This window comes from Cottoperca gobio, chromosome 19, assembly GCF_900634415.1.
Source record: "Cottoperca gobio chromosome 19, fCotGob3.1, whole genome shotgun sequence".
Classification (NCBI taxonomy): Eukaryota; Metazoa; Chordata; class Actinopteri; order Perciformes; family Bovichtidae; genus Cottoperca; species Cottoperca gobio.
The window spans coordinates 15,106,130-15,250,308 of NC_041373.1; the positions used below are offsets into that span (position 1 = coordinate 15,106,130).

At 44.4% G+C, this 144,179-nt stretch overlaps 7 protein-coding genes across 8 annotated transcripts in view; 2 read left to right on the plus strand and 5 right to left on the minus strand.

Moving 5' to 3' along the window:
• Positions 1-1,966: 1,966 nt before the first annotated feature.
• LOC115024437 (ubiquitin carboxyl-terminal hydrolase 31-like) lies at positions 1,967-17,074 on the minus strand. Its single transcript, XM_029455972.1, is given in 17 exon segments — positions 1,967-5,258; positions 5,260-5,603; positions 5,714-5,866; positions 5,959-6,117; positions 6,871-7,096; positions 7,197-7,316; positions 9,704-9,833; positions 9,974-10,051; positions 10,476-10,570; positions 10,671-10,782; positions 10,880-11,060; positions 11,254-11,404; positions 11,663-11,798; positions 12,041-12,133; positions 12,536-12,624; positions 12,737-12,874; positions 15,503-17,074. Coding segments are annotated over 17 exon segments (3,894 nt in total). The 5' UTR covers positions 16,046-17,074; the 3' UTR covers positions 1,967-4,112.
• Positions 17,075-17,796: 722 nt separating this feature from the next.
• On the minus strand, positions 17,797-25,075 carry cog7 (component of oligomeric golgi complex 7). Its single transcript, XM_029455973.1, has 17 exons — positions 24,559-25,075; positions 23,348-23,496; positions 22,992-23,108; positions 22,275-22,443; positions 22,099-22,181; positions 21,830-21,952; positions 21,437-21,635; positions 21,218-21,345; positions 20,949-21,103; positions 20,709-20,825; positions 20,507-20,572; positions 20,186-20,372; positions 19,938-20,078; positions 19,704-19,787; positions 19,380-19,494; positions 18,768-18,911; positions 17,797-18,636 (listed from the first exon to the last, which is right to left on the minus strand). Exons 1-17 carry the CDS (start codon positions 24,722-24,724, stop codon positions 18,470-18,472), a joined length of 2,310 nt encoding a protein of 769 aa, XP_029311833.1. The 5' UTR covers positions 24,725-25,075; the 3' UTR covers positions 17,797-18,469.
• Positions 25,076-25,689: 614 nt separating this feature from the next.
• LOC115024874 (myeloid-associated differentiation marker-like protein 2) lies at positions 25,690-27,168 on the plus strand. Its single transcript, XM_029456736.1, has one exon. The coding sequence runs from the start codon at positions 26,040-26,042 to the stop codon at positions 26,934-26,936; it is 897 nt and encodes a 298-aa protein (XP_029312596.1). The 5' UTR covers positions 25,690-26,039; the 3' UTR covers positions 26,937-27,168.
• Positions 27,169-27,614: 446 nt separating this feature from the next.
• LOC115024676 (putative protein MSS51 homolog, mitochondrial) lies at positions 27,615-30,834 on the minus strand. Its single transcript, XM_029456457.1, is given in 7 exon segments — positions 27,615-28,692; positions 29,012-29,105; positions 29,226-29,685; positions 29,687-29,790; positions 29,889-30,013; positions 30,128-30,271; positions 30,696-30,834. Coding segments are annotated over 6 exon segments (1,131 nt in total). The 5' UTR covers position 30,271; positions 30,696-30,834; the 3' UTR covers positions 27,615-28,487.
• A 560-nt stretch (positions 30,835-31,394) lies between these two features.
• mss51 (MSS51 mitochondrial translational activator) lies at positions 31,395-40,557 on the minus strand. 2 transcript variants are annotated; one of them, XM_029456414.1, is made up of 7 exons: positions 40,421-40,557; positions 38,619-38,777; positions 38,356-38,505; positions 36,364-36,488; positions 35,492-36,055; positions 33,011-33,104; positions 31,395-32,562 (listed from the first exon to the last, which is right to left on the minus strand). In XM_029456414.1, the coding sequence occupies exons 2-7, from the start codon at positions 38,774-38,776 to the stop codon at positions 32,355-32,357; spliced, it is 1,299 nt and encodes a 432-aa protein (XP_029312274.1). In that variant the 5' UTR covers position 38,777; positions 40,421-40,557; the 3' UTR covers positions 31,395-32,354. The 2 variants fall into 2 exon arrangements, with proteins under 2 accessions (XP_029312274.1, XP_029312273.1); XM_029456413.1 differs by lacking the exon at positions 40,421-40,557 and adding an exon at positions 39,717-39,773.
• Positions 40,558-43,940: 3,383 nt separating this feature from the next.
• On the minus strand, positions 43,941-73,534 carry capn15 (calpain 15). The gene is given in 15 exon segments (XM_029456843.1): positions 43,941-44,375; positions 45,915-46,093; positions 47,019-47,069; positions 47,071-47,189; positions 47,309-47,544; positions 47,638-47,799; positions 49,403-49,555; positions 50,664-50,748; positions 50,751-50,788; positions 50,932-51,155; positions 52,043-52,226; positions 54,152-54,360; positions 59,913-61,256; positions 61,258-61,558; positions 72,315-73,534. Coding segments are annotated over 15 exon segments (3,642 nt in total). The 5' UTR covers positions 72,494-73,534; the 3' UTR covers positions 43,941-44,197.
• Positions 73,535-99,668: 26,134 nt separating this feature from the next.
• ankfn1b (ankyrin repeat and fibronectin type III domain containing 1b) overlaps positions 99,669-144,179 on the plus strand; it is a 105,467-nt gene continuing 60,956 nt past the window's right edge. Inside the window, 3 exon segments of the mRNA XM_029456790.1 lie at positions 99,669-99,789; positions 107,308-107,486; positions 111,241-111,479. Of these exon segments, the coding sequence (XP_029312650.1) occupies positions 99,671-99,789; positions 107,308-107,486; positions 111,241-111,479 (537 nt within the window). The 5' untranslated portion in view covers positions 99,669-99,670.

Below are 144,179 nucleotides of genomic sequence, written 5' to 3' on the forward strand. Positions count from 1 at the left end.
TTTTAAGTTGTGTAGTCTTGCTTTAAGATATTTTCATTAAAAAAAAAATGTTTTAATAAAGATTATTGAATGAAACTGGGTGATAGGCTACATTATTTTGCTCTCTGATCTATACACACCAACATTTCTGATTTGAGGGGTTTTCCACTTGCACCTTTTTTTCTCGTGTTTTTTGTCAGTGTCTAAATTACCCAGACTCCTTTGGGGTTTCAGTAAAAAATCACCATGTCAAAATATCAGATAGCTGACACAACATGATAAACACCTGTACATTTAATAGTGCTGCAACATATACTACAAATCAGTGTGTTGAAATTGTATCAAAGAGGTAGTAATTCAACTCCATGGTCATGGTGCATATCAAAATATGTAAGATATACTGCAAAACACATTTTATTACAGTATGTTATGTATTTTAATATAAAACATTGCCATACAACATCAGCACAATCACAGACCTGAACAAAATGTCTGTGGCATAATTGTGAGGTTCAGAGTGTTGCAGCTTTATTGAATTTGATTTTCTAGTGTATGTGGTATACTATAGTTTTTATGAGATTGTGGACAAACCTCTGCATGTTGCTGTCACCCCAGTAGTCATAGCATCAATCCATCCATCCAACAGCGAGCAGGGGGAAAAGTGAAAGCTAATCACAAAGGTCCTGCTCGTCGTCTCCTTCTATCCAGGGACAGAGTGTCTCAAAATGGAGACATTGCAGCAGCACTAAGGATCGAATTTGGCCACAGGAGATACCAAGATTAGATTGATCAATACGATTAGATTGCTTTTCTGCAATGCATTGAGAACATTAATGTCACAAAACCAAAAATATGTAAACTAATTCAGCACGTTAGATGCATTATGTTCAGGAGTCAGGGAGGGTAATGTCACGGTTAAATTCAGATATAAGTTGCTGAATTCTCCACTGAAGTCTTGCTAATGATGTTCTCTTGGAACTGATACAATTGGCAAATGATTATTGATTTCAGCACTAGAGGAGGCTGGCTCCTTTACAGAAAGATCTTGCGCCGGGTTGCAGTCTGTGAGTTTTCTAATTACATTCATACATGCATATTAATTGAGCAATATCACACTTTTCTGTAGAATACCAGACCGAAATGTTAATTTATGATGAGCTGTACAACACATAGCCATTTCTGCTGCGTGTGAAGAGAAGCATGTTGCAGTCCTGTCGCACCACAGGCCATTTAAAAAAATAATGTCATCGCTTCTCAGACTGCACAAGAGGAGAGAAGTGAGAGGGGTGGAAATGTAATTTCCCAAAACTGATGACTGTTATACAAAATTACAAGAATAGACAGACAAAGAGACAGCATTTACTCTTAATATACCCAGCCTTGGGCCAAACTAATAAAAACACAATTGAATCAGCTCTAAATAAATGATGGTGCTGTAGTTTTAATAGCATATCATCTGCCTCACTGACAAGCATTGGATTTGACGGCACTATATATTTTGAGCAATCTCACAAGTTGAAATCAAAGTGCATTTCTCGGTGACAATTCGTTAAGCGTTGCTTTATTTCGCTCCCTCATTATATTTGTGTCTGCTGTTGTTTTTAGACAAACACTGAGCTCCACCCGGTGGGGGAAATGAGAAGTGTACAAGAAGATACACTAACTATAAATGTGAAACACATAATCCAAATCTAAATATGTCAACAAGATGTAACTCAATGACATTATTTTTATTTTGTTGTCGTTGTTTGTCTTGTTAAATCAAGAACACACACACACACACTGCTACCCCACAAACATGTCAAACATTACATTATATCACAGAATAGGAATGGAAAAATAAAATAATTCTCATGCTTTTGTGGGGGGGGGGGGAAGCATTTCGGTAGCACTGCACAGTTTGACTTATTGTTCATGTGGCACACATATATCAATGTATATATGTGTTGTAATAGCACAGTAATAACACACTGTAGCCACCAGGCACTAAAGATAAAACTTCATTTTATTCTGCACCATGTGCCAGATAGTAAAGTAGTTTGTGGATTACTCATGAACACTCCTCCTTCACTGTGACGTTGAGTAAATCTATAATTCAGATGTATGTAATTACAACTGGTATTATTAAATGTGTATTTGTGTGGATTAATCCTGTTACATAACCACTTAATGATGCCTTCAAGTGCAATCTTTCACAGTGAAACATGTACAGCTTATCTGTCTTTTGCTGTAGTTTCTTTTAAGACAGGCTTGAGGTTTGATCACACAAGAATTGAATTAAAAACAATATAAAATATTGGAGAATATATTGCACATTTTTACTTCTCAGGTGTTCAGACAAAAGCAGAAGACAGCCGAGGTTAGTTCAGCATCTTGTCCTGATAGTCCCGGCATAACCTGTCAAAATGTTTAGATTTAGAAGACGACAAGCCCGTAGTTAGTTCTTCTATAAAACTGTCTGTCTTACATCTCAAATTATTACAGATGATAAATGAAAGTTACAACCACAACCTGTAAACTGCAGCCTCTATTAGAAAAGTCGCTAAAGGTTGGACATCGTGAGGAAGAACGTGAGACAAATGAACACAATACAGAAATCATTCATTTGCAAGTGAGTTGATTTACTTTGAGAGGGTGAATGAGCAATACTTATCATTCATACAAAATGTATATTACTTTGAAGAAATGTGCAAACAAAGCTTTAATAAAGGATGCCTTAACATGCTCTCGGATGCTGGCATTTGGAAAAATATACAGTTAGAAATATATACACATCCAAGAGTAGCACTTCTACATACTCAGTGTGGGCATTAGCAAGAATCTGCTTGCATAGTTAAGTGCATGCATAAGCAATTTATCATGCAACAAACTGTCATATACTTCATGAGTGGTGATCTCTTATTCTCAGTCTATGTCAGTGCGTTCAGTGTTACTCTGCGATGCAAGCTAAAGATGTGCACAAGCTGTGATGTCACATGTGACGACAGAAGACGGGCTGACTCAAACATCCCATAATGCTCTATGTACATGTATGGTGTTTTCAGCCAAGGCATCCCAGCTGTCTTTGAATATGTGCGCGTATAGTGGCTTTTTTGTTTTTGTTTTTACATTAACCCTGTGTTCATCTGAGAGGAATGTTTGGAGATGTCTGGCAGTCTGAAGAGGCTGATCCCCCATGAGGAACATGGGCGCTGCAGTTTAAGTGTTGGCATCAGCAGCTGGAGGGCAGAGGTGGTGACGGGCGGGAGGTTGTCTGAGGGGGTAACAGGTCATTTACTGGTAAATAAAACACAAACATTTAAGAACTTTTACGAACCAACGTCTCCAGACATTTAACAACACATGCTTCATTCCTGCACTTTTCCCCCCTCGGGCCTCTCAGCGACAGTTTTGATTCTGGCTGCGCAAAAACACTTCTTAAAAGGCTGCATCAAACTACATCAAGGAGCATATGTAAACAGCAGTTCAGGTTAAATAGGCTAAATTGTGTTTGACTTGAAATTACATTTTTAGTGCTTAATAAATATTAAAATTTAATTATAAATTTACCAACACCTGCAGTTATACAATTCAGATTACATACTTTGATTATCTGAGGCACTGATGTTTGTTGACATGTGGCTCTCGATACTGACGAAGAGAGCTGTACATAAAGATTTTTGGAAATGATTCACTGCATCAGCATGTTAAAAATTGCCAGTAAACTTCCTTTGGTGACTGAGTTGTCCGTGTTTGATGTATCTCAAAAGTTGCTTTCCATCATCATATGCGCTTTCCATATTGTGCAAAGTCACTTTTATTTTCACCTCCTACTGAGATGTACTTCTTCCGACTATGCTACAGACAGAACAAGGCAATAATTTCAATACATGTGCAGTCCATGCTTATTTACAATACAGTATATATTCCTCAAAATCAATGCAATCCATACAAAGTGCTTTGTTAAAATCCATTCCTAAATAACTATTTAACAATGTGGACGGTAAGAGTCCGGTATGGCAGCTGGTATTCAGTAACCACTGAAAAGCTACAGGTGCTTTAAAGATGTTTGTCAGACGCTGGGGTCGACTTTTGATGGTTAAAACACCTCAGAGCTGCACGAGAGAGATTGTTATCAGGCCTTTAAAATAATGTCACTTGGCCCTCTGGCTAGTTTGTGTAATGGGGATCTTCCTGGACGGCATTGTCTTTTTAGCAGGCTCTTTCTTCAAAGGGTCTTTTGCATTGGCGGAGGACTGGGTGGTTGTTTCTGCTCCCGAGAGCTTGGACTTTGTGGAGGGCAGCAGTGAATGCTTAGCTGCAGCGGACGCCTTAGAGGATTCCTTGTCTTTGGCTGTGGTCACATGACTCTGGGCCTCTGAAGCCACATTTTGGGCTTTCTTGCTCGCCCCGTGTGGGATTCCCTCTCGAGCTGCGTCCCCACCTCCATCCTCTGGACTCGCTTTAGCCTCTACCACCCCTGCTTTCCCACCATCAGCTGACTTACGGGTCTCTTTGGGCCTCAAGGCAGTTTTAAAGAAGGATAAACCTTTGTCCTCTGTCTTAATGTTCCTTGGAGGCCCCCTTGATGGCGGGGCTGCAGAGGTAACACCGACACTCGAGGATCTGAGACTAGTAATGGAGGAGCTACTGCTCGAGCTGCGACCCGGTGGCCTGTTCTCCACAGCACGGCCCGGCCTGCCCTCCGCTCTAATAGCAGCACTCGACCTAGAGGGAGGCCCTCCTTGGTTAACCTTATTTTCTGCGTTAGTCCGTGATGATTCACGACTCGTGCTCCTGTCTGCTGCTTTAGTCCGTCCTGAGGCTGAGCTTTTCTCGCCTCCCCCTCTGGGTGATGTCCTCCTCTGAGGGTGTGAGCTTTGTAATCCTGGAGAACCATTCTTCCTCTGTTGGGCAGAGTCCGGGTGTAATACCTCCGGGGTTTGGGATGACCCTTTCTTGGAGGGGGTCGCTGTTCTCGAGGAACCGGCCTTGCTAGTTTTAGGCGGTCCATCACTTTTGTCCTTGGGGGTTGCTGCTGATGCTGCACTCTTGGTCTGTGTTCGAGACGGCAACTTGTCAATGGCCGGGGATGCAGGAGACAGAGAGCTGGATGACGTTGAGGAGGTGGCAGGACGCTTCTTGGGACTTGCTGAGGTCCTTTTAACACCGGCGCTATCTGCAGCTCCATTTCTCGGTTTCAGGTCCTTTGCAGCGGCGCTGTGTCGAGGACTGACCTGCTCAGCAGACGTGACTACATTGTTGTTGTCCCCAGCCTGGGTGGAGCTCTTCTGCTCGGACCTGCGCCACAGCCTTGGAGTGAACCTGCTCTATCAGCCTCCTACTGTCTGAATTACCATCCAAAGCTGCGAGGGCCGACTTGCTTCCTGACGCTCTGTCTGGTTTAGGTGACCCAGAGAAGCAGGAGGCGGTATCAGCCACCTCTCCTATCCTCTCCAGCGTCGGGGAGGAGTGAGGCTCCAGGGAGAAGCGCGAGGGAGAGTTGGAACGGAGTTGGAGCTTAGCAGAGTGGGACCAGGATGGTTTAGTGCAATTTTCACTTAGCACCAGTGGGCTGGCAATGGAAGATCTGGAGGAGAATGTTTGTCTTTGCATACCTCTTACTGAGGGCCGGCTCGATAAGCCTGCATGGTAGAAAGAAACACATCAATATAAGATTCTTCAAGACAATATTCATATTTGTCACCTTGAAAACAAGTGGGAAACCGTGTGTAGTAGGAGGAGTCTATATCACCGTCATCTTCGCTCCGTTCACCAGCAAACTCGGCGGACTCCGAGAGGGAGGCCAGTGAGGTGCGTCTGGAGGACCCAGAGGAGGCTTGGCTCGGTGGACGGCTGCCCATCAGCCGACTGATCCAGTGCTCACACAAAGAGGAACTGGTGGATCCTGAAGTCCCAAACAGACAGCGGCTGAACATGTATAATATATTTAAACATGTATATAAGAGATTGTACGAGCTTATAATGAATAAATATTACCTCCCACAGAACTGTTGGCAGACCAGGATGGAATTGTTGCACGTCTTTGATAAAACAAGATGTAGCCCGTCTGCTTGCAGACCTCATCTTCAGCTATGGGCTGAACATCGCTGTCATCAAAGCAATACCACTGTCCATCTATGGAGTTCTTACAGTGAGCTGCAAGACACAGCGAAATATTAGAAAGATCTTGGAAACATTTTAGGAAACATTTTAAGACAGTTATGTATTTGTATTTTCATTTACGAAACACAAACCTGAACATTGGATAAAGCCAGGTTCAAAATGCTTGTTTCATTTGTTGACATATTAGAGGTAAAGGTTTTTACAGAGGGAATTTTACATATCTTCATAAATCAGAAAATGCTGTCAACAGCCATAACAAGTCAATGTTTAGGAATAAAATGTTGTATCAATCCGGCTATCAATGATATATTAACAAACCCCTCAGTAAACACCTTGAGAATATAGATGGGGATGAGAGGGAATGTTTAGTGTATATAAGTGCTGCTGAAGTGGAGATTTCTGGCTAAGACTATAATTCTGAGAGCCTTTAAATATATGTGTTGTAAGGTCAATACATTGTGTGAAACTTCACAGTTGATGACTTACGTTAAGACAATTATTTTTTGTATTTCAAGTTTTCTGAAACATTTAAATACGCTTATTCTTATACTAACCTTTAGTGAATTCAGAAGAAACTTACAGACAAAATTAGACAAAGTGTAGTAATATAAAAAACCTTAATTAGAATGTTGGATGTTTTCTTTCCATTAGTCTGAAAGAAGAAATGCTATGGAAGCAAAATAGCTCCAAACTCTCAACATTGACCGGTGCATGAAGGAACGAGTGTGTCTCGCCTTAATACAACAACAGGCCGAAGCTTATTGGTTGTTGGTGTTGCTCGGCTACCTGTGTAGTGTCCTCCCTGCATGGTCCCATGATGATTACACACGGCGTACAGGTCATAAAGATAGTCCTCCGGGTCACGGCCCATCCCATAAGGCCGTCTCCAGGGTGACCAGTGGGAGGGGAGACTCCAGCTGCTCTGGCTCCTCTTCACCATATGAGGAGCCATGTCCATGCCCGTGAGCGGGAACTTCACCATGTTCTGCATCTTCATTCTTCGATCCCCATCCTGAAGTTTTGACACATTCATGGCATTTAATATGAAAATATTTATTTTTTTCTTTTGGAAATCTTAACATTTTGGCACCTTTATTGGTCTGCGTGAGTACCTGTCTGAAGCGCTTCAGGTGAAGTATGAGGATGTCTGGCAGGGTCCACAGACTGAGCTTGATGCTTCCCTGCTGAAGCTGCTTGCAGTGCGGGCATCGCCATGCATCATCAGGAGCGAGCTGAAATTAATGTGAAGAATAACGTGTTATTAAAGAGTCAACTCTTCACGCTCTATTCTTTTTGTTTTACCTGTTAACACTTGTGTTTTTTCTGAATAATAAAAGGTGTGAATGATGCCATTTTTTTAAACATTTCATAAAGATTATTATATAGCAAGAATAGAATAGCATAGGAATGTAATACATTAACTGAATTAACTTTTGATGAAGTGCTCCTTTACAGGTTGAGAACATACAGTCTCAGCCTACATGATACAGAGTCTCAGCCTACATGATACAGAGTCTCAGCCTACATGATACAGACTCTCAGTCTACATGATACAGAGTCTCAGTCTACATGATACATAGTCTCAGCCTACATGATACAGAGTCTCAGCCTACATGATACAGACTCTCAGTCTACATGATACAGAGTCTCAGTCTACATGATACATAGTCTCAGCCTACATGATACAGTGTCTCAGCCTACATGATACAGAGTCTCAGCCTACATGATACAGAGTCTCAGTCTACATGATACAGAGTCTCAGTCTACATGATACAGACTCTCAGTCTACATGATACAGAGTCTCAGTCTACATGATACAGTGTCTCAGCCTACATGATACAGAGTCTCAGTCTACATGATACAGTGTCTCAGTCTACATGACACAGAGTCTCAGCCTACATGATACAGAGTCTCAGCCTACATGATACAGTGTCTCAGCCTACATGATACAGTGTCTCAGCCTACATGATACAGAGTCTCAGTCTACATGATACAGTCTCAGTCTACATGATACAGAGTCTCAGTCTACATGATACAGTGTCTCAGCCTACATGATACAGAGTCTCAGTCTACATGATACAGAGTCTCAGTCTACATGATACAGTCTCAGTCTACATGATACAGAGTCTCAGTCTACATGATACAGAGTCTCAGTCTACATGATTCAGTCTCAGTCTACATGATACAGTCTCAGTCTACATGATACAGAGTCTCAGCCTACATGATACAGAGTCTCAGTCTACATGATACAGTGTCTCAGTCTACATGACACAGAGTCTCAGCCTACATGATACAGAGTCTCAGCCTACATGATACAGAGTCTCAGTCTACATGATACAGTGTCTCAGTCTACATGATACAGAGTCTCAGCCTACATGATACAGAGTCTCAGTCTACAGGATACAGAGTCTCAGCCTACATGATACAGAGTCTCAGTCTACATGATACAGAGTCTCAGCCTACATGATACAGAGTCTCAGCCTACATGATACAGTGTCTCAGCCTACATGATACAGTGTCTCAGCCTACATACAGAGTCTCAGTCTACATGATACAGTCTCAGTCTACATGATACAGAGTCTCAGTCTACATGATACAGAGTCTCAGCCTACATGATACAGAGTATCAGCCTACATGATACAGAGTCTCAGTCTACATGATACAGAGTATCAGCCTACATGATACAGAGTATCAGCCTACATGATACAGAGTCTCAGTCTACATGATACAGAGTCTCAGTCTACATGATACAGTCTCAGTCTACATGATACAGTCTCAGTCTACATGATACAGAGTCTCAGTCTACATGATACAGTCTCAGTCTACATGATACAGTCTCAGTCTACATGATACAGTCTCAGCCTACATGATACAGAGTCTCAGTCTACATGATACAGAGTCTCAGTCTACATGATACAGTCTCAGCCTACATGATACAGAGTCTCATCCTACATGATACAGAGTCTCAGTCTACATGATACAGTCTCAGCCTACATGATACAGAGTCTCAGTCTACATGATACAGAGTCTCAGTCTACATGATACAGTCTCAGTCTACATGATACAGAGTCTCAGTCTACATGATACAGAGTATCAGTCTACATGATACAGAGTCTCAGCCTACATGATACAGAGTTTCAGTCTACATGATACAGTGTCTCAGTCTACATGATACAGAGTCTCAGTCTACATGATACAGAGTATCAGTCTACATGATACAGTGTCTCAGTCTACATGATACAGAGTATCAGTCTACATGATACAGAGTCTCAACCTACATGATACAGAGTCTCAGTCTACATGATACAGTCTCAGTCTACATGATACAGTCTCAGCCTACATGATACAGTGTCTCAGTCTACATGATACAGAGTCTCAGCCTACATGATACAGAGTCTCAGCCTACATGATACAGTGTCTCAGTCTACATGATACAGTCTCAGCCTACATGATACAGTGTCTCAGTCTATATGATACAGTCTCAGCCTACATGATACAGAGTCTCAGCCTACATGATACAGTGTCTCAGCCTACATGATACAGTCTCAGCCTACATGATACAGAGTCTCAGCCTACATGATACAGGTCTCAGCCTACATGATACAGAGTCTCAGCCTACCTGCTCCTCTTTGGTGTAGAGTTGAAAGCACTGGGCGAGTGAGCAGGTCTGAGGCTGCAGGTGTTGCTCCTTTACTTGACGCACGCTTTCAGCATCTGGGATGTATTCATCCTCGGTCCTTTTGAACAGACTGCGGGCATGAGACGGCACAGGTCACAGAGGGATGACACGGACACTTCAAAAGACATTTACATCATGTATTTGTGCCCGTCACACATCCGCCCCGAGCGAAACGAAGTGCGTGCGATTTCAGCTTCAGACGTCACTTACTAGTCTTTCGTCTCCTTGTCCCATTCCACAACAATCTTGACATGAGGTGGCCCTCCAGGACCGCAAGACTTGTATGCCCTATTGAAAATTAGATTAAGAGAACCTTATGTTTGTCATTTAGGTCTGGTGAGACTAATAAGCAGAGTTATAGGAGTACAGAATGATTCAAGGCTACACTGCATTACGTTTTTAATTAATTAATTAATTAATTTTAAAGTTGGCCAAACTTTAACCTCAATGAAGTTGAGGGTCTATACAGCAGAGAAGCAAATATCATCATTTTATATATCCATGCAACAGCCACAGAGGTCAAAACATTCTTAGAAGAAATCTATCAAATCGGACTGTTATACAACTCAGGAGATATTCTGACCGCTCAAGAGTCGGCCTACATACTGTGAAGCTCTTCAATCAACTGTAAGTGGATTGAACTCACTGCAGGGTTTATATAAAGACCATTCAAGTGCGTACACTACCCCCTGGTGGCGATAAGTGACATTACCTCTCCACAGAGGGATGGCAGAGCGGCTGCTCCTCCTGAGGCAAGAGATATGTGATTCCAACCACTCCGACCACACGCAAAGTGAAGGGCCCTACCTACAGACCATCAAGGATGAGACATTTAAAAAAAAAAAAAAAACATGACGCGTGGTTAAAAGATTATTCAAATCAAAGTGTGTGTATTGAGTGTTTGCACCTGCACAAAGACTCCAGGGCGCAAAAGATGCCGCATCTTCTCCAAGATCTCTTTCTGGAGTACATCCCATGTCACTGTGCGCTCCAAATACAGAATAAATGGATTACCAAACCTGCAGGAATTACAAAAGCAAAGAAACACACCGGCATCAGTTTGAAAGTTTACTTTGGGATAATGATTGAAACCTTCACGAGTTGTTTGTTCGATACCTGCGTCCTTGTTGTCCAGCGCAGGCTCTGTTACACACCAGCAGGACAATCTTCTCAGCCTGCCCACTGTTCTTATTGGGACTCTGAGGCGGGGTCGTCGGCTCTTGTATTTGTGTGGATATCCTATTATTATCTGTGCCATACTTTATGTTGTTCTGGTTGAGATTTGCATGTGGGCTCCCTGTAAAGAAAGATATAAATGTGAAATGGTTATTTATTTAAATACTCAAAAATCAACCCCACGTGTGTGTAGCAGCTGTCTGAATAAAGCATTTCCTCCCATGTTAGTCAATTTCTAATCTAATCTCGACTCCTACCGGCTTAATAAGACAAAAAGCTAAACTCATTTCTGGGGAACAAACAGGATGTTGTACCGCCTCGCTTGGAGCGGATCTGCTCCGGTCTGAATAGCTCAGGTGTCTCGAAGGCAAATATGGAGTCGCTCTCCTGAATGACCTCAAGGTCGTCGTCGTCGTCACAGAAGGAGCGGTGGAAGCCGTCAAAGTACATTTCGGTGAGGACGATCTGAGCAGAGACGGGGAAGAAAAGCAGCGTGGTGTGGATTAATTAACGTGATGCAAATGTGTGAACAAAAAGGAGGTGCTTCTGAAAACACAATACATAGAGATAGATATTCATAAAGCACTGATGATATGTTCTACAAACCTGACCGCCAAATTGTCTCATGGCTCACTGGAAACACTCAAAGCAGCACACCCTATCTTTAATCCTCTAATCATCCATCGGCCTGAAATAAAAGGGACGTTTGTAATAAGTCAGCACCTGTTGGGCAGGGATTTTGGTCTCTTGGGCCACAGCTTGTCTCAGCCTGGACACGGTGCCAGAAAGAGGCACCGCCACCCCGACTCTCATGCAGTGGGAGCACTTTCCTTGGTACACCACCGTCACGTACAGGGGCCTGCAACACACAAAATGAATTGTGGATTTCATAACCGCGGCTGGACTGATGTTTCAAAGATAGACAGCGTTTTCTAATTTTAACTTTCTCCTGTCACACTTTTATCATTATTCTTTTTAATTCTGGGTTCAGACTGGGTCTTGTCTCGTTTGTATTTTTTTTGGATGCGGGGACTTTTTTCTTTTCTTTTTTCGTCTGATAGATATTGTCTCACTCGTAAAGCAGATGCACAGTCGCCTTACCGTGTGTGAGGTACCGGGATTGGCAGTGAGATGCAGAGGAAAGGATCAAAGGTGTTGCTCTGTTTCTGGCAGTGAGGGCAAGTCAAGGAGGACCTACAAAGAGACATGATGAGAAAATTGTTATTGTAGTTCAATGTTTTGGGAGATACACTTGCACAGCCTTAACTTAATTCCTCTAGCAGCAACTTTAAAGCTCAACAATTAAAATTGTTTGTGTGTGATCACGATCGATTCTGCTCTTAGGACGCACGAGGAAAGTTGTGTTCTCTGAAGAAGGCCGTGGGATATGGTCAAAAGCCACGGAAAAACCTAGTAAGTCAACCTTAAGTTCACAAAGCTCTTACGTGTTTGGCTTATGTCAGACCTTTTCCAGACAGTTCTCTTGACATAGCTTTGTTTTATTACTTTTAGATAATTAACATTATTGTTAACGGTAGTAAATCAGTATTTACAGTCCGTATAACCTGATTACATATCAGCAGTTGAAAGTTTCACCTGTATTGTGCCTGAAACAACTCCTGTACAAAAGAACCAGGCGCTGGTAGTGGAGATCCTTCAGGGGGGTTTTCCTCTTCTACTGGAGGCTGAGGAAACAAACAAATACATTATAATGTATGTTACATGAGAAGAAAACTACAATACTTTGAGTTAAAGTACTCGGTTACATTCCATCACTGGTTCTACGTCGCTGTTTACCTTCCTGGGCGGTCCGATGTCCGGGTGGATGATATGGTTGAGGTCTTCGTGAACTCGATCCAGCAGCCAGAGGAGGAACTCCTGCGCGTCGTGTTGGGAGTTACCCTTGAACTGCAGGGCGCTCTTGGACACCACATTCTGCAGCAGGACAAAAAACAAACAAAGGATGGTTCGAGCTCCTAAAACAAAGATGATTTCTGTCGACATTCACGCCGCATCATAAAATATTCAACACTTTGTTCGACCAGGGTGATGATCAGCACAATGCGAAAGGTCAGCAAGAGGAGCGGGCGATGGTGAGACGCAGAGAAGCTTTTTAAAACCAGGACAGGGGCGGAAAATCGACAGCGTAACCTCACTGACAATTAGCTAAAGGAGATAAAAGAGTGTGTAGGCTACAGAGCCACACAGGCAGCTGTAACGTCACCTCCACAGGCTATCAAATGTCACGCAAGGTCAAAGATGTGAGGGGACTGTGCACTATGTGCCTTCCCCAGTCTGTCCCGTGGGACCTTCTCTCTCATCCTGAAGGCATTACCAATGCAGCCTCAGCGTTTTGTACAAGATGTGGAGCAAATAAAAAAAACTAGCCTTCCTTCTGTGGCTCGGCAACAGAGCGTGTCTGTTAGTGAAGCTACATGTACGGACATTTAGTCAAACATACAAGGAGTCATATCTAATATATATATATTAAACAGTGTGAGAAGAAACTGATTATTCCTTACAAATAATTCCTTTCTAATCAGGTACTCGTTTGATTTCCCTATAATACACTAAGGATTATTTGTATCATCTATAATACTCTGCAGATTATTTTCTAGATGAATCGATTTAATCGTTTGGTTTGTAAAATGTCAGGAAATAGAGTCAAACTTTCTTTAAATGTCTAAAATCCAACGATATTCAGTTTAATTTGATATGAAAAACACACTTGAGAGGCTGGAAAACAGCATTTTATACCATTTTCGCATAATAATAATAAATCTGATCGTTTTATCCACCATTGATTTCAGATACCTTGTGTTGTTTACACACTAGCACCTCGTGTTGGCTCTGTTTCACCATCACATCGTCTCTGAACGTCTCTTTGTGTAGCTCGTGTGCAGCTTTGGATGTTGTTGCAGAAACACCCTCGAAACAATGGCTTCTGGGAGAACACAGACTCTGACACGCAGCGGATAATTCCCCTGTGTTGTTATTACGGATGTCTTCCTAATGATCTTTAAGTGCTCTCAGTTTAAGCTCAGATTGTGGTCTGAGGAGAAACCGTCACATGTCATGCTGAGCTGAAATGTTGCACGAACCACAAAAACAGCATGCTTCGCCAAAGTTCAGTTTCTACAGCATGAGGAATGAAGCTCTACAAATGATGATGTTACTAAACAAAACAATGTTCATAAGCATTATAAAAGATTAGCTTTTGGATATAGAGACAGGATTCCTAGTTTATCCCTAATGAAACACTAAGTTTGACAAATATTGTGTATATACAAAGTGCCTGATAGTCTGGGTTTTCAATCTATTTCCCAACTGAGTTCAACAGATCCAAGGCCGGGGGAGAGGATAATCTATATCCAATCAGACAGTTTGTACTTTGGCTGGAAACCAAGGCAGAAAAAAAAAAGAGGACAGAAATAGTAACACTGTCAAGACTAAGCAATGTGTTGTATTGTCCCTTTTCAATTTGAGTTCCTCTCTGTTGTGTATTTTGAACTTTTGAAAGAAGAAAAAATAGGTTATCAGACGTAAAAATAAAAGCATCGCCGTTCGCCAAAGAACAAAGCTTTGTGACAGGCGGTGCTGAGAGAACGGGTTTATGTGGCGAAGCGATGAACAAGCAGACGAGGCTGCAACAAAAGCTGATAAGTGTGGGACAGACAATAAAGCCGTTCCCAAAACAGTTTTATTACAGCTGACTGAAACAGCCTTTTAAGGAAAGAAGTGTAACAGTAACAGCGACTTCACCTGTTTCATTAGGATTTATTACCCTGTAAAAAGGCTTATTGGAAGTGTAAATATTACATCAACTGAAATCGGGACCGTGAGCTGTGCTGGAACCGGATTCCTTGAGTGACATCATGTATAAAATGTGATTTAAGATAATCATGTGAGACAACAGACTAACCACTGATGCAATATGAGAAGATACAGCATCCAGAGGCTTGTTGACAAGCAAAGCAGTCAGTCAAGGCCGGAGCGTAATCACTGCATCTGATCCTGTCTGCAATTATTCTGACGGACGGAAAATTCATATTTTCTATACTAACCAGTGGGACTAAGATGTCAGTTTTGGCAGAGCACAGAAAATATGTTTTGTTTTTTAAAGTAGGATTTTTGCAGCATAGATGCTACTGTTCATATATTATCCTTAATGGTAGGATAAAGGCACACACTGGGGCTGAGCTGCTAGCCAATGAGGCCATTTCTAACTGTCACACTGGTGAATTAGACTAAAGATGCTCACTGAAACAATAACAAAGATTTGAGCTCTAGGCTCCTGATAACAGAAGAAAAACAATAACTTGAGAAGATCTTCATAACCTGACATCTCTAGTTTGTTTCAAGTTCCTCTGCGAGTATTAAAATAGATCAGGGGCACTGAACTTTATCCTAGTCAGGATCTAATTTGGGTTGATATGCACCACATAGCCAGCCCCTCTATATCCACATATGCACATTTTGTGTAAGTTGTTGTGAGATACATTTTTGAACCCAATAACATGATTAAGACTCACAGTGTGTGTCCCTGCATGATGCACAGCCTACCTTGAAGTCTCTGCTGTGCTGAGGTGTGTACTCGAAGGTCCACAGAGCCCGAACCAGACCGGACAGCTGCTCAGTCACCTCCCCTGCATCCTGCTGCTGCTGCTGGCTCCCCTTCTTCTGCACCAGCACCCCGTTGGACTTGGCCTTGTCGCTGCTGCTGCTGGTCGTCTCTCCGCCTTTAAACTGCTCCAGAGCCAGATACTCGGCGAACAGCTCCGTGTTGCTCAGGCACTGCAAGATAGCGTTCATGAAGCAGGTGTTGCCGTGGTTCTTGAGTCCGGCGACACCCGGCACCTTGTCTCCGAAGGGGAAACCCCCGCAGTCGCTGTCGTCGGACGGGAGAGACCCTCCGGTGGTGGTGGGGATCGAACTCGCGTCGTCCTTCTCGTCCTCGGCGGCCTGCTCGTCGGTGCTGAAATGAGACAGAGTCGACAGAGTCCGCAGAACTCTGTTCATAAAGCTCCCAACGGAGCGCACCGAGCTTCTCCGGAAGAGTTTTTTACTGAAGGATTTCTTCTCCTTGTTACTGACAACTTTCGACATGATCGGTCTTGATGGCTTTTCTTTCCCGCTTTTTACGCCTTAATTAATTCCAGAAAGGGCCCCCTGTTTTCAGAGCATCGCCTCATCCTTCGTGCACAAGTGACAGCTCCTTCACTTTATGTTTCACACAAGGCCCGAGCATATTTCACAGAAACGCAAAAGGCCTGGCAGTTGTGTGGGGGATCATAGGCTATCACATGGAGACGGTCGAGTAGCATCAAATCAGCCCACTTGCAACACTGCGTCGGATTGCGTAAACAGCCTCCATGGAGAGCCGCTGTCAGGGCGCTTTACATGAACGCACGGGGTCGTCCCGCAACAGCCAGCAGCCATCATCCTCTCGAGCGGTCGGTCCGGTGACATAACATCACCTGTGTCATTGTTCAGACACAAAAACAAGGCGCTGTGCTCGAGTATCAGTGTCTGTCGGGCATACACAATCAAATCAACCATTCACAATTGGGCTGAGAGTGAGAGGAATTCCTCATCATTTATTAAAGAAACCGCAGCTCCACCCTTTTAAAATACATTTCTTCACCTTCTCTGGTCATCGGATCCACGATGATGTTGAAAACGCACCGCTTGGTGATATTTACCCCCCCCCCCCCCCCCCATCAAGTGGATGTCTTCGCTAGATCGCGCCCACAGTGCTCGCAGGAGCTCTGCCAAAGTGATGAGGAACAGCCCGACCGGAGCGGCACAGCCCGCCGCTCCCTCGCGTTTTGCCGCCGCGGAGCATCTCTTCGTGTGCCAGAAGAGAAAGGTGCACGTTTCGGTAATCCCCCCCCCCAGGTGCGAAAGTTTTTTTTTTTTTTTTCTTCTTCTTCCCCCAGTGCTTGGTCTCACTCTCCGTCCGTGCGCCTTAAATCCACCTCCGGATGGGATTCATGGCGAGGCCGCTTCTCCCGTCTCCATCCTCATCTGTAGGCAGCGATGATACTGCAGGCAGGGCGGTAACGGCTGACGTCAGGGCCAAACACTGGTCCATGTTGGAGGAGAGCAGGTACAGCGGCATGTGATGCTGGATGATGCTCCGTCTCTGGACAGCATGGACACTGATGAGCGCCATTACACAAAATAAAAAGAGTTTATTATACATTATATAAGATAGTAATTATATTAGGACACGCTGCAACTATGAAACCGAACAGAGCTTACCATCAGTCAGTGTGACTGTCCCTTTAGGGCGATTAATTTAGTTTATTTATGTAACATTTCTTGTCCCAAATTATTATTTTTTAATCTGATGGTCATTTGCACATTTTTTTTAATCTAATATGTACAAATAACTGATTATTTTCATTATTAATTGATCTGCTTGCTCATTATTTAACACTCACTATTAACTAAACACAATTTCAACCAACAGTCTAAAAAACTAAAGATATTTAATCTTCACAAATACAAAAGAAAAGCAGCAATATTGGAAAAACTGGAAGTAGGAAATATCCAGTGTTTTTGCTTTAAATATTTTCAAATAATCAATTAATCATTAATTAAACTTAGCTTTTAAGCCCTGATTGTGTAGAAAAAAAGCCCATCAGTCAAGAATCTTACCTGTGTGGTACATTAAAGTCTATTATTGTAGAATTCCCGAGACAGCCGACTGTGACAGACGTGCCAATTTTCATGACTTGAAGGTGCAAATACATTCAACATCATTAAACAACAGGAAAAAAGGCTAAATGTGAGACACAGAGAACACGAGAGAGTTCGAGCAATGTGGGATTCTGAAAGAAGGATTTAGCAGAAAAGGCTGTACATTTATTAAACTACATTAATTACATTACACACTCAAAGTAACACAACAGGCTCCATTGTCAATGTTTTATGTACAGATCTTTATGATACTGCATGGAAAAGAGCTCACCTTCACCTTCACCTTTACTTTTCAATTTAATTGCTGAATGTGAAGCTCAGCTAACAGAAAACAACACAGAAATATTATCTTAATATAATTTAATAACATAGAAAGAATTATATTAGTATGACAAATGATCCAACAACAAATATATCAGTCACAAAGATTTCAAAAGCTCTCACACATCCCCGGATGTACATTTTGTGAGTTCCTTAAATGCAGAAATGAAAAGATGTATAGTCGAGATACTTTCCCCTCTGGCTCGACTTGAAGGCATTATCACCGTTGGTCATTCAAAGTCACACTTAGTTCATCAATAATCAATATAAAAAAGTCGGACCCACCCTGATTTAACTCTCTAAACATTCCCATAAATGCTAGACCTAAGTGGACAGGACTTTAATCCTAAAATGCTGCGGCCTCTAAATTTTAAATAAAAAAAAAAAGGACTGCGACGTATAAACCGACCACTCTTGGCATCACGTTCTTCTTCATTTTCAAACATGCCTGCGAGTCCCCGGTGCCGCTCTGAGAGCCACTGTGCATCGGGCCCTCTCTTGCCGTCAGTAGTCGATGTAGCGGACAGCGGCGATGGTGGAGGCCAGCCGGCGAGGCAGCAGTTTGGCGGTTTGCCTGTAGTCTTCTGGTTTGGCCCTCAGCAGGGTGACGATGTGCTGCAGGGCGCGGGAGGGCTGCAGGCCCAGGGCGTCCATCACGTTGCTCAGGTAGTCTGCGGAGCAGGTGACAGGAGTCATCGACACATTCAATTGTTCCCTGTGACCGTTAATAACAACGTTTTTCTGCTTAGCCATCATAAGGGCGTGCCGAACTACATGTTCGCCGGCGTTCTGGTTACTGTACCGATATCTGTGGCCAGCTGTTTAGTGGATTGGGTGCTCAGCTGGGGAATGAGCAGGATGGCGTCACAGTAGGTCTGCATGGTCGCCCGAGCAATGGAGCCCAGCCAGTAGTCTGCAGTGTTGTCCAGCTCGGGAAGGTCGTCGCCTGAGACAGGAAGAAGGGGATGTTTCAAAACAAAGTGTAAAGGGAACAAGAGTTAGTGGAGTGTAGTGATGCAGGTAGTCTTTTAGACAGATGGGGATTTAATAAATGGTGTGAGGGATAAAGAGGACGCTGGAGATGGAGGATAAAGAACAAAAGGTTGCCAGAAATCTACATTTACGCTGATAACAATTTGACCTCTCGGCTCTTTGGCTTCACTACAGACGAGTTGTCTTTACTGTGTCGTGCATCTCCTGGTGCGTCCGCTTCAATCATCGTCTGCCCTGAAGACTACACCTAAACTCTTTCTCCCTTTGCATGTTGAGGAGCAAACTAAAGTCAAAGGATTAAAAAGAGAAAGAAGAAAGTGAAGCGGTGTTGAGCTCGAGATATATAAGGAAAGAAAGGAAGTGTAACGGAGAATGTGGAGCGTTAGATTGAGAAGAGATTCAGGGTTTGTTTTCCAGAAACCTTGTTCTGGAGGGAAAGGCAGCTTCCCAGCATGCAAAGCCATCTCCAGTGCCGGGTCCTCCTGGGTCACAAATGGCTCCAAGTGGAGCGGCAGAGACATCAGGTACTGCCCAATCTGTTAGTGACAGACAGACATATAGTTTGACATATCTGTATCTATATACATGTCTGGGAGCTACAGTTTAATATGTGTTGTACTTCTTTTAGCTGTGATTATGTAACAACACCGCTAGTTTGTCAATTCCTGTTTTTTTAGTGTATTTTTAGTGTATTATTCAGCAATTATTTGCATCATGACGTATATTCAAGCCAAACCTGACTGACATTTGTAATGTATTCCTGCGGGGACAGGCTGAAGGTAGGCAGGTCCTCCGTGTAGCTCTCTCCAAAACCAGGAGCCTCATGTCTCTGCACACAAACACAGGGTGAAGGATGAAAACAGTGTGAGCTGTGTGTTAAAATAGACAACAGTCCCAAAAGCTCTCCGCGATGCACTCAACCCGCGCCGGTCAGGAATTTCAAATCGAATGATGTCGTAACTTGACACTTTAAAATCACCTCCATCTTGGAGACGAGGCAGAGCTGGTGTTTGATTTGCAGGAAGACGGAGTCGAAGGCCAGCTGGTTGGCCTGCTGGTTGAGTCTGATCAGAGCGGCTCTGGGCTCTGCTAACAGGCTGGAGTTACCTGTGCCCTTCTCCTGCGAGACCGGGGGAAACACATTAAAACACAGCTGCAGGTAAATCCCAAGAGAAGAGTTCTCATAGGACATCAACACCCTCGAGGACTCTATGCCCTGCTCCATACCTTTAGGGAGAACAGGACCTCCATCAGGCCGTTGTACTCAGCCATATTTCCCCTTTGAAGATAGTTGTATTCCTGCCAGGGGTTCTTGGTGGCGCTCTTCCTCTCGGTGGAGCTGGCCTCCTGGATGCCAGCCAGGCTGCGTGGGCTGTACGACTCCGACAAGTACTTACCCGCCGTGCCCAGGATCCTGCGGGAAGGATTGATTGTGTTCAGAGATCGAGCCTTGTTGACAGGGTGGCCCCCATGAGTTACGTCCAGAGATGAACGGTTTAAAAACAACTAGAGCGTTATGAAATATTAAATGATAAGTATTTCTCTGACCGGTTCGATAGCTGCTGCTCAAAGGCTCCACATTGTCGAAGCAGTTCTCCACAAGTGGCAATAATCCTGCGGAACACAACATAAAACCGTTTATCCATCAAATGTCGGCAGCAGACGGTTCCTCTCTTCACCCCCGTGAGTCTGGTACCAAGTAGGGCTGAATGATGAGGAAATATCTAAATAAATTAAATAAAACATTAACCTGACAGAGTTCTGAAAGGCTGTCCAGTCCTCCTGGAAAACGGATGAACTTGGCGTATCCTCCAGTTTACACTTCTTCCTGATTGACTGCAGTGTCGTGGAGAAGTCCGACATATACCTACAACAAGCCCGACGTTAAAGCTGGCTGCGTTAACCCACAGCTGCGTTAGCTCCACATGCACTTCAAATAAAGCAAATGGATTAATAAATAGTACATGTTGGGACAATAAAGGATATTTACTTGGTGAAGAGAGCTTTGAGGGCTTTGAGGAGGCCGCACACGGCCAGTCCGTCGCTCAGTTTGACGCAGCGGTCCACAGCAGCGCTGGCCAGGCCGAACAACTTGCCGACAGAGTGGCTCAACTCTTCCACACAATCGATCACCTCCCCGTGTTCCTGAAGAGAGGAGAACATGCAGAGTGTGAAACCAGAGGCAGCACAAACACAGAGGGGGGGGGGAATGTGTGTGTGTGTGTGTGTGTGTGTGTGTGTGTGTGCACGGTGTCCTACCAAAGGTACAGCACTGATCTGGATAAGGAGGTGAGCTTCCTCCAGCGCTCCATACTGGAGTTGATAAGGTTTGTAGGGATCGTACAGCGCACAGACCAGCTCGTTCACCTTCAGCAGATTATTCTCACCTGGGGGAGGAAACACGGACAGAACATAAGGACTCAACTCCACCCACATCTCAAGTAGCTACAGTCGTGTCTCGACGGCGCGCGCACGGACCCAGGTGCGGCAGCATGGCGGCCTCCAGGCTGTGCCCGAAGGTGGACGTGGTGTGGTGCAGTTCGAGCAGCGTGTCGAGACGCTGCTCCTGGGCCGTCCGCTCCAGGGCCGAGCTCAGGCACACGGGGATGGATGGGACCATGTTCCCAAGAGTTTGGATCAGCAACACTGTCACCACCTCATACGGGTTCTTGAACACCTGTCAGGCGTTACAGTACGAATAATGTGCAAACAATCAAGAGAGGATTCAGGATTGGGACTGACAGTGTTTATAGACTGCAACAACTGCTTTTATTATTGCTGTAGAAATATGCGTTTGGTGTTACACTTAAGCGTAAACCTTTAAACCTTAGGGGCAGTTTTATCCTTTGCCTTTAGTGCCGTGTGCCTCACCTGGCTGCTCCACTGTAGTTGAGAGTGCCACGAGGAGAGCAAGGTGTCGTAGAGTTCAGACAGCTGCTGATTCAGACTGAGCTCGCTCTGTGAGAGATCCTGCCACATGCTCACCAGCTGGCCCTGGAGATGCCAAAACAGACATTCATTCATAAATGGGCATTAGAGCATGCCAACACCAAACAGGTAAAGCATACGAGAAGATGATTTTGAGATGGCGTATTTATTAAATGAGTTCTTAAGGTCGAAGAGAGACCTGCAGCACCGACCTTGTGGCACTTGTAGTAGTAGGCAAGGAGCTGTGGCATCCGATCTATCTCTGTGAAGACTTTAACAAACAGCTTGGCTTGGTCTGCAGAGAAAACACGTGCAAACACACCTAAAAGTGTAAACCGAAAGTGAACTACGACATGGAAGTTTGAATAAATAAAAAACAGGTTCTTACCTAAAGACATGGAATTAAAGGTTGCTACTATTTGTGGGCTGGCCAGGGCTTCCAGTCGGTTTTTCAGGGCCTCCAGATGGACGCACTTTTCAGAGTAGTCCGGTGTGTCCACCAACATGGCCAGACTGTTCTGCATGCTGGTCAGCTTGGAGGAGATTACTGCAAAGTCCTGGAAATGTAAGACAACATATTGGAGATTAAAGTCCACAAAATAATATTGTAGCATCAGTTATTAGACGATAAAACACACAAATGACTCACTTATCGGAAATTTAATATTTTTTATAAATGTAATAAATAATATATTGCGCACTTTAATAACTATAAAACTGTGCACCTTTTTTTATTTTAATTCAGATATATTGTACATATATTTAGTACTTTTCCAAATTTTTATTGTAATTTGTTTTTCTATTCTATATTTATGTTTCTTGATTTCTTTTTGCTTTATTTGTCATTTAATTTCCTTTTACTTTGTTTATGTTATGCACCAAAGCAAAAAAACCCACTTGGCAATAAACCTGATTGGGATTCTAATTAAAATCAATGTGTTCATCAGACGGTCATATCACATTAAAAGGTTGAATTCTATTCCAATATTCTCATTTGGCTGAACATTAATATGAATGTGCCAGGGTGACATTATCACTAAGCAGCGAGCCAGACACAAACATAACAAAGTGAGCAATGTTTGTGGCAATGTTTTTCAATTTGCACCTGTGTTTTGAAGGTCTCCTCAATGTCTGCACTCAGTGTGCTCCATTTGTCTGCCTCCTGCAGAGCTTCAGCTGCCACCTGCATGCGGCTCTTCACCTGATCTATCTCCACCAGGACCTGATGTGTAGGAACCACACAGAACAGAAGTCATACCTAAGAAATATCCTCAAACACCCTGCGCATTTTATGCTGCCGTCACTTTGACTATTATAATGCTTATTATCAACATAACATTACACCGGTTACACATTAAGAGTCAATGTACATGTGTCTCTTTCTTTTACATGCGATACGTTACTTGTGAACCTGTGTGCACATGCTACATATGTAGTAATGACATAGTAACGTGTGCAAACCTGCATAGACTGCACAGTGTCTTGCTCAAACTTCTTGATGTCCTCTTTGACGAGAACCATTTGCTCCTTGAGGAAAGAAGCCTCCTGTTTCAAAGCCTCCACGTCTCGCAGCACTCTGGGCATATTTTGGAGGGCCTGATTACTGCTCTCTGCACACAGAAATACATCTTTCAGTTATTAAAGGACGCAAGAAGAAAAGTAGAACTTTCATAACGCTATGATCATCGTTGGTGCCGTTCTAAGACATTGCATGCAGATGTTTTTCAGTATGGTTCAGCAACAGCATCAGTTAATTAGTAGTTAAACATGTAGTTAAAACTAATGCAGTCCTGCAATATGTCCTACCTTCATGAATGTTATTGTTGAAACTGTTTGAGGTGTCGATTCAACTGACAGGTGTTGAATCAAAGTTGAATCATCACCTCACAATGTATCGCAGGACTGTCAAGACTGCATTCCTTTACGTTGGTGTAAATAATGAACTGGCTACTGGAGTGCAGTTAAAGGTCCTTGATTGATCTTTTTTCTTACGATTTGTCATGTTGTCCATTAGGCTTACACGTTTGCTGATGATAGATCTGGCATTGCCATTATAACGTCATCTGATCTGAATTACTGCAAAAGGTCACATATTTTCAAATTGGGTTTCTACAACAATAACACATTCATGTGAAGGAGGGAAAACAACTCTACAGCTCATTTGTCATTGTCTAGTCAGTGATACAGGCCTATTGTGTAGATTGCATGCATGCAGCATAGTTCAAATAAACAAACCTGAGCAAAAGTGACAACAATGAAATAGTTTATGAGCTAAAGCAGTCTACAACAGCATTAGCAAAGGGTCATAATGAAACAGTTTTCAAGGTGTTGATTCATCTTTATGGCCATTTTGGACGCCGTCGTTGTCTAATTGTATTGCACTTAATTAATGCATTAATTAATTACTTAATGGTGTTTCTAATATTCAAGTCTACCCTCGCTGACGTAAAATAGGGGCAGTTACCAGAGCAACTTTTACTTAATACAATGCAATTAATAGGTATGACGTAATGCAGAGCTGTTTTATTAGGGTGTGTAAGATTAAATCAGAAACCGGAAACTGAGTGTCAGCAGCAGGAAATAACGTTTGTGCAGCAGAAAGAAGACAATCCTACAAACTGTTAACGTGGCGTTAAAGCAAAGCGTCATTGTAGTTTACTTCAAATACTTACCCTCAATGGCATTGTTGACTTCCTGGATGAACAGCTGTAGTTTCATGACCAGTGTGGCTGCGTGTGTGTCTGCCTTCCCCGGCGCATCCTTCTGCACCACCTTGAAGGCGCCGTTCACCCAGTCCTTCACATCAAAGTCATCATCCAGGAATTTGGAGAAATCCATTTGTCCTCTTCACTCCTTCACCAGAGCAAGAAGCTGGGCGGTGTTCACTCAAACTCTCGTGGTGCAGTGCAGTCTGTGTCATCGACCCATTGCTAACGTTAGCTAGTTTTTCCCAAACAATGGCTTCGACACGAATATAAAATAAATAGCCCAGGAAAAAGAAATTATCATTACAACTAAATATAGTTCCAGCAAGGCGACGGCTTCCTCCAGAGTTGTTTTTAAATGTCTACGGTTTTAAAAGGAGAAAAGTAAAGTCATGTTTCTGAATGTTTGATGCTGGCAGCGTTACTGACACTTGACAACAACTTCCGCTTTGTGCTTTCTATTTACCTTCCCCAGAAACAAGCGCAAAGTGACCTGGTAAATAAAGATATTTTGTCAACCGAATGAAGAACATTTTGTCAACAATATGGGACAAGTTGTGTGTTTTTTAAATGATGATATGTCACATTTGGCCGAGAAAAAGAAAGGGGAACAAATATAACGGTTAGCTTAGGCAGTGTCACAAATAAGTATGTCCGTGCAGAAACTTTTAGGCTTTATGATGCCCCAAACATATTTTATATTACTACATGTGAGTATAAATGTGACTTATAAATATTATTATTTATATTATAATTATATAACTATATAAATATTGAATAATTATAAATAAAATAAACTGAATAGCATGAAAGTATTCACTTCACTGCATCCTTCTTAAGGCAAACGATTCTACAGACCAGTCTAGAGAACCAGTGGCGCTATAAATGAGTGATTTTACTGTATGTATAATGTCTATAATCTGTTTACCAAAGCAGCAACAATAAAAACAGTAATTCTCAATGTGCCTCTCACAAGTTTGAACCACAAAAAACTATAATACTAAACTAAATGTAGTATTATAGCCTAAAAATGTACATTGTAGACAATTCTAAGAGTGATCTGGGGAGGGGAAAACAGATGGATTATAGAGTTTTGTAGATTGTGTCTGGACTTCCTGGGAAAAGTAAGGCGCATATTGTATATTTATGTATTTGTAGAAAGCGAAGGGCACTCGTTTGGTCAGGGAGCCATAAGAGATATGCTTTTGCTGTAACTGCTCCTCCACCTCTTAGGGCACAACCAGGGATGTCATTTTGGTTATTTCATATCTTCTGCACACAGTCGGTTTCATGAACAATATGCAAACCAGAAAGGGAGTAAAGGATTGGAAAGTGGAGCTGGAAGGCAGTAAAGCAACGAATAACACACCTCAACCAGTTTCCAGCAGCTACCTGTGAGGACACACATACCAAAGGCATTTCAACTGCTCTTCTGCTCGTTTAAAGAGATGGGACTATGTGATGGTATTAAGGACGTAATGTCTAAGGCGGTGTTTACTTCTTCTACTCTGTTATCGTGCCGAGGAGGGCTGCACATGGCCCAGATCATTCTCTCTGTGGTCACCTTTCTCCTGGCTGCCTTCAGAGGCGGGGGCAGCCATTCCTACTGGGTCTACGCTATGTTCACCTGGTCCTTCTGCCCCATCATGACCCTCATCATCACCATCATTGAGATGTTCACGCTCAATAACATACTCGATGGACTTTGCATGGACTGGTTTGACTTCACCACAGGGATGGCCATGTCCTCAACGCTCATGACCGTCTCCGTCGCCATCACCTATGCCAACTTCTATACCTGCATGAAATGCTTTTATGGCTGGATAGTGAGTATATTTGCGTTCTTGTGTGGCTTGGTCTACATACTTGAAGTGGTGAAGGACAAAATCCTGGACAGGAAGGGAGGGAGCTACCTGGCTGCTCTGCCTGGATTCTGGAAGGTTATGGAGGCCTTTGTGAGCTGCATGATTTTTGTATCACTGACTGGTTACAGAGACAGCCCGCCTCTGATCTTGTGTGTTTTGGCATATGCCATTCCTTTCCCCATCCTCCCTCTAATCATAGCCAGCAACATCCTCAAGAAAGTGAGGAATTGTTTGCCCTTTAACCTAGCAAGATGCGAGTTTATATTTCTGGCGATCTCTGTTGGGCTTTATATATTTGCTGCTATTGTGTGGCCCATCTTTATGTTCAAAAACAACCCTCGGCCCAGCAACTGCCCTCCCAGCTACTGTATCTGGGCAATAGAGTTCATGGTTGCATTATTTACCTATGTGAATCTCGTTCTTTTCACACTGGACCTCATTTTTAGCCTGCTTGGTTTCTGCGGCTTCAAGCGTGCATAGTGGTGACGCTCCTGTCATCTTTTTGAAAAACTCCAAACTTTCCGGAAACATTAAAACAAAAGTGTGTATGAGTTAATATGTCTAGCTATTAGATGTTTAGTTTAAATAATGCATTTAAAGTGGAGTCTCAAGTTGGTCCCATTTCTGCTCTGAAGTCACATGTAGCATCTCTATTAGAGCAGAAACAGCAGACCTAAAAGGTAGTCTACAGTTTTAAAACATTATTTTAACATTAATCTGATGTGTATTGTATCGATTTAATGTAAAGTTTATTGCATGATGTATAATTAAACCTTAAATTACAATTCAGCACCATTTCATAATTTTTTTCACTGTCGCTTTTCATATTTCCTTATGTGCTGCTGTGAAATGTGAACTGTATACGATCCTGCCAATTCATGTTTAAAGATGTAAAATGTGTTGCATGAAGGAACATACGGGTTTCCTGGGATCTCTCAGCCACCGACAGATGAGGGCCAGAACATCAACGTTGGAATAAAGTGACGCTTTGATGCACTTGTGACCTCAGTTTTTAAACATACAATTATAGAAGTAATTGTAATTGCAATTAATATCATGTAAAATGTAAACAAACATGTATTTGACATGGTTAAGGTAAATGGATGCATGTATTTAATTTCAAGCATATGATCCTTAGAAGACAAAGTTAACCTGACAGATAAGAAGTTTATTTTTACACATAAGGAAGTAAATGTGAACGCTTTGTGTTTGATGTGGCTGCTGGATAAATTACATAATAAGCAAAAATTAAATATAGACATGAATTTCCAAAATACTCTACATATACAGCATCTTTTGGGGGGTTCTAACACAACATATATGTATATTAGAAAGAGCTGAGAATACAAAACAAGTCTCCTTACAATGAAGACATTCATGGAACACACACTGAGCAATTCATTAATCTGGACATTTGAATAAAAGGTAGTAATGCCTGCTTTTCATAAAAGATACAGCTCGTATCACAGCAGTGAAACAAGAGATGACGTGTTCACACTTAGTGATTAAGTAGATAGCGTGTAAAGTTCTTGCAGTACTGGTGTAACTGAAGAGACTTTAGATCCAAGGTTTCTAATTTGAGCCTCATGTGTTCAAGGCCCGTCAGGGATATTTGCGCCTCTCCTGGAAATAATCTTCAGTGCTTTATCTTTCATCACCTCCACCTCCGTCTGGTTTTGCATTTGCATTGAAGCAACGCTGTGTTTAACCAGAGAGGACATCGCTGTCTCCCCCCTGTATTTAATCCTTTTAACATTTTGATTGTAGACTTAATATAAGTAGACGTTTGACAGTTTCGACAATGCTTTATGGCTTCTCTGCTAACACAATAGTTCAGGGTCAGTATATTCAAATCTCACAACTGTGATGCCATGACACTGAGATAGTAAATGCAAATGTCATAGCAAACAGTCTCAGCTACCAAAGAACAAATGGGACTAACCTTTTAATAATAATGTATTGAAACACTACTTTTAAAACATTATCATATGATTTAATTATAAGAAAAAAGAGGCATATATTAACAATGCTTCAGGCCTCCTCCGGTTCCTCAAACTCCGCAGTCTCCTGCATTCCCTGAAAACAGAAGTAGTGGGAGTTGCAGTAGACGGGAGGCTCGTTGGGACTCGAGCCCACCACTTCTGCTTTCAGGGACGCGAATGGGTTGGCTCCACTTCCCTTCAAGTCCATCTCCAACTCCAACAGGATCTGCAGGGAGTAGGTCATCTCTGTCTCACTGCGGGTGGAGGACAAGAAGCATCAGCTGTTACCTTACACACGTCACGGATTCATTCACAGGGACGATGAGAGAGCAGGGAGAGGTTGGTATATATGCATACTTTCATGCACTTTTGTTACATTCAACACCGTAACGACAACAATATGCATCAACGCTCTTTTCAATACAGGCAACAGCCACAATATCCTCGTGTTAAGCAGCAGTGTATTTATCTACAGTAGGTGTCTGATACACATTGCACTTGTACTGAAGAACAGTAAGTGTACTGAGTTACTTCCACTATGTGTGTGTGGTGTCGCTGCTTTGTAACACTCACTTGAGAGCAGTGAACAGGGAAGGAATCTCATAATCCCTGAGGAGCAGAAGTGTTGGAAGCCAACCCTGGTCCAGACCCTGACTGGCATCAAATCCTTGACACAAAAAGATGTAGAGGAAAACAAATGGAAATCAGTGTAGCTCGATGTTTACAGTACACAACAGTGTGAAAGTGGGTTTTATATATCTTTGTGTAATGGGAAAGTTGTTCTCACCAGGATGAAATCCAACCACCAGGTCTGGCTTGGCGGCTTCCTCTGTCTCCACCAGCTCCTCCCAGAACTGGTGGTAGAGGCCCTTGTAGGCGCTGATGAAGACCCTCTGCCTGGGGCCAAACGCCCTGAGAGGAGGCCTCACGATGGGCCCGTCCACCACCTCCGGTCCCACCATGACTATCTCTACGCCCTGGTGTCCGGGGAACATGTTGTTCAGCTCATCGTAGTCCGTCAGTCTGGCTGCCAGAGTCTCACTGTGTCCTGCTCCCACCAGGTGAACGGTGAGAGGTTTGGAATGAGGGTTAATGCCGAACAGCCTCATCCCCCAGGCGATGGTCAGCGGCCTGGAGAAGAACTCACTGCAAACCCTCCACAGGGACCGCTTCAGGTTCTCATCGTTAGGCGGAGACCTGCCAACGTTGGTCCACAAGTCTTTCATGTTGGCTCCTTTTAAAATAGGGGTCGAGGCGAGCTGTGAGATCTCCCTGCATCGCAAGCCAGTCATCCCAACCTTTAACCTCTGACTGGGGCTTTGACCATTTTTCTGTAGGGAATGGAAGGTCTCCTGATGATAGGAAGAAAGAATACAAGTAGTTTAGTAAGTTACAGTCCTTCATTCATCTATTGGAAGGAGATAACCTGTCTTTTCTAATCGGATTTTACCTTTGAATAAAAGCCATTCCACAACTCTGTCCATGGCAGCCAGACACAGTTGTGAGCAGAACTTCTTGTGTTTGGGCCAGTCCTCCTTCTGACAATCTTTGCAGCAGTAGTAAACATTTAGACATCTGTGCAAAGATAGGAGAAGAGTATTAGATCAGAGATTGTAAAATAACCCACTGTGATGAAGGGATATCTTGGCTGCACAGGCCTGCTGGGGGAGATATTTATTTGTATTCCACCTGGCACAACGCTTCATGCTCTCTGGATTTGGGAGTTGATTTGGCTGTTTATGGCAACAGGCACAGATTTTAAAAGATTCCTCCATCTTCTCAAACATCTCCTTTTGAGACTGGAAGGTCATGGCTTTACCCTTGGTGTCCATACTATGGAGAGACAAATGAAAGAAGATACTGAGCAGTAAGTCATTAGTAATAACAGTTCAGTTATACCACTTTTAGACAACATAGCTTTCTATTCTTAGACTGAGGCATGGACTGACTGTATGGACGGATTCATAACGAGTTAAAACGTTTCAGAAAAGTTGCTTAATGGTGACAACTTGGGCAGAAAACAAATGTAACAGCAGGTGCAAAAGTTTGAAACAGGCTGTGGCGGCATGCTAGCGTCATCCAAATGTCTAGTAGCTATTATTAACAAGCACCACGCGCTCCTGTTCATGCGCGCGCGGCTTCAGACACCGACGCTCGCGACGTTTATGGTGTCGTAAAGTGGACATGTACATTTTCGGCATGTTCTCGAAAATAAAAATAAAATAAATGCCAATAATTTAGTCAAAAACCTACATACCTCTTAGTTTCTCTCTCACGTGCTGTTCGGTTTCTTCTTCTGCTGCTCTGGTTTGTTAGGTTATGTGAGCTGGGGGCTGCTGGTGCCACATATAACAGTAACACCTGTGCGTATCCTTCTAGACAGACCTGACAACTCCAGACACTTCCTGACCTTCACGAGAGCAACCACAAACTACATTCATGTGTGTGCATAGTCTTCATGGCAAGACAACACCATACATTGACCCATTACGGGGTACCAGAGGAGTAAGTAAGTTCACTCAATACATTGTAATGCAAACCAACCAGGATGTTTCCAATATGGTCACTAAAAAAAATACATGAGCCCCACTATTACAAGGCTATTTAAATATCTTTTTTGTCTTCTCATTTGTAGTATAATGGTATCTTTATTGTTTACCGATTGTTTTTGCATAATTCCCACCATTGTTGATTGAACTATATTCTTCATTCCAATTCCATGTCTTGTTTTGTATATGTTTCTTGTGCTAATACAATAAATATGTTTATTTGAGAACAACCTTTCCTCTTAGTAGATAAATATATACTTTCTGTGTTTCCACTTGTATTCACTAGAGGGCGTTGTCGCATTGCAAGACATGTCCCTCCTTATGAAGCACAATGAACACACATTGGTATCATGATTGAGCATTAATAGTTATTTTCACTTGTTGTTACATATAGCCATTGACAAAGATTGATCTAATGTGCTTTATTACATGACTACTAAAAAATATATAGGAACATCAATGTACCAACAAGGAAAGAGGGTACACAAACCATTATTTGAAACCTTTACAGAAAAGAGGTCAAAAGTAGTTTTTGTAGTCATGAAGTGGCATTTTTAAAGCTGCTCCAGAGGCACAATCCTGTGATTTGTCCATATCCTTGCAATATAATGCAACCCCTTATAACAGGCCTGAGATATGTGAAGTGTACAATGTTGAGACGGTGTCAGACTATAAAGTAATGTCTTATCTTGTGCTGATTTCTAAGCCTGTGGCTCCTGCTGTTTGTTGGATTGCATTGTATTGTATGGTGTTACGGTTATATTAAATAAATACTGCTTGGCTTTTTTTTTTGTGCCCTTTTTTGTTGTTGTAAGGAAAAAAGGGAAAAGGCATGATTGCTTCTGGAGAGTCTTCAGTCAGCACTTTGTCTCCGGTGATCACACACACACACTCCAGAAGGCAGACTCGCCACTCATAAACCACATTCAGGCACTGCGGCACGGTATCATTTATTTAGGTGTCATTTTAGATCATATGTTACATTATTATGCATGTGATTTTGTGCAGCTATTGTGAGATTTGGGAATACGTCTAGCCGCCGAACAAATTACAAGGAACCGTCCAATGACATATGTACACACATGACCCTTTAATATCCAACTAGAATGTTACCTCTGGGCACGAACACGAGTGCAAACCTTTGCACCCCGCTGGGGCCTTCAGGTGCCATACATATGATGTCTGTAATCCGTCTCATTAATGAAATATTTCAGTGTGTATAATGCGCTATTGCAGCAGTGAAGGTGCGTTTGTTTTTCTCACTTTCATGCTCTCCGCCCCATATTCAGCATCCATATCAGAGACAGCACAAAAAAAACGCATTTGTAGCACCCCAAACAGGCGTTGATTTTTCTCATGATGGCGTCTTAATTGTCAAACCCGGGCCCCTCTAGGTCTTCTTGAGGCAGCAGTCCCTGGAAACGAATGTAGTGAGAGTTGCAGTGAACTGGGGTTTTGTTCGGGGAAGACTGCACCTGCTCTGGTTTCTGTGAGGTGAATGGATTGGGCCCACTGTCCCTGATGTGCACCTCCAACTCCAACAGGATCTGCAGTGAGCGCTCGAGCTCCATCTCACTGTGGAGACGAAGAGATGGCGAAGAAAGAAATTAATCACATGCTGTAAGTGGTGTTGTCTTCATGGAGGGACTTATTTTAAGAAAACAGTTTGAGAGACTACAGAGGAAGAGCATCAACAGAAGAGGAGAACAACATCAATATCTTTGCTTTATCATTAAGTTGGAGTCTACAGGGGGAGTTTGCTGCGAGCGCCTGCAGCAACAGAAATAAATCTTTTCTTTAACTCGCCCTTTATACTAACAGGAAGTGCTATCTGCCAGCAGAGGGAAGGAGTCTGAAGTGTGGAAGGAGCGCACTGAGACTGCGGTGATGAAGTCAGGTAGGTGGGGAGTAGGGACACCACAAATTATAGTTCTGTCGTGCTGGATAGTGAACTTAACATATTTTACTATTCCTCAAAGGGCACTATAATATGTGAAATGTTTGTGTTATGTTTCAGACCAACCTGTACAAAGTGAAGCAGGAGGGGATGTTAAAATCTCTGAGCAGCAGAAGGGTGGGCAGCCAACCTTCGATCAGACCCTGACTAGCGTGGAACCCTGTGTTAGAAACAGAGACACACGATGAAGCCCTCAAATAGTCCAGGACCAGAGCAAATGTTTCATATGGAAGCAAAACTAAATCCATCCTGTGATGTGAAAACAAAAACAAAAAGTGGGGTGTTGTACAACCAGTGTGTTAATATGATAATAAAATAACCAATATCCCGTTTTTAATGTGATTTAAATATTGCTAAATCCTGAAAGTATGTGACATTACTTTGTTCTTCCAACTAAGCCCCGCCCACTTCAACCAGTAACTAAGTATTTCAGTAAAATTATGAGGTACTTTAGTCCCTCCTGCAACATAAGTCAGTTGAATGACCTCATAAAAACACTGCGTCCCACCAGGACAGTCTTTGCAGAGTGACGGGGGACAAAGTCTCTCTCTTCTTACCTGGAATATATTTCTTTCTGGACGTGTCACTGACAGTCAGCCTAATTTTCCCGTCAAGACTGACAAACTGACCTCGTTTTAAAAAAAAAACTTCAGCTGGACACTGAAAGCGTGTTCTAACTTCACTTTGCGCCAACACCAGCTGAAAATGTAGGACATTGTCGCACGGACACAATCCAGAGCAGCAGTCTGGCAACATTTATGCTGGGTTGGGTTTCATAATCCTTCAGCATATTAACTGACAGATGTCACTTTCCACTGGCTCTGGTTTGTATCAGTAGTATGTGTTTTTTTGTGTGTGTGTGTGTGTATGTGTGTGTGTCGCCCTTCAAAACAGATGAATGGGGTTCAAGCCACCATGGCAGCAAATACCGTAAATCCATCCGGCTTTAGGGTGTCCTTGAGTGAGACAAGACCAGCAAACAGAGAATTTCCTTCAATTAAGTCTCACAATATTAGTTTGAATGATGTAATCACGGACGCAATTTTCAAAATCAGGAAAATATGCAAGGCATGAATTTAATAAAGCGTCAGCTGTTCAGTACATCACTGCCGTGTGTATACTGGTTGTCGGAGCGTTGTGAGGCCCGTGATACTGGAGCACAGATGGTATCACGTCGTTCCCGGGGAACTCAAACTGCAGAGAGGGTTTTGATTTAAATAATGCATGAGATGATACGAACATCCCCGAGGTTACACTTCTCATCATGATAAAACATTTAATAGGGAGTTAGCGTTTAGGCATTTAGACCTTCGGGAGATAAGGTGACAAAGAGACGGAACAGTCTGACTGGTAATGACTGCAATAACTGCCGGGCCATATGGTGGATACAGTTGCAATTAATTGTAATAGACTTTGCTTCCTGCAAGAAAATAAGTTTTAAAAGTATGAAAAAAAAATGCTCCAAACATGCTTTGGAGCATTTTGGTGGATAACAAACAGGCCTTGTTTGTTATCCACCAAATAATCTTTGTATGGATGACATTAGATGGAGCGTCCATCTCCTTTGTGAGAGCTGACACTCTCCCTCTATCATCCTCTTACAAGGTCTGTCTCTCATTCTCTTTGTGACTTTCACACACACACACACACACACACACACACCTTCCTTTGTTATTCCTTTAGTCATGCCTGCCTGCTCCCCCATCACGTAAACAGTGTCATAATGCAGTGCTCTGCCAGCTTTGCGGTATGAATCGCAGTCAGGCACTCAGGCAGTTTACTCGCAGGATGACCGATTTCTGTATATTTAGCTCCAGTGATGACCGAGCCGGTGGTTCTGGGTGCAGTTGGGTCGGGGATTTACTGCTGCTTTGCAGGTTATAGGGTCAGAGAACAGATTCAGTGCGAGAGCTTAGGAGGTGCTGCGTTATAATGACACTTTAACGAGGTGGTTGTCTGTGAGAGGGGTCGGTGCTGTTTGTGTTACGAAGTTGAGAACAAGTAACAGATGAAAAGTATTTCCAAGATCCATAATTCAGACCGAAAATGGTGGGATTGTTTAAAATCAATGATTTTGGACACGACTGGGGCTTACGATGTTCGTCAGAGTGAATCAGAAGGGGTGGGTGGATCTTTCAAAAGGGCAGCTTACAGACGTTGTGCTAGAGTCCAGCTATCAGAAGCCAAACTCTTTCCCAGCTGCTCCCATTAATCACCCAAATCCCCAATAAAAGCCTGGTGCTAATGAATAGGCCAGATCGAGTGAGTTACACGTCCCCTGCTTGCTCTGTTCTCTGGAAGAGATAATTGTCAAATGAGCATAAAGGGAAACAAGTCACTGGTTCTCCAAGACAGCTGACCACTTAAGCTGAGCAGTTTCTGTTTACGGCCGCAGAGATCATTGTGTTCTTTCCACGTTGATTTAAAAGCATTTTGAGGTGAAAAGTCTCCTTTCAATCAGACCTGTCTCAAGACGTTAGTGGTTGTACAAATCGCATCACTGACTTTTTATTTGTTCATGTTTGGCAGGATGTTGGATGTACATACCAGGATGAAATCCAACCACCAGGTCTGGCTTGGCGGCTTCCTCTTTCTCCACCAGCTCCTCCCAGAACTGGTGGTAGAGGCCCCTGTAGGCGCTGATGAAGACCCTCTGCCTGGGGCCAAACGCCCTGAGAGGAGGCCTCACGATGGGCCCGTCCACCACCTCCGGTCCCACCATGACTATCTCTACGCCCTGGTGTCCGGGGAACATTTTGTTCAGCTCGTCGTAGTCCGTCAGTCTGGCTCCCATGGTCTCATTGTGAGAGGCTCCTGCTATGTGGACAGTGAACGCTTTAGCGTACGGGTCAAGGCCAAAGTGCTGTATGGCCATCCCGACTGTGAGAACTCGAGAGAGGAACTCGCTCTGAATCCGCCACAAAGACCGTTGCAGGTCCGAGTCATCTGGCCTCGGCCTGCTGGCGTTCTTCCAAAGGGTCGCCATGTTGGCACCAGACAAGATGCCGTCCAGACGTGGCGTGAGGTCCCGCTGCATGGGAAGCCAGTCGTCCCAGTTCTTCACCTCAGCAGCTAACTTGGACCACTTCTCCGTGGGGAATGGGAGGTCTCCTGTGTGGGTGGCAGAACATTTATGATGGATTTATGAGACACAAAAAGAAGCCAGATTAGCGTCGATCCCGTCTGGCAAGTTTACATGGTGTTTGAAAAGCAATCAGAGATTCAAAGGCTGAGGAACTTTAATTAAGATTTGTAAAAAGGCACCAGTATTGCTCAGTTTGTGTCTCTCAGGCGTTTAATTTCTGCAGCTCAACTTTGAAATATGCCATCTCATTAATGATGATGAATGATTTTTGTGTTTCATGAACTCAAACAGCTATTAAAGGCGTTTCAACAGCGCCGCTTTTTTCATTTCTCACCAGTGAACATCAGCCACTCCACAAGTCTGTCAATGGCCACCAGGCGCAGCTTCTTGCAGACCTTTTTATGCTGAGGCCAGTCATTTCGCTGACACTCTTTTGTGCAGTAGTACACATTCAAGCACCTGTGACAGAAAGATGGGGGGGGGGGGGGGGGGCAACGCAGAGAAATTAAACGGAAATAAACTGATGCTCTTTAATTGACAACGTTGTACACCATCCTCTCAACTGTTCCGCTGAACATCAAACTGCTATCCTTGTCGTTATGAGCATGTTAGCAAGTTAATGTTATCATCAAGTACAGCCTGGCAGAGCTGCGAGCCAGCTGTAGACTGTTTTGTTCTGTGATAAAGTAAAAAGGGAAAATGTCTACAGATCTTTAAAGATCCAGTGTGTCAGACCTGCACTCTGTGTTGATCATGGATGTATTATAAGAACTGTATACCGGACCCCAAGATGGTGCCTATTTAGTCCAATGATAATTGCTCGCCTCGCAAACACGGCAAAAAAGTTTCTATTTTCATGTGATTATACACTCATGCAAATATAGTCATGAATATTATATTCCATTCTCCACACTGTGCCTTTAAAATATAACCTGAACATTAGTGAATTAATATTAAATATGCAACAGTGAAGGATCGTGTCTCTGTGTAACAATTACCTAATCAGTTGTGGACTCCTTTACGGGTGCATCAGCTGTAACGTACATCAAAGAGATCCTCTTTATTGCTAGAATTTCTTGTTTGTACCGAGACATAAATAGCATTTTGCATTCACATAACCCGTGTTTGTGTTAGACCTTCTCGTTTGGTTGCAAACTCATGACACTGAAGATGAATTCTGTCCCGTTTAAGACGACAGCTGGCCACCGTGAGGTAGAGGCTGGGATTTATTGCCGATTATACGACCTCTTTGCGCAGGATGTGGGCTTTTGTGTTGTCACACAATTTAAGTGGCGAGGTAATGTGTTGGATTAGAGGTCTGACAAGCCAGCGCCAGTTGGTGCTTTGGGGAGACTGTATTACTTTACCTTGCAATCATTTGAAGCATCCGAGGCACACACATTTACATGAAATCATTTACGTCAGGGCACACTTTGGGTTTACTAATCCTTAAAAGGAGGCTTACAAAAAGGTGAGAACACACAGGTGCCCTTGAAAGGTAAAGTCTAACACATTCCTGCGGAGATACTTTAAAAGTAATAAATAGATAAATGTGAAGCAGAATGAGAATGAAATTGGAAAGTCACGGGCAGGCTTGTTGGACTATTGGTTGTAATTCTCAGATGTCCAAGAACTCGAGGGTTTTACTTGTCAGCAGTTCTTTTTTTTTTTTATCTGTTGCTACTGGTAACTTTTCAGAGAGGCAGCGGCAGCTGAGAATGTCAAAGGAACACACATGCAAGACGGTCTGTGTGTTAATGTGTGTGTGAATCACAGGGAGAGCGATAGAAAGGGAGCGATGGAGCTCGAAGAAAAATGAGGCAGCATAGTTACTCCTTATTCTCAACACACACACCTTTAAACACACTCTGCGACAGCGGCAGAAATAAGGGGAAACGGGTATAATTACCTCCAAATTCAGGGTATTTGCCGTATAAAACATAATCATGAGGGGGGAAAGTGTGTGGTTGTGCATGTAAATGCCTCAAACATGGGTCCAAATCACCCCTAACCCTAACCCCAACCCTTTTTCTACCCTGCTCACTGCTGCTGAGACATTATGAACTGCTTTTAATAAACTGCGGATGAAACACAATCAGGGGGCTTAGCTATATTTGCTATGGGCCACCGTCCATCTCTGCAGAGTTGGGTGACCTCTCGTTCTGTTGCTGATACAACGGCAACTAAATCCCTGACGCATAACAGCGTCCTGACGGGGTGATGATGGAGCCGAGCTGTGAGCCGGGTGGGTTTCAGTGCCTCAAAATATCTGACTGTCAGCGATGATTAATGTTAATCAGAGTTAATGCGAGTAAATGGGACTCACTTCGCGCAGCGTTTCAGTGTCTGACCCTCGGTGAGGTGCACGGGCAGTTTGTTGCAGCCGGTGCAGAACTCAAAGGTCTCCTCCATCTTCTTGAACATCTCTTTGTAGTTGCGGAACGGGATTCCTTTCACCTTTCCCTCGACGGCGGCCCTTATAAGAAATCAGACACACGCTCAACAATGTGGTGGTGTTTGGGTTTGAGATGTAGGTCAAGAGGAAGTGCAACCCTGGGCTGTTTGCGAGACGGTATTCACAGTGTTTACCTGTATTCTCCGTAGTCCTTCATGTTGAGCTTGTCGAGTATGACCTTGGAGAGCCCGGGGACTCCAGATTCCAGAGAGTGGAAGCCAGACAGGACAGAGAAGACGCTGTCAGTCCTGGGAACGTCGGGGAGAGAGAGCGCCGGGATGTGGGACGCCATGCTGCGACACAAACACTTTGATGTCAAACATCTACTGCTGAACGTTTGGTGCATTTCACACATTTTAGGGAAAACTAAAACACCCCCTGCACATCTTATTGTGCTGACTGTTCATGCTTTAACTTCTCATCTCGCTGCAGTGAGATGTGGTCAGAGCTTTACAAACTGCTCCACTTCTGCAGGCCCGTACCTCGACGTCGTCCTGACACCTGGTAAGATAAAATAATTACAGTCGTGTGAACGGTCCAGTTGTAAAATCCTGTCCCAGAGTATTTTAAAAATGCTCTGCAGTGTTTTGGTGTCTGATAAGCCTTTAAACTCAAACTTAAAAAGGATTTGTCACTCAAACTGGACCTGAATCGTATTACTCACAGTCAGCTACCTGGAACAACTTCAACGTATCGTAGCCCGCTTTGACATTCTCAAACATGAAATCAATGGGTTTACATGTTTCTGTATGCAGGGAGCTCACTGACAGACACAAAGCCCTCCTTAGCAGGTCACACTGACAAACGAGAAGCAGCAGGCCTGCAAAGGTTGAGCTCACAGAGGTGTGTGTGTGTTCTGTGTGAGTAACACACTGCACTGAGAGACATTTCACTGCTATTACAAGACTCCAGACAGGGTTTGAAATGCTCCTGTTGATAATGCATCATCGCTGCCAGGAGCCACAGAAGCTATTTCAGAACCGATAACATTTAGAAAATAAATAAATAAATAAAATACACAAAGTAAGCTGCTGCAGATTTTCAAGGAAGACTTTTTCAGGGATAGCAGCAGTGAAATACATGAAGCAGGACAGTGTATATAGTTCTATTGTCATGGCTCAACAAGGTGTGACGTACACACACACACACACACACACACACACACACACACACACACACACACACACACACACACTCTGGCTCGATGGCCCTGATGACAGAAGCTCTCATACATTCTCAGAGAGGCGCAGGCTGCATCAGGCATGTTCTTCGAGCTGCGCCATCACACCTCCGTCCTTGACAAAAAAAAACAAAACCAATCCCTCCGACCCAACGTCCCCTGCCTGTGACCGGCATGTCACATGGTTTATTATCTTGGCTCGACATATGGGGAAATAAGAGGGGAGAGAAATGTGATCATCGCTTGGCTGCACGCTCACGTAGCTCCTGCAGCAGTCTCTCTTTAGGTTTCACTGGACGCTTACATAAGAGACCTTAAAAACATATGTGTGTGCAAGTGTGATCTCATTTCTGATTGGTTAAGATCAAGTGGATGCATGTAACACAATAAAAGCTTAGAAGAAAACAACTTTCCCTCTACTTTTAGGGAACTCTGTATCGTTTCAATGTCATACCAAGTGTTTCTGGGAAATGCTTTTAGCCTTATTACGCCTGCAGACAAAATGGAAAGGCCCATATCTAATTAGCTCCTTCGTATCTACAGAGCGGGGATAGAAAGGAACAGATTTCCCTCGAGAGGGAAGATTCTTTTTAGTTTTTTGCTCGTCTCTCCTCACATATCTGACCGTGACAGTGTTAAGATTTTAGCATGCAAAGTCTTCTTGCTGACTATCTGCCTACAGCATTATCACATTTTCACCCTCCCTTAGAGGTCACTCTCAGGTAAGTGACGATAACTGAAGACAGACAGTCGTACCTTTGGTTTGCAGGTGAGCAGGTGATCGTCAGCTCCTTATCCTGGATGTCACCACCTCGTAGAGTCTTTACTGCGTCGCTGCTGGGGTCAGTAATACATTCAGCACCACAGAGCTAAAGTAGGGAGGTAGCCAGGGGAGGGGGGGGGGGGACGACTATCAAGGGCATCTGAGGTTAGGTGGGGAACTAGTGAGTGGGTTGGGGAGTTGGATGGGTCTGGGAGGGGGTTTGCCTCAGAGGAAGATGGTAGCCACAGAAGAGAGGATTAGAAAGCAGGAGACAATTTTACTCTTATTATTCTTTAACTAATCCGAAGCGTTTGTTACCGTGCAGTAAATAGAAATGACAAATGTTTCATTAATTTAAAAAAATTTATTTGGTCCATTGGAACCTGAGATTAAAAATTAAACATTGTTTGTACACATATACTCATATTCCCCCTCCCAGAAAAGATCAATAAAATATATATCACATTCATCAAAGTTCCATCAGGTTTAATTATGTAATTGTTTCTATCATACTTTATTTCTTCTTCTTTTTTTTTTTACAAGTTTAAAAGGGTCAGTTAATCCCCCTCCTCCCCCCCCCCATTCTCTATTTTATGTGTGGCTTAAATTTTGCATTCTGTACAATTTACAAGGAAGGAACCAGACGAACGAAGAGGAGAGAAAAGGCGTTGTGTTTCCCTCTTTCGGCAGCAGGGGGCGCCACCACCACAACTTCACAGAAGAGGAGTAGGTTCATAGGACACACCAGCAAGAGCCAAAAAAAAAAAAAAATGACGATTATGACACAAAAAGAAAAACAAAAAATCAATCTCATGTAAATGTAAAGTGATCCAGCGGTGTTCACTGAACTCTGAGGTGCCGTGTCATTGCAAGGTGTTTCAGTGCAGGTTTCATTTCTGGTCAAGCAAATCCCTCTCTGGGCTCAAAATAAAAGCCGTAACATTATCACATTCCTTTATCTGTCACACGTCAGTCCAGTATTCAGCAATAATCTTCTTCTTCTTTTTTTTTTTGACAACAGGCCTGCAAATCACTTATACAAATAAATTAAAAAAGGTCACAGCTGCTTGGCTGCGAGCACGCACACGCTCACACAAGGTAGACGAGACATCTGAAGAGTGGTCGTTATTACACGTTATGTTTCTTTGGAAAACATATTTACAGTTGCTTCAGCTCGGTGGTTTCATCAAGAGAAACATTACACCGCTGTAGCAGTTTTCTTTTTACGAAGATGTCGTGACGGACAGCCTACAAGTCGTGGTTGTGCAGAGTAAGTAAGACTGCACCACCAGAAGAAGAACAAAAAGGACAAGGCTCATAAGATGCTTGTTTCAGCACTTTCTCAACGGTCCAGAACTGAATCATCTCATGATTGGACTCAAAATGAAAAAGAAGCATTTTTCCTTCTACTGAACAATCATTCATTGTACGAGCGCTCCGGCATTTCTGCTTTTTGAGCTTTCAAGTTTTTCCCCCCCGTTTCACTACACAATAGTAAGACGTCAACTTTCTCTGAGGAAAAAAAAAAATACACACATCTATGTTGCCATGGTGAGGACTGAAAGATCCTTAGTGAAGCAGGAGTAATGGCTTTGACACTTGGAGAAAAGGAAAGAGGAAGTACGTAAAACAGCTGTAGGCAACTCATGCTTTGAAACGACGCAGCCGAAGCTACTAAACTATTTTCTGTGTCACAGAATGTCTCAGGGGTCCCTCCCTCTCTCCCTCTCTCCCTCTCCCCCTCTCTCCCTCCCTCCCCCTCTCTCTCTCCCTCTCTCTCTCTCTCCCTCTCTCTCCCTCTCTCTCTCCCTCTCCCTCTCCCTCTCTCCCTCTCTCTCTCTCTCTCTCCCTCCCCCTCTCTCCCTCTCTCTCTCTCTCCCTCTCTCTCTCCCTCCCCCTCTCTCCCTCTCTCTCTCTCTCTCCTCTCTCTCTCCCTCCCCCTCTCTCTCTCCTCTCTCTCTCTCTCTCCCTCTCCCTCCTCTCCCTCCCCCTCTCCCTCTCTCTCCCTCTCTCCCCCTCTCTCTCCCTCTCTCCCTCTCTTGTTATGTGTGCACACAGTCTGACAAAAATGTTAATTTGTTGTTACGCGAGGACTCTGTGCTGTCGCTAATGTGCGGTCGCCGTATTCTTGTGGGAGGACGGCGCAGATGCTCGCGCTGCACCCAAGCAAACAAAAATGGTCCCTGACCTCCCAAAGTAAACTCGGCAAGCTCGTCGTCGGAGCTCCTCTGTGGCAAACTGACTGTTCAAACAGCAAACTAGCTCCTCTGGTACTCCTTAAGTACACTGAAGTGTGAATCAAAAAGAAATACTGGCAAAGTGCGAGAAATGGACAAAAGTCTCACCGACCTTCGGTGTCGAGAAAGATCAGACACGCATTGTGGGGTGTCGCGATCCAAGAGTGCAAGAAGCAGCATGAGGTCTAGAGAAGGGAGAGTCTCCCCGAGTGTGTGTTTATGTGTGAAGGGGACGAAAGAGTGACGGCTGAGCTGGATGAGGAGAGCCCAGGCGTAAACTACAAAGCTGGTCATTTGATGACTCGCCTCCAGGGTTTAAACCCCAAACTGAGGCTGAGTGGAATTTAATTAGCGAAAGTAAGAGGAAGGGGGAAACGAGGAGGTACAGCGGTTGTTTCTCTGTAGGGGAAACACAGCTAAATTGCATTAGTCTCTGGAAACACAACTCTGTTATGTGTCAGTATTTCACGAGATAAAAACCTGTCTACACCACAGCTTAGCTAGTAAGCGATGCTATTCCAGCTATCTGGGCATCAACGACCTGCCACAACATCAGCTTGAGGTTCTGCTTGACTCCAGCTTTACTCTGCAAATCCTGGGTTTGGTCCTGAGCTTGGGAGTGCGAGACAGCACTGCGACGACGATGGAGAGGACAGACAGTACTGTGTGATTGATGGCTTTTTCTACGACTTTAAAAACACAAATATGGACAAGACAGCGACATGGGCCGCGTATAAAACAAGTAAGACCGACGTGTGTTATCTCGAATAAAAAAACATGTATGACTATATGAGTACAACAGGATTATGGATTTGGCTCATTAAGTACCGTACTGAGGGCTGGGAGAGGTAAACTCCCCCTGAAGTATCCTGCTCTGTCCTTGTAGACGACATAAGGGGGCCAAGTGTCTGATCGCTGCGGGTGATTGGCTCGTAGTTTGTGGGCCGGAAAATGGCTCAGTAGTTGCGGCACTCCGCCCTGACTTCTGTGAAGAAAGCAGGGTCGACTCCAAGCATACGAAACTCAGGGATAACAATCCGTTTCCACGTGCAGCGCTCGTACCATCGTTTTAAGTAGTCTGAGCTGGATCCCGTTTGGTGCCTGGGTGAAAAATTGTTTCTTAAGTAAGTCCAGGTCACTCAACGTGGCCCGCTTCCCTCATTTCATCATGACATGGCACATCCACTTGGCGAGGGGAGAAAACGCGCGCGTGTGTGTGTGTGTGTGTGTGTGTGTGTGTGTGTGTGTGTGTGTGTGTGTGTGTGTGTGTGTGTGTGTGTGTGTGTGTGTGTGTGTGTGTGTGTGTGTGCCGGATGAAAGCATTTATGGAGCATTAGGACGACAGCACATTAATGCTGCCCATCTATGCTTTACATTCAAGGTGTGTGTTCATCCAAAAGGACACACAGATACACGTCTTTCTCCACGTTTCAGGGCTGCGCACACCACTCGCCCTCCCTCGCCTGCTTTTCCAGTGGTCTGACAGTTCATTGGATAGGAGTCTGTGTGTGTGTGTGGCATAGTGGGCGGTGGTCATAGCGGCCTGGGCCGGTGCAGGCCATCAATGTCCGGGGTGAGCTGAGGGCTGTGGGTGGCCTTGGAGGGGGTCCAGTCTCCCAGGGAGGCCTGGGCTGCCTTGCGGTGAGCCAGGCGGTGGGTGATGGAGAAGCCGGCGTTTCCTTCCAGCTGTGAGAGCACCACCAGCACCTGCCTGCAGGGGGAGACAGAGAGCGTCAGGGGAGGGGGGGGAAAAACATGGAGCAGCTCCAGTTCAAGGCCTTTCAGTGAAGGCAGATAAAGCACAAGTCGAGCATTCGGAATACAAATACGGTACGTTTCTGTCGTGCTGCGTCTGGTGAAGTGAAGTAAGGGACTGTATGACGATGATTTATAGAAAAGCAACCTTCCCCTAAACATCAAAAACTGCAATACCCCCCTTTTAATATCTTGAAATAATATGTTAACGTATAAATATAACAAAATGGAGACAATTCAGCCACTTTGAGAGTGAACCGAGTCTCATGAACTACAGCCCACCAACATGATTTTACTCCACCTCGAATTCTAATTAATCCAAACAACTATATTCATTTGTTTTGTTTCTGCATAATCATTACCGTACAGTCGTTAAGTAAGGGACTGATCCTGGAACTGTTTATTAGCTAGTCAGCGAAGTTACGCAAGGATCGGAGGAAGACAAGGTGCCGTGTCAGCAGAAACTTCTTTGTCTGATTCAATCTATTCCGAGAGAAAGAAAACGTCAAATGGTGAGAGGAAACGAGATGTTTGCTTTGTGTTAGTCACATTAAGTGTATCGGAGTACACTGAAGTAAAAAACCCTGAATAGGACTACCTCGCATCTAAATGCTTTTGGCCGGTGAACTGATTGTGTAATAGTAAGAAGGTGAGAACATCAGAATATAAGACTGTGATATTGCAGCAGAGTGTTTTCATTAAGTGAACTGATTATGTTCTTGTTAGATAAGAAAATGACATTAAAAGACATGATCCTCATGCATGGTGACGTTTTACAGTTTCCCATTATGTGGGACATCATTTTGAGGAGATTAGCTCGTAAATGTACATTACTGTGCTCCGTTATGCGTCTGTACTGCCGACACATGCATACAGTCCCAAAGAACCTGAGTTCAGATGAACCCAATGAGGTGTGAGCGGCTCCGTTGTGCTGCGTTGCACAGGTGTGTAAGTAAGATGTATGTTACGCAATAATTTCATTTGTTTTGCACCTTTTTAAAAACATAATAATAAATACAAAAACAATAAAATACAAGAATTATCTAGAGCACATAAAAAGTAAGTAAAATTAAATATTCAATAAAATAGAAGCGTGCAATATTTTTTAGGTGTTTTAAGATCGTCGGCTTTAATGTGCAGAGAACAATGGGGACCGACAGAAAACAGCAGCAGTTATAACTGCGCTGAGACCAGCCTGGAGTAGATTATTAAGAAACACGGAGCGCTAACCGCCTGGGATCGCTGCTGCGTGTAGAAGTGAGTATGTGTGCGCAGATATAATCTTCTAAATGGGTGGATGTTTGCTGCACCTGTACCAAATGTTCCCAAAGCATTTAATCTCTTCACTTGCAATCTATTCAGGCTTTTTATTCTTCCAAGGTGAAATATAGCTCGATTAAAAAATACTTTGAAGAGTTGTGTGTCTGTGAGGAAGAGAGAGAGAGAGAATAGTGTGTGTGTGTGTGTGTGTGTGTGTGTGTGTGTGTGTGTGTACCTGTGCAAAGGGGGTACGCTGTCGATGGTCTTGAGGCTGCCGCGCGTGGACACCACGTTGAAGCTGTCAGTGCAGTCACAGGAGACGTGGAGGTAGTATTTGGGATGGCGGTTCTCCACCACCACGATGAGCCCTGCCCAGCCGTGGGTCAGGTAGTAGCACGTCATGCCCTCGCGGCCCTGAGAGCACACGTGGAAACAAGTTCTTCAGCATGACGGAAAGTGTTTTCCTCAACACAACTGACCTTGTGGCAGCAATGCATTCTGGTCTACTAACTAACTTAGAGAGAAGGTGTTTTGATGGACATATGGCTGAAAAATATCAAACTATTATGTAGTTGCGTCACAGAAGGTACATTACTAAAGTGTTTTTAAGACGGCATTTGCACATTAGCAACTCTCTGTAGGCGAGATGACTTTCATCTCTCACGCAGTGGCTGCTGATCTCTCTGTCGGGGCATGTAATTGTAACAAAGTGCAGCTAAACTGCTTTAGCTGCTGTCATTAAGCTGCTGTCCAATGGACCAGTAACAGCACCCAGTAATCCCACTGCACCTAATAAGTGTCAGCAACACATGTATGTGCTCAAAATACTAATCTCTTGTTTCATGATAGCTGAAAAATGCTCGGCCCACCTACTGTGTGCGCTGGATTCCTGAAGCGCTGAATGATTTAACAAAGATGATCTCAAGTGTTTAAAAAGCTCCGTCATCCTTTAAAATACCAGCCAACGTGACAGCACTTTCAGGAGAGCCAGAATAATCTGCTTCCTTGGGTGTGAGTGGCTGTGTGTGTGTGTGTGTGTGTGTGTGTGTGTGTGTGTGTGTGTGTGTGTGTGTGTGTGATAGAGATAATGTGCACCTACTTGCATGTGTAAAAGTAGAATACAATTCGGGTCTCTGCTAAGGAAATCTGAAGTGTTATCTCCAAGTGCCTTACAGAGTTGCAAGCGTTCTCTGGCATGACAAGCATTATACTCAAACCGTGTGCGTGTTTTTGTGTGTGTGTGCGCGTGTGTGTGTGTGTGTGTGCGACAGGGAGACGGAGGACAGAGACGAGTGCGCTTATTCTCTTGTTCTCAGGCGAGTGCATACACGTGTCTCACCTCGTGTCTTTCCCCTTTGTTCTCCGTGAGGAGGATGATGGCGTCGGCCAGCTGTGGTGGCCACCGCCTCCACCTGCTCCACCATCACCTGTCTCGAGCTGTAGATGGCGAGGATGTAGCCCGGGAAGTCGTGGCTGGGCCGCCGTGCTGGTCTGCTGGTAGGACTGGAGACTGCGGGACAGAAAAATGCTTCAAACCACTGCATGGTAAACAGGGTTACGGAGTAAACAATCACAAGCAGCAAACAGCAACAACAGCTTTGCTCGTGCATATTGTATCTGTACACCTACTGGGCGTGGGTGGACTCCCCGTCCCGCTGTCGTTCATCTGCCAGTGGTTGAAGGCGCAGCAGACGACAGCGTACTCCCCCGGCTCCAGCATCTCGTCGCAGCCGACGAACTTCTTCACCGCTCGCTTGCTGTGGGCCAGCAGGCGGCCCAGAGTCAGCTTGTTGCCGCTGCCGAAGGAGGCACGAAACACCATGATGCACAGGTCCAGCAGGTGGCTGTCGGCTGTGTCCGAACGCCTGGAAAGGGAGAGGGGACGAACAGGGTGAGCGTGAAGAAAGGTAGGGGATGGAACAAAAAAAAAAAACTCGAACTAAAAGAGTCTCATTCACCTGCTTCCCTCTTGGAAGAGAGCAAACTCCAACGCCGTCCTCTCCAGCACGGTGAGGGAGGTGACGGTGACCGGCCCGCTGGCCCTGCTGGGGAAGCAGCCCTGTAGCCTCACCTCCTGCCAGTCAGAGTAGATCTTACAGATATCCACCGAGTCAAAGTACCTGTGGGAGGAGATGGATGAGAGACTTCTTTAGAATATATATATATATATATACACTGTATATACACATATACAGTCATGCACAAGGACCCGCTCTTCTGAGACATCAACAGTTTGACCGGCTGCTCACCTCCTGTCATGAGCCGAGTCTATTTGTATGCATCACAAGGAACTCTTAAACATTAGCATAGCCTGCGAGGATGCTGCTGTACAAACACCATTTACCTTACTAACTTATCAGACCTCCTCCTTCAAAGACGGATGCCCCGAGAGACGCTCTCGTCCTCACTTTCAGTCTGTTTTTCATTGTTTCATCACTTCCTAACCTCGCACTGACAACCGACTCACATCTTACTTTTGTCTTCTTGACATTCGGGAAGAATAGAGGAAGGAAAGAGTTTCAGCAGTCGGCTTTGATCACTGGAAATAAATGTGTCTGCCGTTCAAAATCTTTTGTTTCTGAGAACTTAGCTCTTAGTGAAATAATGTTTCTGAAGTGTTATTAATAATCAACGTCAGCATCCATAAGTCCACTTGAGTCCCGTGTAAAGGGCTTTCATATTTGTCCAACAAGCCGACCACTTCTCCCACACTGACTCAAGGTGAAGCGCTGTAGGTTTGTCATCTCGCACAGAGCAGATGTTATTTATCCGTCAGAGAAAAAACAACAAACAGTCAGAAGACAGATGGGATTCTGGTCTTCTCTAGGTCACACACACATTTTGGTGGACGGCCACATTGACCCCTCGTTCATCTTCAGGTGAACCGACTAACCTGTTGGACTTTGTGACAACATCCATCAGATAGTTTGCCGACAGTAAGAGAAAGTGCAGTCCCGTTCACGAGGTAAAATCTGGTTATTTACACAACATATAAACACTTAGTGAAATGTCTTTGTTGGCAGCAACACAGATTCTGTTCAAACTTTACTTTATGTACACCTTCGGCTGTAATTCAGGTTCAGACAGTCCTAAGCGACAAATCCCTCCCTGTTGTGTTTCAGATTTCTTTTTCAAATCAAGCTGTCAGAGTCAACAGTATTTTACGAACCTCCACAAGGTCACGGGGGCCAATGAAAATGGTCACGCGTAAAAACACACGGAAGAACCGCTAGAAAAACACCCGTCAACACTTGACGCTGTGTGTTTTGTCATATTGGATTAATCCTGAGAGCCATTACAAGTGAAAAGCCTCCGCCTGCCAAATCTCCATCAACCACAGCCACAACAAAAGCTTTGATATTTGCTCCTCTAAACAGCGAAAGTCAAGCATTTCACTAACAGTGGCCGTCGTGTAGCGTTAGCAGCCGCAGCCACCATTGCTCAAATTAATTAGCAGGAGAAGAATCCGTGCATCCATCATGTGGGCGCAGTGAATCAGTCACCTTGGAAAAGTACAAAGCAAATTAAAAGAAATCACAGCGATGATGACGCCGCAATATTATGATTCAGTGTCGAGTTTAGATGCTGCCATGCCTCCTGGTGGCCACTAGGGGGAAGAAAGGTCAACTGGGAGAGAATGATGTGATGTCACTGAGGTCCTGGAGGAGACAGATTAGATGTACTCTATTACTACTAAAATGCAATCTCTTCGTTAACACTCACTTTATAAAGTCGCTGTACTCCATCCAGAAGACGCCTTCACTGCTGCCGTGAGCCATCAGCTCGTGACGCAGGTGCTGCGGCCAGTCTGTCCACTCGTCCGACCAGTTTCCGTTCCACGAGAAGCGACCCCACGGGTTACGCAGCCGCAGCAACCTGGAGCGTGGCCAAAGAGTGAGAGTTGTTGAGGAAGGAAATGCAGGATCCAGTTAAAGTGACAACAGCGTTCAGTCAACACCGTATCGCCCGTCTCTGCAGACTCAAATTGCTCCTCTTATGGATCATTGCCTACTTTTTAACAACCCATTTCATTTTACTGCCTCCTCCCTACAGAGAGAAACCCGGGAGCTATAATGGAAAACCATATTGGAGAGTCCCCTCTTCCCAAAAAAAGGTGAATAGCCGTTTCCAAAGCTGCTTTTCATCTCCTCTGGCTCCTCGCAGGAGGACTCCAACTCGTTTTAGATCAGGCGCTGTGGCCCAATCTCCCACTCAGATTGCTTTATGCCAGTAAATTAAAGTGGTTGTGTGGAGCTCTTGAGCAAATTACATCTGGGATTTACGGCTACTCTCGACCTCCTCTCACAGGTCGGACAGGAGGAGCCTCCATTGTGTGGATTCACAATGTTGATCAAAGTGAACAGGCGTCCACCTGCTCTCTATTGGCATCACGCCTCTGCCCTATTTACCCGCGAATCGTTCGAGGAGTGCCCTCACAGAGTGTGCATCTGCTCAATCAAATCCACACCTATGATACTTATTTATAAAATATGTTTTTTTAATGGAGTAAACAACATCTGAAACATGGTTTCTTTCCATGAAACAGACCTGCGATCCTGCGCCTGTGAAACCTTCTGCATGATTCATCGGTTAGGATGAAATCAACCACAGTCATGAATGAGAGACGTAGACGGAGAAGGAGGAATTCAAAAGGGTAAAGTTTCAGCCGGGAGACAACTCAGATAAGGATTTTGTAAGAGGAATGGCATTTATAGAGATGTGATGCGTTTCCCCTTTCCTGTTAGTTGCTGATTGTTGATCTTGAGAAAGGCCTGAGGGCCAAAATGTCCCCTGAATAAAAGATAAAAGCATATGGAGCCAGAGTGTGAGACTCTCAGCTAGTAACAAAGAAACACAGGAGTCTGAATAATGTTATGATCCAATAGGTTGATGTGATGGCCTCCATTTTTAAATATTTAAACGCCGTTTCTGAGAGATTTGGAACAAGGCTGGGGTTATCCCTCTGGTTCACATTCCTTCATACCTGTAACCCTGGACATCTCGTACGTCCAGGATGGAATAGGCGTGTCGAGGCCGCAGACCCAGAGACTCATAGACGACGTCGTCTACTTCATGTTGCCTCCTCCGCAAGATGCACCCATCAGAAAGCTAACAGACACGGAACACAGAGTAGCAACTTCAAATGTAATTCCTTAATCCACTCGTATAATAGTCGACAGGCCAAACGCCAAAGTGCACGTTAAAATCAGCAAGGACAATGTTCCTTCGTACCCCTGCACCCCTTCTCTTACCCGTACTCCTTGGAGCTGAGCATCTTGGCCCAGATGAGGTCGGTGTCGATGAGTTCCTCCCGAGGGTTGGTGGAGCTGACCTGGAGCATTAGGGAGTCACAGGGAGCCCCCGTCAGCGTGGCCAGGCCCTCGATGGCACGCCCTGCCTGCAGGGCAAAGTAGGAGCCATGGAGTTTGGCCAGAGCCTTCTCAATCAGCGCCACCCAGAGCTGCTTCCTCTGGGCCTGGAATAATGGGAAAGAGAAGGAGGAAATATGTAGTCACGTCTGAGTCATGACTTGTAGCTCACTTGTAACAGGATGTTGTGTTTGCTGTGGGGCTTGTTTTGAGGTGTTGGCTCTGAACCTGTAGGCTGTAACTCAAACGCTTTTGTATCTTATAATCCCCACACAGAGAACAGCGCTCTGTGATTATTTTTTTCCCAGCATTTCGTACATGCCAAGTCACCATGGAGAAGGGAGTAACTTTGACCTGCCCAACCCAACGTCTTTACTATTACCGGTTTCTTTCCTCTCCTCGTCTTCTTCTAGATCTAAGGTAGGCAGTGCCAGGTAGTATCAACAACGTTATATAGATCAGGTATATTACGCATTAAAGTATGTCTCCCCAGAGAGAGAGAGAAGTTATATTAGGAAGTTAAGGTTACACTAATGTTGGGCTGCAACCCCATAAACGAGGCTCAAACAAAAAGCAACTTACGGTTTCCCTGCTTACGAAAAGCTTTAACCAACTTTGTTTTCACATAAGCAGTAGTATGCCCCAACACCTGTTGACACACTTTGATGTGGGGAGTTCCCCTTTAAGGGTCACAATGTGGTGCGAGTGAATATAAAAGTCATGTCAGAGGGCGAGTACTCTGCACGGTCCGCACGTGTCAGCATATTGTTTTGGTTTGCTGCGTGTATTTAATATCAATCTTCTCTGACCTCTATGACCTGGAAGAGGACAAACATTACATGAGCAGAATCCTCATCCAGCCGTTCTGCAGTGTCCATTCAACCTTTGACATTAATAGTGTTTCTTCTTCATTGAATATCAATGAGAATCTTTTTTTCTCATTCATCATTTCTTCCCTTAAATCCCTCCCCTCCGCCCGCTTTCCTTTCCTGACCTGGGAGAAGAGGAGGTAGCCATAGTCGTCGCAGGGCAGCATGTCGTCCACCAGCACCGTCGTCCACGTCCCGTCTTTACATAACCGAACCTGGTAGGCCCCCTCCTGGCAGATAGTCCTGGTGATCATCACTCTCTCCACCAGCTCTGGACGCTCCGCCAGCACCGCCAGCGCACTCAGGAACCTGGAGAGGGATAAAACTCAATGAATCGGAAAATGAAACGTCGGATCAGGAAGGACAGATGGGGGAACGAGAGGATGTGACTGAAACAAAAGGAATCAAGCAGCGAAACAAATGGAAATGAAAAGACGTAAATGATCAGCTGATTGTGACGGACAGGTGAACGGCTGAATGGAAGCCCGCTTTAGTGGAAAAGACAAGCAAGGGTAAAGAATATCGACCGCCATGGGAGAAAAGAACACAGAAGGAACAGACCGACAAGCAGCCGTGAGATTGTACATTTAAAAACATCCTTTATTTTAACATAATTTGCCCTCATTGAAAATCAATCACATTTGATGAGTCAAGCTTCTATGCCTTCTGGTTGCCTCACCATTACTGTTGATTCACCCTGCAGCACAGACTAACTGGCTCGCCTCTCCTAATTAGCTTGCAAAAAGAAATTAGTTAATCAAAAGTCCGGATACATCAGAAAATGCTAATTCCTCACGCAAGAGAAACACGGCCGGGGACGCGAGGATCCGACTTAAAAGGAATATATTTTAAAGTGAACATTAGTTCATCTAAAAGTGTGGAACGAGATCACACAACGCTGATGAAATGGCTACAAACACTTGAAGTTTTTGGGACAATGAGCTTAAAATATGTCTCTTTGTACGCTGCTGATGTTACAGTGTACTGACTCCCTATATTAAAAGGCATAACTAAGATTTACCAAACTACTTTTGCCACTATATCTACAGTATCGATGTGTGTTAGTGCAGCAGTGTGCGACTCCTTTGTGTGGGGTTGGAAACGTGTATTATTAAAGCTATAATATCCCATCTGTTCAAGTGGCAGCCGAGTGAGGCCGATCAGCCCATTCAGCCGCTGATGAAAAACCAATCGGCTGCAAAGAATCAAAAAGGAAAATCCAATTAGCCGTGTCATAATGTGACTCTAATGTCAGCTTGTACTCAAGGACAAGGGCTGACGGGCACTGCTTTCTTCTGCTGTCATTGGCTGGCTGAGAGGAGCTGTGTGTTGGTTTATAACAGGACAATGTTTGTGTGTGTGTGTGTTTGAGAGAGAGAGAGAGAGAGAGAGAGAGAGAGAGAGAGAGAGAGAGAGAGAGAGAGAGAGAGAGAGAGAGAGGAGAGAGAGTGTGTGTGTGTAGATTTGAGAGAGAGAGAGAGAGAGAGAGAGAGTGTGTGTGTTAGAGAGAGAGAGAGAGAGAGAGAGAGAGAGAGAGAGAGAGAGAGAGAGAGAGAGAGAGAGAGAGTGTGTGTGTGTGAGTGAGTGAGAGAGAAGAATTAGGGTTACATCCTGTCGCGAGTGAGAGGATTCGGCTCTGGGGAGGGTTATTTTTGATAAGCTGCGTGCTGGAGAGATGAAGCGAAAAGTTGCAACTTTGTGAATGTTGATGGTGTGGATGGTAACACACACACACACACACACACACACACACACCCACCCCCCCAGAGGACACACAGAACAAGGAGATCTCCGGGGGAGATAAATCCCGTGTCCAGACTCACATTCCCGTGAATAATCTCTCCGTCAGGATTATCTGTACATCTGTCCACCTACGCCCTGCTTCCTCGTTCATTTAATACTTGCCTTCTTTATTTTTCCTCCACCAAATCTTTCAGTTTCTCGCTTTCTACTTCTCGACTTACTGTTTCACTGCCCATCTCTCTCCGCTAGCTTCAGGCTAAAATATTAAAGCAGACATGAAATATTATCTGTTTTGTATTCCTCTGACCTTTCACAAGGACTTACTGGAATGAAGCGTTTTCTTTTACTTTGGGGATCTTTGGCTATTCTTGTTTTTCCAAGGTTAAAGCATAAAATCTGGGCAGATTTCCTTAAAAACATATTTGTAAATGTGTCTCGATTGTTCCAGGTTATCGGACTGATTAGTGACCCGTGCGGTTCTGACGGCTCACCAGCAGTTTCCGAGCAGGCCTTGCAGGATGTCAGAGGGCCGTGGCGTGCGGAAGACGGACCACTTGACGCCTCGGTCTTTGAAGTTGCTGCAGTTGATCTCGTGGGGGCGGAGCCACTTTTTGATACGCTGCTGGACGCTGTCGCCCTCGGGGAAGCCCACGGAGCGAGGTCCCGGGGGGAAACTGTCATCCACAAAGTTCACAGAGTTCTGTACGGGGACGAGAGGGAGATAGCGGAGAGGGAAAGTGAGACGACTGAACCGGCTCCAATACTTTCAACATGAATTCCATAAGAGAAAAGATTAAACATCAGTCAGACACTTATTTTATGTTTTTATTGCACATTTTAAAAAGAAAATCGAAATAAATTACATGTGCAGGTGAGGTAGAACTACTACTGGGTATTCTCTAAAATAAATTAAAAATAGCCTATATAAATAAATAAATATAAATATATATAAATATATATAAATAAATAAATAAATAAAAATAAATAAATAAATAAATAAATAAATAAATAATATATAAATGAATAAATAAATAAATAAATAAATAAATAAATAAATAATATATATATATATAAATAAAATAACAATAAATAAATATATATATATATATATATAATTATGTTGAATTATGTTGAAAACACATTTCTTGATTCTGGATATAAATATGTACATGGAGAATCACATATTTTTGAAAGGAAGGCTGCTATAGATAATGGGTAAAAAGATTATTCAAGACAAATATGTTTCACATCAAAGTACTTCTGATTCTCATATTGCATAAAGACAAAAGACATATTCAGTCAATGAGCGAGTTTGTATTCCATAATTAGACTCCACGGTATTCTGAAGTACTTTCCTCGAGAAGTACAAAACGTTGGTAGGTAGAGGTTAATGATTTGTCTAGTTGTATGAAAATGAACTTGAGAATTACAAATAAATAACTTTTTTTAAGCTTCCTGGCAAGTCTGTGCTCTTCACTAACCAGCATGCCCACAGGAGCTGATGACTTCAAAGTAAAGCTTTTCATACACAGAATTCAATCCTGAAGGACACTTGGAGCTTTGAGGACTAAGTGTTAATCTCTTCCCGGCATTTCTAATTTGACATATTTTGCAGGTGGATGATGATTCATACAGGACACTACAGGCCGCTGCACGAGCCTTGGATTCCAGGTGGAACGAGGACAAACTCCTGCCTCCCACATTTAGTCATGTGGCAGGAGGAATTACGTGCACACCGTTAGTGTGGCATCACACATCTGCACAGCAGGAGACCTAATGTGGCACGTGTAGCAGCCAGGATACAGGACACATATGCCAGTCACTTTGAAACATTTCAAACGCCTCACTTCTGACACATTCCCCGCAGAGCAGCGAGCATTTAAAATGACACACTGGGTTTTTAACACTCTGAAGCTCGACTCTGAAATGTAGCTGCGTGACTACTGTACACGGGACAAAAAAAAAAAACGATCCAGACACCCAATCTGACACACTATCCATCTAAAACTCTCCTGTACACAAACCCGAGAGGGCCAACAGCTGCACGCTAACCGTATCCGGTGTCCTATTTGTGGTGTCAGAAGTGGGCTAGGTCAGTCGTGTTGCGGCAGGCAGGGGATGTGATGTGGGCACCCGACGGGTGGCTCGCAGTGAAGCGAATTGATTAGCCGCCATCCCCACAATCCAATTCGGTGGTCTCGAGGCAGCATTAGCTACCGGACAGAATCACTTTCAACACCGCCTCACCACCCCGGCCATCCGAGGTCTCCATGTAGCTTACCGATTCTGTAACTCACTGGCTTATGTATGACCCTCGTGCTGGCTTTTATTGTGTGGGCTTAGAGGCGATGTGGATTTTACCACAGAGGTGGAGGGAAAAGCTTTGGACCCTGAACTTCTAACTAATGTGAAATAGGATGAATGTCCCCGTCGGGAAATGTAAGCAACTCAAAGCACAGTGTGCAGATAACATAAACACGACTAAACTGCTCCAAACAAGCACAGAAATGCTGCATTGATCTAATCTAAACAATATTACACAAACATCGTTTGAGTTGCTAAGAAGATCAATGACAATCCTGTTAGTTCTTCTGAAGGATTGATACACGTTAGCTGCAATAACGAGAAGGTACTGTTGCACTAATCTCTCATATCGTGAACATATTAGAGCGCATTATCCCCAGTCATTTGAAGAGCATGACAAGCAGCAGGTCTGCTGCAGCCCGGGGTTTCCTATGAGCTATAATGTTTATTCAAGAGCTTTTGGCCTAAATATGACGCATTAATGCTGACATGACATTTAACCACAGAGATCGGCCTATTTCCAGCCATTGGTGAGCTTACATCAGAGAGAAGGTGGCAGGTGTCTGGTACCTGCCTCCTTCTCTTTGATGTAAGTTCACCAATTCTCCTTCAGCTACAACGAGGCGGGACAACATTGAACGAGAACCTAAATTGATATGCGGACCAGAACAAAGAATTGCAAATGCATTAATTTTGCCAAGCAGTCCCTCACAAACAAGCAGATCCCAGAGTACATAGTAATGGATTATAGCCTGTTTGAAATAAGATACAACATTAGAAGTGTGAATAACGTGCACGCACACAAAAGCATTTTCCACGTTCGACAGGTTGGGGAGTTGTGACGTCTGCCAACGTAAGTCTAGCTGTCTGTCCTCTTCAAGTGAACCTGGTGCTGCGGTCTCTGATTCTATCACTGGGTACATGCCAGCATGCAAACTAGACCGCAATGAGCCAATTCAGCTGAGCTAAGAACACACGTGCTGCCCTCCCGCCACCTCTCAGTCTACAGAACTGACACATGAGAGGCCTTTTTTTTTTTGAGGCCCGTAAGCGTGTAGCTAGATATCTACGTTTTACAACCTATTGATCTGTGAAAATGTGGTGACAAGGAAGTATAGAGCTGGATTTCAAAGTGCCACACATATTAGACCCAAAAACTAAAAGCGTCCCAGAACAGCCTGGTAGGTACAACTCTGTCACAGGAAGTGAAAACGTGTCACTGCAGGCAGTCAGAACTCACGATCCAACATGCAAAAAAAAAACCTAAACCCCCAGATAAAATCCTAAGTGTGGCAAAGATCCAAGCGACAACTAGTGTCAAGAGCGTTGTAAAGAAGGAAAATCAAACAAATCAAAGTCAATCTGTTGCCATGTAGCATATTTTTGTTGCTCTCCCAGAGGGTGACATGGAGAGGGAACAGAGGAACCAGCTCCAGCCATGCTGGGTTTTACAGTTCACAAGCGGCGCTGATGGCTGTTAGTAGCGTTTACTCGTCTGGCATAGTGAGTAAGCGGACACGCTCTGGGGCACTGGCACCAAGCACACACACCTCTCGCTCTCAAAACCAATCAAGGAGAGTAGAAAGGCAAGGAGGCAAAAGAAAAAGACTAGAAGACTGAAGAGAGAAGAATATTTCTTACACCATGACGCCGGCTCTAGTTTTGGTCTTTATTGATTGCAGCAATCTGGACAAACTCTTGACTATATTTCATCTGCTATAATCCAACAAGTCTAATAAGAAAAACTGAACTAAACAAATATAAAATAAGCCTGAAAGCTCCACTGTGTGCTCAGACTGCCCATTCGCCGTGTAACAGGGTAAAACACAAGCTTTAAACATTATTACATTTTAACCACTGGTGTTTTGGTGCTTGCCAAGTGTTAATACCTTTGACAGTGCCAGATTAGAAAGACTAGCTCCTCTTGCTCACCAACTCTATCCCGGTTCAACGCTGTGACCCCTAAAACCGAGCGGCAGCACTTGATGCTGTTAGTGATTACATTCACTATAGGGAAGCAGCTCATTTCTGCTCCTCTCCTCTCCAGCTCTGCTGCTATAAATAGGCCAGCCTCTGTGTTCACCTTAGCACGTACACACACACACACACACACACACACACACACACACACACTCATAGACTGCTTTTACTGGAGAATTGAGTGCAGTCGTGTGGAGAGGTTGGAATTGGGGGTGTGTTGGATGACGAGGGGAGAGAATATTTTTTAGATATTAGCAGAGGATGGGGTAAAAAAAAAAAAAAAAAACCAGGACGAGCGTGTGAGGATAGATGTGATGAAGGGAGACGGGATAAAAAGTAGATAAAGACGGGAGAGCACTTTGAAGAGTGCAGAGGTGCACAGCGAGAGACTAAAATATTTGAAGGAGAAAAGGAAAGATGATAAAAGAAAGACTAGCTTAACCGTTGCTCTTAAATTAGGAAAAAGACGAGGGGAAGGTGGGGATGAGGGATCTTTTCCTTCCTACTGAGCCAACTTCCCTCCCACGCTCGCAGCGATCAGCCCTGTGACTTTCAAAGAAGTCATTAATAATGCATTCTAAAGCACACTTCATGCTATTGTAAACATGGCAGGATGGGGTAGTGAACGAGACAACCGAATGCATTTAGAGTATAATACTGCCCCAACAATGACCCGAATCTGAGCAGTTCTTGATTCTGCAAGTCCCACGTTTTTCAGGAGGTTTAGTTTGAGTCCCATCAGGTTCGTCTCATTAGCATTCATCTTCACAGATCGTCTAAAATGAACCCTTTTGACAGCCGTGAGTAGCATATCAACATAATACAGGCCGAACAAAAGGTTCAGTACTGCGGCGAAGGTGAGCATGAAGTGGTGTGATTAAAAGGAGCAACATAAAAAAAGGTCGTCACATCTGAATACGGTTGCTAGGGAAGCCAATGTCTCCAAACAGCTGTGATGCTGTGAATCAGACCAATCAGGGCTCAGGGATAAATGACGCAATTGAGCTTTGAACATGAAATTTCGAGGTGATTGTGCAGGGTACAAAAAGAAAGAAAAAAAAGCGTAATTATTTACGACAGACAAGTGCGTAATTAAAAAAAAGCATAATTAAGTTTTGCTTTTCAAAACACTAACTTGTTGCCATCTGACATCTGGCATTAAAAAATACAGTCTGTTTAAGAAGAATCACAGTTCTTCTGATCCTGACGCAGTGAGGTTCACGTTAAAAAGGGAAATTACATTCTGAATAATAACTTATAACATCTTCCTAAATACAATAGGAACTTTTGAATTGTTGTTTTTGAGTGTTTGACTCAAGAAAAGTAAAATCACTGCGAAGTCTAATAAGAACAAACGATAAAGGCTTATCAGTGCACGCCTGATACAAGAGTTACGGTCCTAAAACAGTTTAGTTTTAGAGTTTTAGAGTCTGTGCTGGATGAGGCACTCTGTATCCGCGGCTCATTTAAGTGGCTAGGATTCACCCGCTGGTCGTTTAAAACTCAGCTAACGAAGCAAGTGCAAACAGAGGCAATGACAAAGCCTATTAGCATTTCACTGAAATTAGAGAGATTGAGGGAATGGGAACGATGCCAGCGACAAAACAAAAAGAGGAGTTACAATGAGGGAACGGTGCTCTGAATTGGCAATCTGCACCCTGTGACGCATTGCACACTGAACTAAGCTGAATTTGACTTCTCAGAGGAAAAGTTAACAAAAACGTACAGATATAAAGAAACACATGATGATGAATGACCCACGTCAACTCCCTGAGGACGAAAACTTGCAACTTGGACAAAGCTGCACTTGTTCACCCTTCAAAGATGATGCAAATTCAATACTTACGAAGTGATAAGAATAGACAGCCCCAAGCCCTTATCATTAACTAATGACACACAAAGACACAGGTTTCATGTAAGTGTTGATGTTTTTTTGTGTTTCCAAGTTACAAATACCTTTTCTCTTACCTCTCTGCAGAAGCTGACTATGTTCTCCCAAAGCTCCTTGGCCTCGCCCTCATCGTTTCGTCGACGGGCCTCTACATGCATGCTCTCCCTCCTCTTCAGAGGCTTAACCACCTTGCGAAGAGTGAGGTACTGCTGCGGTGTGTGGCATGCTGCACAGTTCTTGGCCTTGAGGTCGTTGAGCAGCGTACATGCTGGGCAGCTCCACTGTCCAAACTTCTCCTGAAGGCTAGATGAGATGGAGGAGGAAGAGGAACTAGAAGAAGCAATAGCAGAAGAGGAGGAAGGGTAGCCCCGGGCCTGTTTCCGTGTTTTATGACCAGAGGAGGATGAGGAAGGTGTACAGGAGCATGATGCAGCACCACAGTGTGTACAGCAGCGGGGCAGGGGCACCTGCTGCTCCTGAAAGCCATGCAGCTTGGAAGAACCACAGGCCGAGCACTTAGGTGCACCCGTAGGGTTGCGCAGTGTGCACTTGGAGCAGGCCCAAGTGCTAAAGTCCGGGCTGGAGGGGCTGGCCGGGGTAAATCGGACCGACTCACAGCCTACTAGATCAATAAGGTCAGCACCAGCCCGCGATGAGCGGCAGCTGTCGCACTTACACGAGCTACCTGGGTTGGGCAAGGAGCAACTAGGGCACTTCCAGGTGGGGGCGGCTGATGAAACAACAGGTAGATGAGGGGTCAGTGGGTGGTGCAAAGGATCTTCTTCCTCCAAGATACTGAGGCGCTTGCTGGGGTATGAAGGTTCCTGGGGTTGGGCATGTTTGGGCTTGGCTGGCCGCTGTGGGCCTGGCTGTGGTGGCACAATGGCTGCTGAAGGAGAGGTGGGGCTGGGCGTGTTGGTGCCTGCGTTTGGTGGGCGGCCTGGAGGGGGCACCTCTCTCCTGCTGCGAGGCACAGGGTTGTTTTGGAGGGAGGAGAAGGAAGTAAAAGGGGAGGGAAGGGGCTGAGAGGCGACATGGGGAGGTTCTTGAGGGTCACAGGGAGGGGCTGGAGGAGAGTCATCTGTTAGGTCTATAAGTAGCGGGGCAGCCCCTGCTGTGTGAACAGGAAATCCAAGCACAGGTGTGCGCACCTCAGGCACCACCAGTGACTCAGGGGGGATTTTAGGCAAAGACAGTTTCCTGGGCCCACCACAGGCTGAGCATGACAGAGCCACGGGGGTGTTGTGAAGTGTGCAGCGCGGGCAAGCCCAGCCCGAGTGCTGCGCCTCCAGGCTGCACACCTCTCCGTTGCTCTCAGACCGTCGCAGCACTTCCTCCTTAGCTGGATGCTGTCCATGGGGCTCAAGTAGAATCGTTGGGGTGACAGTAGGTGTTGGGGGTTCGGGAGGAGCAGACGGGAGGGCCGTTGGCAGTGGCAGCTATGGTGGTTGTAGGGGGTGTGTTGGTGGCAAGGGATGGTCCGAAGCCGCAGACGGAGCAGGCTCCAGATCCCTGGGGGTTGTTGAGCGTACAGCGGGGACAGGCCCAGCGGTGCTCCTCGGTGCTGCTCAACCGCAGGATTTGGTTAAGGTCGGGTTTCTGGCGTGGCGCCTCACAGATGGAGCAGCGAGGTGCTGCGCCGGAATTTAAGAAGGTGCAGCGTCCACATGACCACTCACTGCCTCGCACTGCTGCTGCCATGGAGCCAGGAGAGTGAGAGTGGCTGGAAAACAGAAAACAATGAGTCAAAAACAAATTCAACAACCAAATGAGTCAGTAATACATTCTGCCAACAGCAATCGCTTAGTAATAATAGATGCATATTAAGTATGCCGCTGTTCAATCATTTGAGCCACTAATATTCTGAGCCACGTTTAAACAAAGTGTCTGTGGAGCAAAGTAAAAAGGTAGAAGCGAGACGGGGTCAGAAAGAGTGAGAGATAAGAAATGATGAGAAAGCCAGAGAGTGAATACATGCTTCCAGTCAACTAAGGTGATTATCTAAGAGAGGACAGCAACAATATCTGAGCCTGCAAGAGGAGGAGAGACAGGCAGAATTAGAAAAGAAAAATAGAGATTAGCCAGTGCAGGGGAAAAATCAAAATCTCTCTCCTGGGGGCTCTGACGGCAGTAAATCCATACACAATGGCCACATGATTAGAGTCAGGAAAACAGCACATAAAGAGGAGGAGCCAGAGGAGAGGAGGCTGCTATCGCCTCAGAATACCAAGGAAAAGGGTTCCTTCAGTCCTGCTGACTGACACTTATTAGAATGGAAAAAACACATGGGATCTCTTCCACTTCATATTAACACATCTCTCTCCTTTACTCGGCGAATGCTAATGCAGGGTAGACGGGGGGGGCAAATTAAGGTCATGTCAATCCAATGCACAAATGAATTCCCTAAAAGAATTTTGAATGCATGAGTCCATTAATTCTGGCAGCACTTTAGTGGTAAATCATTCATTATATCTAGATTTAACCTCGATCAACATCTTTAAACAGGACGTCAGCGGTGTAAACATTGCAGAGGGAAATGTGAGGAGATGGGAACAAATCAATTTCAGGAAGCAATTCATCCATCTAGTCATCTATCTAGTCAGGGTGCTCAGTTGATTTCAACCTGCGACAGATAATAAGCTAAAGCAATCGGTTATCATGGATTGACTTGTGCGTACAGGTCATTCTGTGGGTGCAGTTCAGTCAATCTGGTGTATTGATAGTGGATATATTAGGGCCTTTGGGAGGGGAAGCAGCACAGTTGGATACCTCCAGAGAACAGGGGGGGTGTTGCAGAGAGGCAGCCCCGAGGGACGGACGAGGTTACCGCCTGGACAAGAGCATAAATGTCACTGTCACTCAAGCTGCTCATGTGTGAACAGTAACACAGGGATGGTAATGTGGGAATTGTAGGGTAGTGGAGAGTAAGGTGCTAAGAGCTGGAATACGGCAATGCTCTTCACATTGATCTCGGTGGCAAGAATGTTCCCCACAAATAGACCCCTGGGCTTTCATAAAGGCTTTTATGGGGGAAGTATGGTTTGTGGTTAAACCTCCCTGTGCCTATTTTTCAATGAGAAACATATTCAGACAATGCTTTGTTGTTTTCACATTAGAGCACGGTAAAAAAAAACAACCTCCGCTGATGAAGTATAGAGGAGCGGGACTTCTGCTCGGCCAGCCTAGATCCTGCTCTTCTTCACTGCACGTGTCCTGAACGGCTAATTGCTCCAAGCTCAACTCCATTAAAACACTTTCAAACCAGGCGACTCCTCGGAACCCCTGCACACTGTCCTCTCCTCTCGTCAACTCTCCTCCCTAAGGTAAGGAGGAGAATGACAGCAGGGAGGCACACTCACTAATGTCTTTGGATGTCTTTGTGTGCGTGGGTCCTTGCCGCTGGGTGTGTACGCAGGCATGTAGCTATATCTATTTGTAGATATAGCATAGTTGCTTGTTATATTGTCCGACTACATTTGTGCCTTAGTTTGTGTGCATCCTCAGCCGCAGGGCAGCAAAAAGTATGGAAGAAGAAGTCCCATTGCTTTATGTCAGGAGCCATTAGCACTGCATTCATTGTCCTGAGCTGCAGTCAGCAACATAAAGCAGGAACCACAGAGTGAGGAGGAAACTCAGCCTTCCAATGAAAACAATAAGCAAAAACACATTTCTTTGTGAAGACACACAAACACTGGGAAATCAGTTTCCTTTTGTTTTGCTTCGTCTTTCATCCCACAGTACTATCTGCCATGTCCCCCTGGTAGCTATGCAATATTAAGTATAATATTGCTCCTCCCCTCCTCCTTTCCTCACCACCACACAGTTTAGTTAAATGCGGTTGAATTAAGTGGCAGCCCCATGCTAGCATTGATGGCACATGTTCACACCGCGCATAGCTGTCCAAAGGCCTGCCTGTCTGACGGCGACAACGACAGCAGCTGCAGCAGCAGCAGCAGCAGCAGCAGCGAGAGTCAACACCTCATGTTTGATGACAGGTTCTTCCCTGTGGCCATAACTGTCAGGCCTCTTTCATCTCAAGAGAGAGAGCAAAGTCACAGTGTCAGCCACATGGACACTTTGTCAAAGCAATTGATTTGGTTCTCAGCGGAACGCAGGGGTTGCAAATTCATTATGTTTCCGTCTGCAGCAGCCAACGTAGAAGCTTTTATATTGAAGTGATCAGCCTTTTTTAATATCTAGCTTAATTATCTCATTATTATCTGTTCAGCATAGAACTTATTAAGTGTAAGTAAGGCACGATGAACAACTACAGCCATAATCCTGGTCCTCAATTAAAAAAGGATGCACTGTAAGTGCAGTGCACACACAGACACACATTTGTATGTACAGTACATGCCTGCAGCAGACGATGAACCACTACAGTCTGTGATCCCTGTTAACCCTACATAAAAAGATGCTTCACGTGTACATGCTCCACTCACAGGAGTGTGTACAAACACACATGTACACGCAGACACACTCACACACCTTTTGTCCTTGGCCCTGTGCTCAGTGGAGCTGCTCTTAAAGTGCCCACTTCAGCTCCTCAGTTCCCCAGTGTCGCAGACCTGGGCGAGTAGCCAATAGCTTACAGTGGAGAGAGAGAGAGAGAGAGAGAGAGAGAGAGAGAGAGAGAGAGAGGAGAGAGAGAGAGAGACAGAGAGAGACAGGGAAGGAGGAGAGAGAGAGAGAGAGAGAGAGAGAGAGAGAAGGAGGAGAGAGACAGAGACAGAGAGAGAGACAGAGACAGAGAGAGAGAGAGAGACAGAGAGAGAGAAAGAGAGAGAGAGAAGGAGGAGAGAGACAGAGACAGAGAGAGCGAGAGAGAGAGAGAGAGAGAGAGAGAGAGCAGAGAGAGAGAGAGAGAGAAGGAGACAGAGAGACAGATACGAGAGTAGACAGAGACAGAGTAGAGACGAGAGAGACAGAGACAGAGAAGAGAGAGACAGAGGAGAGAGAGAGAAGACCGAGAGAGAGATAGATAGAGAGAGAGAGAGACAAGAGATAGGCAGCAGAGGATAGCAGAGACAGAGAGAGAGAGAGCAGAGAGAGAGAGAGACATAGAGAGACAGATGAGAGAGAGATAGAGACAAGGACAGAACAAGAGAGACAGATACAGAGAGAGAGAGAGAGAGAGAGAGAGAGAGAGGATAGGAGAGAGAAGAGAGACAGAGACAGAGACAGAGACAGAGAGAGAGTACAGAGAGAGAGAGAGAGAGAGAGAGAGAGAGAGAGAGACAGAGACAGAGACAGAGAGAGCAGAGATCATAGAGAGAGAGAGAGAGAGAAGGAGAGAGAGAGAGAGAGAGAGGACAGAGAGAGACATAGACCAGAGGAAGAGAGAGAGACATAGAAAGACAGAGAGCAGATAAGAGCAGATAGAGATAGAGAGAGAGAGACAGAGACAGACAGAGACAGAGACAGAGACAGAGAGAGAGAGAGAGAGAGAGAGAGAGAGACAGAGAGAGACAGAGAGAGACAGAGACACACACACCTCACCTCTAGAAAACCCATCTTTTTGCAATGAGACCCTGAATACATAAAGTACCTGCTCCTAGTCTAAATTAATTTAAGTAAGAGCGTCAATGACCCCTGGCCAATTTGTCAATGCATCACTGGGTGTAAGACAATCATAGAGCACTTTAGAAGACTATTACAAGCAGTGAGAGCTCTGGAGCGCTCAGTGAAAACCAGTAACATCATGGTGGGTGTACACAACTGAGGCGTCAGCAAGGAAGTCTTCAGGCTATAGAGAAAAGAGGTACCTGTAGAGAAGAGATGCAGAATGGGCATAATCCTGGATGTAAGATGGATCAGTGAGGCTTTAAGAAATGCTCTGGTTAGAGTAAGTCTGGAGGACACCTATGACTGGCTACATGGATTCATTCCACATAATGAACTCGAGATCAAGAGAACCGAGTCTCGCCAGCTTCTCCCTGCGCTGCTGTGAGACATTTGGCCTTTGTGTGACAGTCATTAGCACTGCCTTTCAGTGGCTGGCCGTGAGCCTAAGGCCCGAGGGGGGAAAGCGTGCTGCCTTCTTTGGCCACTAGAGGCAGCTTGTATCTGCTTTGCACATTTCAACACGAAAACAAACATCACCACGAAACGGAGTCTGTTGACAATCCATTTCCTTCATGATTAAACATGGCAGTAAGTCTGAACTGCTTTAACATTCACATACAACAAGTGTCAGTTCTATTTTTGTTTTAATATCATCAGATGATGTTGTATCTGGTGTACGGTAAGTACTGTGCGGTACAGACATTGTCTTCTTCTATTCTAATAAAAACAAAACATGATTAATAATGAAAGACCAAAACAAGGACAGAAATGTTCAACAATTCAAACACTTAACTGGCTGCCTAATAAATGAATCCTGACATTACACTAAGCTATAACACAAAAGGAGTCAGTCAGCACTTCACAGATATTATATAACACATGGCTCGTCAGTCAGCGCACAGTAAGCGCCACGCAGGGTTTCCATGACAGTTCATCTTGTGACTGGCTTTGCTTTCAAAAACGTTTCAAAACAAAAAAGGGTTCTCTAAGCCTCGACTGTAAACACGAGTAACCACCAGGAATGCCTTAACTCCAAAAGATATTGTCTACTCTTTTCTCTCGTTGCTCTTTGGACTGATAAGCAATAATTAAATTACACTTCCACATATTCCTTATCTCACATGCGATGTGCATCTGAGAGCAACATAAGTGAACTTACTGGTATGAGAACAGACTCCCAACTGTATCTCGTCCAAAGCTGCACGCTCAATCATGAAGCCAAAAAGTCGATATTTGTACAATTTTAAACGTTTTTCAAATAAATTCAACTTGCAAAGAAGCTCATTAGAGTTTGGATGTGGTTCTCCTACTTAATAATGTAGCCAATCCATACGGCGTCGGGTACTTGTAGCTGCTGCTTAGACCTTTGCACGGCAGAGAAGTACTGGAAGAAAATATGTTTTATAACAGATTGCTACAACAAATTGGAAAACCTCAGGTCATTAATTTGGTATCATTTGATTACTAACTGAACGCAAATAATTGTGACGATTAAGCATTTCCAGTTAAAACATCGAACATGCTTCACGTATTTTAAGTTTTATACTCGTAAGCAATTAAATACTCGGGGCTGCAACTAGTTAAAAGTAATTTTAAGACACTCACATGGGGTCAATTAAGCCTAATGCATTATCGATAGGGTAATCAGTACGGCACATAATCAGACATTATCTTGCCTCCATGCTAACGCTGCAAAACAACTTTTCATCCGGTAATCAGTGCTAGCTTTAATGTTACCTTTACAATGTTTTGTATTGCACCTAAATGCAGAAGTAGGTGTATGTTTACATAAGGGATTAAGGCCCACATTGTTAAATAATCTTTCTATGTTATCCTACTTCTGTTGCTTCCTCTCAAGATTTCAGTATATTACTATTATTACTGTATCACCTCATATTAAACACGCTACTGATAACCAGCTTTGCAGCATCAGTTATCAGCTGATCGCTAATAGGCTGTGTGAGGCTGGATAACTGTGGGCAGCCTGACTGTGGTGCGTTGGTTCCAGATGTAGCCCCCCCCCCCCCCACGCAAACACGCTCAAAATGAAATGACTCACTCTTCCAATAAATATTTACTGAACGAAGACGTAGATACTGTAGCTTAGAAAAATGTTTAGGTTAGAAAAATGTCTTGGTTATTTGTGCGCTTGAAGATGAACCTGTTTAATAGCTGCAACCCTAGAAGTGCCAGAGATGCAGGGAGTGGTTTTCATAACAGCCAGCTGCAAGGGCATTACCCCGGGTTTCCAGAGCGCTGGCATTACTGCTCCAGATTTTTATGTTTTTACTTCATCCGATCGAACATCACTCGCAGACAGAACGACGACGGTAACAGAGTGGTGATTCTTGTTTAACAGAGCACAGCTTGATATTTGATCAGACAAGCTGTAAAAAAGGATAATGAACGTGGAAACATTCGGCTGCATGTGAACCCACCCAGAAAACTTCAGTGTTCGGGGATTAGATCAGCGCTTTCACACATTCTTTACCCCACTTGAGGAAACCAGCTGAGAATGTATTTCACCCTTTTAGTAACGAATGCAGTCTGTCTGCAGCAAGTTTCACTGGAAACAGCTTTTGTTTATCGCTCGATTGTGGGATTTTTCTTGCTCGCAAGATCAGAGCAACCTTTTCAATTAAAAGTCCCTGAGCAAGTATTCCTGCATGGTTTTTTTTTTTTCCAGAGGAGCCGATAAGTCAGGGTCAAATGCTTGAGGATACACCATCAAGCCTCAGTTCTACCTGCCAGGTAATATGTTGTGACATGAAAATGACTCAATTACTCAACCCTGACAGTTCTCCAGAATGAATTAGTTACAACATGAAGGAGATGACTGCAACTTATCTGAGGCGGTAACAGCAGATCGAGAGTTTCTACTGGGACATGACGATGCGACACAAGGGATTAGTGACAGTGAAGCTTTAGTCATAGGGGACAGCCCAACAAGATAATTGGTGAAGTTTTGATACAGAGACATTGAGCGGAACACTTTTTAATGAGACTTTTCAAGACAGAATAGATTTATGAAATGTTATCGTATTGACACAGAGACTCCTACCAGAGCAAAACTTTTGAAAAAGTGCCCATGGGCCGAGACTTTCCTCCAATAAACATGGCTGAGGCTGTACACTATACTGTACACATGGAAACATCGCAAGAAGGGTGTGATGCTGTAGAAACAAGGGTGTTGTTGTGTAAGTGTGGTGTGTCGGGGTAATACCACGCGTGAGAATATTTGTGTGTGGTTTTGCTTTTTTATCACATAAATGTTTTTTATGCCTGCCTGACCCAGGTGGTCACAGAATGTATGATCAAGGCCTCACAACCCAGAGCTATTGTCAAAATGAGAGACGAACTAACGATGTTAAACTGGAGATACTAAGAATGCAAATACTGGTCAAAAGAGGGGAACAGAGACAGAAAGAATAACAGTAGCTTCTGACCTCTAGCTGTGCCCTCAGTGAATATTTCAAGACCGGTGCTCGTTTTTTGACGAGTGAATCTGTCAACGGCGGAGACAGCTTCAGACATTTGAATCTTTAAAACAGAGGAAACTGTCTGACTGGGTTTCAGCAGACATCAGTAGCACAGGAAAAAAGCGAGAGCAAGCAGGAAGCTAGCAGGAAGCTCCAGAGTCAGGGAGGAAGAAGAGGAAGAAATGGCAGGGGCACGGTGCTATCTGAAGTTCCTGCAGGCACCTAAACATGGAGAGCAGGGACACTGCTGCTGACACAGCGCTGCCCTGAGCCTGAGGGGGAACTTCTCAGAGTGGCGCTCTACTTCCTGCTTCACAAATTCAACCCTCGGAAGCCCACTTGCCATAAGATTCCTCTAGCTTGCTGGCATGCATCTGACTGATCAATAAACACCGACATGAATAATCAGCTGGTAATATGTATTCCTCCAGAGGTGCCATTTGCCAGCACATGTTTCTTTCTGTGTGTGAAGCTGCCATGTGTGGTCTTATCTAGAGCCCAATGGAATTAGGTTATGGAACATATGCTACAGATTTCCATGGCAACAAGAGGGGGGTGGGGGGGGGGAGGTCTGGAATCATGTCAATTTCAGGGCCAATAGTCTGTTTTTTTTCTTGCCGCATCAATGCTCTGTTTTCCAAAAGAAAGCCACACTGTGAGACAAAGCCTGCGTGCCAAATCTATTCGGGTGGCTTGGGGACTGTCCTGACGCTGCCCTGTCTTCACCATACAGGCAATAGCCAGGGAGGACGAGCTGAAATAATTCAGTCATAAACACGGCCAGTGAGCACGCTGGTCGAATCCAAGAGGACCCGTTTTAATCCAATTAAAAAGGGAGGAGAGCCAGTGGAATGGAGCTGCGATAAACGCTATCATCCATCATGCTGGGACAGTGGAGAGCCTGGGATCGACTCTGGAGGGAGACGACACTAAATGTAAGGGCTCCAAAGGCCATGTGCAATGGAACCCACCAGCACTACGGGGCTGAGATTAAATGAAGCACAGTCACATTGTTAACTTAAACAATAACAGCATTGGGATTAAACTGTGTTGTGGTGCTATTAAAAAAAGGAAAAATTAAGATTCCAAAGTTATAAAACATCGCAGCTCACACAACGACACCTCTGTTGCCCATGTTTGTCTGCCGAGTGGCTTTTTTATCTTGAATGAAACTTCACAGTTGAGGTACTGATTCAGTGCACACAAACACTTCCCAAAGTCGATGGGGTCGCTGCTGGATGAAAACAAATTGAAATTACCCAAGGACAAGACTGTTCCCGCAGTCTCCAAGCTAGGGAAAACAAGGTATAGAAAACGTTTTATAGGACAATATATAAGAGAATAAACTGTATGACAACGCCTGAAGTTAAGCTGGGCTCATAGTGTTCTGTTGTTTCTGTATTTCATGCTCTGTCACAGCTCAGCAAAGCTTGCCTAACATTGTTAGGCTCACACAGCAGTGTGTATGTGTGCTAAAGACTGCGAGTGAGTGAGTGTGTGTGTGTGTGTGTGTGTGTGTGTGTGTGTGTGTGTGTGTGTGTGTGTGTGTGTGTGTGTGTGTGTGTGTGTGTGTGTGTGTGTGTGTGTGTGTGAGAGAGAAAGAGGGAGTGGGGGGGAGATAAGAGGGCATGTTCCAAGTGCTGCTGCACAGTGTTTCTAAAACATCTATTGTCAGGATATGGTTGCGTGTCCCTCTCTGCCTGCCAGCAGTATACTGAAACGGTGTGTATCTCTGCATGTCTGCCTGTGTTCATGTGCTCAGCTAACTGAGGGTGGAGTCTGATTGGTGATGGAGACAGTAGCTTATTGCTCCAGAGATGCACAAATGCAATGGAAGAGTCTGCCGAATGAAAAAAGCATGTTCACTGTATGATGCAAAACTACACTGACAGTATGAGCTATTGAGTTTAATTCATGCATGGAGCTATGGCTGATAGAACCGTGTTTAAATATGGGCTAAATCCGGCCCCGTCTATATTTGTAAACTCTTAGAAGAGTAAGGCAATGGAAGCAATGACTGCCTTAACTGTTAAATGTAGAGCAACTGCAAGGAGAGTAGTGACAGCGACGGGCAGGAATCAAGAAAGATGAAAGCCCAACTGGAGACTGATGCTGAATAAATAATGACATCCATTGTGGGGAAATGTGATTGGGCTCTCTGAAAATCAATAACTAACAACCGGACCATGATGCCCTGAGTGACTCAGCAACAACTTCAATACACTACAGGCGGTCGATAACAACTGCCTGTTCTCATTCAGAGAGACATGACCCAAAAAGCTGAAGTAAAACTGGAAACGCTTCTAAACAAGTTTCCATGAGGGCGTTAGAGGAGATCATCCTTTGAAAGAAAGTCAGTCAAAACTCCTGGATGAGCTGCACATTCATACTGAGCTTCTTACACACTGCTGAAAAGCCCTTCACTGTGTTGACAGTGACTCAGAAGACAATGACTGGAACAATGGATTATTACAGCACAGACTTTTTTTGAAATGCAGTAACTGAATAAGTAGTTTTCATGCAGCCAACAAATCAGCACATAGGAAAAGCATGTCTCTTCCCCAAATAGTTGGCTCTGATAGACGTAAAGCTTGGTCAATGACACAGCTGCTGCTAGCTCAATACAAAGTTTGTTCTTGGGGAAACTCTTAGTGGGTTATATTCTGCAGAAAAGGAGCCTCTGTTCACTACAAACAATAGATTGCCTAGCCACATTTACCAAGAGAATGTATTCACCGTTTTTAAATCATCTCCAAAATTAATAAAAAAAACTGAATCAAAGCTGTTCTTTAAGCCTGATATAAAATAAAAGCATGCCATTAAAACGTATCTTATCTAATACTGGCGTAATTACCCCGTGGGCTGTTTTTCATTGGACTCACAGAAGACAGGTCAATCTATCTGTCCCGGCAATCCTCTCAGCACTGCATGAAGTGCAGCACATACTGTAGCAGCTGTTCCAGGGGGGAACCATGGGGTGGGATTTTGGTTTACAAATCCGGCTTAGCCAGATTTTTGGTGCATCATAAAAATAAAAAAATGCAGGCTTTGATTAGATAAGCTTTAATGAAACAGGGATTTGATCCATCGCTGTGAGGTTATTGAATCCTCAGTAAGCGTTTTCTAAAAGCCTGTGAAACAGAAAGTAGCCCCTTTCTCAAATGAACAATGCTGATGGACAGTGTCAGTTTACAACACTGTGTGCACACCGCCCCAAATACTGAATCCAAGAGAACATCAGCACAAGATCCTTGATGCAATGCCAATTTGTACGCTCACACTCCCATTCCCATGTAATACTACACCACGTCTCAATCCTCCTGCGACTTCCCCAACAACTGGCCAAGCCGGGCCGTCCCGCCTCTCTGTGCCCCATGTGCACTCATGTGAGAAACGCGTTGGCACCCGGCGGGGCCCGACAGAGTTGGCTCTTACCTGCGCTCTCGGTGAGGCAGCGGGTGCTGCTGCTGACGTGTGATGAAGGTGGTGCCCCACACCGGGCTGCTGTGGCTGTTCCTGAGCCAGCCCACAGGGGGTGACGACGGGTACGGGGTGCTGCGGAAGCCATGGTCTGACTCTGTCTCTGCAGTGAGAGACGAGGCTGAGCTCCCCATCACCACGGCGACAGGAAATCAGTCTCCGAATGCACTCTTGATAGGAAGATCTGTTTGTTTGGCTTTGCTCTAGAGCACGAAGGTTGCCAAGGGATCCACACTTGTATTCAGTGAGACAAAATTAGATATATTGATACTAGAGGGGTTGTTTTGGACCACATGGGCAATCATGGGTTTGTATTTGCTGGAAACTTCCTGCTGGCAACTTTCTACTTTGATTAGGGAGAATTGCGCCAGAGTAAAAACAAATAAGAACCGCAGCAACAGGGAATTCAAAATAAGGGTACACAACAAATGAGCGTAACAAGCAGGTGGCCAAGTATGCAGGGTGGGTGTCCCAAGGCGCACAGGGGAAGAAGTCCTCAATTCAAATAGTAATTTAATGCCAGAGAGCCGATTCCCATCCAGCAGTTGGTCTCAGAGGAGAACATTTAGTTTTCTCACAGCAAAGGCTCGTAATTCTTGCTCTTGTTGACTTAAAGCTTGTAACACTGTGCACCATGTCTTCCGTAGTGCCACTCATAATTCCTCCCGCATTCCTTCTGACACATCTCCCCAGTCTGTGCAGTCTCATGCCTGGTTCCTCTTTTCTTTGCACATGCTCAGAAAAACAATCAATTCGCAAAAGCAGGAGAAGGTGTGGTACAGAAGTAAATGCGTTCACGGTCTTTCAGCATCTCAGCAGCCACACGGTAAACCTCTGGCAAATGCAAGGCTCAAGAAGTGGAAAAAAACAAAAACATCCAGAACAGCAAAAATAGCATCATGGTCCTATAAAGACAGCGGATAGTGATGTATGATAGTGTGGCATGAATCTTGCTCCAATAAAAGTCATACAAAATATATCCACAGAGTCATTTACAATGTGGGCACTGAAGGAAATCAATGCATTGCATTTGCTGGGAAGGGTGTTGGCAAAACTACAAGTATGCTAATATCCAAGTCTCATCTTTCAGACATCCAGTCCATATAACAGCTGCTGTGAAAGTTTAGCAGTAAAACAGCCCAGCTGCATTTCTCCCGCTGGATGAAACGTCATGTTTGAGACCCTTGGGGGGGGGGGGGGGGGGGGGGGGGCTTTCTCAGGGGTTAAAAACACTTGTGGTATTTGCAGAATTTTGGAGAAAACTTCAAAACTGGCTCTTTAAAACCTCAAGAGTTGTCACAGCATGAACATGTTTACAGCTCAGCTGCAAAGTTCTATGTACATCCGAGAAAACACCGGAGAGAGATGTTCCGTTCCGTTCCAGGCTGCGGTGCTCTACCGGCGCAAAGGCTGGAGATGATCCGAGTTTCCACTGTCTGAGAGAGACGGCTTAATTTCTGTCTGATCCCAGCGTCGAGGCCGACCAGTCTAGTTCATCAACTTGCGCTGAGATTTATGTGGACTTGCCAGCCTGTCATAGCAAGACTCTCTACAGACGAAGCAGCTGAAGGAAACAAGTATGGCACAATTTGCATATATGTTTTGACAAGTAGCTTGTAAAACCCTGAGGCTAAAAGTCTAAAGAGGTGGATACTCCGTTTTTTTGTTTTTGTTTTTTTAAATCACTAGTCATTTTAATTTAGCCCATTAACAGCACTGCAAAGCATTACTTCTATACAATAAAAAAAAGAAGGAGGTCTGTGTCCACACAGCAGTACTGAGGCCAGGGAGAGTATCGTGCAGGAGGCACACAGCCTTAAGAAATGCCAAAATAGCGGAAGAGGTCTCATCCAAGAAGCCGCACTCAAACGCAAATTTCACCATCTTCCGCGGGGTCCATCCCAACCAGCGTTCATCTCATATTTCCTGCGTTTGGTCAGTAGATGCTGAGCCTTGTTGTATATATATATATATATATATAAATATATATATTAGGAGAAATCCCGCTGTCGCCTGCTCATAGTGTAGAGCTGCTCCATCCCAGAATGCCTGTATTTAATGGATCCATTAGAGCATGTTATGGTTCCGTTATATGTTCTCCCCGTTATGTTTTTTTTTTTCTTCCACAGGGTTTAATTCTCCCTCACTGGAAGCGTGAGCGCAGTGGACGAGGATGCAATCTCCTCCTATAACAGCAGATTACCGGAGTGTCAGCAGAGCGCATGCGCACTGGCGAGCAGGGAAAAGCTGGGAGGCTGCGTTCAAGAGATTTAAATAAATCTCAATAGACAGTCGTGGAGATCTCACTCATTAATGTGAATAGGATCTCAGTGTAATGACTAGTGATGGGTGTAAGAACCGGGCTGGGCAGGATGAGGCATGTTTATTCTTGGAAAACACAACATGTTAACACATCACATGTCACTTTTACACAATTGTGTAAGCAACAGCCTAAATGCCTCTTTGCTTTTCTATTAGTACCTTGGGAAAGAAAGTCAGCTCTCGTGGTCAGTGCCAGAGGAGGAAGTGAAGGGTTAAGTAGAAGACAGTGGTGACTGACTGCAACACTCATCATTGCTCAACTGTCCCTGCACATTACTGAGATAAGCCTTCAAACTTTCCCTCTCTTCCACTTCATATCCCTTTGCTGACCTCTTTTCTGATCCCCCATTCTCTCCCTCCCTCTCTCTGAATTCAAAGTGTTTGCCAAAAACCACTGCATAAAGCAAAGGCCTAACCATGACATGAAACTACTCATACCACATATATATATATATTGTGGCATTGAAAGCATTGGGTTAACCATTAGCTGTGAACTACCAATGTCAGTCAAGCAGGCTGGCTTTGTGGCCAGTCGTGTGTCTGGAACTCTGCTTAGTTTTACAGTAAGGGCGTGTTCTTAACGTGCAGAGCATGACTCCCGCTCCCTTGTTGCACATGTTGAGACTGAAACTGGTTTGTCTGATAAACTTCCACTTAAATTCCAGAGAACAGTGTATGCTAAAATGTGTGACATGTTGCTGTTGTAGACTTCAAGTCCAACCCTAGTTCCAGAGTGCGTGGCTGGAGCTGTGACGAATGCCTGCGTCATACAGAAACCTCGGCACAAACAGTTTACATGTGTTCATCATCAAACTCCATTCAATGACCAAAAGCAAGTGTAGGTTGCGCAATCACATTTGAGTGCTTTCAAATTAGCCAAACCATGTCACAGCACACAAACGATTACTAAGGACAAAACAACTGTATTACTAAAGCAGCTTGTAGATATGAGACAGCAGAAACTACACCCATGTTTAACCACACACACATACACCCACCCAAAAGTCAAACCTTTGTTAAGGGTGCACCTGTCCAATTGGGCCACCTGTCCCTCTGTAAGTCAGCACCCAGAGATATAGCAGCTGACACAGTCAGTGCCGGAGAGAGAGAGAGAGAGAGAGAGAGAGAGAGAGAGAGAGGGAGAGATTATATTTCCTTCCTATTCTCCAGGGACATAGAAGGGGAATAAGGGAAAGGGAGGATGTGAGCTGATTTCACGGCACATTGTAAGTTGTCATTTCTACACCACCCAAAATGTCCCGACTGTCACACACTTCTTTTATCTCCAGTGGCCAGTCTCAAAGCAGAACACAAATGATTAGACTTCACTCTACAAGTTCACTCTCAGCCAAATCATGTAAACACCTTAGATTTTGATTTGATGTCGACTCTACAGCCAAACCTTGAAGAGAATCAGGGAACTTCAGGTCTCAGGTCACACATCTTCCCCCCCCCCTGCTGAAGTGTCCATGAAGCAAGTGTCTCTAGTATCTCGAGATGCAGATTCATGTACCTGACCTTGCCCTCTGACCTGCCCAACTACACACACACACAAGCAGAAGAAAAAATGTCCATGTTGTTATTGTATTTTCCATGTTATGTGCAAGGAAGCAGGCGGGAATAAAAAAGAACTGTATAGCCCTCGTGCGAAAACCACCTTTAAATACGAGACACTGTCACATAATCGATCTATTTGTGTCCAAACTGTAAGCCTGTGAGCCCTGTCACCTCCACTAACATGAGCTACACAGTGCTGCCAGATGCAAACTGAACAATCCCATTGAGACAGCGCGAGACGAGGACGCCGGGGACCTTGTAAACAAAGACACTCTTATTCAATCATTTGGTCGACGTTATCGACGTCGCCCGACGGCTGTGTACTTCGTCAAGTCCACTCACAAATCGGTTATTCTTACCTCAAGTCGGTCGAAGGGGAATTATTCCTGTTTTTTAGTCGTCTGTGCGTTAACTTTTCACAGCCATCGAGACGATAAGTTCCTCCCGGGTTGTACTTTAGCCACCGTAACCTCTCCAGGCTTTAGCTTCGCGCTCTCCGCTGCCGCTGCATGTTTCAGACATTTGTGACAAACACGTACATGTACAGTTTCTTTTCACTCCGTCAGGTATTCACGAGACTGATGCGATCGCGTAGGTTTACCTCAAACAGCCCAGGAAGGAAGGGGAATCTCCAAGGAGCAAATAGAGAACGTACGTACGCCAAATGCGTATCGGGTTGTCGCTAACTGCTCGCGAGCGCACGTAAACGTACGTAAACGCAATTCGAGAATGTGAGGGGAGAAAACTCAATGTCCCATGTTCAACACGGACATTTTCAACTAGGATATCCGGGTACGAGTGACGTCACATTTGACAAACAAATAATCAAATACAATATATTTTTCTGCTCTTTATATGTATTTGTATCTCTTATATATGTTCTGCAAGTGCAGCTACTGGTTTTTGTGTATACTCTCCTTGTGTAAAAAAATAAAAAAAATAAAGCAGTATAGCCTATATATGTATATGCATTATTATTATTATTATTATATAATAATAATAATAATAATAATAATAATAATAATAATAATAATAATATTATTATTATTATTATTATTATTATACCTACCTAAAATAGATTTATATTCAAATGTGTAATTTTCTCTTTTAATCTATCTTTGTTTTCCTATATTGTAGCCTATAACCCTTAACCAGTCTTAAATCTGGAGTTTCAAATCTCAGAGTAGGGTCCTCCTTCTACCTCACAGGCCAGTGTCAGATAGTGGCACTCTAGCGTCATCTAGTGGCAATCAACGTGAACCGACTGATTTGAACCATTGGTATCAGCAAGTTGTGGGACTGGGTCTAAAAATGCAATAAAACAGATCATTTCACGCCTTGAAAATGTTCATGTCCTCTACAAACGTCTTTAAATATGTTTCTAAAATTATAGTTTTACTTCATAATAAAACAACGATGGTGTGATATAGTGGATGGAGGCAGAATCCTCACTAGTTTACTGTGGGAGACAAGTGCTTTATCACTTCAGGGATCATATTGAAAGAACATGTGTAAATGACGCCCAACATAAAGTAAAATTTGGGCTCAACAAATAGGCCTAAGGCCCTCTGACAACCTATAAAATGCCTGTAATAACTTAATTACTGCTTTTATTGCTACTGGTATAATAGTGTTATATGTAGTTATGCCTATTGCAATTATGTGCAATATGGATTTCTGTGTTAGGGCTAATATTTTGCTCATGACTGAGTCTGTTTTTTGTGCAAACATAGAAGCTTGTAACACATTCTGTGACCTTTCACTGCTTTGTATATCCCAGATTCGGATAAATTTAACAATACAGACATATTATATAATATCATATCATATCATATCATATCATATCATATCATACTTCTACTAGTGCAATCACTCAAAAGATTGTTGTTGCTGTTGCCACTGCTGTTGCAACCACCATTACCACCATAAGTGTAATTGATGCCGTAAGGGCTACTTGAGAAAATGTAGAGTACTTTGATCTATTGTCAAAGTGTGTGATTGCTTCGAAGCACTCAAACTGCAGCCGGAAATGTTTTGGCCCTAAAAAGGAAGTGAGTTTGACATAGTGTAGTATATTTCTACTATATGTCCACCACTATACTATCAGGGGGCTGGGGCTCTGTTATTTGTAATATTACCGACATTACAAATATATATATAAATGTAAGTCAAGTGATTCTTGAACAAATACGTAATGACATGTCAGGATGATAACTGCAATCAAAAGTTAAAATATGCTTCTAACATTCTAATTAACATTTGTTTTTGTACCAATCAGTAAGTTTATAGCGACGTATTGTGCTTATTAATACAAGGTTTTAGCTACAGTGTGCCTTGAATTTTGCTGTATGGATTATATTTTCATATGTATGCCTATATGCTAATATTGCACTTTTTCCTAAAGCAACCTTTTCAGCAAACTACAAATAAAGACTAAGCTTAATTCCAATTCTCTCATAAAACATCACGGTTGAGAACTTTTCTTATTTTTACTATATGTTGAGTTCATATGTGATGACTCCTCCAATAAATGAGTATAGACCAACAAGAAAGCTGTCTAAATAAATCAACTTATTGAGAATTTAATTTTACCACATTGTTTTGTTTACCAAATTGCCTGCTATTCCTCTAATACCATGAGGGTAATCTAAATTTCATTAGGATAAAGAGTAGCATGTGAAACATTCAGTGAGTCCACTCTGGATTATCTTTGTTAATGCCGGTGTCACCCGGGTTGTTTGAACTGGGGAAATTCAGAGGATTAGGCCAATATCAACAGGGCCTACTTCAATAATGAGATAGCAGAGTGAGATCTAAAAACCTATTAATCTCTTATTAAAAATGTTCCTGTGTGCAATCAGTCACCAGAACTCACTTGAATATGTGTTTAAACCATTGTAGAAAATAAAATAAAGACAGGGTTTGTGTTAAGTGACTGATTCCAAGTAAATTACAGAAACCTTGACTTTATTCCTACCATCTGGTACCAGCAGACCCCAGAGGTATTCACATGTTTCATGACGTTGTCAATCAATTTGTTCCTAATGACTTCAAATAATTGATTTATGTCTCTGTTTTAATTAGTGCTTTAAAAAAAAGCAATACCGCCTATGCAGTTTGAATTGATGGAATTTATTGAGTTCATGTTTGTCATGGATCCTAATTTAAAGTTATGTGATGGGACTTCCTCATTTTCTTTGTACACAAAATGCAAATTAACTTTCCAAAAAATAATACAATATTCTATTTTCACATGACATACATTATTAGTAATGCTTTGAGAAGAAATAACTTAATATTTTGCTTTTATAGGTAATAATCGGTAATATATGTTGGTAGGATGAGGGTTAAAGGTTCACATATGAATAATAACTATAAATCTCAGTTATTTCCTCGAACATCCTTGTAGTGAGGAAAAAAAAAAATACATCCTGCCATCGGTTAAGAGACACCATGTATAAATGTCAGTGTAGTAGATTACAGTGATTTATCTGCAGGGTTGAGTGAGGCGGAGCAAAGCATCCTTTGATAGAAGCAGAAGAGTTGAGAATGAGTCTCTGGGCGGAGAAAGTAACTGCTGGACGTTGTTCCTCACCGCCTCACATGTCGTGTAGCAACTAGTGTCCACAGTGTGTACAGGATACACGCTTACACTATGTTAACACACAACTTCTGGACAACGCGACAGAAGTGAAGTTGACGCTGGTTAGCTAACGCGGAAAGGAAGATTTCTTCGCCAAGAAGGTATGCGACTGCATCTTTGTACACTTCTTTTTGTCTCCATTACACTCTCGTGCACTTGTTCTTAGCTAGAGCGAAATAAGAGTATATCAGTGGCGACTTTTCATTTGTGTGTGCGCTAGGGCTAACTTGTTCAGAAACGACTAAAAGTTGCTAGCTTAGCCCCACTTCACTCAAATCTTCGTGGGTGTATTGTTTTCAATGGCCAGTGTCGGTGCGTACACACTGTTGTCATGACAATGCTAGGGAAACCCAGCGCGAGGCACGTTGGGAGACACAAAAGACACCAGCCTCAGTGTTCAGCTTGGTTTAAGACTTACTCTAGCAACACAAAACTCCTTTAAAGTTCACTGAAAGTCTAAAACAAGACCACAAGGAGTGTTATGTTACTCTCTTTTACTATTCCGCATGAACATATGAAAGAAAGACAGGCAGCTTTGCTCACATTTAGTCATTGGCATCCCGTGCCAGAGGAAAGAAGAGCACTTTGGGAGGTAAGGGGGTCAGAAGGATATGTGAAATCTGTTGGGCTAAGGTGTGTCCTGTGTTTATATGAGACAAATTGTGACCCTGCTAGCCAGGAAAGGGATGCTTTTAGTCGGCTCTTTGCTGTTTAATGGCCAACACACATTTGGACACACATGTCTGGCTTCCACAATAGAGAGTGAGCAACACAATTGTCTTAGGGGAAAAGGAAAAAGATGTGTGGGCGAGTGGGGGGGCAACCATTGCATGAGGGACAAAAATGTGTGTCATTGTATGTTTCATAGGGCTTATGTGCACGTGTGTGTGGGATTGCAGGAAGGTGGGGTCAGGGTCACTTTACATGGCCATGGACTCGTGAGAGGACATGAGGGGACACTAGGGTCGTGGAGTGGGGGGGGGGGGGGGGGGCGGAGGGGGGCTTTATTTATATCATTACGACAGATGTTATCGGACACATACAGTACACACACCCGGATAGAGCAAATCAGGCAGCTTCTGGCACGAGTGTGGCTAATGACAAGCAGGATAAGCTCTCACCTCTGATGACTCATTATTTTACTTGTTTACAATCTTGTGCAAGTGAAGTTTTCATAAGTCCAGATGCTAAAAGATGACAGTCTCATGGATCAGTGCCATACTTGTCATTAAACGCAATGCCAGCAACATATCCTCCTACTGCATGCTTAAAACTCTGGGTGGCCAAAAAACACTCAGAAGACTAAACAACACCAAAGTCAGGATGCTTCCTATATTTCATTTTAATTTATCTACTGACTAACTATAGACCTTTAAAGCATAGCCAATGCATTAAGTAGCACCATGCTGGCAGATAAGCAGTAAATAATCTTCAACCGTGAAATAGGGCTTTATGAATCAATGAATCGCGACCTCTAACGGTCCAAAACCCAAAGATTTTCAATTTACTATCACATGATAATAACAAGCACATACCATGAAATGCTTTGAGGGAGTATTTTCTTTTTCTTTTTCTTGCACACTTTGCAAAACCACTCAGTTCAATGCGATTAACAAACTGGACTTAATTCACACGGGAGGATAAAAACAAAGGCTCTAACATGCGGTTATTACATATAGACTATGTATTTATTGAATTATTTAAAAAAGAAACATGCTATATCCTGATATATATTGTTATCAAGATATGAAATGACCTATATGACCGATATCTTTGAAACATAAGTACATAACAGCAGCATCTATATTGTATGTGTGCCAATCTAAAGTGAATAAACAGTTCCACTTAAAAAGAAAGTGTGAATATATTTGGGATAGTAATCTTTTCAATAAAAGTTAAATAAAACTTGAAATAGTGAATTAATACAGAGACTATCTTAATGAAATCCACGCTTCGTCCGGTATGTTTAATAGCTTTAAATTACAGTCACAAAATGACTTACAGTCATATGAATTATGCATTTAAATATTATGTATGGCAACATGTTGCTTCATTGGTTATTTGTCCTGCCAAGGATCTATGTCAGCCTTCCCTCTCTCCTTGTGTGTTGGGGCATGCAGCCGCATCTCCCTAGTCTGGCTTTCACCCGCAGGGGCTACGGAGCACACTGAAGACACACACACACACACACACACACACACACACAAACACTCATACAGTCATGCACATGGGGCAACATGAACAAGCCTACATCAAAGATACATCTGTTTCTTATGCATGTTTGATGGGACAGGCAGCGGCTGGCCACTGCTCCGAGTTACAGCACAGATTAGTATGCATGACTAGTTGGAAGCAAAGCGTGAATGTGTATGACTTTGGTGAGGGAAGGAAGGTATATACAGTACATGTATATGAAAGGAGGAATGAAGCACGAGGAATGTGTTAAATACTCTTTTTTCTTTTTAAATGATAGTTGGATGACCTTTTAGCTAATGATGCCCACAATGTCGCCATGCTAAGGCTAAGTGAATGGAGATCTGGATAGAACCGCAGCATATCATACAGCTGAGACACTTGTGACTGTAACTCTTTCTTCTGTTGTGCAGTTGTCTTTTGTTCCTGCTGTTTGATGTATTGTTGGCGCTTTTAGCTGTGAGCAGCTGGTATAAGTCCCTTTGTCTCGTTGTCAGTCTGTTGCAAACTTCGCCATTTCTGGGACAAAGTTCCAAAAACTGCATCAGCCGGTTTCCCAGACAAGGATTAAACCCAGTCCAAGCTCATTTAGGAAATTGCTCAATAAATGTCTCTATTTATTTTTGTCTATTATAGGCTTAAAGATAATTTACAAGACATATCAGTCTGAGTTGAGCTTAATTGGTCATTTTTATGTTTGCCACATACTTACTGTATGAAAGGGGATAAATAAAGTACTTCTTCTTCTTTCTTCTTGACGTCTAATTCAGACAAAGTTTGTCTTTAAAGATGTATTCATTCATACAAAAACACTTTTTTAAAATTTAATTTAATGTCTTGAAAAATGCTTATATTTGTCTCTTAAATATAGAACAAAACTCACAAATTACTAATGATTTGAAATAGAGAAAAGTAAGCAATCTTGAAATTTCAGAAGGTTAAATAGCAAAGTAAAAGTTTAAAAAACTGTGATTCATTGTATTTTGATCCATGAATAAACTAATAGTTTGAGCACGAGTCATGTGATATCAGTAAGTGTTCTTGTGCAGCACAGAACACATCAAGGGAAATGTAGCAGCGTGTAAAGCTAAGGTGAGTCAGTTTGCACTATTATTGCATTATACAGCATTATTAAGCACTAATAGGCAATGCAACACACACACTGTCAACAACATCCGCTGTCTTTGCTTTGCCAGGACTTTAAGATTCAGTGAAAGCTAGGCTTGGCTTCTTATCAGCTTTGACTGTAGCCGTTCTTGGCTCAAAGAGATACGCTCATCCCAAATGTAAGTGAAGTTCACCTTCCAAAACATTCAGCACTTTGGATCAAGGGAGAGTCCCGTCGGATCGACTCAACACTATGTTTCCCTTCTCGCCAGATGTTCTGCTTAATTAACACGCAGGCTCGGGGCGAGAGAGAGGTGTCACCACCCATACACAGTTTATCCAGGTGCTGCAGCTCTGCATAATTAGCTCACATTAACATGAATATTATTAATTAGATTCATGGTGAGAAATAGTGCCAGTGTTTTCGGCGTACAGAAAGGTAGGTGTGCGATGATTAAGAATAGCTTCTTGATTTGAGTCAATCAATGTCACAGCTGTTCAAGTATGTACACATGTGGAAATCAGACATACCTAAAGGCGGTTAAATAAGATCCTTTGTTGAGCGCGAATTGACAAAGATGGAGAACTTGATCATTGTGATCGTCTTTATTCGCTACGACGCTTCTTCCAATTCTTTAGATGTCTAAATACAGGGTTCCTGGATAGTAATTGTGAATACATACAGGGAAGTCCGAGACAGCAGAGAAACCAAGGCTAGCTCTGTTTCCATCATAAATCACACGCTATGAAGACAACTTTGAAACTCAACACCTCAAGATCTGAGAGGCCTGCAGAGGCCCTTAAAGAGACAGAGAGAGGGTGACAGACATAGAGGACAGACACAAGACAAGGCTATAGTTTGAGTGATTGCACTTCCTGTAAGTTTCCAGAAACATCAATGAAACCTCCGGTATTTAAATGAGTGATGATTTTGATGAATGAGGGAATGATAGCACACCCCATCTGCTCATTCATCACTTCTCTCTCTTTCACATACTTCTAGGTGCATGCTATCTGCTGCCCGGCTAACACACACATGTGTGAGTGTGAATGCCAGGAGTCACACTGTAAGAGGAGGACAACCAACCCAAACCTGGGGAGCCACTGGAGCCCCAGGGTGCTGGAATGGAGCAGCTCATAGAGTAAGAGAAACATCTTTATTTGTGTTATTTGACAGCAGCTTTTACACTGTTCGTTAACATGTTTTATTGAGTTTACTAAATGAACTTCCTGTCTCTATTTTGGGGCTTCCTGGAGCTGTTGTTGCCCACGCTTCTGTTGTGAGCATAGCATTGGGACTGGAGAAGCATTTCAGCCATATATACTGCAGATTGCAGATTACTTCAGCCCGCCGGGTCTCTTAAAATATGAGTTACTGAAACACTGCATGCCTTTCTAACCAGTGGTTTCAACTACACATAAACCGTATCAATCCAAAGCAATTAGTTTTTCTGGAAGCCATTTGAAGGCAGCACCTTTTTTTTAAGACGCTGAATTAAGTACCGGCTTGTAGGTTTGTAATTAAGTGTTTGCATGAGCTGAGGTGAGGACATTTAAAAGGAAGCATGGAGATCCGACTGACTGTCTCTCGGGAATAACATCTTGACAGAAATTCAAAACAAGCTGAGGCGCACTGTTCTTTATGGACACCTCTTTTGGCAGAGCAACAACAGATGCTGTGTGTTTCTCCGACTTGTCTCTCACTGTTTTGATAGGACAGGTTGATGAGGTGCTTGAAGGTTTACAGCTCAACATGTCTGGGCATTTTTGAAAGCTATAAGTTATTTCCTGTTTGTTTTTTACAGCAAAAACAGAATATATCGTCATCCATGATGCAAAAAGTCTTAGTTTCGATTTGACGACGGGAGGTTTTGGGAAGCAAAAGGGTTGGATACACATTTTTACAGTCACAGTGAAGCAGGGAGGGCAAGGAATCCAAATAAATCCGCATGTAATCATGAATTTGCACACACACACACACACACACACACACAGACACATCCTCCGAGGCACACAATTATACTTAAACTGTAGAACACAAACACAGACAAAAAGCAAAGAAATGATTAAAGCCTGGGAGTGATGCCACAGAGGAGCGATAACCAAACTGTCTTTGTGCAGGCAACCTCACGCTGTTGGGGGATGGGCAGCTGATTTATCTAACCCTACATACCTCCAGTCCTCCTTTGTGAGGGAACTTTTCTGATCAACACTGCTACACTTAATATATTCTGACATCCTACCTTCCTATCTGTCTATTAGAGATGCTCCATATGGATTTCTTTCCCCTCCGACACGCTAATTACCTGCTTCTCATGGCCGACACCGATAAGATAACTGATCAATCCACATTTTTATATTTTAAAAAGAAGTTCATGACCTGCAGTTTATGCACACCTGAGGGTAAGAAAGGCTAAGATGTAGTGAGCAAAGATGGATAACTTAATAGTCCATCGCTCTGACTTAACCAAATGTCACCACAACACAAAGAAATACACTTCTGACTTTCTCTAGTGAAGTACATTAAACACTTTGATTGCATATTGCAATTGTCTTGGTAGTGGGTAGATGCTGCACTTGTTGAATCAATAAAAGCAATTTGGCTTCGTATTAACAGCCGGTAATTTATCTGTTATAATTTCATTATTGGAATAATTTCCCATTTCCCATTATCGGCCCAGATAATGGGAAGATTTATCTGTCTGTCTGTCTGTCTGTCTGTCTGTCTGTCTGTCTGTCTGTCTGTCTGTCTGCCTGTCTGTCCATCTGTCTGTCTGTCTGTCTGTCTGTCTGTCTCAAACTCAACTTCTACGTGATAAGAGCCATGGAAAGTTGTATCTTCGTGGCTCTATTGGATGTCCTCTTCCCTTCTTCTCAGCACATTCTGCAGACAGCAGGAACAGGATGGGCATTGTGTCTCTGGGGCGTGTGTACATACAGTACAGGTTTTGTCTGTGTCTATGGCTATTCATTTCAAGTGTGTGTGTGTGTGTGTGTGTGTGTGTGTGTGTGTGAATCACACACTCCTTGCCATTTCATTATACCTATCTCTCACCGGCGCGAGAAGATGCAACATGTATAATTCATACCTGTGTCTTTTAGGAACGTGCTTTCCCTCCTACTCACTACACCCCGGTCCTGTCATGGCACACCGTTCATTTACAGTATATCAGTACTGGCCCCCCTCATGTCTCATATTTGACTGTGACGCATCAGTGATCGTTGAATCACCCTCCTCATTATCAGACACCCCCTGGCTCCTTTGCCAACGTGAATAGCTTTCTCTTAATGATAAGGTTACGACCTGCCGCCGAGGCTCCTCACTTGCGCAACTCAGCTCTCCACTTGGGCCTGTGACTCACTGGTGAGTCATGACAACAGGGAAAGGGGCTATAAACGCACCTGCATGCAAGATAGTTGTACACATGGTGCACACACACACATGCACACACACACACACACACACACACACACACACACACACACACGCACACCCCTTCTTTGTTGTTCGACAAACTCTGACGGAGTCACAGCGTAATGATGTTCATCGTGGTGTGTGTGTGTGTGTGTGTGTGTGTGTGTGATGTTCAAAAAGTGGTGTGTGTGTCTGCATATTTGCGACGTCATGTGTTTGTCCTCCCTTTCTCTTTTTGCCCAAGTACACACACACACACACACACACACGTACACACACACAGACACACACACTCACACACACACACACACACACACACACACACACACACACACACACAGACACACACACACACACGTACACACACACAGACACACACACACACACACACACGTACACACACACACACACACACACACACACACACACACACACACACACACACACTCACACTCACACACACACACACCATTTTTTATACCAATCAACACAATTGTAATAGAGTTTGTCTACTTCAGATAAGAACCGAGAAGCAGAAGCAGTAATTGCTTGGCACGCGATGCGTTCCGATGAATGTTCTGTTGACTCAGCCTTGATAAGATGAGGCCGAGCATAATGATGAGGACGGTTCGGATATTTGTGGGGAACTGGGCTCAGAGTGTTAGACATTCAGCCACTAGAGGGAGACACCACCATTAGTTTCTAACATGAAATGTTGAGCGAACGACATCAAGTTATTATCTTCATGTAAATTCAATATTGACTCTCGCAGCGGCATTACAGTCTTACTGTAAACAGATATTTCTTTGAGGGTGGATGTTTGTTCCTCGATTGATTTTGTCATTTCATAAATTAACTGAGGGTGCAGCAACACAAATCTATGTTTCGGGAGAGTGGGCGATAATGCCATTTCGTTTTACGGTCATGCCTCATCCTTTCACATGCAGTTTCAAACTCCTAAGAGGCTCATATCCTGATGTGGATATCTGTTGTAATAGGCAAACACACAAAGAAAGGAAACTTCTATTTATGAAATCAGTCAGATGTTGCTGAAAGGAAGTGTGCGGCTGAATATTTGATTGTACTGTTTAATATTCCATGACACAACCACGCTGTCGTGTCTTGACAGATAGAAAACGCAGCTGTGTGGTGACTGCTTTGTAGAAACATCATCATTCACCTCCTATTTCTCTTGTGTTACAAATATCACCCTGGCATTTAAATGAAGGAATTCACACATCCACAACTGTCGTGTCATAGTAAAAGGAAATAGCAATTAGTCAGCGATTGACCTTACTGTCAAAAGACGGATAACTTTTCAACTATTCCCCTTGGGGCAGAGATCGTCACGTGTGCCGTGGGAAATGATCCAACTTTTTTTTAATAACATTTCTCCAACAACACTTGTACCGGAGCTCCGACAGCACCCCTCCTCGCCCCCTTGCACATTCACATTCCCTCCTCCCGCACACACCTACATAAGCGGAGGAAAGTGGAGTGAACCACGCACCAGCAGAGTTAACATACTTTCTGTCTGGTGTTTTATTTTTATATGATCAAGCAGATCGATCCACCTGTTCATATGGTTGGCAACATGTCCATTCGCTAGCATCCTGGCAAACGTTACTTCCTGATCTATCTGAGGAGAAAGAACAGTTTTTATCTCCCACTTCGCCTTCTTTGCCTCCTCTGTCAACGTGGGCTCTTTACCCGGTTCGAGTTTCCTCAGTTGACATTACTCCGGTTGTTCCACTACCTATGGAAAGCTGCTGTCAGCTGTTTTGTTGAGTTGTTAGCTATTTAGCTGAGTTCCCTCTTAGCGAAATGCTCTCTGGTAGGCAGTGGTGCAGTGTGTATGTCAAGGGCTTTTATTATGAAAGCGAGACCCAGAGGCAGACAGAAGTGCATATTGAAAGCTAAGCTTACAGGGAACCAATCTAAACGCTGATGGTGTCTTTATTCTACAGCCATCACATTGTGCAAACACAAATACTTCATGAGTATAACTTATAGCCTTATATTCCTCTGGGAGATTTCCCTTTCTTGCATGTTTTCCAAAAATAGGACAATGAATGAGATATAATCAAGAGGAGATATTTTACAACTCTCCTGACTGGAGTTAATTGTTAAGTCTTTGAATAAACTATGGAGGAGTTTAAAGGAGTTTCCTTTCATTCTTTTTGTTTTGAAGCTGTTGTGGTATTGTGTTTGGGTGTTGGATTCTGAAATGTGTGCAAACTGATAGCCTATAGTAGATGATTCATGTCCCCTTGGAGACAATGAAAGTGTCAACAACATGCTGTCAGGGACTTCAGCAGTGCTGGATTTCATGTGACTGATGGAGCTGGTGTGTGACCAGGGTTAGGGTCATTCTTCACTGGATACTGTAGTAGCAGTCCAACTTTCATCTCAACGAGCCGTATAAACTGACCTGAAGTCTGTCTTTTGAGCTTAATGAAAGGTTTAGACATGGTCAACAAAGAAAAAAGGAAGATGGCCGCCATGCAGCAGTGTTTGGATGCTTTTAATAACTCAGTAATGTCACTTTCTTTTGTCTCTGATCACATCAGAATCATTTGTCTGTACAGCTATCCACAGCAAATGTACCAGTGCCTTTTTTTCTTCTTCAAGGGATTGAATTACTTGCACTCGAGGTTAAGCTGGCAGAAATCTGATGAGGGGCTCCGGCTTTGGATTTATTCACACACAGCTTGTGAAGGAATCAGTGCAGGGAAATTGAGGTCCAAGCTATTTGAAGAGGTAATGGCCACAGTCTATTAGGGGCCTGTACACAGTATGTCAAGGAAACCAGAAGCAGAGGGCTGTTAGAAAGTCACCTGGAAGTCACACTCAAAACCCCAAGTGCGGATGAAGGAGGATGTTAAGTATATAAGTATATCTGTCCGGCAGTGGCTCAGTAAGTAGGGGCTTGGACTGTGAGCCGTAGGGTTGCTGGTTTAAGTCACCGACCAGACCTAAAAAATGGAGTGTGACTGCTACTTGGAGAGGTCCCAGTTCACCTCCTGCCCTGCCGTGGTGCCCTTGAGCAAGGCACCGGACATCCCCCTTCCCCCCCCCCCTCACTCCCATTGTTCCCTGGGCGCTGTCCTATGAGCTGCCCACTGCTCCTAGTACTAGACTCCTGGTACTAGGATGGGTTAAAAGCAGAGAACACATTTCACTGTGTGTGCTGTGTGCTGTGTGCTCTGCATGTGTGACCATTAAAAAGAGGGTTTCATCGCTCCAAATCTTAAATCTTAAATAAAGACAGTGAAGCTCTCTTGGGCTGCTGGTTTGTCACAAATATCATTAGGCTCTTGGATGCTTTTGTATCTGTGTGGCTTTTACTCATGTTCTGCAAGTAAACAGAAGTGAGGAGCTAAGATGTGTATTTCTTAATCTTCACTCTGACGAGCTGAGTGAATACTATGCGGCGCAGTGAGCAGGTAACCAGAAGGGCCCTAATTGGTCATTTGGGGCTGAGCTGTCAGACTGAGAGAATGCAGGGGCGCTCCAACAAGTTCACGCTAACACTTAGGTCTTTACACTGCAGCAATATATGTGGATGTTTTTTTTGTTTGTTTACTATTCAGGGTTGCTGCAGCTCTCAATGCTTTTATAACAAGGCCTTCTCACTATTAACATACTTTACCTACAAACATAAAACTGTACACCCGTCTTCTAGTCTTCTCGCACGTTAGCTTGTCGGAGGGAACACTTAAAGCTTCCTCGTCAAAACCATATGTTCAGGATGTGTTTGGCTTCATGACACTGACGTCAGACTGGTTGTTTTTATTCTAGCTGGCCTGTTTGTTTGATCTATGTCACAATTCAGTCCCATTCATGTTACACTCATCACTGTGCACTCATGCTGAGTGGAAGGCTGCTGCATGTATTGTGTGTGTGTGTGTGTGTGTGTGTGTGTGTGTGTGTGTGTGTGTGTGTGATTGACTGATTCTCCAAGGCTGTACGAACAGCACAGCTGGAAGGTCTCATCTCTGCAGATAGACATGATCCCAGCACACTGTCAGAAACCTTCTACAAACACTCACGTGTGCCGAAGAACTAACACATCCGTGTGCCTTTTCATTGTCATTGTGTTTTCCTGTCATCTCTTTCTTGTTGTTATACCTGAATGTGTGTGTTTGTGTAGCTAGCGTCAGATGAAGTGGCGCTTTGTTGCGAGACACTCATCCGAAAGAGATTCAAATTGTGTCGAGTTGTCTCGACCACCACTGAAGGAGCACTCATCTCACGTCGGAGCACTCTGCCTCCAGATACACACACACAGACACACACACACACACACACACACACACACACACACACACACACACACACACAAATATATGCAGCAGCCACAGCAGCTTAATCACTCTCCACACAGCGATGACAATGACGAGCGTCACACAGCGCAGTTCAAATCCAACTGAACTGCCGCATAATGAATCACAGAGAGCGGTCGGCTGGATATCAGACATGAGCAAAAACAGAAACAGTGGTCGGCCATCTGAACTGGGTGTGTGTGTGTGTGTGTGTTTGTGTGTGTGTGCTTCACTGGAGTGAGGTGCAATTATCCTTAGAGATGTTTATGTGAAAGAAAAACAAAGGCAGCAGTGAACTTATTTAGTGTCAGTGTCAGTCACTTGATTGAAAGGGAGAGAAGGAAGGAATACGGAAGTAATGGTTTCCCACTATGTGTCCGTCTCAGACGTTAATTTAATTTTCCAACACTTGCTCATACCTACCGGCAGAATAGGTTGTTTGCTAATGACTTCCAAAATGACATTTCTATTGAATGTTTTGAAACGGTTGCCGTTTTTAAAGACGTGACTGTTAAACATAAGTAACTCAACGTGTTGACTTTAGGTTTCACACGGGACACAAACTCTCTCTCTTTTGTGGAAGTCCTGCGATTATTTGTCGCTCTACACCTGCTACCTGCACATAGTGACTAAAGGCCACTATGTGTGTGTGAACGGGTAAATGCTTGTGTTGTAAAGTGCTTTTGAGTGGTCGCGAAGACAAGACAAGTGCTTCATAAATGCAGTCCATTAACCATTTAACATTAACTTTACAATAATGTTGATGTTACATTTCAACCTACTCTGGTTATGGACAAAGTGGTGTTTTCGCTGCACGCACTTCAACACACATGCTTGGTGATTGACATGACTTTCATCACCACTGCGAGTTTATTCCATTGCATAATAGTGGAATGAATGAAATCCTGTGGCTGCCAGTAAGGTGGAGAAAGACACTACAGCATGCGTTGTATATAAAAGGTTAGCAGTGATGTTACTGAGAGTGTAACATTCGTAGTAAACGGTTCGAAACGTCAACGTTGCATGTACTCCTAATGCAGTTCTGCCAGATAGTGACGGGGTGTTGAGAGAGACATGAGACACACTGGATGCTCACCGACACGGTGGCTTGCACCCTGTACAGGACGCTCTTTTCTACTCATTACAACAACTCGCTGCTCTAAAGCTTGTGTGTGTATGTGTAAGCTACACCTTAACACCTCAGTAAATCCTCCCCAAGAAGAATTGATTAGCGCTCTAACCTCTGGGGATTCATTGCATTATCATGGACATGTAGGAGAGGCATATACATGGCCTTGTGTTTACTTTACATAGAGTTATAATTAATAAAAAACAATCTTTTAAATGTAGGGCGGATTCTGATTACTTAAGTTTACTTAACGTCTGTTCAAATACTGCTATAGTGAATAATATTGCATCATATTTTATATTTTGTCAGTAAAAACTGAATCTGCAGCGTTACCAGAAACATTTCTCTCCGTCAGGTAAATGTAGTGTCCTCTGAAGTAAAAGTACAATACAGTATAAAGTTACATTGCTTTTTCTTTTTAAGTGCTTTAGGAGCTTTTTGAAAGTTATTTTCGGTTTATAATGAATATTCAATGTTTTTCATATCTAAACATCATGATAAATCAGTGTATTTGGGTGCGTGGCGCACTATGTCATATAGCAGGTGTGATGCTCAGGAAGCGCAGTGTCGAGTGTGAAGTTTGTATGAGCGGTTCTCGAGAAAGCTGCAAGCAGCAATACCAGAGAACCAAACATTCAGAAAGTTTAGAACGAGCACTGCACTCGTGGTTTTTACATTAAGGAACAGTTTTACCTTGCATCCTCCTTTTTAAGTGATGATTCATAAAGAATTATAGAGGCCGAGGGTTTCAGGAGGTGAATGGAGTTGAAGTTCAAAGTCAGCAGCCGCTATTTGCATTGCTTCATCTTTTATTCAGTCCAGCCCTCAGGACTAGAAGCTCTCTAAATTGCAATATGTCTTACTAGCATTAAGCAGACTGGGGAGGGACAGGGGGGCTGTTATATATATAGAGATGGATAGGCAGGTAGGTAAAGATGGAGGCAGAGAAAGAGAAAAATATGCATTTGGTCCAATTCCTCCAGGCAAAGCATTTCCATTTTTTTTCTCTCTGAGGATGATTCATTTTGAGAAATATGCCATTCCACTGTGTGTGTGTGTGTGTGTGTGTGTGTGTGTGTGTCTGTGTGTGTGTGTGTGTGTGTGAGCAGTGCACAAATGAAAATACAAGCAAACGTTGCCATTACAACAAAAAACGTTCCCAGGAACTTGCTGTAGTGAACTCACAGTGCAAGAGACGAACAGTGCAATATACAACAGAGCATATTGATAAAACCACCAATATGATGAGACTATTTAAAATACAGAAATACCTTACATAAACACAGAGAGGACAACAAGCTCAAACATGCACCTTAAAGGGCCAGAGGTTTACTGCTTAAGAGTCAAACAGCCTCAGGGAATGTCCTTCATGTGAACCTCTCACATTCAAAACAAAGCTGTCTGTATCTCCGTTCTCCTCCCTGTGGGCATTTCCTCAAAGGGAATAGATGCTGCATGAGAATCATCCCGAACATTATTCAGAGCCCTTTCTTTCCCCATGCTTTTAACTAAAAAGCTTTCCTGTGAGCCAGAGTATGGGCTTTCACAGACATGGAGTCAGAGATGGTCACTCGCAATTGTTAGAAGTTCATATGAGGTAACACTTGAAAAGTGTAATTTAACCATCATTTTCCACTATTAGCCAACATTGTCTGCTATAAATACCCAAAGCAACGTAAAAAATATTGAAATATCATTTCAGATTTCAGAAGGAAAAGAGGAACAAACTCTTTGTGAACGATTCTTCACTCTATAACCGGCATTAAGAGCTCTGAGCATCATTTCTACAGCAATGTGTGTTTGATTCTTTTTCCACCAAGACCTGAAAAGTAGCCAGATCCCATAAGGAATTACATGAAGTTCTCTTCACGCTTGGCCTTATTATTGCAGGAAGTGCACAGGTGTAACTAATAACACTAACGAGCTCTCTATGAAGTTGTTTGATTGTTAATTAACTTCACCTGTGTGTTTTTTCTGCACTGTGTAAAAGGCTTGTTCAGAAGCAGTTTACTGGTTTCAAAGTCACAACATTAACTTGCCAACCGAATTATGTTTTACAACTTTTGTTAGTCATTTAAAGTACTAAATGAAACTCTGGAAGCGCTGTGACTCATGATGACAAACTCCGTATAATACAGTCGCTGTCATCGTAATGCTGCATTAGATTTAAAGAGTAATTCCTCTCTTGTGTACACATGCGCACATAAAGGTGTATGTGAATAGGAAACTAAATGAAAAGATCTCAGTGGGGGATATGAATGACGCAGAACCCAGCTGTTCCTTCCTCCCCGATCACCCGTTGAGCTGGATACAGAACAGACAGACGCACACACATGCATGGACGCATGTCAATAATTCTTAACAATTCTGTGTCAACTTCAATCAAAAGATGGTGCCAAGTTGTATGTGTAGGGTGGATGATTCATCGGCAAAAACCTGGATAAACGTACAGGAAATGTACTGTTGTAATTCAAAGAAAGATACTGCGTTCATCCCTGAAGGTACGCAATAATGTTATGTACTACTAATTTGCAGATGTGTTGTAATATGTGATTTCACTCCAGGTACAGGTAGCTGTCTTTAGCCGTAGAACTATTCGGCTGTGTTGTAACTAGTACTTTACATATTTGATGCACTCCTAAATGGAGGTGTAATACCAGCTTTTTATGATCAAAGAGGAGCTCAGGATAGACTTAGAGAGAGATAGACAGCAGTGAAAAGGAACTTAGAGCTTAGAGAGGAGAAATAAAAGAAAGTAGAAAGGAAAGTTAGAAGAGATAATGTCTTGGTCACAGTCAGAAGTAGAGGGAGGGACGTCAAGGCCGCTGCACAGAGGGAGAGTGAGGTAGTCCTGGCCCTGTACTGATGACTCATAAAGAGGTGGCAGTGCTCATCACCAGCGCATGTGTGTGTGTGCGCGTGTGTGTGTGTGTGTGTGTGTGTGTGTGTGTGTGTGTGTGTGTGTGTGTGTGTGTGTGTGTGTGTGTGTGTGTGTGTGTGTGTGTCTCTGTGTCTGTGTCAGTGTGTCTGTGTGTGTCTGTTTATAGAGGGAGATTATCATTCCTCGAGGATATTAAAGATTCTTCCGGTGTGCTCCAAAATAATGGTTTTCATTTTACTGTGGATAACTTAGAGTGTGTGTGTGTGTGTGTGTGTGTGTGTGTGTGTGTGTGTGTGTGTGTGTGTGTGTGTGTGTGTGTGTGTGTGTGTGTGTGTGTGTGTGTGTGTGTGTGTGTGTGTGTGTGTGTGTGTGTGTGTGTGTGTGTGTCTTGTACTGTATTATGAATAGCCCTGTCTGACTAATCCCAGGAGGGAAGGCTCCTGTGTGCTGCCACAGTAATTACAGAAAGAAGCTTTCTTAAACTGTCTCTCACTTTCTCCATGGCTGGCTGTTTCCCTCTCTTGTCAAATGAGCAGTAGAGTGGAATGATGCATTAAGGTGTCCACAGTTCATATTAATTGTCACTTTTTCAGTCGGGATGGACATGGAGAATCGGTTCTGAAGGAACGACATTTTAATTTCGACTCTGCTTATCGGTTCCTAAAGCACACGGCTCTATTTGATACAGTCTGTGGTCTGGCCGTGTAATGAACTTAGTCTCCACCTCTGATTTTATTAATAAATAACAACAACCAAAACAAACTGTATGAAAAGCATGTGACCTGTTTTGACCCCCTCAAAGATTCACGAACCGGTATCGATAAGCAGAATGGGAATCGTTAAAAACAGCTGTGGCTGGAGGCAATATGTGGTTTTTACCTCTGATCATGTTCAAGACTGCGTTAATGTTATTTAAATACATCTGTGCTTTTTACGTCTATGACATGTCACATTTGTTTCTGTGAAGAAGGTCTATCCTCAGATAACGCTCATGTTGTTTGACTGTAAAACACTTGCCCACCACCGGAGGGAAGCAGTTCAGTTCCTGACAGAGGTGTGTGTGGTCTGTGTGGGGATTGCTGTTAAGGCATCACGTTCAGCTGACTGCATCAGCAGCTCCTGTCTGTCTTGTGAAAGAAAAACAGCTGTTGACATGTGTAAAGAAGGAGGCAACAGAGAGGGCAGAAAACACAGGGATTGTTGTTCACATGGGGGGGGGGGGGGGGGAAACACAATGGCTAAATGATGTCCTGCCTCTCCTCTCCTCTGTGTTGTGACAACGTATTGTTTGTCAAGGACAATCTAATTGTTGAGATAATAAAACGAGCTACCTCACAGCGTGCGTTTTGAGCCGATTTGATTAAAAAGAGTCATAAATAATTACATATTTAAATGTAAATCATGGCTGAATTATTCAGCATTTACATAAAAAGTAGGAGACTGTCCACAGAGGACCCCGTCTCTATTTTCAGCTCAATGGAAACAACTTTTTCAAACCTCTCAAGTATTGTGTTCCCAAATGGATGTTGCTTTTTTTTTTTTTGTGTTTCAATTGAGAATAGCCCTAGAAAAATAGCGGTTCATGATTTATTCATTAACCAAAACCATTTTAGAGCCAAATGCGGACTAAAAGCAGAAAGAAGCCCGAGCTGTCAATGGTTTGAGCTCCGCTCTTCCCCCGCTGTGGTGGTAAATTCCCCTCAGAGGGTTGCTGTTCGCTCCATTGCTGCCCTATCATTTTTTTTGTCAAGATTCATTCTCTTTCACTGTCTCCTCCAATCCTCTGAACTCCAGCTCTCACTGTCTCTTTCGGGCTCTATACCTCCCCAGCTCTTTTAAACAGGCAACCCCTCATTCATCAGAAAACAAAACATTCAGATTCAAAGTATTTGAACTTATTAACTGCTTTTTTCCTTTTTTTACACGTGGAAGTTTAGAATATTTTCTTTTTATAGAGTATGTTTCCCCATCTGCCTTTCACTGTTATGGGTAACAGCTGTGGTGCAGACAAAACAGCCATTTCAAGCATTCAGATTATGTTCCCCATATGGTTGTAAAAAAGGCAAAAAATAGGGGGCTGTTGAAACAGCTTGGTAATTTCTCTCGCATGATTCTACAATAAATGTAAGTCTTGATAACAAATAGTGTTGAAGTGCAAACATAATATTGATTAATCAATTCATTTTGCAAATGCGTATGCACCTGCTGAAACACTGCAGATTTATTTGAAGAATGCTATTATAGTGTCAGCAAGGACGGGGAATGCAGAGTCATAAATATTAAACTATGCTCACCTAATTTACCTCGGCCTAGCTCTCTCTTCTGTGCTCTCCGTCTCTCCGTCTCTGCCTGCTCTCTCTACCCGAGGTCTCAAAATATCACTATGCCTCCTGGGCAATATAGTCAGACCATCTTGTTTCTCAGATCAATGGGCGGACGGGGGAGGGGTGGTGCAAATCATGACAGAGAGGGAGAGAATGAAGAGAATTTTGATCGAGGCGGGAGAGGCGGATCGATGAGCTAAACCCTTTAGCACAGCAACCTGCGAGGCTCACGCAGCCCACACCTTTCACACAACATCAAGTGCAGCGTGGGATCACGGCGAACAGATGCAGAACACGCTCAGTTGCAGTCTTTCTAATTGTCTTAATATAAATCTCTGCAAATTCCTTCACATGCATCGCTTCTCTAACTTTGAAAGATGTTTTGTCTTGGAAGTGAAATTACATCTTGATTAATAGTTGAGATTGTTGAGATTTATTCTTTTCCCCCCGTCTACACAGTATCTGATCATTACTGGATTGTTCTGCAGTGTAGCTCAAAGGGCAACTGCCAATTGGCAATTTCTAACTAATTGTCAACTTTTGTTTTTATAATTGCTTAATCGTTTGAGTCTAGCAAAAATGCCAAACATTAGATGGCTCCAGCTTCTCAAATGGAAGATTACATAGCGTAGATTTCTTACTATTTACTGATGTTTTATAGACCAATCGTGACAAAAGTAACATGCAGATTAATCGATAATGCAAAGAATTGTTAGTTGCAGCCCTAGTGGCGATGCTCACACATCGTCACAAACATGTCATTTGATCAGGAAGAACCTGTGTGATCACAGAATAATGGTTTCCATTCTACTCGTGCTAAAAATGCATGCAGTGCGATTGCTGCTGCGTCTCTTTGTGACGCTGATTATGTGGATGTAAGGCAATTAAAGGTGAGTAATTGTACATAATCATCCCCGCAGTTTCCCAGATTAGTCGTTACATGAATACCTTCAATAAAGTTGTATTGGGTATAATCATATCTGTATATGTATACTTAACATATACACTTTCATGTAGACCTCTGGCTGTTTGAATAGAGGAGAAAGAGGGAAGGAGAGTGAGAGCGTGGGAGAGAGGGAGGAGGAGAGGTGTAGAAAAGGGAGGCATGCGGAGGGAGACGGGTGAAAGGAAGGGGGAGCAGACAGCTAGAGAGGATGGAGAGGTAAATGGAGGATGCAGCCAAGAGATTTTGACAGTGAAAGCAGAAAAGGAGAGAGAAGAAGAAGACACCTATTCTAAAATAAAAAAAACACACGGTGATAATGAGACAGCGAATAGACAGAGGAATGCCTGTATGGTGTCTGGATGTGTTGGATAGAGCCGCGCGCACACAAGGAGCCCTCCCGCCATACCTTCTTTCCCTTCCTTATATACTTCCCTTCAGTCCTTCCCTCGTTCCCTCGCTGCCTGCCATCATCTTTTTTATATTCTGAGTGTATTTCCTTCACATAAATGCAGGGGGTCCTTCATTCTGGCCTCTGCTTGTTTTTCATTATTGATCAAATTAGAGTTCAAGTGAGAGCTACCCTTGTACATATAGACACAAGTAAACACAGACAGACAAGCAGGGGACGTTATGATTGCAGAGCTGGTTGTGTGTGTGTGTGTGTGTGTGTGTGTGTGTGTGTGTGTGTGGAAGAGAAGAGAGAGATGTAGAGCGGGACAGAGTGATACACACATAAAGCTCAACCATTACCACCTCTCTTTGATCGAAGGCTTGTGTGTGTCCTCACCAAGAGTCGAATGGTTGCCTGAATGAATTCATGCATGAGAGAGAGAGGGAGGGAGAGAGGGAGGAGAGAGGAGAGAGAGAGAGGAGAGGGAGAGGGAGAGAGAAACAGAGCGACATGGAGAGTGAAAGAGGGGGGTGGGCTTAGATACAAGCATCGTAGCAGCTCATATTCTCCCACCAGCTCTGCTTTCTCCAGCACACAAGAAGACCGACACTGAGCCACCACCTGCCTCCCTCTCTCCCTCTTTAATTTTCTCTCTTCCACTCTCTCCTCCTTCTTGTTTGCTCTCCAGTGAGGGGGCTCTGCTTCTGCTGTCTCGATTGGTAGGCAGTTACAAACGTTACTATTTTGAGAGTGTGAGTGTATGCGCTTTGCGCGCCGTAGCTAACGATCAGAAGAGGAGAGAGGCAGAGAGGCAGAGAGAGGCAGAGAGGGGTTTGGCTTGTTTTTCTCCACATTAAGTGCCGTGCACAACAGGATGAGGGAGCGCAGGGAGACTCGGACCTGTGGCTGACGCCACGCCGCGCCAACAAATCCAGGTAGAAGGCTGACAAGTCAGAAGGTGTGAAGAGGAGCGTCGCAGAACAGAACCAGCAACATTTCTGTCATATTTACGGATCAAAAGGACAGAAGGCAAAGGGAGTGAGGGAGGTGGAGGTGGAGGTGAGCAGAGAGAGAAAAGATGGCGAGTTTTGGGAAACTCACAGACTACTTTAATCGTCGTAAGTCTCAAGAGGAGATGCGTGTGGGCAGGAGCTCGCAGCGCAGTGGCAGTTACTGCTGCACCGTGGCAGAGGCCAGGTAACCTGTGTGTATGTCTGTGCGTGTGTGTCTGTGCACAGGTATGCCAGCCTACACTTTGTCTCTGCGGTCGTAAACAAACTCCGTCACGTCCCTTTGTGTTTCTCTTTGTGCAACAAAATGTGCTCGTTTACATGCTGTGTCTTGAGAAGATTATCGCTCTTCATCGTGCATCACACACTGTATCTCAGTGTCTTACTTATTTAATGATGTACTTATTAGATATATGTGTGTGACTAAAACATAAATAACATACATATACATTTCTATATATATATTGGAGGAAGTTTATTGTTTTAAAAAAGTCAATCTATCGATGTTTTCATGTGTGTCTTCACCCATACAGATGTTTGTATACATGTGTGTGCATGTAAACGTGTGTGTGTGTGTGTGTGTGTGTGTGTGTGTGTGTGTGTGTGAGAGCAACCATTATGTTACATAAGTGTGGAGGTGCAGTGGATGTGGCTACTATGGATTCTTCCCACTGACGCACCATTGAATACTGAGGCTCTTCTATAGATAGAAACTGACAGGATCAAGTCGATATGCTGCCTGTGTAGGAGATCGAGAGACGGAACGAGGAAGAAGGAGCTTTTCTTGGCGAAGTCTCACATGTATCGTACACATCGTCCTCCATGTTGACAGTCACACCTCTCCACTGTTGATTACCGAGCGGCTCCGACACTGAACGTAGGGGTTTTCTGTAAGCGCAGGGGTTGAAAATGTCGAGCATAAAGGTATTTGAATGAAGCAAGTCTACCGTCAACTTTACCAGCACTCTGAGTAGCTACATTTGAAATTACTTTTGAAGTGTGTGTGTGTGTGTGTGTGAGACACAACGTGTTTAATCTTCTCCTGTCCCACATGTCTAAATCACACTCTCACCTCCGAGTAGGACTTTGAAAGGACACGATGTCTAGTGATCCTTTCTCAGATGGAGTTTTACATTTTCCTTCCATTGCAACAGTGTTTATATCCAGTGTTTGTGTTTGACACTGTTCACGCCCTGGGAACTTAATTTGCGCCAAATTGTTACAAGTTCTTGCTTCGTATCACAGCGCCGCAATTAGTGTCCTAAATTCAGAAGGAGACTGTCATTTGTTTCGCTTGCTGTTAAAGTGGGAAAAAACTTTGCAGTCCTGTGTTTCTCTTTTTTTTTAAAAGGAAGCTTTAACAAGATTAACGTTTAATTGCTTGCTGGTGTTAAAATGACATAACCAGGGTGAAAGTAGAAAATGCTAATGTCTAAAAAAAATAAACTGCCACAACTCTAGACTTTGAAATGATGTCTAAATCTCATATCATTCACTCACAGCCTAAGTGTTAACGTGGGCGGACGTGTGATGCTCTCAGAATCCCTGCCATCACAAATCCAGCATCTCTCTCATCCTCACGGCGTCTTTGTCTCCGTCTCTCCCACTCACTGTCTCTTTCTCACAAGCCAGCCCCCGTCCCACGCCCGTCCATCTCTTCCCATCTTTTCCGCTATGTCTTCAGTCTTTTTTTTTTAAATGTTATTTATCATCTCATCGCCCCTTTTTTTTTCCTCTCACGCCTGTTCCCTCTGTACTCATGTCATCCACCCAGAAGCAGCCAGAGGGGTTCGGGGGTGTCAGAGTTGCAACAAGTCTGTTTGGAGATGTAGGACCGGCGGTGGAAGAAGTACTCAGATCTTTTACTGAAGTAAAAGTCCTGCATTCAAAGTAAAAATACAAAAGCATTGACATCAAAATATACTCGTTATGCGTAATGGCCCATTTCAGAATCGTATCGTACAGTACTTGAGTAAATGTACTTCATCACTTGCCACCAGCGCCAACATCCGATCAGTATTGTGGAGAAAGTCCCGACGCCGCCTGCCACCCACTACTGAGACTAATTAATGACCTCGTCTCTAAATTTAGATTTGCCAAGAGCTCACTTTGTGCAGCACTTCTGCCCCTGTCGGCCTTAAAGCGCTCACATCTCCACTCCTGCTGATTTTGCGGAGATATTTATAACTTTTTAATCAGAACTTTATCTCAACCTCAACCTCGATTCCACCTTGAAGAATGTCGAAACACTACAAGATAGCTCAACTTGGGATTGACATTATTCATTTCATACTTTTGATAAGGCGTCAACAACCCAGCTGTGCTTCTTTTCCCACTCATTCACATCCCGTGAGGTATTTCAGTGTGTAGGATTTCCGAACAGATTGTGCACACGCGCACGTTTACTTCTAAAAGAGAAATAGTGTAGTTTCAGCACCTTTTGTTCGGCACTCACTGTACCCTCTGTGAGAGATACAGCCGTAATGAACGGTGACAGGTCAGCGAGTCCACGATGAAAGAGGAGTGATGATGAGTGAGTGTGCAATGAACAAGTTAATGTCAATCATTCTGTAATGTAGCGGGATGAGTCTGCCAGTCCACAATGGCTGGCCTTTGCTGCCGCCTGTCACTTAAGCTGTTTAAGCTGTCAGTCGGCTAACATCGACTGAATCGCTCAACAGTAAAGAGGTTAACCCTTTTTATTTGGTCATAGGGTCAGGACTGAGATGTATACATGCTGCTGTCATGGGGGTCGGTTTTAGAAGGTGCTGCCTACAAAAGTGTTGGGGGGGGGGGGGAAAAGATTAGAAAGACAAACGAAGCGATGCAACACCTCAGCCCCTAATCAAACTTTTTCAAACACAGGGAGAAGACATTAATACCGAATAAGGTTAATATGGCTCATTACTATTTAACTGGCTCTAGAATAACATTACATTAATACATGGAACATCCATTAGCGCTGTACCAGTGGGAGGATGGTTAAGATTAGATTTAGAAAAAGATGTATAGTGATTAGTCTGAATTGTTTCGGTCTTAACATGGTTTAATCAGAGAACTGAAATTGTCTGATAGTTCCATGAAACCTCGCCGGGTGTGTGTGAGTGAAGAGGAGCGTGTGTCTGTGTGTTACAAGTGGATTCAGCACCTTGGATAGTTCTCACTACAGCTGCTGCATTCACCACACTCCAGCATGGGGGGGTTGGGAAAATACTTTCAACAATTACATTTTTTTTACAGCACTTAGCTGAGAAAAGTCAAGGAGCTGCATGTGATACTTTTAGCGCTCACATCTGCCACTGATACAAATGGCTGTTTGCTGGCGTGTGGGATTGTTCAAATCAACATCCTGTTCACACGTCATCATCACACCATCTTTCTATAATTACCTTGCTATCGCTCGTATTCCTTATGTACCCCATTGTGTCATTCTTGTTTTGGAAAAAACAAACAAAAGTATTTATTTTCTGTCACATTTTACCGCTGTTGCTGCACACAAAGACTCCAACAAAGGAAGTGAGCGGTCTCTCTTGACTGCAGAGATAATACATTTGGCAACAGAAAATAACATGCGGAACACTTGATTCTTACAACTCAGGGAAGACATTGTTTTTGTGAAAATGCAAATTGCTGCTCTGAAGCAAAAAAAGTCTCTCCTTTCCTCTCCTCTCCTTTCCTCTCCTCTCTCCTCTCCTCTCCTCTCCTCTCCTCTCCTCTCCTCTCCTCTCCTCTCCTCTCCTCTCCTCTCCTCTCTCCTCTCTCCTCTCCTCTCCTTTCCTCTCCTCTCTCCTCTCCTCTCTCCTCTCTCCTCTCCCCTCCTCTCATCTCCTCTCTCCTCCTCTCCTCTCCTATCTCCTCCTCTCCCCTCCTCTCCTCTCTCTCCTCTCCTCTCTCCTCTCCCCTCCTCTCATCTCTCCTCTCCTCCCTCCTCTCCTCTCTCCTCTCTCCTCTCCTCTCATCTCTCCTCTCTCCTCTCCTCTCTCCTCTCCCCTCCTCTCATCTCTCCTCTCTCCTCTCCTCTCCTCTCTCCTCTCCCCTCCTCTCATCTCTCCTCTCCTCTCCACTATCCTCCTCTCCTCTCCTATCTCCTCCTCTCCTCTCCTATCTCCTCCTCTCCCCTCTTCTCTCTCCTCTCCTCTCTCCTCTCTCCTCTCCTCTCTCTCTCTCTCTCCTCTCCCCTCCTCTCATCTCTCCTCTCCTCTCCACTATCCTCCTCTTCTCTCCTATCTCCTCCTCTCCTCTCCCCTCTTCTCTCTCTTCTCTTCTCCTCTTCTCTCTCCTCTCCCCTCTCCTCTCTCCTCTCTCCTCTCCTCTCCCCTCCTCTCATCTCTCCTCTCCTCTCCACTATCCTCCTCTCCTCTCCTATCTCCTCCTCTCCTCTCCTATCTCCTCCTCTCCCCTCTTCTCTCTCCTCTCCTCTCTCTCCTCTCCTCTCTCCTCTCCCCTCCTCTCATCTCTCCTCTCCTCTCCACTATCCTCCTCTCCTATCTCCTCCTCTCCTCTCCTATCTCCTCCTCTCCCCTCTTCTCTCTCCTCTCCTCTCCTCTCTCCCCTCCTCTCCTCTCTCCTCTCCCCTCCTCTCATCTCTCCTCTCCTCTCCACTATCCTCCTCTTCTCTCCTATCTCCTCCTCTCCTCCCTCTTCTCTCTCCTCTCCTCTCCTCTCTCCCTCCTCTCCTCTCTCCTCTCCCCTCCTCTCATCTCTCCTCTCCTCTCCACTATCCTCCTCTTCTCTCCTATCTCCTCCTCTCCTCTCCCCTCTTCTCTCTCTTCTCTTCTCCTCTTCTCTCTCCTCTCCCCTCTCCTCTCTTCTCTCTCCTCTCCCCTCTCCTCTCTTCTCTCTCCTCTCCCCTCTCCTCTCTCCTCTCTCTCCTCTCCTCTCTCCTCTCCTCTCCTCTCTTCTCTCTCCTCTCTTCTCTCTCCTCTCTTCTCTCTCCTCTCCTCTCCTCTTTCCTCTCCTCTCCTCCTTCCTCTCATCTCCTCTCTCCTCTCCTCTCTCCTCTCCTCTCCCCTCTCTCTCCTCTCCCCTGTTCTCTCTTCCTTCCTCTCCTCTCCTCTCCTCTCCTCTCCTCTCCTCTCCTCTCCCCCTCTATTTGTAGACAGAGTCGCTTAGCAACAGGTTAGTAGGATGAGTGCGGTCCAAGTTGTCGGAGTGGCCTGGGCCGGCTGTTCAGCCCAGTGTGTTTTCATCATGATGTGCTGGTGGGACGCCAACAATTGTGTTTGTGCGGTCTTACATATGTGCATGTGTTTACCGGTGGACCGAGTTTGTGTGTGTGTGTGTGTGTGTGTGTGTGTGTGTGTGTGTGTGTGTGTGTGTGTGTGTGCGCGAGTGCGCTTCCGGCAAATGATTTGTCATGCAAGTCAGTATGGATTTCTGAGGAGTGAGAGACCTTTCTGTTTCTATTACCATCAAAGTGTGTATGCGCTATGCCTGCATGTATACAGCCACTATCATTCTGCAATACAAAGGCATTATTCATCATCACACCATCCTTCATCGTTTCCTCTGCTTTGAATCTCATCCAGGGATTCTCTGATCCCAGGTCAAATATTCACAACTGCAACACCCACCTTCTCTATGGAGAGTAGTTTACTAGCTTACAGCGCGGATGTGTCAGTACTTTATTTCTGGAGCCTGCGGATGTGCTGACTGAGAGCTGCTGTCAGTTTACCTGATAGCTCCCAACTGATAAATAGCCCCAAGCCTGAAAATACATCCTGAGAGGATGTATTTTCCCAGGGAGTGAAAGGAGAACTGGAGTATTTCACACAAACGCAGGCACGTTTAGAGCTTTACTCAAGAGCACTTGTTAAATGATGTTAAAAAGTAGCTTGTAGAAACCTGCTGGCACTTCAATGTGTTACCGGCTGGCGTTCAATGTGTTACGCTCGCAACACTGAATGATGCCGAATCATTTCATTAGTTTGTTAATTAATTTCTGATTGATAATCTGATGTCAAGCACTTATTAAATTTGATTAGGTTTGAACAATTAATTAATTTCAAATTATAGTCTATTGCAATTATTTCAATAATACCGTTTAAATTAAATAATTCAATGTTGTCGCGCAGCAGAAAGTCCTGGCCTGTACATCATATAAAATCTTTGATTGGTACAGATCCCCGCACAAATCACTCACTTTAATATGTCTTTCAATGAAAATTAGAATAATGATATACAAATGATAATTCCCTCTAATATTGCAAATCAAATTAGAATTGCAGTATTTTCTAAATCGTTTATCCCTAGATTAGATATGATCCCATGAATCATATCTAAAGGCTAATGATGATGACATTTGATTATTCTCGTTGTCGGGTGACACGTGAGTTTGTATCGCCACAGTTGCCAGGATTATGGCTTTGATCACATGTGAGACATTTATGTGTTTTGTGTTGCATTTAAGATACAATTAAAGTCGACTTTAGGGAACGTGTCCCGTTTACGCTCTTTATGCTAAGCTAAGCTAATTGCCTCCTCGATCCATCTTCATATTTAACGGTCAGATATGAAACAGATATCAATCGAAAGCGAATTCCCCAAGATATTAAACTATTCCTTAAAAACTAAAGGAAAGCTTGACGGGGTTTTTGGAAAATAAAGGCGGGAGATCAAACTGTAAAGACACATCCTCCCCGCACACTGCTGTGTCAGTATATTAGCTTGACTGACTGTTTGTATACAGTGTCCTAATCTGCCGCTGATGCTTGTGTCAAAATCCAAATGACACAAATAAATCTCATATCTTAATATCAGCATTTACTTTCTAATCTCACTCCGTCTCACTGAAGACGTCAGGACAGCCTGGGAGAACTTACCTCGCACGCCCTTGACTCATTTTCCGCAGCCAAACTTGTCACGCAAGTGTCTGGAGGTCAGACATCTTCCACTTCTGCCAGTCGGACCCTGATGTCTGAATCGTTTTATTGAATTTGATCACATCGAGCTGTTGAAAGGGGATTCGCTGCAGCGTCGTTCTTCTCAGGTCTTATCTCTGTTCTATTGTTACGCGAGACACAGAGATCTTTGAGAAATCCTTTTATGTAATATTAATCACGTCTGTTGTGGTGAAATGTAACATTTTGTTATGTGTCAGCCACAATGTAAAACTGCAGTGAAACGAGCCGTGTTGCTTAGAAAACATCTGTGTCTTCTCCTCAAACACATTCCCATGCAAAACCTCCTCAGGTCTCATCATTGATATATGTGGATACTTTAACTGTGTTGTCACCAATTTGCTTTTTTTAGCCAATCTTGTGATTGTGGCTATTGATTTGCGTCCCGCCGGACAGCGCTGTGTCGTCTCAACCGCTATAAACCAAAGCAATTTCTATTGGTTGTGTTCCAAATTGCCTCCAGCTTGATTATACTGAGGTGGAAGCAATTTCACTATTGATCAGTGCACCTGCTCTCTTGTTGCTCATTAACAGAGTAAACTGTGTGTGTGTGTGTGTGTGTGTCTGTGTGTGTGGCATTGTATCGCACAGTGATGGCTTAAAGGATAAACAGTCTTAACGCAGTGTGCTGTATGAACATTGTCTTGCTGTAATCATTCCTCCTGTTCACACTGACCATTAGCGGATCCCTGAATGTGCTTCCCAGTGATGGGGGTAGTTTTAATAGATTTTGTTTTGCTGTTATTGTGATAATTGCTGGAAAAATAATTGCTCCATGTAATTGACTATCAATGGCGTCCAACCAGGTCACTGGAAAGGAAGCTGCAGAGACCCATACTGGCTAAGTCCCGTACCCTCCCCAGCATCCCCCAGTCTCCCACAGTCTCCAGGGTCCATCACTCGGATCTCATTGGTGGGAGTCCTCCCCGCAGGAAGAACCCGTCCGCTGCCAGCCACCCAAAGGCCTGCACGCTGCCACCTGCAGGTAAAGATAACAGTATTTCTTTGTGTTTACCAAAAACAACACCTGTTTGTAGAATCCACTGCATGTTTGTGATTCTTTCATCTCCTCGCTCTGTTTATTTATTCCTTTGTTCTCATTATGTCTCTAACAAACCTGTAGTCTGAGTCAATTCTCCTAAATATCTCGCACTTCACACAATATTGGTTTAAAAACATTCCCTTTCATCCGGATATTTCTGCCTCACTTGTGCGGAGGGAAACGGGACCATTTAGCTGAAGCAGCAGAATCTGATCAATAATCACTTTACGTCTTCATCGCATTAGTCCTGTAGGCTGTCAGATAATTATAAGCGACCTATTAATTCTTAATGTGTGTGCTTTTTGAACTTTCTATCCGATAAGTGTGTCACGCTGAGCGCTGAGGCTCAAACCGAAGCCTCAGATATGTCAAACATATTTCCTTTTCCTCGCAAACTTCCACAAAACGCTTTGCTTCTTTGATATTTACATCACCTGACGGAGAACACACAGCAGCTATAGCTGAAGCTCTGCAGCAGCGTGTGCGAGAAAGATAAATCATCCCTTTTCTCTCGCTTGTAAATCAAACACAATTCCTTGTCACCGAGGATCTTGAAGCTGTAACCTGACAGAGATAGCTTTCATCTTATGGATGGGTGAAGGATGAATATATTTACAGGTGGTGAAGGAAACCTTACAATAGGCGTTGATTCAAACGCATCAAAAAGGAGATTTGCTTCAAAAAACTCTGAATGAACCCAAAAAAAACACTCATCCAAACATTTCTTAAGGATATGAAACCTATGCTAGAGCTCGCGTTTAAACTGTTTCAAATGTGACCTACATACAGTAGGTTTTAATACATTCATCATTTCTCAGTGGATAATGAAACATCAGTTGATTCTAGCAGCTCTCACACTTTTCCAAAAGTGGGTCATTTGTAAAGTAATCTTCACTGCCACCCTTTAACACCATCTGTGACACGGACAGAATCCACGACTGTCAGCGCGCCGACAGCCGTCACATCAGATGTCCTTACGCAACTTCTCCTCATTCCCATGCACTGACAGACAAACACACAGTCAACAGCGGTCTGTCACTGCTGATTGACGTCACACGACTCGACTCCCCGCCGCCGCCGCCACCACCAGATGGATGCTGCGTTATTATCATCCTTATTTCTGATGTTTAATACGAGTGAAGCTTGCGCGGGAGGCGCACACGCCCTCAGCCCTCCACATCCCCAAAAACTGCACTCTGTCCTCCTGTGTAGCAAAATAAATGTGTAACTTTACAAAGACGGAAAAGAAACTGCAAACATCAGAGAACAGGAACTTGTTAAAATACGGCAAAGTCTTCCACTTGAAGTAAACCAAAGTCCCACCGGATTCACAGAGAGACAGGCAGCAACACCAACTTCGAAAATAAACTCAACAAAGTTTTCACAGTGTAATAAACCACCACACAGTCTCTCAGAACCCTCTTGCTTTCGGGTTAGTAGTGAGAAGACAAGGATGCAGATGAAGTCACTGTTGATGGTGATGGGTTGAAGAGAGGGGAGAAGCAGCAGGGCGGCGTGGCAGGCTGAGGAAGCGGTGGTGGTAGTGGTTGTCAGCAGAGTAGCAGATGAGCAAACAGGAATCCTAGAGCACAGGGAACAAAGAAGCATTAACTCGGGTAACAAGCACATGGAGGAGAACGCTTCTCAGAAGATGCTTGGCCTGAACGTAGCTACCGCTGCGAGTGGAGAAGAGCCGGGGTTGATATGCTGGAGAGTTGATGATCTGCAGGCAGGTGTGATGGAAGAGCGGGGTCCAGGTGAACAGCAGCACACACACACACACACACACACACCAGGCACACACAGAGAGGCAAACCGGGGACATGGAAGACAAAGGAAGATTAATTATAAATTATCAGATGACACAACCAAAAGTCAATCTTCCAAACAGTGGGAGTGTAATATCTTTTATTGGAAACTTCTTTTATGCATTATGTTTTTGTGTTGTCCGTCCGTCATGTGAAATCTCAGGAACGCCTTGAGAGAATTTCCACTTGGACTCAAGGATGAACTACTCCACTACTATTTGGTCAAAGGTCAAAGGTCACTGTGACCTCACAAAGCCCGTTTTTGGCCATAACTCGAGAATTGTTCTGCTAATTATGACAATTTCAGACAAATGTCTAATAGGATAGAAGTGTTTACATGTTGGACAGACGTGGATGTTAACTGCTAAGTTTACACCAAAGATCTGAGGGAAAATGTTCCTTTTGTGCAGATTCTGTTACTATGAATCACTTCATTGAGCGGACACAAATTAAAGAAGGAAACATGAAAGAAGAATAAAAACTGTCTCTCTCTGTCTCTCCCCTCCTGTTGCCAACTCTCTCCATCCTTCACACTCTCCCTTGTTTGAACTATGAGTGTCCTGAATGACCCCACTTTGTCGGAGGAGCATTGAGCCAATCCCAGCCCTCCCTGCTCTAAACCAATAAATCCTTACTATGACTACTTCTAATGATCCTGGACTTAACGACATTCCCTCTGATTGGTTTATTTAGTGCTTCCATTTTATGTCTTGTTTCCCCTTGCCCTACTGCGGCTTTGTTGCAAATATCAAATTGAGAGAAACAGTCTCACGTCGCCCCTTGTTGCCTAGCAACCGCTGTCATCGACCATGATACTGTCTCTCTCTGTCTAACCCCCCCCCTCTCTCTCTCTCTCGCTCTCTCTTAATCTCTGCAGTAGTGCAAAGAAAACTTTTTTCTTTTTAAATTCAAGTTGTTTAATAACCCAGCTACACTTAGCGGATTTAAGCAACGTCCCCTATTAGTGACAACATGCCTCAGAGCTCGCGTCGGGAGCCGCTCCCTAGGCGGTGTTACTTGGCTCAGCTTTTGAAGCCAGATGCATTTTGTCTGAGGCTCAGACAGTGGAACTGATACTGTAATATTTCACGCTCACAAAGACGGTCACCGCTGTGGAAATCTTTTAATAAGGCTGTCATGATGTCGGCAATTTTGCTTGATGTGAGTGCGTCTTACACAAGTCTCGGTACACAAGTCGGACAACACATTTGATAGGAACTCCAAAAGGTTTTACAAAATATGTTGTATTGGTTCTCAACCTTGGGGTTGGGACCCTCAAGGGGGTCGCCAGATAATTCCTGGGGGTCGCCAGATGGTTGTGGGAAAAACAATTAAGTAACATTAAAAATAAAAGAACGAATACATTACATTGCCTATACCATTAATATAATGTGTGCTTAGCTGTGAGGCTTAAAGTAAATTAATTATGACTAATCTATGATCCACCCGTAAAAACAAATAGACAAAAATAAATAAACTCGCAGCCTGATGTCAGTCTCAAATTGATTGACAGATATTTTATTGCAAGCATACTTCAATATGTGTGGTATAAGAACACGCCTTTAACAGACTTGTAGCTTACCCAGCATGCATCAGGTAAGTAAGTGAAAGACCAAAGTGTTTTGTGATTGCTTTAATATGATCAGATTGTGAGTATTGCTGCAGAGTTTCATTCGGAAAACACACATCCATCGCAGTTGTAAAGCTCCGCCATAATGTCAGAGTTGGAGAAAAGACACAATCATTTCTGTCGCGCGTATGGAATGATAAAGGGAACCTTAAAGGGAAGCGTATTCCTCTTTCCTTTTTCTTTCTTCTTCTCTTCCCCTGACCGGTCCCTAATCTCATCGTCTGTCCCCTTTTTGTTCCTCCCATCTTCTCTCCTCCAGGGGAGCTGTGGCGTTTGGAGGATGACATGGAGGGCGAAGATGAGCCCGAGCTCGGCGGGTGCACACAAGCCCGCCCGCGCTCCCAGTCGCCTTTCTCTCACTTCCGCGCGCGAGCTGCCTACCTGCGCAAGAGCGTCTCGGCAGACGACAACCTGGACATGGGCTCGGACTACAGCTCTCCCGCTGCAGTCGAGGAGAAGCCGACCCGTGGCGGCAAGGGCAAGCTGAAGAGGAAGTTTGTAAGTCTCATCCCTCGTTTTCCTGGTTGTTTTACCTTCCTACTTGTTTTTCACGACTGACAAAAAGAAGATTCGTCTTTTGCTTTCACACATCCCAGAGCCGAGAGAGAGAGAGTTCCTTCTGACACCTGCTCACACATACACCCACGCATGAACACAGACGCACAATGTCGCCCTTGTTCTTTTGTCAGAAGTGGATCAGAGGTTGCCGCAGTACATATGGTCATTTAGTAGAACACGTGCCGTCATGGAGACATTCACAGCAGCTCTCAAATGAAGACAGCATGTCTCTCCGTCTCTCTGTAGCTCATATCCGCCCAGTTTTTTTTTTCTTCCTCACAATCTCTCTTACCCCCCCCCCCTGTAATCTTTAAAATGTTTTAATATCCCTGAATGAAAGGGGTATAATTAAACATGACTGTTATCACTCCAATTATAAAGTTTGGCAAACTTTTCCCCCAAAGTGTTTGGCCCTGACCTAGTTCTTCATATTTCATCTAATAAGAATAATTGTTTTACATTTTAATCTGAAATTTGAATATGTTTGTGAGAACTTTAATACGTTTAGCGCGGCGCGGCAGCCGGCTCGCTGAATATGCATTAAAGATTGATCTATATTGTCCCTCGGTCACCGGATCAGGTAACTGGAGACCTCATTACCAGCCTGAACTTTGTAATTGATGCTCCAGTGTCACAGGTGCAACAGGACACCAGCACAGGTAGGAGGGGGGTGGGGGGGGGGGGTGTAGTCTGGTGGGAGAAGTTCTTCCCAATCGTATCGTGCTGGATGTGGACGCACAGATGGAATGTTTTCTGAGATGTAATCATCACGTGACACATGTCCGGAGCTCAGTTGGAGCAGGAGCACTTTGTATGTCGGACCAGGAGATCCGTCCCTGAACTGGAAAGAAAGGGGGGAAAAAATGGTGCGATGGGGACGGCGCTGGACCTGATGACCTGTCGCCGGTGTTTTGGGGTGAGACGTCGCGAAACTCTTGTCACGTAATACCGTAGCAAACTAGAAAAAGCGTTATTACCGTGCTGTGGTATCAAAATAAAGCCAACGGTTTACACAAAATGATACATGTCGTGGATGCTTTTATTCAACGTCACTTTATGGCAAGCTTCACGCGCTGCAGACGAATATTAACAGATCATCAGAAGTTATATAAGATTTCATCCTCTTTCAACCCATCCAGTCATTTTTAAACATGCTCTCCTGTCTCTTTCTCTTTGTTCCTTTCTTTGTACACAAGCAGCTGTGTTGGCATGTGTTGTTGTGGATGCAGGGAGAATATATTACATTATATTATAGAGACTTAACTATCGGATATATGTCCAGGTTTATCTCCAGACAGTATCGTGTCCTGCTGTGACATTCAGAACAGCTGCAGTTTGTCTCCCGATAGCGTCACTCGCTTCTCGTCGAGTCACACCTCGTTCCTCACGCCGCTCGCAGTATCGGTCTGACATCTGGGCGCTCATCTGAAGTCACCTTCATCGTGAAATTATGATAAATTACACCTGAAGGAGATATCCATTCGTCAAAAGACCGTAGCCGGGGACACCGCTTGTCGTCACAAATCTCAGGGAGCCGTATTTCTGTACGATCAAGATGCATTTACATCAATCACGATTTAATCTCTTGGCATAACGCAGTTTAATTGTGTTGGCTTTTGTTTTGTACGAGTTTGTAAATGTCAATAAGTGCGAAAATGTGTTTACCTCTATAAATATGTACGTGCGTGAGTTTTATTTATGAGTCCGTGTGTGCAAACGCAGCCGGGGCTGAGCGAGCACATGATCAAAGTGCAGAGCGTATCGTCCTGTTGATTGAATGGCTGCAAGTACACATGCTGATTTGCGGCACTTCAGTCCGACACACACACTCTCTTGTTTGCGAGATGACTCACAAAGTTTCTCTATTAACTGAAACGAGGGGAGTCAATGTTCCTTCCATTCTCTTTCACAAACAAGGCAATGCAAATAGTTGTTTGTCCCAAGTACCTGGAAACCCACAGGAAACGCACAATACGAATTTCAAACAGATTATTTACATAGTTACGCACTCACACACACACGCAGGCCTCTTTATACAGTACCGGCAGGACACTCAGCGGTCCCCAGTGCGTCCGAAGAGGCGAATGATTTTCAGCATGTTGCTTTGGTCAAAGGGGATCAAGATATTCTAAATTGGTTTAAGAGATAAGTCGCTGTTCCTGTTGTTACGTCTCTGTTTGGAATATGCTGTCCGGAGAATTGGCACAGTTTGTGCTCGCACATAATCAGTCATAAGCACGCACATCACACACATGAAGGATAACCAAAGGACATCCTGCGTGAACACACGTATCAGATATTGAGATGGCGTTAATGGAGAGAATTAGAAGCGATACCGATCGTGTCTGTCAGTTCTCAGACCCTCATCTGTTTGTAAACCAATAGGACGCAGCGTCTCCCCTGTAAACTGGGTCCATACCATCTCTAATGCTTTTGTAATTTAGTCTTTATATTGTGTAATGCAGCCCGTCAGTCAGTGATATAAATCACTGCTGCTTTGGAGCTGATCCATCTGTGTTTACTGGGCACTAATGTCAACCGGGGCTGTAGTCCGTGTGACGTTACTGTAGTTTATTGGACTAAATCCAAAGTGGCAGAAACTAGAAAACGACCGGCACATTCGTCTCGTCTTCCCGGTGGCGACGCAGCCGGGAGAGCAGCCCGTCGGGGGAGGAGAGAGGTCTGCTGCCTCCTCCGTCACACGGAGCTCCAGTCAGCAGCCGAAGAGACTCGAGCTCAGCCAGAACAAGCCCCAGCGCCGGCGGTCACAGCGGGCTGCTGGACCTGTGTCATGGCAGCAACAGGGAGTCTGCAGTTCCCCCGTGCTGTGGCTGAACTGAAGCTAACTGCTAACTGAAGCTACGCCGTTTCCCGAGGCTGCCGACAGATATACAGGGAAACAGCCTCCTGGCAGCTGTGAGGACGAGGACGAGGTGGTGCGGGAGGTTTTCTTGTCTCTGCCACTTTGAATGAAATCCAATAAACAGACTATAAAACAGACACGGAGCATGGCTGCTATATTTACAGGCGAGTCAGCTCTACATCTTCTCCCTCTGTACTGAGGGCAGACTGACGCTGCAGCGTTTACCTGAGGTATGGGCTGCGGCGACCTATTCAAAGATTTCCACGAGCAGCACTAAGGCTTCCGCAAAGAAATAGCTTTCCACCGAGCCCGATCATCTGCTCACTAAGTACCTTCAGAGATTCTGAAATCCAAGACAACAGACGCTATGGCGTCCATGTGAAGAAAGATCTTCCTCAGTTGTCTTGCGAATTAGAAAGCGAAAGAGAAGCATCTTTGCAGTTTGAAAAGGGCTCTGTCCTCGACAGCAGCTAAGTTGTTTGTTTCCCATCTGTTTCAACACGTGTTGTGCTTCAGACTAAGCCTTTTTTTGGATGCAATGTGTTGTTTTTGCAATGAATCATGGAGCTTTCCATTTGTTGTCACTGGTTAGATCACCATCTGATACATGCAAACCTCAACGTAATACCTCAAAAGATAGAATTGGACAAACATAGCTGCATGAAACATTGAGTTATTATTGTCTGTTTCAGGCTGAAGTTAGGAAGCTAATCTGAGTGACTGAGAGGGATGTGTTAGATCTGGTTCGGTCCACCGACTACCTACAAAGTGTGTCAACTGCTGCCACACATATATATTGGGTTTCCTCCATTAGGATGCTGAGCAGATGGCTTATAGGCAGCATTAGTGAGCCTGTCAGAGGATGTGCAGCAGAGCTTTACATGGGAGTGCCACCCAAGTCTTTTTGTCTGTCCTAAATTGATAATGTCAACTTAAACTAAAGAGCAGTGGACACATTTATTTTTTATTATGACGGTAATATTTTCATGCACGAGGGATTTAACTGCGGCCACTTAACATTGTTGCGACAAACATGGAGACTCGACTCTGATGAACATTCTTACAGAGATGTTTGGAGTGGAGGTGTAGTGGAGGTGTAGTGGAGGTGCAGTGGAGGTGTAGTGGAGGTGCAGTGGAGGTGCAGTGGAGGTGCAGTGGAGGGCCTCAGGGTCCACAGCCACTTAATTCTCTGATTACAGTCATTAAAAGGTCGAGTTGGTTGTTGGTAGCGACACACCAGTCAGCTAAGGGCCCAGGGTGGGTGGGATTGTGGGGGGTGGACGACTCCTGTTGAGCATTACCATGAAAATGTCATTGTTTTTGTACACCAACAAGTTCACACTTTGGACACGTCCACTGAAAAGGCCACGGGTGACAGATGTTGCATGGAGCGCTGTCAGCAGTTCTGAGCGCTCCTCCATTCCCTCGAGCTGCCCAACTTCCAGTGGCCTCAATCAGAACAGGATGCCTCGAGGCCTTCGCAGCATTAGCACTGTAATTACTGGGGCAATTAGCCTGATGATGTGGAGTCAGGGGAGGGCACGGCGATGGGAACCCCTCCAAGCGGTTTTCCTTCCTTTGATATCATCCTTACTGTCTTTATCTATGTCTCTTCCAATTTCCATTCTCATGTTTCTGAGTCTGACCCATTCAGTATATCCCTCTGTCCTATTCTCCATACAGATAATTAGAAGTGGAACAACAGCTGTGTTTGCATTAGTCCTGTGGTCACTTGGCTAATCCCTCTTAATTAGTGCTTGAAGAAAAGTATGCATGTATCTCTGCTGATTTGCCACAACTTGCACATTTGATCACCACAATCAGCTTCAACAGATCTTACTTTCATTTTATTGTTATCTGTGCAACACACAAATAAGCTAAACTAAAAGCCCAATAAGGACTGCGAAGAGGATTGACAACAACGTCAGTGCAGCCACACAGCCATACGTGTCAGGGGTAGATGCCTGAGGTCTGGTTATTACAGATAACACATTTTATTTCCCTCATGGACAAACCAACAAACCTCAATTTAAAGACTTTTAAAGTCTTTAACCCACACACATCCTTTTGTTCTCTTCCTGGCTTATTCTTCATCTGCTCAGTTTTGAACAACATGTATTAATAACAATGCTAAAGGTGTAAGATGTAAGACTCAAGAGGTGTACATGCCCACACAGTCCCCAGGAGAAAATAACAGCGAGTACCTGTAGGGGTGTCCCAAGGGCCCATAGGTGCTTTAATAATAATGTTACACATTCATATCACTTAACTGTAGGAGTGCAGCCTACGATCTGTCACCTGGGTCTTGATAATATGTTCTGCCTACATATCTGTCACTCATTCTATTTTTGTTATTCAACCTTAACTTTATGCTTTGCTGCGGCAAAACCTCTGCCAGCTCGGTTCATCCTGAAACTGTCCACATGGTGGCAGCATAACGCCACGCAATGGACTTGCAACGCCTCACCTCGCTCATCCCAGTGCTGTGTTTGTGTGTGTGTGTCTGTGTGTGTGTGTGTGTGTGTGTGTGTGTGTGGCTGAACTGTTACCTGGGTGGTGCTTGAGGTTTTCTCTCCGGTGACTCATTTATCCTGAGATGACTAACACACAGACACCACAGTGGACAGTCATAACTACCGTCGGAGCCAATGTTTGGCCGATGGACGGACGACCAACATTCATTATCTTCGGACACTTTTATCGCCATGCACAGCGGCAGACTTGACTACTTTGTGAAAAATAAAATAGTTTTTTGTTTGCTAAGCATTCCTATGCTGAACACCAGTGTGACACTCCGGGCTGTGAACCGGTGGCTCAGCAGATTGGGACTCATACAGTAATGAAATCACAGCTTTGAGTCTGGTGCAAAAGCGTCTGTGCCTCTCTCACCCTCCATCTTTTCTCCTACAGATGGAGGGATAATGCTGGGAATTTGATTATTGGGAATACACAGACAAAGACAACCACGCTTAAATGGGATTTTGTGTAGTGCTTCTTGATTTAGGACACCAAAGGTAGCCGTTGTAGTTCACAATCAAAGCTACGTTCAGAAGTTGGTTGTGGTTGTTGTACTCGCATTCCCATACACACAAACATAAAACATCTCCATATTCAGCCACCTTCTCCCTCTCTGTGCAGTGTACTAGTTTCCATCTATACCTCTTAGACCTCTCTTTGACACACGTGCACGCACACACGCTCACCCACAACGGACCGAGAATGGGATGGGAATGTTTTCGGCAGCCACTTTGGTTGCTGCTGGTAACCAGTGAAATGGTGTTCATTAACTATGTAGATTCAGAATTGTTCCTCTCCTGATGTGTCCCTCTTTCTAGCTCTCTCCATCACTCTCTCTCTCGCTCTCTCTTTCCTCTCTCTCTCTCGCTCTCTCTTTCCTCTCTCTCTCTCTCTCTCTCTCTCTCTCTCTCTCTCTCTCTCCTCTCTCTCTCTCTCTCTCTCTCTCTCTCTCTCTCTCTCTCTCTCTCTCTCTCTCTCTCTCTCTCTTTCCTCTCCCTTCCTCTTTATTTATTCACTCTTTGCGTCTTTTCTTCCTGGAGTCGGGGCTGGGGTTTTTAGTGACATGGGAGCTCTAGCAGAGGGTTACTGTGGAGTCGGTAGTGCACTAATGATGATGTATAATCTTGTCTCGTCTCTCCTCTCCTCTCCTCTCCTATTCTCTCCTTTCCTCTCCTCCTCTTCTTCCTCCTCTCCTCTCCTCTCCTCCTCCTCTCTCCTCTCCTTCCTCCTCTCCTCTCCTCCTCTCTCCTCCTCTCCTCTCTTCTCCTACCCTCTCTCCTCTCCTCCTCTCTCTTCTCTTCTCTCCTCTCTTCTCTCCTCTCTTCTCTCCTCTCCTTCTCTCCTCTCCTCTCCTCTCCTCTTTCCTTTCCTTTCCTTTCCTCTCCTCTCCTTCTCTCATCTCTCCTCTTATCTCCCCTCCTCCTCTGCTCCCCGGTCCTCTCCTCCTCTCTCCTCTCCTCTCCTCTCTCCTCTCTTCTCTCCTTCTCTCTTCTCTTCTCTTCTCTCTCCTCTTCTCTCCCCTCCTCCTCTCCTCCCCTGTCCTCTCCTCTCATCTCCTCCTCCTCCTCCTCTCATCCTCTCATCCCCTCTCCTCCTCTTCCCTCTCCTTATGTCTCCTCTCCTCTCCTCCTCTCTCCTCCTCTCCTCTCTCCTCTCTTCTCTCCTTCTCTCTCTCTTCTCTCCCCTCCTCCTCTCCTCCCCTGTCCTCTCCTCTCCTTTCCTCCCCTCTCCCCTCCTCCCCTCTCCCCTCCTCCCCTCTCCCTCCTCTCCTCTCCTCTCCTCTCCTCTCCTCTCCTCTCCACGTTGACTGTTTCAGCTAAGACATTAGACTTCCTAACCACAGGACATTTTTGGGGCAGTGGAGTTACACACTGTACTCACAAGCTTTGAATTCTTGTATTGTGTTTACCCTGGCTTCTCCCTCCTGCAGCGTGTGCAGCCTTGACCACTCTTCCTCTGCAGAGAAATGCACTGAAATATAAATGAACATATCCAGGATGTGCCTTGTCTTTCCGTGGTCCTCTAGTAGCACTTTCCGTGACCACGGCGGTGGTGTGACTACTTGGCCCAGTGTGACAGAGACATTGGGTGACAGACTCGATGACACCTTTAACGCTGAGCAACACCAGCTGACTCTCCAGTTGTCGTCAGATGATGATGACCTGGATGGAGGGAGTCTCTCACCTCACCACTTCACAGTTTACGATCATCCTCTCCTTAAATGCTTCAGTGTGAGGTGGCAGAGGCTGACGGAGCAGCCTCTCAGTGGGAGCTTCTCGTGGTGCTCAAAGCCCTCGTAGGATTCCTGCTTTAAACCATAGAGGAGATTTTTCCACTCAAATGTCCCTTTATCAAAATTCAGGGAAGACAAAACCGTATTTATATATAGATATGCTCCTTCCAAACCGTTAATGCTCACACTGTGTGATTTATTCAAACCCAATACCCCACATGTTTATTGCTGCTATGTACTTATCACAAATTCAGCTTAAAGCTCTGATCAGGAGTTATTTTCAACAAGACTCGTGCCATGTTCCTCGATACCTTTTCCATCCAGGGTTGATCGGAGGAACCGCACCGTTTGTGTCTTTTGTGTGCTCGATAGCAAACTACATGGAGCACGCAGCCCCTCAGCAGCTGTTCGTCTGTTATGGTGACGGGGCTCTTGGCAAGCCCTTTTCCAAACAGAGGCTCACACACCGGCTATGTGGAGGCATTTCACATGCCTATGAGCGCGAGGCAGACTTAGACCCCCGGAGCCATTGGAGCACACTCCTCCCTTCTTTGGTGGGTTCTGTTCAGTAAAACATCAGCAGACGTTACCTGTTTCATGTTGTCTGCTCAATTCTCTCACTGTGGACCTGCTTATTGAGCTGATGAAGTACTCCCTGATGGTCAGGTGTGGTATTGTGAGGCCACCCCAGGTACAAGCTCTGTAATGTCGCTCTAACTCCCCAATACATAACATCTAACCTATGTTATGTATCATTCTCCTGGCCGCAGTATAAAGCCATGATGCTCTGCAGCACACGGAGACGAGAGAGAATGGTCAATCCTAAAGGGTTCATTAGAGACAGGGTTGTAATATGTAACCATCATTCTTCAAAACTCCTGTGTGTCAGATTTGTCTGTTTCTCTGTGTCTCTCGCTTCCTCCTTTCCCCAATATGTTTATTTGCTTGATTAATCACCGTTTTTGAAGTAAGCTAGAGCCTAACAAACACTATCGATCTCCCCTGCCTCATTCCTCCCACACTCCCTTCACCTCTCTGCTCCTGCCCTTCCATCCTCTCATCCCCTCCCACGCTACCATCTCCCACCTCTATCTCCCGTGGCCACTTCTTTCTCTCCTCCCCTCCGCTGACCGGCCTTTAATTGGCCTGATGCAGTTGCACCTACAGGATCCAACCAGCTGTCAAACAGATCCCTGCCTGTTGAGGTTAACCTTAAGTGGGCCTGAGTCGGGGCCAGATCCCGGGTTTTGAGTGGTTCTCAGGGTCTAGGGCCTCGGGCACAAAAGGAGGGCCAAAAGCATTTTCTTTGAGAGCACCAAATCTCCTGTCTCCTCTTCTCCCTCTCCCCGGGCCTCCCTTCCTCCATCCCTCCATCCCTCCTCTCTACCCCCTCCAGACTCTCTGTCTGCGCTGACACCGCCTTTAATAAGGGGGAGTGGGGTGCACTGTTTATTTGTGTGGTGCGAGGTTAAAAACTTCCCCCTTAATTGACATTCCGGTAACACTTTCCAATAATGGGGCGAGCAATTTCCTTGAAATTGATGTGTGTCCACCGCAAGGAAAAACACCGCTTCTAGCTTTCACTGACCCATGGATGATCTACACTTTGTGTATGAGTGTGTGTGTGTGTGTGTGTGTGTGTGTGTGTGTGTGTGTGTGTGTGTGTGTCTGTCAGCGTGAGAAGTGAATGAACATGAATGGTCCTTCGTTGGCAATAGCATCGTGTTTGTGTGCGTGTGTACAAAGGCAGGCATGCAACACACTCATACTGCTTCCTGTTTGTCAGTGTGTTCATTAATATGAATGTGTGCATGTTTCGGCCGTGTGTGAGTTCACACTGAACGCGTGCATCTTGCTCTGCGCATGTGCACATGTCTGTAATTAACTTGTTTTCAGAGCTTTTGTTAGCCTAGTTATTGCTTGTATGCCCTATATTTCTGTACCCAGTGAGGTGGACATAAATAAATAATTCAAATATTTTCATTTTCATTCACCCCGCACGCCAATGAGTGACAGTTGCACCACGTCAAAATGCTAAAACAAATCCACAGTAGAAAGCCTATTTTGCCCTCTGCTCAGTCAATGTCTGCCTGTGAGAAAGTATGCAAACACAAACATCTCCCTCTGCTGCAGACTGCATCCTTGGCCTAAACGGTGACCGCTGGATAGGACTTGTGGTGTAATGACGGTTGGTGTTAAACATGTGTGTGTGTGTGTGTGTGAGGGGGAGAGAGAGAGAGAGAGAGTAAGAGACAGAGCGTGTGTCAATAAGTAGATGAGTAAGTGTGATAAATGTGTATGTAAGTATGAATGTGTGTGTGTCAGCGTGTGAGCGTGTGTCCGTGTCTGTGTGTGGCTGCAGGCAGACGCTGGCTGGTTCCTGGCCTTGTCATTCTGTCTCCCACACGCTCTCTGATGTGGTTTGAGGCTGTGGCTTTCACTATGGAGGGGGATAGCCACCGCACACACTCACACTGTTCTCACATGTCTGTGGAAACACACATTGCGCGCTGGTATGCAGTCACATTCTCAGAAATACAGACGCACATACTGAACTAACGCACACACACACACACGGCTCAACCCCTGAAGGATGTAACAACACAACAGCGGCTTGCCAAAGTGTCTGAATGGACGCCGAAGCGCACTCGTAGACTAACACACACACAGCGCTAGACGCCATCCGTGGTGCTGGTGGGCTCCCACAATAAGCGGTTAGTTAAATAATATCAAAGACAGATGTTGGCTCTGGTCCCATCATACTTTTTGTGTGTGTGTGCGTGCGTTTATGGTGTGTGTGTGATTGAGAAGTACTGATATGCAGATCCTTGGGAACACATGTTTCCTTGGAAATTATTACACGTGTGTCACTCATTTGTGGCGCTACAAAATGTATGGAAAGTACAAATAACTCAAACTTGTTTTAGTATTTGGCTAAACAAAAGATTTCTGATATAACCCATGTTTCTTTCTTATTTTCTTTATGACTCTGTTTATTGTTCGTTCTATCAACAAAGTCTTTTCTTCTAAAGATTACTTTGAATGCTCGCTTTGTAAGAGATAAGAAGAGGAGCGATGCAGCGAGCCTTATTTACAGGGTCCTACCATCTGTAACGCTTGTACATAACTGATACTCACAGTAAATCAGGGATCAGTTCGTTGAATAATTTACTTTTGTCTCAATATATTATTTCTAGCCATAAGTTTTGTTATGCAGTGAAAACGATCTTTACAAATGTGTTATTCATCACTACTGTATTCTGGGTGAGACGTTACTTTTATTACTTTTCATAATATACATTAGGAGCAGCTGGCAAAGTGACAGGGCATCAAACACACTTTGATCCACACACACACACACACACACACACACACACACACACACACACACACACACACACACACACACACACACACACACACACACACTCACGCACACACAGACATATATCCATACACACATACTGTAGAAAAACCACTGTCTCTCGTGTACTTGTATACACAAACCAGAGATGCTCTCTCTCTCTCTCTCTCTCTCTCTCTCTCTCTCGCTCTCTCTCGCTCGCTCTCTCTCTCTCTCTCTCTGTTACACACACACACTGTGTTCTCCTCTCTCTCTCTCTCTCTCTCTCTCTCTCTCTGTTACACACACACTGTGGGTTCTCTCTCTCTCTCTTCTCTCTCTCTCCGCTCGTCCTCTCACTCTCTCTCATCTCAACACCACACACCACACACACACCTCACGCACACCAGACATATATCCATACACAACATACTGTAGAAAAAAACCCTGTCTCTCGGGTACTTGTATACACAAACCAGAGAATGTTCTCTTCTCTCTCTCTCTCTTCTCGCTCTTCTGTTACAACACACACACTGTGGTTCCTCTCTCTCTCTCTCTCTGTTACACACACATGTGGTTCTCTCTCTCTCTCTCTCTCTCTATCTCTCTGTTACACACACACTGTGGTTCTCTCTCTCTCTCTTTCTTTTCTCTCTCTCACACACACCACACGCACACACACACACTCACGCACACACAGACATATATCCATACACACATACTGTAGAAAAAAACCACTGTCTCTCGTTGTACTTGTATACACAAACCAGAAGATGTTCATCTCTCTCTCTCTATCTCTCTCTCTCTCTCTCTATCTCTCTATCTCTCTCTCTCTCTCTCCTCTCTCTCTCTCTCTCTCTCTCTCTCTCTCTCTCTCTCTCTCTCTCACACACACACTGAGGTTATCTCTCTCTCTCTCTCTCTCACACACACACACTGAGGTTATCTCTCTCTCTCACACACACACACACACACACACACACACTGAGAGTGAGCTTCAGCAGACACTCTGTTACTGACCCCTCCTGGTTACACGATGAATTGGACATCTTGGCACGACACATGTTTGTTTTAAACTAATCTTGTAATAAATATCTCCTCTGATGAGCTGCGAGTCCAAATCGGCAAACAAATTAAATACGCTATGTATCATGAAAAGGGACAGGAGTGAAGGGGGAGGAGGCCTGCGTACAGACCAACTGTACAGTGTCTCGTCAGTAACTTCTCTTTACCGTCCCTCCATCCATTTATCCATCATTTGATTTAACACCACCTTCTTCCACTGCTCCACCTGGCCACAGAGTTGGGCTTGATGGCTTTGGCCAGTTTAAGGTGGACTTTGATCATTTAAGGTGGACTTTGATCATTCACTGACATTTGTGTTATTGTCGTTTATTATTTACAACTACTGCTGATCTACTGGTTGTGTTGAAGGGAGAATTAGCTTGTTTATCGTCGCATTCTCACAGAGGTGAGGGGATTCTCGCTCATCAATAACAGCCAGTGCCAATCCCAAAGCAGTTTGTATCTCTTAGAGGGCTCTTGAGGGGCCCTGCCTTCCCTCATTTTCTGCCAGCCTGTCTCTTTAAGGTGGTGTTTGTTTATGCCGAAGCTCAGCTCAGCGAGACCTGTGCAGGCTCAGTGCTGGGCTCCTTTCATAGGGGCTCCATTTTGTTCTTAATAAAATGGCACTCAGTGGCCGGGGGACTGGCAGGCACCCAGCTCCCTGGGAAACCAAAGAATGCCGGCCTTCATTTAGCGACAAACAGCTACTGCCTGAGGAGGCTAGTTCTCCACTCTGCTCCTCAATACTACTGCTGCTGAGGCCTGTGTGTGTGTGTGTGTGTGTGTGTCACTGTGGAATGGGGCCACGGTTAAAGGAGTCAGGTATGGCGGCTCCTTACATAGCTTTCCTCTTGTTGACGTTTGCTCCCACCATTCTGTCTTTTCAACTCGCTGTCTCTCCGTCTGCGTCCCTGTCTTGGCTGCCCCACTTGAAAACATGCAGCCCCACTTCTCCCCGTCCCCTGCCTCTCTCGCCCTCGCTCTCTCCATCACTCTGTGTGAATGGTGGGAACAGAGCAGCCATTAAGATGCATATTTAGAAGGACTTACCCCCCCCCCCCCTTCTCCTCCCATCTCCCATACACTCTCATAACACACATACACATACTGTAAGTCACTAAGAGTGCCTGTCACCAGGGACACACGCATCATTACACACACACACACACACACACACACACACTCACACACACTGAGGCAGACTTGTTGGAAAGCTTCTTGTTATTGGCTGTCCAAGCTCAGGCAGGACTTTTTTCCCTATCCCGCCATCCACTTCACCTCTTCCTTGCTCCTTTCTTCATTTTCTTAACTTGTATTTTTACAGTATTTGCGTTGACAGGACAGGAGAAGGATTTGATAACATGCCAGCAGGAATACCTGCGGTTCCTGTGACAAGGTTTTAAACACCGCACTGTGTCCTGGCATGGACCAAAAGAGATAAAGCGTGTGGTGACAACGAAATGTGTGTCCTGCAGACTGGGAAAGTTTTAGTGATCTGATAACGGGGCCACCCGAGCCCTTTTATTAACAAGACGAGAGTAAGCAGATACCAGGCGAAAATCTGTTTGCTGCCAAAGTAGTAACAACACACCGAGCGAATGATGCAGAGAAAATATGTGAGAGAGTAGATAAGAAAGCAAAGGGGTGAGAAAGGAGAGCGATGGGTGCATTTGACAGATGTGAAGTGGATGAGATCAAAAGAGAATTCCTCATTAATTCCCTGTCTAAATAATTAGGAGAGCAGACTGACGTGTAAAGAAAGAAAATAGGGAACATCAGATATAGACACATGCGAACCTGAAGAGCAAAAGCAAATTGACTGCAGCGAGCGGAGGAGACTAGGACGGAGGAGCTGTAAGGGAGGAGACGAGGTTGAGAGCTCTGTTTTGTCTGTCGTCTCCTCCTAATGCGACACATATGAGAGGCCTCGGAAACAATGAGTCACCCCAGAACGTTGCCGCCATCGGGCCCAAGCAAAGGCTCTCTGCGCAGGACGATTATGTCGGCGCTTTTCATATCAGCCACTGACACGTCCCCTGAGTTCCATCCCCCCCCCCCCCCCCCCCCCCCCCGTCGTATGGACGGCGTGGCCCCTAGTTTCGGTGAACACAACTGTTCTGGCAGAACGAGGCGACGCAGGATTGTTGATTGTTGTGAGAGTGTCGTTTTCTCCCCCTGCACACACGCACAGGTAGATAAACCTCCACGAAGCGCATGCGTTTATACACAAACACACTGATCTCTGTAATCATTGGGTAAGCTGCATTGTTCTTTGGCGTCGCCATAGTAGAGATACTCCAGCCATGACCTCATCTCATGGGATACGGAGCGTGTGAGCGGCCGAAGGTGTGGAGAGGTGGAGTGCACGGCAGTGACAGCCACTGATGTATAGATGGGCAGGTGGCAGTTGGACAAAGAGGGATGATGCTCGCGAACCCCATTGTATGGAGTTGTCTGTTCTCTCCTCCTTCAGCTGCCGCACTCTTTCATTATGAAGCATTTCAAAACAAAGCCTCTCACTCTCCCTTATTGTCCCGCTCACACACACACACACACACACACACACACACAGATGCACATACCAACACACACATTCAATCCCTGTCGAGTTTTCACTCCTCTCCCCCAAAATGTTGCGAGAGTTTTGGTCCTTCAGACCGGCTGACTGGCTGACTGATTGACAGTGAAAGCCCTGTTTATTGCTTTTTTAAAACGTAAGACTGACACACATTGTTCCAGCACCATAAAATAATCACTTACTGTTAACCCTGTGCGCCTTCGTGTTAGCCGCAGCAAGCCGTCACTGCGGTGATTGATTGGCAGGCCTAGCTGCTTGTACAGCCGGTTGTGTGGGGAGGTAAAGCAATCAAGAGCGAGTTGCAGTGCGCTGGCGGTGGCCTTTTTTTTTTTTTTTTTTTTTCGTGGGGCCAATTAGAGGGGAGATTTCCCAACAGATTGCTGCAGCCCCGTCTGTGTCTGGGGCTGTGCTTTGGTTTGATCCCATGAAATTAGCTTGGAACAATAGGGCCGAGCCATCCACTCCTCCTCTATCCCCAATCTGTCACTTCTCTTTGTCCCTCAACTTCTTTTCGTATCCACCGCTTCTTTCTCTCGCTCTCTCGCTGTTTGTTGTCTCTTCACCTTCACTCGTCCCTTTTTCATTTCTCTGCCACCGTTCTGTCTTTCTCCTTTTCAAATTCATTCTCTAACCTCCCCTGTTCTCTCTCTCCCTAATGAACACACATCCCTTCTTGGATACTTTTGTGGATGGAGGGGTTTGGTTGGAGATATAGTAGAGTGGAGACAACTATTTTTTTATTGAGGGTTATCGGGCTAAAGCTCGCTTCCAAAAGAAAAACACTCTGACACGCTACAAGCAATATCTTAAGAGGACTTGGTACATTTCTAACAATAACAATTCTCAACTTTTGCACTGTCATTTAACTTTTTCCATTAAACAATCACTCAACTTTAATCCACTGGAATTTCTTTCTTTCTTTTTTTTTGTTTTATTTTATGGAAAATACTCTGTAGGGGTTGCTAAGCAATAGCTCATTCAGTGCGCAGACAACCTGCAGGTCAGGAGGCCACATGGATGAGTGGAGTAAACAGGAACAAAAACAACAGAGAGAGACAAGGAGGTGAGTGAAAGAGAGCAGGAGAGAGAGAGAGGTTAGGATGAGAAGGCCAGGAGAGAAAGAGAAGAGCAGCAGGGATGAGGGAGGATATGGAGAGGATGAAGTGAGGAGGAAAGAGGGATTTGAGTTGTGAAATGAAAGATGGGGTGGGATGAATCGGGGTGGTCCATGTGAGACCCAGAGAATAAGACACTATAAAACAAATTTGAGGTGTTGTCAAACTTCAGATAAAAGTGGTTGTTTTTGGCACCTCTTTGTAGACGGCTCACAAGTTCTCCATGCAATGGAAAATCTTTGAGTTTAAGCCTTTAACATCTCCCGATGATTGACTCGGTGGTAAACCGTCGAGTGTAGCCTTAGACGAAATAAACAAGAATATTTTTAGCTCAGAAAGGTTTGTTTGGTTCCAGTGAATAATCTCGTTGGTGGCATCTGCGGGCAGAGAGATTTAGGAGAATGACATGACAATGTGCGCATCAAAGACAAAGACTATAAAAGGTTTACGTTTGAGTTTTTTCAGTATTTTTGCAAAGTAAAATATCCTGTAAAAGGAAATAAAATCCATCCTTTGGTGTTAAAGTTCACCGCTCTGTGTGTTATTGCCTGAAACAAGAGGTGTTTTTTTTTCTTTCTTTGGGGTTGCGTGCTGAAAAGGTTGAGAAACACTCATCTAGATGATGGATTGGCTGGTAAACGCTTTACCCCCAGATGACTTTGTTAGTTGTTGAATTCCTCTGGTTTATTGCAGCATTCGGCAGGGATGCCAAGCCTTTAAAGCTGCACTAATGACCTAACACACATATGCGTTTATGCTGGACACTCCTAACAACACACACACCTGTATTTACTTATGCGTGCGCACACTTTCTCTTTTCTCTAAATGCACACCCACACAGGCCCTCATTATATTTCCTTAACACCAATGCATGAGCTTCCAAATCAGACGCACTTTCCCCATCAAAGGAGTTCCTACATATAAACACATTCAACTCACACACATTCTCTCCCTCCCCTTATCTTTTTTGCCAAGGGCTTTCATAGCAGACCAGACTAACAGCAGATACCTGCATCCATTAGGGCTTTCCAGTCACTCAACAGCAGCATTGTGATACAGGAGAACAGGCAAGGGGACACGCTTGTCGCTCAGTAGCAGCCTAAGGGAGCACTGCGTCCGTCTTGACAGATATCTCCTCTAATGTCCCCCAAGAGAGGCCTACCTGCCCCCTTGATGACTGATGCACAGAGGGAGACAAGAAGGACATTGGGAGAAGGGGAGGGTGGGGGGGGGGGTCTCCTGAAAGATTTCTATCATATATTCAAGATGCTCGTGTACTTGTAAGTGTATCCTTCTGTCTTAGTGTGTGTGTTCTTTGTGTGACTTGAACGTGGAGTCACACTTCAGTTGACACCACACTCGGAGAAACAGTCTTGGTTAGTTTATTACAACATACTGTAGCGCGAAATAATTTGGTTTTCTGCAGAGTTTTTAAAGTGGAGGCACCCTGCCTCACCTGAAATAAAGAGCGCCCGCGCTAACGTCAGAAGAAATGATTCAATTTGTATTCAAATGTAATATTGGGCGTGTTAAGCTTCTGGAAAAGCAGTGGCGCTTCATGACTCAGCGAAGGCCGCATCTTTATTAAAGTTGCCAAATGCAGTTATAATGTTCCTACCCCAGCGACTGTAGTACTTGTGGTAGTAGTCCTTGTTCTTGTTACAGTTCAGTCCTGATATAAGTCTGAATTTTCTATCCACAATGCACTTCTGGGACCTTATATTTACATTTTCACTAAATATTCTGGTTACTATGGTCATTTTACTGTACCCAGGACAACACTGTTATGATAAATCCCTATATAAAAGAGTGGGTGGACAGTTGTCAGGAAGGACATAGAGACACTCCCGGCCACAAGTCAAAAGCGCGCCCCCCCCCCCCCCCCCTGATATGTCTTGTAGCAGTTTAATGACAATACAACAGGATGCAACACCAATCTGAACAAAAAGAATAGGTGAAGATTCCTCGGCCCCTTGTGCTCTAATTTGCTGGCTGACTGCAGAAAGACAACACTGTCTCTTTAATGTGGGGAGGGTCAAAGGTCACTGTATTGCATTTGTAAGGTCAGCGGTTGAGGTCACGCTCAGCTCTGGGCCTTCCTGCTGCAGACAGCTGGGTCATGCCACCTACATAGAGTCCAATTATCCCTGCCAGCTAATAACTGCTCAGCTCGTTCCGGCGCACAGCACACAAAATTCCCTGTTATACAATGAATGTCTTTCCGTGTGCATACTTGTATCTCTTTTTTTGCAGACACACCGACCTGTGCCGAGTCTTAAGGACGCACGGAGGTCCCTAGCGGAAAAAAGGCAGCTAACAAAACAAACCAATTTAAATCAGAACAATTCAAAGCAGAACGATTCTTGACAGCTCACAATGTGGAACAAAGTAGGAGACTGCGTTGAACAATTTTACAGCAGTGCATTGGAATAGTGCAATTTCCTTCCATGATTGTTATACTGTTATATATTATATGCGTTGTATGATTTGTCCTACTATAAATACTATTCCCCTGCTTCCATTATAGCTTATGTTTTCATAAATTTGACCATTATTTAGCTGCTCAACTGCTTTTTTACTTCCTGTTGTCTCAAACATCTTACCCCTAACTACCCCCTACCTTCTAGAAGCAACAGGTTACATCTGTTGGAAGAATAATCTCGCTTCAACTGTAAAAATGCAGTGAGAAGACGGTTTAAAGCAGTTCTGCGTTTAAGTTGTTGTAAATTCAGTTTGGATTAGCAATTTGATGTTCAGTGTCAAGTGAAAGTGACCCTTACATGGATCACTGAGTCAGCTATAATGTTCTCAGAAACAAGAGTCAGATGTCACCTAGCCCAGGGTCACTCCATTTCTTACACAGTGGTCATTGGGGTCAGGCCAGTTTGACCACATCTCAGAATGTCACTTTAGCAGGGTTTCCTTCAGAAGCCCAGAAAGCTCAGCTCGCCCTTCGCCAGAGGGACCTTATGTCGTCTCATGTCGACAACAAACTGATAGATATTATTGAATTGTCCAGCAGGTGCAAAGACCTTGTAGCGTTATAGATCCACTCCTCTTGAACCCAAACTCTCCCTCCGGGTTAGTATGGAATATAATGTATTTGGTGGCACTAATGTTTACGCCAAACCGCTTACATACCCAGCAGACACATTTCTTATTTGGTTTATTTTAAGCCTTACATAAATTGGAAAGGAATTGCTGAATTATAGACAGAGCAATCTATCTGACACAGCCTCAGCAGTCGTACTGCCAAACCCACATGTGAGAAAAAAAATACATAATGCAAGAGAGACAGAGAAGGCCAGAGAGAGGAGATATTTTGAGGTGTATCCTGGCTGTCTGGCTCTGGCTAATGCCCTCTTCAGTGAGGTGGAATGGCACATAAGCTCCCATTAATACAGGAATGAGTTGAATTTAGCTCCGTCTGCCTGCACGGCTGGTCTGGCCAGCCCCCCTGGCTTTCCATGAAGTGTGGGGCGCAACACTTACTGAAAAGCTCTGCGCTGCGCTCCGGCATGCCACACCCTCCTGACACCCCCAGCGCTCTCCTTTGTTCTCTAACTATAGCCGCAGCCGTGCCAAGGCCTCCCGACTTAAATATTCCACTATAAAACAAGTGATAATGAACATGAAAAGCACCCAGTGCTGGTAGTTGACTGAACCGCTAAGCACATGCAGCCGTGAGCATACACACATACGCAATCAGCGTTACATGTATGTGCACGCACAAAGATACATTAAAGTCATACGCACACGACACAGGTGCACTCATACACATAGGCAATAGACACACTTAACCCCACTCCCCCTTCTGCACACACAGTGTAGAATCAAAAAGGAAAGTGTGGAGAGAGGGGATGAGAGGTGTAGAGACCTGGGAGTGGAAAATGATTGATCCGTTTTAAGGGTCCCATAAATCCACCAGCTGATGTGGGTATAAATGGGGGCATGAATGTCTTTCCTACCTGGCAACCCATCTCAGCCTCACAACAGGGATATTTATACTGTCCATCCTACTGTAAGACCTTGACAAACCCCTCACGTGTCAGGAATGGACAAGGAAATTAGCATACATGGCTTTTTTCTTACTTGAGTTCTCGGTGCTTTGTGAGTTGATACGAATAATGTTGCTATTATTGTCTGTGTGTTTCAGTGTGTCTATTGATGAGTGCTCAGGGCTTGTACAGTAAGCTGTATGTAACTGACTGTGGAGCGTCTGTACCGAGGGAGGCTCCATGTAAAGGTTGCCTGTCTCTGGAGCTCCCTGGAGTGCCCAGGCAGCCAGGCACCTTTGACCAGGACTAGGCCCCCTCAGGCCTTTGCACACACAGGCACATACACACACCTCTCTGTGGGCCCCCCACTCTCCCTTGGGTGAGATGAGCCCACCAAGGCCCCTCCTGGAGCTGTTCCCCCAGCAGCCCTGGATCTCCACCTCTCTTACCAACCGCTCCACACAGACGTGGCCAAAAGCCAGGGGACGCCACTGTCGGGATCAGGGGTTGAGGGTGGTGGAAGATATGTGTGTCTATGTGTGTGTGTGTGTGTGTGTAAGTGTGCATGTATACGTGCATGTGTGAGTGTGTTTTCGCGTGTGAGTGTGTGTGTGTGTGTGCGCGCAAAAGGGGGGTCTATCCCCAGACACAAGTTGCTCAGTTTTTTGGAAAGTCTCTGGCCCACCCAAGAGGAAAGAGTGGGAGGAGGAGGTGGTGGGGGGGGGGGGGAGGGGACCGAGGCCTTGGGGGAACAAAGCCTTATTTCAAACTTGCCGAAAACAGGGGTCTTTATGCTGTGATGCTGGGGCCCCCTCCTATGTAGGGAGATGTTATCGCAAAGATGCAATATCCACCTCGGCATAGGGCCGGGGGGGCGGCTGCATAGGCCTCCAGTGTTACACTAAGTACCCTGGGGCACTGACCTCACTAATGAAGTCTCCCTTGGCTGCTGCTACCCACTACTGTACCCTCCTTTGTCTTTCACACGGGGATCTCTCACTCTATTTGTCTGTCTGCCTTTCTGTCAGCCTGCCTGGCTGGCTGCTAACAACAGCTGTGTGTGTGTGACCGTTGGTCATATTCTGTCTACTTTGATAGTTTGTTTATGCAGCTTATTGTTGGTCTGTTTTGTCCTTGCATGTCGATGTTTGCTTGTTCTGTCTGTCGTCTTGATTCGCTCCATGATCCTTGTCTTTGAGTTTGAACGTCTGTCTTCCTTTACCGTTCGTTTATCTGCACGGCTGTCTTCATAGCTTACTTTGAAGTGTCTCCCTGATTTACTGTCCGGCTGTCTCTTATAGTCCTTTTGACTTTGAAGCGTTCAGTTATCTAACCATCGAAGGCTCCTCTTTTACTCACTGTGACTTTTATATGTGGCCTTGAGAGTTGCATTTAAAGATGTTACACCAAGCTCTTGAGGGAATCCACAAGTGGGAAAAGGGAAATTTGATTTTGCGAGAAGGGGATCGGGAGAAAAGCACAATTAAAGTGGACGCCCCACATTCCTGTGTGGAGCCAGTGGCCTGGGGATAGGATTTGCTCAGTTTTCCTGACAGCTTCGAAATCCCACCACTCCATGGCTTGATCCTCGTCTCAGCTTGCATCTTCTGTCCCAACCCAACATTTAAACATCCAAAATGATATTCATTAAGAGGAGAGCCAGCAGAGGGCTGTGAGGAATTTGTGTGAGCTGCAGAGAGGTCGAGGACTTGGAGGCTGTGAGACCTGTTGACAGCTTGATTTCACTGTAAAAACACATTAATAATTATGAAATGTTTCTACAAATTCGACCATGGAATCACAAGAAGGACTGGTGGTTAACCCTTCTAACTTTTCCTAAAGATCGGCCATCTTATCGTAAGTTAATCAAAGGTTATAAAATCCAAACTCTACCGCCACACTTTTCTTATTTAGCTGTGTTTTATACAGTCATCATATAGGATGGATCTTCCAGCCTACTGTTGATGCTGCTAAACTGTCACTGGTCTCTGAATCCACCAATCAGCCAAGGGGTGTGGCACCCCTTCTTTGAGGCACCGAGCAAAGAGTGCAGGTCTCTCTGCAATTCCACAATGCCCAGCCCCTAGAGAGCCAAAGTGGAAAGTTTGCTTTAGCACCCGCTGGGTTTGAAGATGAAAGAGCTTTGGGATGACATGGGTCTATGGTTGGGGGACGGGGGGCAGCACTGAGCACAGGGGGGGCTTATATCTCTTTATCCCGTCTGGCGTGCTGTGGCTGGGCTCGACCCGCATCAGCTGTCCACTTTTCTCCGGCTGCCAGTCGCCGTGCAGTCCAAAGCTGGCCTGTCTGCTGTTGGATTACCTGGGCGAACGAGTGTACCCCTTCATCCCCTTTTGCTCTGAATATACAGCTAACCCCACCCCGCCTAAAAGCCCTCACCTGAGCACCCCTGCATGGCCCTGGGGTGCAGTTATAAAAAGATGAAGGGGTCTGGAGCCTGGGTTGGGTGGGGCTGGACTTGGGCATTGGCAGGGGTTCGTGGGGGGACTGCTGTAGTGGTGTTTATGCGGGCTAGCCAGGATTAGTTGGCGGCCGGTGGTTATTGATTCAATTTGAGATGCTTTTTTATCTGCAAGCCGCCTAAGGCCAGCGCACATGCTAGCTTCCTCCAATGGGCCCTAATCCCTGCTGGTTATAAAAGGAATATGCCTTTGGTGGCGGAGGAGATGCTCTGAATGCCTGCGCTGCAGCAGAGGAGGCATCTGTCATGTGTGTGTTTGGTTGAGCCGGCACTGGGATCAGGGGGGCTCGGCATGTTGGCTGCAGGTTTTAGCCGGTGCTGAGAGCTAGAGTAGGGAATGAGTCGCCGTACTTTTGGTATGCACTCACAATTTGCACTGCTGGTGGTATCCATGTCTCCAGCATTAACATGCATGCATGTCGTAGTTTAACTTGCAGCTCAGGAGAATCAAGAATTTGTCAAGAATTTAACGACGTTAGCAATTTGTGATTAAAGTAAACTTGGACTTAAGTGATAGCATGCAGTAAAAAAATAACATATAATTCCATAAGATCTCTCAATCTTATTCCAAAAGGACAAATTGCCATATATCTTTACAAAAGTTGGAGACAAGTGAAAAGAAAGAAAATGAGTGACACCAGAAGAGAGTGAGGGGCAGAAACCAGAGGTCAATGAGAAGACCAACAGAGGCCGATGGATGATGAAAGAGTGATTCAGCTCTTTTTCGCCTCCCCTCCCTCACTTGTGTGTTTATTCTGAGATTGTCATTTGTCATTGGTGGAGGGCCTTTCTTTCCCTCCTGCGACAGCCAGCTCCAAATCATGCGCAGACAGATGGAGGGGCCAGCAACTCAAATAGAGATGGGGTGGGGGAGAGAACCAAGGCCAGCATCCAACGTTTGATGTCTCTCCCCTGGGCCTCATCCGCTCCGTCACCCCCCTGGATGGCGCTGACAGATGGAACTTCGAGACACGAACCCACCGGGGACAGTGACACAGAAGTATGAAACAGAAGGAGGGATGAGTGTGAAAGATGAATGGCTTGATGAATGGAAGTTGATGTATGAAACAATGTGAAAGGCAACAGCATCTCGCCATCTCAGCCTTTCATCGTGCACGATGCGTGACTCAAATTACATGTTCCACAGCTAGCATTGTGTTAATCGATAACAGATTTTCACTTGTAGACGCAGCCGTCAAGAAAGAATGCCACTGAACTCCAGAGGTTCGGTGTCACGGTCATAAGGTGCCGCAGTGTTATTGGCGCCTATCTGGCTATATAATCATAATGAGGCAATTATAATGCCCTAAAATGAGTTGAAATAAGCAGTATTACTTTGTTAATAGCAGTGTAGTAGCTCATGCAGTACAAATGGTCTTCCTGCCATCGTGTTAGTTGTTCCAGTTGTAGAGAGTTGATAGTTCTACAGGTAACCACTAGAGGCTGACAAACAGCTGTGACCAGCCACAGCTACTGGCTGTATTGCAATGCCACACAAATTAATAGCAAATAATACACACACATTAATATTCAGCATCCGCTCTCCTGCGAGCAAACCTCTCACCAGCTTCAAGCAGGAGGAGGGGACTTTTTCATTTACACTCTGCAACAATTTCAGGCTTGACTGGCAGTCTATTCGTCTGTTATTCTCAGCGTATCTCACATTTGTTGAAAGGCAAGACTCTTTATTCATTTATTGGGAGGACAAGATACACTCACAAGTATATAGCTGTGTAGCTCTGTTGGTAAATAATGGTCAGGAACTGGAATCATTTGTATTTTACTTCTCTGCTCAGCACAATAAACAGGATTTCCTGGATATGCAAAAAGGGATGATTGAACGTGATTGCATTTTTCAAAATCAACCTACTTATCCTCGGTAACTGTCTCTTTCCATTCATGTCCGCGCTGCCAGAGAAGTGCCAGCATCACGCCGCTATGAATGGATAATTGTTGTTGTGTCTACCTCTTGCCCAATATAGAATTTGAGAAGCTGGATGTGGTGCAGGGGACAGTGGCAGTGCCAACCATTTGAGGCTTTCACCTGCCACCCTGCCCATGAGCCAAGCAGGAGAGCTGCATGTTACATGGGCCTGAGGTTCTGCTGTCAGCTGTTTGGAGCCTCATGTCCAGTAACCTAGGTGCAGGACACGTACCTTAGGTTTCCTTTGTGGCCTACATGTCAGCACAAGGAATTAAGCAGAGAGAAACTAAAACAGTCCTCTCAATTGTGATATTTTCTTTACCCTTTTTCCAAACAGGACTCAAACAAAGTCCCTGAGTTATCACCTCTACCAGTCTTCATACTCCCAACCTGCTGACCCAGATTCCATTTGCTTCTTTAAAGATCTTTCCCTAACCTCTTTCTTTCTTATCACTTAGTCACAGGACATGCTTCCATACAGTAAATTAATTCTTATTAATTAATTATATAGAGAAAATAATTAAAATACTGTTAATGCATCTGTGGAGACACAACTGAACAGCTTGCTGAACTGACCTTGATATCGGCCTGACATGTTACAGGCCGGAAGTATATTTCTGTCATATTTTGCTTCCAGGCTATTTTAGAGACAGAACTGGAGCGCGTCTGTCTTTATCTGTTTGGCTTTGCTGTCCACGCTGAAATGCACATATTTGGCTTTCAACACTGTCAAGAGATTACAAAACTGTGCGAGCTGACATCTTTGCAATGTTGTCATAAAGAGATAGCAGAATCTGTGGCGAGAACATGGTACGTACGGTACGGCACAGTTTATCAATATTGATGAACAGAAACATTTTGCGATGTGGTGGATGTCGGGATGCCTGTAAGATATGTTCATGTTGGGGCCATGATGCAGGTCAAGCTCAGCTCCCCTGGCCTTCGCAGCCTGCAGCTCATTTAGCCCCCCTGTATTATGTACTATAGCTGTCTGGCCTTTATGATTGCGGCTGCAAGCCTTGTGGAATGAAGAGCACTTATGCACAGTTGCCATTGCAGTCTCATTCCAGAAGCTGCATTTGATGAGGGACATGTTTGTGTTTGTGTATCACAGGACAAGAGCTTGTGTCTCTGAGTTCAAGTGTTCTGTAAACTTGTACATTGAAGTCTTTTGCAGGAGTTGCAGACGTTTGTTTTTTGTACTATAGAGTATAGTATGTCTCTCGCTCTCTTTCCATTGTACCCGGGCTGTTTAAACCAGGAGCTGTCCGAGTCAGCTAGACCCCTGTCTCGCCCATAAACCTTTCTTGTTTTGGAGGTCATGGACCAAGTGCTTGCATCCTATAAAATGGGGGGAAAATCCCGGACCAATGTCTTGAAATTCTTTTATTTGCTCAGAACCTGCTCACATACATATGATCCAAAAAACATGCAATTAAACACGGTGTCACACTTGACACAAGATCAAAACGTAACGTGAGTTGTCGGGATGTATAGTGAATGAACTTCACTTCGCAAGAGGTGATGGCTGTGGTGGTGGGTGAAGCAGGTATGTGTGGCAAGAAATTGGAAAAAGAGAAACAGAGTGAAGCATTCAATTCCTTTACCTCGAACCGGTACGCATGTACCCCCCCTCACTCAATATGCAGTAAGTAGTACTGTAGTGATGATGCAAGAGCGGGCTTGGATGCCCCTTTCTCTCCTGCTCTCTTCTCCCCACCCTTTCCTCGCCTCACTCTTTCCTCTCTCAAGAACACCCCCCACCCCACCTTAAACCCCTCCTCCTGAACTGACATGGCACCCACTAGGCCGGGGACCAGGCTGGGGATTCTGAGGTGGCGCCCAGACTCGGATTATTTACAAGAGCTGTAGCGCTGCAGAGACTGTGGTATTTCTTCTTTCAAATGCCTGGGATGGAAAGGCATGTTATGGGGAACACAGAATCTCTAAGGCCAGTTACTCTCTCTTACTCTCCTTTATTCTGTCTGTTATATGCAGAGTATGAAGACTTGTCACACTGACACAGTCCGAGGCACTAATGCAGTCTCACATGCTTGTAATCATGGCAAACACTTTGTACTTAAACACGCAACTGCAACTAAAGAATTTCTGTTTTGAGACGGAGCAGCAAGATATTGCACTTTCTGGAAATTAATTTGGAGCATGAAGCATTCTTGCTTCTCTGAAACATATCAATGCAGGCCGCCCCTGTTGACCACCAGTCCTCCTAAAGCTCCTGGTTTCACTTCTCTAGCCTTTTGTGACAAAGCAAAATGTTCTCCAGACTCTGTGACTGCAACTGGGCAAAGACACCTGAGCCCGCCTGTACAAAAGCTTCTGCAGGGGATGGCGAGTGTGGTATGGTGGTGGGGTGCAGATAGGGGAAATTGCATGGATGCGATCCGGCATTGATGCCATGTTCCACATGCCCAGAATAGCCAGCCGTTCACGGATATCTCAGTACGTACAAACACTGTAAATTAGAGGCCTGCAGGTGGCAAATAGGGTTGTGTAGGGAATGGAGGGGGGGGTTGGGGGGGACACTGGTGTTGGGAGGGAGAGGGTTGATGAGATTTGAGGCTAACTGCGGGGTGGGGGTTGTTTCTGGGGAGTGTGAGGCAGTGTGGAGTCAGCAGGGGTCAGGTTTGCTGTCTTGGGTATCAGCATCCGGACACAGACGCCAAAACAGCACAAACTGGAGAAACGATTAGACGAAGGGGAGAGGGGGAGAGATGGAGAGACTTCCAGTGTGGGTCACGGCTACTGTAGCCCCCTGGAGAGATGAAGACATGGCAAAAAGGGAACGGAAGGGGGGGCTGGAGAATGAGACAGCAAAGAGGAAGGAGAAAGTCTTGGCGTCAGTCGGGGGGGGTCTGGGAGGGGTATGTTATGACATGGAAATCCCAGCCTGTTGGTCATGCTGGCCTGTGTGGGGCTTTGAGCGGCAGAAAGGCCTCAGAGTCCAGCCAGGCTGCCTCCTACCTGCCGCTGCTTGGAGCCAGGACACAAGGAATGAACCTGTCACTGACTCCCGCTTGTAAACAAACCAAATACCGTGGGAAAGATGAGGTGTGAAGCAGAGGATGCTGCTGTCTCCGTGCCCTGTCTCTCTCTCTCTCTCTCTCTCTCTCTCTCTCTCTCTCTCTCTCTCTCTCTCTCCCTCTTGCTCTCGCTCATCAACCCCCAACTTTTTCCTCTTGTGTCAGCAAGAAACCAAACACCACCCCCTTCCTTCACCGGTCCTGAACTCGTGAACTTTCTGAAAAGCATGTGCAATTTCTTATTTGTTTGCCACGTGAACTATCGAGGTGAGCCAAAAGCTGCAGCTCGGCTCTTCATGCCTGAAAAAGACTATTCAATTCAAGAGCTCATTAACCACACAAACAGATCCAATTCCTGCCTCCTATTAGTAATGACACATGGTACGGATATTAATAACTAATATAGTTTATGTAGTTCCAACATTCCACTGTGTGCCCCACAGCTTTAGGTCTTGTCTTCCCTGTTGGGGATAAATATAGATTTCTGTCCTCGGTTTAGTATGTTGAAGTTTGAGAGTTCCAGCTACTTTATTTTGAAATATTGCCTATTCTAGTACACTGTACCAGAATAGGCAATACTGCCATACTAGTCTCTATGGCAACCATAGGCTTTGAGCGATAGAGAACATGGCCATCAGCAGCAAGGCTGGCAGACGTTTTTAACCTTATCGTTTTTGGAAGTGATAACATTACAAGTTAGTCCAAGACTTCCCATCCCAGCCATGAAATCCACTCTCAATGTTCTCCCCTCCCCGTTCCCTCCTCATCGTCCTCTCCCAGACAGGTCCCACAAACACAGCCTGTCATTTTTAATAAATGCTTGAAACTAAGCACTTTTTTGTCCTGATATACAAATGACTAAGCAATGGCTGGTTGCAAAGATTCTCTGGAGAGGCCCTAGGGTGAGGGAATGAAGCTGGAAGGAGGAGCTGGCCCCCGAGACGCCTGCAAGCCGTCGGGATACACACTGGCCTGGCCACAAAAATGAGCCTCTGGCCAGTGTTGGCCGCCCTTCTGGCTTTGCACAAATACACTCTCACTGACACACCAGTGGAACAGTGTGCCTGGAGGTGGCTGAGGAGCATGTAGAGAGGAAGAAAGATGATGGGAGAATTTGGGAATCGAGGGTAGAAGCGGAGGGGTGTTTAAAATTCATTCATATTTCTCCCTCCTCCCCACACGAGCGAGCCAAACCTCACCGGGTGAATCAGTAAACAAGTCGTAAACAAGCCGCAAGCACACAATGGCGCCTCCAACTCAAGAGTCAGAGAGAAATAATTGAGAAAATAAGAAGTTAGAAAAGAGTGACAGAAAGAAAGAATGCAAATGTTAGAGGAGAACGCACTTCAGCAGAAGATGTGGAAAATTAAAAAGTAAATAAAAAGGCAAAAAAAAAAGCTTTATTATCAAGAGGTTGCAGTAGGGTTGGAAAGAATCCTGTCCCCCATCTATCAGCTGTGCCTGTGGATATTATGTCAGCGCCATTTTTTAAATTTGATGTCCATGTATTTTGAGGCTTTACAATGCACTGCAATTATATTGGCTTGGCTGCCGTCTACAACACTTTCTCATATGTGACAGGAGCCCACCTATTCTCATGAGAGTCTAATTAAGCAACATAAACACACACTTATCTTGTATGTACAGTGTGATTGTTTTTGTGTATTGCGACACATAATATATATTTCACGAGCCAAGCCAAAATCAAGAGAGAGAGAGAGAGTCATGCACCTTTCCTACCATCGTTTTTTTAGTCCTCAAGCTCTACGGTAAGTGCACACAAAAGCAACAGGACCCTCTTAGGACTAATGTATTCAGATTACAAGCAATTATGGCTTATTACCATTCTGTGGGGGAAGCAGGGCTCATTTGCAGTATTTGTTCAGCGAATGTCTAATAGCGGGAAAGGGGGAGGGAGCCTCGTGCTTCCTGCTGTGCGAGCTATGATGCTGCAGGACAACTGTAGCGTAGCGCAAATATTAACGACTCATTTCCCCGTCACCTGGAAGCTAATCCAGATACAGCGGGGCTAATAGCCCAAATAAATCACTTGCGAACTCGCTTTGCGGCTTGTTGTCTTTCGGAGGACCAGATATGGAAAACCGAGCCACGGTCTGGTGCTCATAAAAGGGGCATAATTGGTTTATGTTTAAACTATCTCTTTGTTGCTGCAAAGTATTTACTCTGATTAAACATCTAAGCCTTTCGGTTCAGTTCTCAACATGTCAACAAACACCGCACCATCGACGCTTGTGTCACATTCCTTTGGCACAACTTGCATTCTGTGTTCCTTCGATGCAATTATACACACATGCTCGAGCAGACCTCCCCTTTTCTTCACCCTTTCACTTGTGATCCTTTGTGTTCCAGTGCCTTGATCCTGTGAGTAATCACAGCGCTGTGTCTTTGTAGTGGTGAGTGCTGGTGCTAAGCGAGGTCAATATTTAGATTTTAAGCTGACATGGCTGCGTGCTATTTACTCAAGAGAAATGCTGTCATCTTAGATATTAATGAAATCTTTACCGCAGTCAAATTGCCGAATCGTCAAATGTTAAATATCTGGCCGCGGGGACTAGATTTACTGCTTGCCCGACCGAGCCTAAGCAGACCAAAATCAATGACACTCTCGTCCAATTTAGTGAAAAACAAAAACAGCCAAGGTGTTAGTGTTAAGTGGCTTTTTGGAAAGTTTGAGTATTCAAAACAGATTTCTTCCACTAACAAGAACCCTTTAAATGTTAAGACGCTTTATCGCGACCAAACTGCCCCTTTCACCTCAGCATCAGTGCTGCTAATTTACCTCGCGGATACACCAAAAAAAACTGCCAAATGACAGTGTCACACGCGGGCTCACACACTCAGCATCCTTCCAGTAAAACCTTCTGCCTCACCGAATGTGAGGCATGAAAGGGGTTGCTGTGTAGCGATGTTCCTTTCCTCCGGATTCTCCATTTTTGTTGCCGTGTGATGGGAGTCTGTGGCGGGATATTTAGGTGTACGGTTTGGGACAGGAAGAGGGGAAGCGCTGAGGTTATTTGATTGCTTCATTATGGTCATATATATGGCCATATATTTATGTATACTTTGTTATGTATGTCATTACATGTACACCAGTGAGTGTTTGTTTGTTTGTGTGCATGTGCGTGCGTGTGCGTGTGTGTGTGTGTGTGTGTATGTGTGTGTGTGACTGAGTAAAGAGGGCTCAGTGTTTGGACCACCCTGTGAGCTGGGCTGAGTGACAGCATGGGCCTCAAGACTCATGCAGTACACACACAGACACACAGACACACACACACACACACACACACTCCAGAACATACAGTACTCAAACACACACGTCAGCAAGCTCATTTTTCAACATGTTTTCTACTCTATTAATGTCTCATGACTAAATACATATCATGCTCCAAAGCAAACATGCTGTATTAAAATGAAATAAATCACTTTGGGATCAGGAGAGAACACACACTCTCTGCTACGTACAACACTGTACCACCCAGTAGCATCGCAGCGAATGTACCTGCTGTTTTAACCCTACGGCTATAACCTTATATTTCTCAACACTTGATTTGAAAAGACAGGCCAGACATAACAAGGGTGCTTTAGAAATTATATTTTCTGTTCTCTTGTGAATTTGAGGAGTAACGTAAAGGCGGTGATGACATAAAGCTTAATTGAAACGAGTTGTTACTTATTTTCGGACCGTTTTGACTGTAAGTTCCCATTAGTCACCAGTTGTTTCTCTTTATTACGCCGTTTCCTTGTAATGAATAGAGGCACGAGTCCAGTTATCCACCACAATGAAGTGCTAGCCTTGCTGAAAGTGTATATTTAGGCCCCCGGTCAGAAATGCAAAACAGGTCAAGCTGTGATGATGTCATTCATATCAAAGGCTTATTTTTCTTCTTAATATATCGTATTAGTCGGTGGACTAGTGACCCCCGGCTTTCATGTAGAGCACACACACGCACACACACGCACACACACACACACACACACACACTCATATTCACTAGTGGTTTTCATATACTTATGAGGACATTGTATGGACCAACATTTATCACCGGATTTGTGATTATGTCTGTTGTTGTGTGTGTGTGTGTGTGTGTGTGTGTGTGTGTGTGTGTGTGTGTGTGTGTGTGTGTGGTAGCCTTACAGTTTTCCTTCCTATTTAAATCTAATGCTTGTTTTGTGTTCTTCAAGCCAGCACTAGTGCAATTGCAGTGAGCCTCAAACTTGCAACAATTACAAGAGTAGCAGCACGAGCATGCCACGGCTGTTGAAGCAGGTACCTGTAGTTTCACAGCATGAGAACGCAAATATGATGTGAAATACTAATACTTATGATCGTCAGTTATCAAATAAGCATATAATAATAAGCATTGCCTTGAAAGTGCAACATAACTTTTTCTTTTTTCTTTTTTTAGTGGTGCAATATAACGTTACAAAGAGACATAGGACAATAAGACAATAAAACAGAGGACAATTGGACGGTGTTAAAACATACAGACACTATGGACAGGCATGCAGGGACGGCAGCAGGGACAACATACAACATTTCCCATTATTTATCCAATGTCACTTGATTAATGTTCTGTATGTTAGCATGCATACTTAGAAGCTCAGCATTTAGACAAAGCTAAATCACGAGTACATTCCTTTTTATTTGTAGTCGGGTCACCATTCTGGCCTGTGCCTTATCCCCTGGATGTCTGGATTGGAAATCAAGGTTGGAAACTTTGTTGCACTTTTTGGAATTGTTAAACGTCTCTGGATCCACGACCGTGACCATGACATCATTGATGAATCACTTGTTGTCATACAAAAGGCCTTGAAAGTCTAAAAAACAAAGAAATGCTGTTATCTGGTAGTCATCAAGAGAAAGAAAATTATAATTTCTTTAAATCCATCTTACATTTCCATCTGTTGCCGTAATTGCCAAATTCCAATAGAGTTTGAAAGCTATAAATTACAGGACTGTGTATGAACCAGTGTGATAAATCTGTTTGACCTCTTGACCTCTCTTCTGTGACGTCTTCTGTTGTCAGATGATAACTGTACTGATACTGATACTGAGTCTCGGTGCTTATAGTTTAATAATATTACTGCATAGCGGAAGTCCTAAAAATAAGACTGCTGAGAGGCAACTGATCAAGCATCTGATAGCATCTGCTGAAGGCCGGCGTTGGCAAATGAGAAGCCGATGGGAGCTTTCTCTTATTACTCTCTAACTCATACAGTAGATTCTTGCTATGGGGCTTGTCCCTCTGGATCTGCCAGCACATAAATCGTTGGACAGTCTTTGAAATAAAGCAGCTCAGCTTCACTATCACTGTCTTAATTTAACTTTAGGTACCTTAAGCTGGACTAGAGTCTTACTAATGTTCTATAACACCTGCGCGTGAGCTGCAGTCTTGTTGTATTTATGTGAATAGTGCCGTCCTTTCCATCAATGCACTTAACCCCCAGTATTTTAACAGA

What these genes read in the sequence shown, in the direction of transcription:
- cog7 (XM_029455973.1), bottom strand. Translation starts at nt 24,724, where the DNA reads ATGGATTTCTCCAAATTCCTGGATGATGACTTTGATGTGAAGGACTGG. An exon ending in AGGAGACCTTCAAAACACAG is followed by an intron (nt 22,444 to 22,991) that starts GTGCAAATTGAA and finishes TTACATTTCCAG; the next exon opens with GACTTTGCAGTAATCTCCTC. An exon ending in AACTACAGTGGAGCAGCCAG is followed by an intron (nt 21,636 to 21,829) that starts GTGAGGCACACG and finishes AACGCCTGACAG; the next exon opens with GTGTTCAAGAACCCGTATGA.
- mss51 (XM_029456413.1), bottom strand. Translation starts at nt 39,748, where the DNA reads ATGCCTGATGCAGCCTGCGCCTCTCTGAGAAT. An exon ending in ACACTGAAACGCTGCGCGAA is followed by an intron (nt 36,489 to 38,355) that starts GTGAGTCCCATT and finishes TTTCTGTCACAG; the next exon opens with GTGCTTGAATGTGTACTACT. An exon ending in TCCTGCTTCACTTTGTACAG is followed by an intron (nt 32,563 to 33,010) that starts GTTGGTCTGAAA and finishes TCGTCTCCACAG; the next exon opens with TGAGATGGAGCTCGAGCGCT.
- LOC115024874 (XM_029456736.1), top strand. Translation starts at nt 26,040, where the DNA reads ATGGGACTATGTGATGGTATTAAGGACGTAATGTCTAAGGCGGTGTTT.